At 42.5% G+C, this 144,179-nt stretch overlaps 1 protein-coding gene and 2 pseudogenes across 1 annotated transcript; 1 reads left to right on the top strand and 2 right to left on the bottom strand.

The window, feature by feature from the left end:
- Positions 1–86,732: 86,732 nt before the first annotated feature.
- Positions 86,733–95,449, top strand: LOC142379162 (uncharacterized; annotated as a pseudogene).
- Positions 95,450–108,181: 12,732 nt separating this feature from the next.
- Positions 108,182–109,055, bottom strand: LOC142379161 (uncharacterized; annotated as a pseudogene).
- A 13,905-nt stretch (positions 109,056–122,960) lies between these two features.
- LOC142379160 (uncharacterized) lies at positions 122,961–142,020 on the bottom strand. Its single transcript, XM_075464294.1, has 10 exons — positions 141,931–142,020; positions 141,819–141,849; positions 140,548–141,036; positions 137,007–137,107; positions 136,831–136,892; positions 136,328–136,494; positions 135,839–135,994; positions 135,401–135,750; positions 127,157–127,187; positions 122,961–123,163 (listed from the first exon to the last, which is right to left on the bottom strand). The coding sequence occupies exons 1-10, from the start codon at positions 142,018–142,020 to the stop codon at positions 122,961–122,963; spliced, it is 1,680 nt and encodes a 559-aa protein (XP_075320409.1).
- Positions 142,021–144,179: the final 2,159 nt, after the last annotated feature.

Below are 144,179 nucleotides of genomic sequence, written 5' to 3'. Positions count from 1 at the left end.
TTATTTTTTTATTTTCCAGATTTTCCTGTATTTTTTAAATAAGCAAAAATATCAGTGCAATTACAGAAATAGACTGTGATTTTATATGTCTAATATAAATTATGAAGAACAGTTTTATCTTAGTCTTACTGTATCTTATTTTACAAAGACAGTTACAGTACATTAATAGTACACATTTTTTACAGTGTAATAATACTTTGTTTATGACTGCTTGAATAAACAACCATAGGTTGTTTTTGGAAGGAAGACAGTTTGAAAAATGAGGTTTATCAGTTAATTGTACAACATATTTTTAAGCACTTCTTTGTGGCTCTTGTTTCCCAGCACCTGCTTAAAAAGCTGTTATAAGAGTCAGCAATAGCTGAGAACAGGAGGTAGAGCAAAACACTTAAAAGATTTTAAAAATTTGTCATTAGTGTGGTGGTACATACTTTCATTTCCAAGTTTATCGAGGCGACCAGCCATAAGGCAAAGGTTCATGCACCCTTGAGCACAAAGACTCAAGTTGTTCTACATTTACAGAATCATTTAACTTCTTTAATTATTCCTTAAATTACAATTGCAAATAAAGGCCCTGTCCGTGGTGGATATGCATGGCCTGCAAAAAGAGCAACATTTTTAATGATTACTTTTAAAACCGTACCAAACTAATCTCCCATGGACAAGAAATGAATAAAAAAGGGAAGATTTTCTCTGCCATTCTATTATAATGGAGGCGTATCCATCACCAGGCAAAGTGGCTGTTCTGGACCAGATGTTTCAGAACTAACCAACAATTGGACTAAGAATAGAAAAGGTGCAGGAAGAGTAAGGCTGGAATAAATTAATTGCTAATTTCTCAGTCTTTGAAGGAATTAGGCTCACTACTTTTCCCTTATGTTCTGTGAGAATGTCCATGCGTTAAATGTTTTTCTTCTCTTGCCAACCCCTCTCCCCTCTGTTTTCCTGACAGTTAAGGGCCACCCAGAGGAGAGTGAGTGATGCAAAACCAAGGAGTAATCCCTCTGTTTATCTCGGCTTCGAGGCTCAGCCCCAACCTCTGCCTCTATTATCCTGAGGATTTAAGGCAAACTTTCATTTATTGGCTGGCCTCCCTTTTCTATCTCGGCTCCTGAGCTCAGGATACCCCCTCCCCAAGCCTCTGTCCCAGTGTGAGCAGATTTGCATAGAGCAACAATGCATGTTGCCAAGGCAGTGACCAGTCAGTAGTGGGACAAGCCTACTTAGAAGCGCGGTTTGATCAGGGAGCACATGGATATAGAATGATGTGGCATTCAGGGGGGAGGGAGCAGCACCTGCATGGCGTGGTAGCCTAGCTTAACTACGCCATCGAAAACAGCAGATGTACGACAGTATGGACTCCCCTCTTTTTTTTTTCACTCCTCATCAACACAAATTAAAAACACAGGCAACGTTTTAAAAATTTGCTATTGGAGGATGGTGGAGCGCTTGAACTGGGGCTGTACCTGCTAAAGAGGTTTGACTACTATCTTAGCTTGAGGATTGTTTCCTCAGATTTCCCTGAATTCTCATTGCATTGAGTAACTGCTTCAGTCTCAATCAGCACGGTTACATGCATAGTTGAGTCAAGCAACAGTTACAGCTTGACTTAACAATTTGATTAGACCACTGTCCTTATTTTAATATATATGCACAGGAGGGCAATTAAGTTATTAAATCAAGTGTGTCCAACGACGTGAGCTTGTGGACTTTGGGAAAAAACATTGAAGAGATTCTGCTGCTTTTAACTTTCTCTGTTGGAGAGAATACTTGCAAGTGTTCTCCTTCTTCAAATTCTTTGCGCATATGTGGTCTTTAAGTGTCTTGAATGGTGATTTTTGTCTGTTTTTTTGTCTGGATCATTTTCAATCCCAATTTCTAATGCGTTTTATCGTCTCATAAAAGAAAGAAAAAAATGAGTTGATTCATTGGTAATTCAGCTTTATTAATATACACTTACCTTAACTGTTTTTACAAAAAGATGCAAAAGGTGGAACTTTGGAGCATGTGGAGAGTGCCCAGGCCCATTTGGGTCCAGTGGAGCATATACACATAAGAGTAATTCAAGCCCCAACTGTATTATCTAACGTAGGTGTAAATCTTGTTTTAAGAAGCTCTATTTTGTTCATTTTCAGTTGATTTAACAAGTTTACCATGTCAGTTTCTGTGTTTTTGTCAGCATTATTTTCCTTGGTCTGTCTCCGTAGTACTTTCAGAGTGACCTTAACCGTTGCAGGATCTGGAGGGAGACCCATGCAGCCCCGTTGAGATCTGTGGAAAAATCAAAAGAGTATTCAATTCAATTCATTTTTATTTATATAGCGACAAATACAACAAATGTCATCTCAAGGCACTTGGATAATAAAGTCCAATTCAAGCCAATTGGAATTCAATTAATTGTAATAATAATTATTCATAAAATAATCCAATTCGTTCATATAGAGCCAATTCAAAAACAATTTCCTAGCTAAGAAAACCAACAGATTGCACTGAAACTTTTTTTTTTTTCGGTCCGATCTCCCGTCCTGAGCGTGCCTGAGGCGACTGTGGAGAGAAACGACTCCCTTTTAACAGGAAGAAACCTCTGGCAGAACCAGACTCAGGAAGGGTGGCCATCCGCCTCAACCAGCTGGGGTTTGAGAAGACAGAAAGGGGGGGCGGGGGCACTGTAACACCACTTAAAGGATATCTCTTGGAACAGGGAAACACGAGTTAATGACCACAATATTGTTACATATACATAATGTCATTTGAGAAATTGAACTGGGGAAAAAGAGAGTAAAGTGAGGAAAGGTGTGACAGATGAGTTCCCCCAGCAGTCTAGGCCTATAGCAGCTTAACTATGGGATTTTTCAGGATCACCTGAGCCATCCCTAACTATGAGCTTTATCAAAAAGGAAAGTTTTAAGCCTGGTTGTGGAAAGGGTGTCTGCTTCCTGGACATTTACTGGCAGCTTATTCCACAAGAGAGGGGCCTGATAACTGAAGGCTTGGCCTCCCATTCTACTTTTAGAAACTCTGGGAACCTCAAGTAAACCTGCAGTTTGGGAACGAAGTGCTCTGTTTGGAAAATATCTCACAATGAGATCTTTAAGATATGATGGAGCTCGGTCATTAAGAGCTTTATATCTAATGAGAAGAATCTTAAATTCTATTCTGAATTTAACAGAGAGCCAATGAAGAGAAGCTAAAACTGGAGAAATATGATCTCTCCTGTTAGTTCTCATAATGTCACAGCTCCTGACGAGCTGTAACCACTCTCACCTGTCCTTCATTCCATCATCACCAGCTGCTGCTACATAAGGGCGGAGTTCCATCTACTCATCGTCAGATTGTGGTGAAACCCAATGTGGTAACACCTTCAGGCCTCTGTAAACACTTTGATATCACAACCTTGTCGCTAACCAGTCTGTTTCCCCCTCTCGACCAGTTCGACCCTCTCCTCCAGCCAGTTCCTCTCTGCTTGACGCCTACCCCCCTTGGACTCGGATTCCCGGATCTTGGACCTGTCTGTTTCCTAACCCAGTTAACTGGACCACGGCTTCTGGATCTCTTCACCCGGCTCTGTTCCCCAGTCTGTCCGACCCCGTGCACCTCTGGCCCGTTGGCCCCGAACGTTGCAGTCTATAATAAAAGACTCTTTGATTCTGAATCTGTCGCTCAGTCCCAGTGTCCTTCTGTGCCTGAACCGTGACAGAACAATCTGACCATCATCATGGATCGGACTGAGCAGGATTTCGCTTCGGCTGATAACCGCTCCATCAGGGACATCATTACTCACCAAGGAAGAGAGCTTGGACAGACTGATCACAGACTTACTGGACTGGAAACAGCCAGCCAGACCATTCATGTGGAACTAGCACAGCTATCTGTACAAATGGCTCAAGTAACCTCTATGCTTACCTCTTTTTCAGTCGCTCCGGCGGTTCCTGCAGCATCAGCAGCTCCACCTTCTGCCACCCCAGCTCCAGTAACATCCCGAGGCTCTTATGTCCCAGACCCCCCTCCATTTTCAGGTGAACTGTCAAAATGTCGGGGGTTCCTGTTACACTGTCGGATGGTTTTCAGCCAACAACCCATAGCTTTTGCCTCCAGCTTATCCAGGATATATTATATCATGGGCTTACTAAGAGACCAGGCTTTAGCCTGGGCTCTGGCGTTTGACTCAGCTTCACCCTTAACCTCTCTCACTTTTGATCAATTCTCGTCTGAACTAAGTGTTGGACCATCCAGATCATGTCGGCGGCGCGCCCAAACGCCTACTTAAGCTTCGTCAGGGATCCCGCAGTGCAGCCGAGTTCTCTGTTGAATTTCGCACAGTAGCCGCCAATACCAGATGGAATGACGAGGCGCTCAAGGGAGTGTATTATGATGCCTTAAATGACTCCTTGAAGGACGGATTGGCTAAAGACTTGAACTCACTTATAAAAATGTCTACTCGTCTTGACAACAGGCTCCGTGAGCGTCGCCGGGAGCGTCCCAGCCAGTCTGTCCCAGCCAGTCCGTCTCAGCTCTAGCAGCCCAAGCGGGCTCTTTCTCCCTTTCTCTCTCTCTCCTCTGGCAGCCCAAGCGGGCTCTTTCTCCCTTTATCTCTCTCTCTTCTGGCAGCCCAAGCGGGCTCTTTCTCCCTTTCTCTCTCTCCTCTAGCAGCCCAAGCGGGCTCTCTCTCCCTTTTTCTCTCTCTTCTCTGGCAGCCCAAGCAGGCTCATTCTCCCTTTCTCTCTTTCCTCTGGCAGCCCAAACGGGCTCACTCTCCCTTTCTATATCTCCTCTGGCAGCCCAAGTGGGCTCACTCTCCCTTTCTCTCTCTCCTCTGGCAGCCCAGACGGGCTCACTTCCCCTGCAGCCAAGCTGGCTCACTTCCCCTGCAGCCCAGGCGGGCTCACTTCCCTGGCAGCCCAGGCAGGCTCAATCCCCGGCAGCCCAGGCGGGCTCACACTCCCTTTCTCTCTCTTTCTCTCTTAAAATGATATTTCAGAATGGAAGCCTGTCGTGAGGGTTTTTTTTGGGGGTGGGGTGGGGGAAAACCTTCTCACAGGCTCCTTCCTCACCTTCCAGCCAGTCCCTCGCCAGCTCAGCCTCGGCTATCTTTTTGGGGGGAAGATATCCAGCATCTATCTCCCTATGCCGGACTTTCAAGCTCACAGCGGTTCAGCTTGCATGTCCTCAGCCGGGGCCAGAGCGCCAAAGAAATATTGACAATAAACCTTGCAATTGTCTCCCTCTCTCTCCGTGTGAGTCTCTCCAGGTTGAAATGAAGGCTAGCCGCAAATTATAAGCTGGAGTCTATCGTGTTCCAATAACTGCCTTCGTGCAGCCCAACCCAGTGGTGGATCTTCCCGCGTTAATCCTGAACCCCCCAACCTGTCATCAGTATCACCTGATTATCACAACCTAGCCGAGGTTTTTAACAGAACCCGTGCGCTTTCTTTGCCCCCGCACAGACCTTATGACTGTGCGATAGATCTTGTGCCTAATGCACCCCTGCCTACCAGTCGTTTGTATAGCTTGTCTAAACAGGAATATGGAGTCATGGAAACCTACATTAATGATTCCATGGCTGCTGGGTTAATTCGCCGCTCCTCATCCCCGTTGGGAGCCGGCTTCTTTTTTGTCGGGAAAAAAGATGGTACGTTACGCCCATGCATTGACTATAGAGGGCTTAATGAGATTACCATCAAGAATAAATACCCATTACCTGGTTCGGATACGGGAGGGAGATGAATGGAAGACGGCCTTCAAGACTCCTATAGGCCATTTTGAGTACCTTGTGATGCCATTCGGTCTGTCTAATGCTCCTGCCATCTTCCAAGCCTTAGTTAACGACCTGCTGAGAGACTTCCTGAATCATTTTGTGTTTTATCTGGACGACATCCTCATCTTTTCTAAGACCAAGGAGGAACATGTTGGCCATGTCCGTCAGGTTCTCCAATGTTTACTGGAGAACAAGTTATTTGTCAAGGCTGAGAAGTGTAGTTTCCATCTCTACACAGTGAGCTTCCTGGGATTCGTGGTGGAGGACGGATGCATTAGATCTGATCCCGCCAAGAGCAGTGGTGGAGTGGCCTGAGCCCAGCACACGTAAGCAACTCCAACGTTTCCTGGGTTTTGCAAATTTCTATAGTAAATTTATCAAGAACTTCAGTCTAGTGGTCCAGCCACTGACTAAACTCACCTCAACTAAACAACCATTTACATCAGAACTCTGGCTGCAGCATTTTGGATCAACTGAAGGCTTTTCAGAGAATATGTGGGACAGCCCAATAATAAAGAATTACAGTAGTCCAATCTTGAAGTAACAAATGCATGGACTAGTTTTTCTGCATCACTCTGAGACAAGATGTTCCTGATTTTAACAATATTACGAAGATGAAAGAAGGCAGTCCTAGAAACCGGTTTTATATGCGAGTCAAATGATAAATTCTGGTCAAAAATAACTCCAAGGTTCCTCACTGTAGAACTAGAAGCCAAGGAAATATCATCTAGAGTAACTATATAGCTAGACAATTTCTCCCTGAAGCGCTCAGGTCCAAAGATAACGACTTCAGTTTTGTCTGAATTTAGAAGCAGACAGTTCTGAGTCATCCAGGTCTTTATGTCTTTAAAGCTGCCGTCGGCAGGTTTTCAAAATTCCGAGTCTAAAGTCGGAAAATTCGAACTGATACAACTTTCAGGTCCCTCCCCCTTCTGTGGACGAGGTTGTGCACGTGAGTTCACACCAGTGTGCGTGCACACAAGCTGGGGGCAGACTCACGCTCAGCATGGAAGACGTGGTTGGTGACTGTTCTGCTCAGATAATAGATAAATAATAAACCTAACGTGATTGGTTAAAAACAGCCGGGAGCGCTCGATTTTTGCGAGCACGATTACAGGCTTTAGAGGGAGCTACATAATTCGGGATTTTTCCTAAACAGCCTATTTAATATTCTACTTCCAGAATCCCATGACAGTTCAAGCTAATATGACTAAAAAATAGTTGCCGACGGCAGCTTTAAGACATGCTTGTAGTCTGACCAACCTATTCGGTTCATCTGGTTTTATACATAAGTACAACTGGGTTCATCAGCATAGCAATGGAAATTTATGCCATGCTGTCTAATAATGTTACTTAATGGAAGCATGTATAAAGTGAAAACAATCGGTCCAAGCACAGAACCCTGAGGAACTCCATGACTTACTCTGGTGTGTGAGGAAGATTCTTCATTTACAAGAACAAACTTAAATCTATCAGATAAATATGACTTAAACCAGCCTAATGCACTTCCTTTAATCCCAATAACATGTTCAAGTCTCTGTAATAAGATACTGTGATCGACCGTATCAAATGCAGCAGGACAAGTACAGACACAAGTCCACTATCAGAGGCTAAGAGGAGATCATTGGTAACTTTCAGCAGTGCAGTTTCTGTGCTATGATGCACTCTGAATCTTGACTGAAACTCTTCAAACAGATTATTTGTGTGTAAATGATCACAAAGCTGAGCTGCAACTATTTTTTCAAGAACTTTAGACATAAAAGGGAGATTGGCTATAGGTCTATAATTAGCTAACACTTCTGAATCAAGAGTAGGTTTTTTAAGTAAAGGTTTAATTACAGCAACCTTAAAAGGCTGAGGTACATATCCTGTCAACAAAGACAGATTGATCAAATCCAATATGGAAGTGTGAATTAATGGGAAAACCTCCTTGAACAGTGTGGTTGGGATTGGGTCTAAAAGACAAGTTGATGGTTTAGAAGAGACTGTTGCTGTCACGCCCATGGACTTGTGTTCTTAATATCATGCTTTAAGTTACGTTTTTGTGTTCAGTTCATGTCCAGGTTTTGAGTTTCAGTCTTGTCATTGTTTTTCCCCCTCACTCTGGTTATTGGTTCATTCACATCATTCCCTCCGCCAAGGAGGTTATGTGATCGCCCGAGTTTGTCTGTTGCTTTGTCTGTCTGGATGTTCATTCGTTCGTCTGTTCGTGCTGCAATCTTGCGACCTGCCACAAGGTGGCGGGACCTCCACAAGGTGGCGCGCCCTCAAGGTACCAAAGCCAAACAGAGCCAAAGCCAGACAGAATGCATAGTGCGCGGATTGAATGCATATTGCGCGGAATTGCTGTAATTAGCACAACAAAAGATTGCAACGGCAAGCCAGTGTGCATAACTGCATATAGCGTGCCCAAAGCCAGACAGAATGCATAGTGCGCGGATTTACTTGCACGGCAAGCCAGTGTGCATAACTGCATATAGCGTAATAATAATGGCGAACACTGCTTCCCGACGTGGATTTGCTTGCACGGCAACCCAGTGTGCACGGCGAACATTGCTGTTCACTAATGAAAAGGGAGAAGGGAATGCCTCTTCTGCTGACAGCACCAAAGAACAAGTAGCCCACATCAGGAACGTATGTCCATACACGACTCGCTATCCACAGGTAGGCCACACCTTCGCAGCCATGATTGTTTCAGACCATTCACTACAATATATTGGTGGATAAAAAAAATGCGCTTATAAAACAAAGCTTCCTTGGCGGAGGTCTGCACTCTCTGAGTGCATTTCTAGTTAGTTCATTCACTGCACCCGTTAGTCATTGTCATCAGCTGCACTCACTCTCATATCACTCCCAGCCCTCTATTTAGTTTCCTGCCTCCCCTGTCAGTTTGTCGGATCTTTGTGTTTGTCACCTGCCCTTCATGCCATGCCACAACCTGTTCTGACCAAAGCAAGTATTTACTTATTCCATGCCATGAAAGCCTTTTGTTTGTTTTTTCCCAGTTATGTTTTCTGAATCCGGCTCAGCCGCGCTTTTGGTTTGAACTTGGTCATTGTTATTTTTGCCTTAATAAACCTACCTTTCTTCTTAAGTCCGCATCCGTGTCCTTCCCTCAACCAAAACCTAACAGAAAGATCCAACCAGAAGATGGACGCGGCGGACTCAGACCGTTTTTGGGGTCTCTACACAGAGTTTTGGCTGTGTTTGGAGCGGGACTCTCCGTTCCAGAGACTGCGGGTGGCTGGTGAGCTCCTGCTGTTCCTGTCGGCGAGGCGAGGGCTCCGGGGGTGGCATGCTGGCCTGGAGTCCGCGTGGAGCCACGCCGAAACTGTGCAGCACGATGCCTCACAGGATGTTTTTGGCTTGGAGCCTCATGAGGTAATTGAGCTGTACAGCTCCGCTTCCTCAGGCTCCCAGGACCCGCAGCCCCAGGCCCCAGCAGTGTCCGAGCTGGCCCCAGCATTGTCCGAGCTGGCCCCAGCAGTGCCCGAGCTGGCCCCAGCCGTCTCCGAGCTGGCCCCAGCATTGTCCGAGCTGGCCCCAGCAGTGCCCGAGCTGGCCCCAGAGCCTGACCACGAGGATCCTGACCACTAGGCCACAGGGTCTGACCAAGATCCTGACCACAAGCCTGACCAAGAGGCCACAAGGCCTGACCAAGAGCCTGACCAAGAGGCCACAGGGCCTGACATCAAACCTGACCAAGAGCCTGACATCGAACCTGACCACGAGCCCGACCACGAACCTGACCCAGCGCCTGACCCAGCGCCTGACCCAGAGGCCACAGGGCCTGACAAGACCTCAGAGCCCATGGGGCCCCGGCCCATGGACTCACTTTTCCGAGCCCCTCCCTCCCACCCCCAGACAATGGGGATGTCTGGGATCCATCCCTTAAAGGGGGGGCTCCCCCCTCGCCGGACGTCCAGCCGCCTGCTGGACGGTCTCCTGCTCCGACCCCTGCTGCCACGTCGCCGGGGGTCTGGGTGCCAACCAGACCATCGTCTCCTGCCGCCACGCCGACGGAGGTCTGGGCGTCCGTCGGACTGACGCCTCCTGCCGCCGCGCCAACGGAAGTCTGGGTGCCAACCAGACCACCGCCTACTGCCACGTCATCGGGGGCCCGGGCGTCCGCCGGACCACCGTCTGCTGCCACGTCATCAGAGGTCTGGGCGTCCGCCAGACCACCGCCTGTTCCTGCCACGCCGTCTGAGGTCTGGGCGTCCGCCAGACCACCGCCTGTTCCTGCCATGCCGTCAGAGGTCTGGGCGTCCGCCAGACCACCGCCTCCTACTGCCCGAAGCCGGTACCACATGCCTGTTTCTGGTCCCCCGCCTGACCGGCTTCGAGCCCCTCCCTCCCTCTCTTGGGCCGTCTGGGATCCGCCCCTTGAGGGGGGGGTTCTGTCATGCCCATGGACTTGTGTTCTTAATATCATGCTTTAAGTTACGTTTTTGTGTTCAGTTCATGTCCAGGTTTTGAGTTTCAGTCTTGTCATTGTTTTTCCCCCTCACTCTGGTTCTTGGTTCATTCACATCATTAGTTCATTCACTGCACCCGTTAGTCATTGTCACCAGCTGCACTCTCATATCACTCCCAGCCCTCTATTTAGTTTCCTGCCTCCCCTGTTAGTTTGTCGGATCTTTGTGTTTGTCACCTGCCCTTCATTCCATGCCATGAAAGCCTTTTGTTTGTTTTTTTCCCAGTTATGTTTTCTGAATCCGGCTCAGCCGCGCTTTTAGTTTGAACTTGGTTATTGTTATTTTTGCCTTAATAAACCTACCTTTCTTCTTAAGTCCGCATCCGTGTCCTTCCCTCAACCAAAACCTGACAATTGCTGTTGTTAGTTCAGAGAGATCAACTGGACAGAAGCCGTCTAAATACAAATCAGGTTCTAAAGATACTTCTAAAGCTGCTGTACTTGATGATACATCACTGATAATAGTGGGAAGGACTCCATTAATCTTCTCTCTAATAGAAACAATTTTATTGATAAAGAAGCTCATGAAATCATCACTCATGCTGAGAGTTAAAGGAATACCTGACTCAACAGAGCTCTGACTCTTTGTCAGACTGGCTACAGTGCTGAAAAGAAACCTGGGATTGTTCTTATTCTCTTCTATCAATGATGAATAATAAGCAGTTCTAGCTTTACAAAGTGCTTTCTTATACGTTATTAAACTATCTTTCCAGGTGGATTCCCTTATTTAAAAGAGGTTTTAAGTATTTTGCACTAAAAAGAAAAAAGTAAGATGTGATATTGATGGACATCTGTATGTGTATGTTATAGTAAATTTAGATGATATTCAGCCAATTGATCTTTTAAGGAGTCAGACAATGGGCCTCATGCAAGAACATTTTCGTATTTTTATTCTAAATTTCTTTCACTTTTTTCGTAGGAAGGTCTCGTACAAACACTCGTTTGTTGTCAGATTCAACAAACGCTCTTTACTTGGGCAAACGACCTGCGTAAATGATGAATGCCCCCCGTGCGTATTTAAGGGCACGTGCACGAGGATAGTATATTTGCATACTCCACGCCCAAAATGATACCATATAAGGCTACGCTTCCTCTCTCCTGTGTCCTCTTCTGACTGATTACCTTTCTTCTCAGAGGGGCAACATTGTCCAGTGTTTTGATCAAGGTCTTTTTATTGAAGATTTTCACAATATACACAATACAAACATTATACTGTATCTAGTCTAATCCCCAGTATCCACCCATTTTACCCACCCCACCCGCCAGACCCACCAGAGAGACACTCAAACAAAAAAACAAAAAAAGCCCACAAAAAAACAACAACAAAAAAAAACAGACACAGCACAAAACAAGTCTATGGGGTTACATTCTCTGCTTCCATTTTTTCCATAAATGTCAAGAAAGGTTGCCAAACTGCATAGAATCTCTGAGTAGACCCTTGGAGAGAGTATCTGATCTTCTCTAGTTTAAGATATTGCATAATCTCTTTGACCCAATGAGAATGCGTAGGGGGGAGAGGGTCTTTCCACCTGAACAGTGTAAGTCTCCTGACCAACAAGTTGCACTTGTAATTACTGAGACGTACACAATGCGGTGCAACACCAAATAGGGCAATAAAGGGGGAAGGATCCAATGGCTCTTCTAGCACTTTAGAGAAAGTCTTGAAAATAGATTGCCAGAAATGACATAGTCTTGGACATGTCCAGAACATATGTAATAGACTTGCAGGAGCTTGCTTGCATCTATCGCATGTAGAGTCCAACTCTGGTCTAATTCTAGACAACCTAACCTTCGACCAGTGAAGTCGTTGTACTATCTTGAATTGCACAACAGCATGCCGTTGACAAATGGATGATGAGTGAATCCTTTGGATAATTTTCTGCCAGATTACATCTGGGATCTGCACAGTTCTAGAATGCGCCGCTGAGGGTGCTCTGAGAGTAGCTCTGTACCTCACATTGAGATTTTTCCTTTTTTCGAAATTTCATTCCTGTTTTTTCTTGGAAGAAATTGCATTTTTTGGACAACTGTTCCTTCCTGCCTTGGATGCTGTGCAGCTGGATTGATTTTTCCCAAAACTTTTGTATATTTTGCTCTTTTGTCATGATGCATAACCATAGTAACAAGGTGGTTTACAACAGGGAGCAGCTGATTAACATTGGAAAAGCAGAAATAATTGGACAACTGAAGCCAGAAATCCCACTGGAATTGAAATGGAGGCGTCGTGGATGCAGAGCAGGAGCAAAGAGGAGAGAGAGAAAGAAGAAGTTCAAACCATCTCTGCCATCCATCATCATGGGAAATGTGAGATTGTTAGCTAACAAGTTGGATGAACTTCTAGCCTTGACAAGGACTCAGCAAGAATATCGGGAATGTAGCATTATGTGTTTTACTGAGACATGGTTGCAGGATCATATCCCCGACTCCAGCGTCTCTCTGCCGGGCTTCCTGACTGTACGAGCAGATCGAGATTTAAAGAGTAGCAGGAAAAGGAAAGGGGGTGGATTGGCAGTGCTTGTCAACAACAGATGGTGTCACCCGGGACATGTTACTGTGAAGAGTCGTCTCTGCAGTCCTGACATTGAACTATTGGCAGTAAGTTTAATTGAATTCCAATTGGCTTGAATTGGACTTACTATCTAAGTGCCTTGAGATGACATTTGTTGTATTTGGCGCTATATAAATAAAAACAAAAAAAAAAATGAATTGAAAACTTTTCGTCCATATTATTTGCCAAGAGAGTTCACCAGTGTTGTTTTGGTGGCTGTTTACATTCCACCCTCAGCTATTGCGGACACTGCATGTGATGTCATCAGTTCCGTTGTTGCTAAGACACAGACACAACACCCCAATTCTTTTGTGGCAATATCTGGTGATTTTAATCATGCCTCACTCTCTGCTACACTGCCAACTTTTCAACAGTTTGTCAGCTGCTCTACCAGAGAAAACAAGACATTGGATTTGTTTTACACAAATGTCAAGGATTCATACATTTCCAAATCAAGACCTCCCCTGGGTAAATCAGATCACAACCTTGTTTTTTTCTGTTCAGCATATAAACCCCTTGTCCAGAGACTACCTGTCACAAAAAGGACTGTTAGAAAGTGGTCACAGGAAGCTGAAGAAGCCTTACAGGGTTGTTTTGATGCAACCGATTGGATTTCTCTTTGTAAGCCACATGGAGAGGACATTAATGCCATGACTGAGTGTGTGACTGACTATATAAACTTCTGTGTGGACAACACCATCCCCACCAGAACAGTGAGATGCTTCCCTAATAACAAACCCTGGATCACCAGTGAGCTAAAGGAACTATTGAACAAGAAAAAAAGAGCCTTTAGGGAGCGAGACAGGGAGTTACTGAGGAGTATACAGAAGCAGCTCAAAGTCAAGATGAGAGAGAGCAAGGAGGTGTATAGAAAGAAGCTTGAGAGTAAACTGCAGAGGAACAATATCAGAGATGTGTGGTCAGGAATGAAGAAGATCACAGGCCTCAAGCAGAGGGAGGATTGGATGGATGGAAGTCTGGACAGAGCAAATGAGCTGAAAACATTCTTCAGTTCAGGAACAAGCTCACCATCCTCCCCTCCTGTTCCCAGCCAAAGAGACACCCCACCCTCCTCTGACCCACAGGTTTCCTGTAACATCTCCACCTCCACCTCAGTCATGGATTCTTCTGCTTCCACTAGTTTGACTTCAACCAAATCAGGAGATGCTGCTGTCCCCTTCACTGTCATCTGGACAAAGCAGGCAGCACTGTGAGGATCATGTTCTTTGATTTCTCCAGTGCATTTAACACAATTCAGCCTGGATTAATGACTACCTGACAAACAGACCACAGTTTGTCAGACTGAAGAATTGTGTGTCTAACCAGGTGATCAGCAGCACAGGAGCACCACAGGGGACTGTACTCTCACCATTCCTTTTCACTCTGTACACTTCAGACTTCCAGTACAAGTCAGACTCCTGTCATCTACAGAAATATTCAGATGACTGCAGTTGTCGGGTGTATCAGAGATGGACAAGAAGCTGAGTACAGAGAGCTGGTGGATCGCTTTGTGGCATGGTGTGGGAACAATCATCTCATCTTGAATGTTAACAAAACAAAGGAGATGATTGTAGATTTCAGGAGAAACAGTGTCAGATCAAACCCTGTTTCCATCATGGGAGAAGAAGTGGAGGTGGTTGAGGAATATAAATACCTTGGTGTTCATCTGGACAACAGACTGGACTGGAGACACAACAGTGAAGCCATCTACAAGAAAGGACAGAGCAGACTGTACTTCTTGAGGAAGCTAAGGTCCTTCAAGGTTTGCAGCAAGATGTTGCAGATCTTCTACAAGTCTGTTGTTGAGAGCGTCATTTCCTCTGGCGTCATCTGTTGGGGCAGCAGCATCAGAACCAGGGCCCTAAAAAGACTCAACAACCTGATAAGGAAGGCTGGTTCTGTTCTGGGGACTACTGTGGAACCTCTGGAGACAATAATGCAAAGAAGGATTTTGCATAAAATCAAGAGAATTATGGACAACCCTGAACATCCTCTCCATGAGACTGTTATCGGAAAACAGAGTCTCTTCAGTCAAAGGCTTCTTCAGTTTGGATGCAAAACGGACCGCTACAGGAAATCTTTCCTCCCCACAGCCATCAGCATCTATAATAACTCCTTGATTTAATTGAGTTACATCAACATTTAATTTCCCTCTGGGATAAATAAAGTACATTTGAATTTGAATTGAATTGAATTCAAATCCTCTTCCCATTTGTGTTTGAGGTGATCTAGAGTTGTCAGATTATGTATATTGAGAAGGTTATATATCCTACCTATAATCTGCCTTAAATCTGTCCTTAACTTGAAAATAGAATCTAACAGAGATGTGGGGGGATATAAGGGGAAACAATTGGAGTGTGAGGTTATAAAGTTCCGCAATTGTAGATATCTATGAAAATGAGGCCTGGGGATACCAAATTTGTTTACCAGTTGCTCAAAAGATGCAAAATTATTGTCTACATAGAGGTCCTGCAATGATAGGATCCCACTCTTAAGCCAGATACCAAAGGCTCCGTCTAGTATTGAAGGGGTAAACATGTGGTTTTTAACTACTGGAGCAGAGAGGGAGAGATTCCGGAGAGCAAATGATCTCCTAAACTGATTCCAAATTCTTACTGACTGTGCAACTATGGGGTTAGTGGTATAATAAGAAATGGGTTTTATCAACGGGAGTTCCGAGCACAGTAGAGCTGGTAAGGAGGTGAGCCTACAAGATGTATTCTCCAGGATTAGCCATTTAGGGGTATCAGGGTTGTCCATGTCACTCATCCAGTACATCAGTGCCCTGATGTTGGCTGCCCAATAGTAGAATAAAAAAGGCCTCTGCAGTATCCATTTCCATATACGTGGGTTTTTATTATTCCAGATAAAGGCTGATATAAGTTTATCTATGGAGCTAAAGAAGAATTTGATCAGAAATATAGGAAGACTTTGAAAAAGATAAAGGAGTCTAGGTAATACATTCATCTTGATGGTATTGATCCTTCCACTCAGGGAAAGAGGCAGCAAATTGTAGTGAATATGAGAGAAGGTCGCCGAGCCGATGTAGAAATGAGTGGTGAAGAAGCCTGCTGACACGGACTTAGTCGAACAAAGAAATCTTTATTTCTGTCGTCAGGTCCATCTCAAATTTACAGAAAAGATGCATCTTCTGGGAGAGTATGTGTCAATTAGCCAGATGTACAACCCTCTCCTCTCTGGAGAGAAAGTCCCTACTTTTTAAGAGCTGTTCAAGGCCACTTGTCCAGGCCTTTAGCCAAGAGATATGCTCTAACTTAAGGATGTCTCCTTTCAAATCTATCCTTATTTGGTCATGTTAAGTGTTTATTTTCTCCGTCTTACACGGAGGCGCGTGGAGGCGCGCGCAACGGTTGTGCACCCCGTGAGCTTGTGCAGCTGTGTACCCAAATGAACTCAGTAAGGCCTGCTCCTCCATTTTTCCTGCTGGTCCATACACTTCAAAATCTTAATGTTTGATGTCCTGTTTCAGACAGTCTATCAAGGGCAGGAAGTTGGCTTTTTAGAGGTCTTTATAATTATGTGTAATCCAGATTCCTAGATATTTAAACTTTTTTGTGTTAATTTTAAAATTTTCACTTTTTTGAAGATTCGTTTTATAACCGGATATTTTGCCAAATCTCTTTAATAGGTCTAATATTCTAGGGAGGCTTTACAGGGGATCCGACAGGTAAAATAGCAAATCATCGGCGTAAAGCGATAGTTTACACTCTTGACCTCCTCTGTCAAGTCCTTTAATATGAATATCCTGTTGAATAGCTAGTGCTAACGGCTCAATAGCAACTGCGAACAGGAGTGGAGACATCGGACATCCCTGTCTCGTACCTCTTTTCAGGTTAAAATAAGCAGAGAGGTTATTGTTGGTACGCACCGTGGCCATTGGGGAGGAGTAGAGATCTTTAATCCAGGATAAAAACTTTGGGCCAAAACCAAATTTATTGAGAGTGTAAAAAAGATAATCCCACTCTACCTGATCAAAAGCCTTCTCAGCATCAAGTGATAGCAAAATCTCTGGTGTGTCGGATGGAGAGGGACAATAAAGAATATTTAGAAGGTGCCTAATATTGAAGAATGAATACCGGTTCTTAATGAAGCCAGTTTGGTCTGTTGAAATGATTTTCAACAGACGTCGGGCCAAGAGCTTTGCAAGAAGCTTTACATCTGTGTTCAGGAGAGAAATTGGGCGATATGAGCCACACTGAAGGGGATTTTTGTCTTTCTTTAAGATAAGTGAAATGGTCGCCTCGCGCATAGTTGGGGGGAGAGAATTTGAGGAGAGCGATTCCTTGAAACAGAGAGCAAAAGAGGGGCAAGTGTTTCTGAGAATGTTTTAAAGAATTCGGACGGGTAGCCATCAGGCCCTGGAGATTTGCCACTTTGCATACTCTTAATCGCCTCTACGACCTCCTCGATAGAGATATCATCCTCCAGCTCAGCAGACAGCTCCGGACCTACTCTGGGGATGTCAAGATTGTGGAAAAACATATCCAAAGCAGATCTATCATCTGGGGTCCGTTTCACAAAGCAGGTTCAACAAACTCTGAGTCTATTCCTGAACTCTGAATTGATCTACTCTGAGATAGAAAGCTCTGAGTTTTCGGTTCTAGAAACGCTGATTTGAGTGAGTTTAATCAACTCTGAGTAGTTTCACCTAGAGTTTAGCGCGTGCACCACCACTTTAAAAAGCCAGCATCAATGGAGCCCCGATTCGACGAGTCACCATGGTAACGGGGAAGAGGCAGGCTACATATTTTACAAACATCGAATTAGACATTTTAGTGCGCTCATACGGCGAGTTTCAAAACGTTTTTAAAAAGAAGTGCAACACCGCTGCAGCTGCAAAGGAGAGGGAGACGGAGTAGGAGAACATTGCTGCTAGCGTCAATGCGTAAATTTAAATGTAGTCCTTTGCAATCAAAATAATATTACAGGGGAAAACTGCTTGAATGGTAGCCTATAAATTTATTTCATTTAGGTGCAATCCCGCGGGGGAGAAGCGCACTTGGCAGCAGCTTAAGATGAAATATAAAAACATTGTTCAAACAGGTAAGACCTCGGCATGGAGGTACCTCATTTTGATAATGTTTTACACTGTAAAGTAAATATTAAGTGGCTATTTGACTGTGCAGTTGTTTTATCCCCAACATAATGCTGTTTTCACACACATAAATATCTTGTCATCTATATCATGTTCTGTTAAATAATCAAGACTATTTAAACTAACACAGACTTCTACTCAGCCAACAGAAAGAAGGCAGATGCCCGTAAAACGGGTGGTGGCCCAGCACCGCCACCTCTTACGGAGGCAGAGGGGCTGGCCCTAAGCCAAAATATTGGAATGCCAGTGGCTGAGGGAATCCTTGGGGGGAGCTCATCTTCTGAGTCCAACCCACAAGACACAAGTGCCTTTATAAAATGTAATGGGCCTATAGATATCTTTTTTAAGCCTATTCATACAAATATTTATTTGTCTTTTCTTTTGTCCCAACAGATTCTGATGGCCTGGTGGAGCCCCCTCACGCCACAACAGATCTTGTAACTGTAAGTTAGCAATACTCCAAAGATTTTACCATGTAGTAGTTTAAGTATTCTGAAAATTACCACTCATCTGTGATGAACAGGATGAGGAAACTATGTCTGCTGCCTTTACAGAGGGGATCCAGAAAGGTCTATTGAGGTAACATCTTCATTATACTGATAGTTCTCTTCCCATTCCCATTTCTTAACATTCTGGTGGAATATGACTTTTAGCCTACACTAAAGTATTAACACATTCTCATCATTTTTTAGCAGAGCATGGCTGGGCTGCAGCAGGAGGGTCCTTCAACTTCTACTGCACAGATTGACACAGTGAGATGGATGTTCAGTAAACACCAGAGGTTCATTCTGTGGAATGCATGTGCAACTGTATAATTTAATGTCGTCCTTATGTATTTCCAGTTGACGGTAAAAGAGGTTTATAGAATTCAACTGCTGAAAAAAATACAAAAAACTGATAAAGAAATGCTCTACTTGGACCGCCAGATGAGGAAGATAGATCTGGAAATTGAAATACTGGAGCACAAGTTAAAGGTGGGTGCATGGTCACAGGTGAATTATGTTAACTATTGGAACATTAACTGAACTAGCTCTTGTATTTGTAGAAAATAAAGAAGACCAAATGAAATTTGTATTATGTCTTTATTTGACTGCTGTGGTGGTGGTGATGATGGTGACTTAAACTCTAAAGTGATTATTGCAAATTGCGTCTCTGACTGCTCTGCCGTCCTGGTTAGCTGGCAGGTGGATGGGGTCATCATCAGTGTCTTCAATTTGTATGGCAGGATGTTGCTCTCCTCTAATAGTGGCGATATTATGAAGAACACAACACATGCCACAATTATATCACAGGCCCTCTCAGGGGTCACCCTGACGTGACGTAGGCACTGGAAACGGGCTTTCAACAGGCCTATGGTCATCTCTCGTCTCTTGTCCTGCAGTGAGCCCAGTTGAAGTTCTGTTGGGGGCCTGATTCAGGGTCAGTGTAAGGGGTCAGCAGCCTAGGTTGGCGTGGGTAACCCCTGTCACCCAGCAGAAGGCCATCAAACTCTCCTGTAATGCATAGTGGATACATTGGAGTGTATTAAAGGAGGGAGACAAGTGAATTTTTAGGCTGCTTACCACGTTGCAGTCTGTTGCTCAGGTTAGACTCGCGATAAATCCTTGAGTCATGAACACAGACCCAGGCCACTTGGCCTCCACATTTGAATTGATGTTTGCAGCATCACAAATGATCTTGATAGTGCATAAAATGAGAGATGTTGGAACTATGATGCAGTCTTTAACATCTTGAAACAGTAGTCAGTCTACATGTACCTGCACATTTATGCTGTGAATGGACTTCCTGTTCACATAATCAGCTTCATTGTGTGAGGGAGCCGTGATGGGGATGTATGTGCTATCTATGCACCCAATCACACTGGGAAATCCTAAAACAAAGTAAAATTACCAATCCCAGTCTGAGGTTGCAGCACAATGTCATTAACAGAATATAATTTAAAATAATTTAACAGATCTCTACATCATTCACCTGCAATCCTGTGGAACTCTTCCTTGATGGCTTTCTTCGTGTGTTTGTGTGCCTACCCTACTTCCGGATTGTTTCATCGCCGTAGTGGAGCGCACCATTGAGCATTCGAGTGTCTGGTATCGCAACTTAAGCTCTGAGAGGACAGAGGAAAAACAACCTCGTCTGTTACCTCACTCCAGTCACTGTTCGGATCTATTTAAAACAACATTGATCAACACTTTCAGAGTACTCCAGAATTGAGTACTTACCACCAGCAAATTTGTTTGGAGGAAGAGCTGCTGCGGCCTGCGGTCCTTGGGGCCCTGTTACTTTGAGGACATGGCTGCCCTAGCGCCTACCGATGACAACTTGGTGCATACATACACCAACAAGGATATTACTAACCTCAAGGAAGACATCCGGAAAATTTCCGATGAACTAAAATCCAAAAACGAAATGTTGAACTCACTTCTGGACCTGGCCCACCAGCAGTCCATGCATATCGCCTCACTGAAAACAGCTCTACAGGACACAGTTCTTTGGGACACTGACACCTCACCCCGGCCTACCTCGAGCTCAACACCAAGGCACACACTTTGGTCTGAAGTGGTCTGCCGCAGGAAGAAAGCGTAGAATCGTGATGTCCTCGTCCTCTCCAACCGCTTCGAGGCTCTTTCGACGCTCACGTCGTAGCTGCCAGGACTGAGGGCTTGGCGCCGAGCAGTGCCCGGCCGGTTGCTGCCCGCGCTCACTAGGCCTAAAAAAATATATTTTTTGGTTCCGGTTTCCGACCGACCCTGTCAATTTACGTGCGACCCAAATTATTTTATGAGCTTGGGGAAGAAAAAAACAAAAAAGAACACAAATACATTTTTTTTGATGCAAACTATAATTACGTTTTTGTACAGCACCTCTTCATCCTGTACAAGGATGAGCGCATGCTCTCGTGAAAACAACGACTTCACGTGAGATCTGCATGCAGACTGGATCGGTAGCACGTGTTATATGGTTGCGGGAGAAAGATGCGTGGTCTCCATTGTTTGTCCATGCAATAGCGTGACAAACAAAATTGTAAGATTGGGTAGGAAATCTTTCGAAAATGTCCTTGAAGAAGTCAAGCAGTGCACTTGTTCATTTGTGTCAGCAGCCGGCAAAGTGGCAGATGGACTGACATCGTCAGCGAACTCGCCTGTCAGTAGTATAGTAGCTTTATTTCAATTCAGATATTTAGCACTGAAGTGCGAACCAGAGCAAATGCCTGTGTCCTCCACGAGTACCACGAACCCGTCCGCCTTCGAGATGCTGTTTCGAGCACAGCAACGTACTCACTTTCCCCTGCCGAAAGTTGTGCAGACCAAAAAAGACGAGCTGAAAAATGACATTCTGAAGAATCTGCAGACCAGGGGAGTGGGCTTTTCTCTTCCAGAGAGCACAACCCAAGGCTCACTTTTGCTGACGGTAAGTGAACTGTAATATTTGAATTATTGTAGGCTATTGCATTTGAAGAACATTTGAAGAAATGATCACCGTAGATCTACCCTGGCTCTTGCTACAACGCTAACCTAGGGACAGTCGTTTTAAACACTTTTTGATTCATTCCAAGACCTATTGAATGCGACTTGGTTACTAAACAAGACACCACAGTGAGTTTAACCCAAATAGCGTGGAAAAGCCGTATACAGTTTATATTTCCGCAGGCAGCCACTCACCTCTGTTTATTTCTGGAAAATCCTTTAGGCTAAGATGGAGCGGCTGAGATCCCACTATAGCCACAGAAGTGACAAACTTTTGTTGCTTTGTTTTGTTTACAAAAAGCAACGATCGAGCTGTGCAGACGTAATGTCGATATTATCTCCATGTGTAGATGTCCTGTCCATATTTATGACTATGTAACAACATAGCATTGGTTGTTTGCATAGCAGCTAGCAGCTTTCTTCATCTAGGCTACATCAACAGTGAAAGCCAGTTTTGAGTATCCCTGTAGGCTACTTCTGACGTTCTGTGGAGATCTAGACCGCTGTTTGGTCAGATATATTTTAATCAGATTAAAGGGTCACCCCAACACTGGGAGACCCTCAGGAAAACGATATGGGTTAAACATGGCTGGAATTATCCTATTATAGATAGATCTATGATAATGATCTAAAAATAACAATGATTATATGTTATGAAAAATAAGATATTTTTCATATCATATATCATACTATCATTATCATTTTTATGAATATATATGTAGGCTACACAATATATAAAAAAAATATTTCAATTGTTTTGTGTTAGGCAGAATAGCAGAAGCTACATGTTAGTCACAATGTTAACTTGAATAGCACTGTCTAATCCTTCTAGGCCTACAGTAGGCTTCACTTTTGAGACATGTATTAAACATGTCAGTGCAACATATACTTTGTTGTATATATGTACTGTTATTGAAATTTAAAACGGTCTTGCCCTGCTGCCACATTTGTATTGGGGCTGGAAAAAAGCACATTGTGGCCAGACCCTATGGCAAGCAGAAATGAGCAGTGTTCATGTGGTTTAAAGAGGCCCGGCAGTTGTATTTTCCTTCATTTAACTTAAAGTGGAACTCCAGTGTTATTCAACCCATAGCCCTGTTTTTTGAGGTCACCATGTGCTGTCTGTAGAAAAAACAATGAGAAAATTTGGTACAATATAGAGCGAATAGTGACCCGGTAGCTAAAGCTTACCTAATTGGCCAGATGGCTTTTGTTTCAGTTTAAATGTCCCATGAATAGGTTAGCTTTAGATGCCAGACCTCTATTTGCTCTGAGTTGTACCAAATGTTCTCATTGTTTTTCCTACTAAGTAATGTTGGACAACAGGGCTATGAGTTGCAGAACACCAGAGTGACACTTTAACTAAACTATTACATTTATTAATGAAATATTGCTTGAGATGTCTTCAATGCCAATGGTCCAGGTTGTATTGACTACATATTTTGTTCATATAAAAATGTGTGTGTGTGTAACATGCTGGGAGTATCCATTGCTGCTGTAATTAAAAAGAAAAAAAAAACATCTACCTATCACAATGCTGCCACTGGAAAAATAAAATAAAATAAAAATAATAATAAATTCCCTACCTACCCATGACATCAACTGACTTTTTTAGGCCCTGTCATCCTCAGGAAAATGTCAGCAGCTCCTCAGAGATGCGGTTAGTGGACACACCGAGACTCATCACCGTTTGGACAGGGAGCATGGTCTCATGGGGGCTCGGACCATGGTATGTACCCCTGCTGTTGTCTCCCCACCCGCGGCCGCTTTTGCCGGAACCTCTGCCTCATCTTCTGTCGCTGCTGGACCGACGACCCGGAGTGGTTCGCCGGCTGGGTCTGGCTCCCGCGGACGTGGTTCAGACGCGTTCATCGTGGGAACATCCATGGTCAGGCATGTCCAGGTAACCAGGTGCCGCACATTCTGTTACCCAGGTGCGTTCGTCAATGACATCACCAACTCCGCCCATGAGCTTTCACAGAACAAATCATCTGTTTCCACAATAGTAGTTCACATAGGCATAAACAATCTCAAGCTGCAGCAATCAGAGACCCTTAAGCAAGACTTTATCACCCTCATCCACAGCATTAAACAGTTAAAGAAACAATGCATCATCTCCGGCCCACTTCCCTCACCTCGGTTTGGGGACATCAAATTCAGCCGCCTGCAACAACTTCCCATTTGGCTCAAAGGACACTGCAACTCCAACAATATTCCATATGTGGACAATTTTACAACCTTTTATAATAGACCATACCTTTTCAAACACGACGGTTTACATTCAAATCATACAGGATCTCATCTTTTATCCATGAACATTAAACTGACTCTTCAATCTAATAAACCATTTTCAGATTGACGGTACAACAGCTACAAATCAGTCAAACTCCAATCTTCTCCAGCCAAACCCTCATCTACATCTACATCTACTTTTTAACATTTATACACTCAAAATACAGCAAAATTTTAATAACTGGTGATTTTAACTTGCATATTGATAACAGCTGTGATTTTTATGCAAATTAGTTTTTAAACCTATTGAACAGCATGGATTTTAAACAACATGTCACACAGCCTACTATCACAACAAAGGACACACCCTAGATTTGGTCATAACCTATGGCCTGTCCACTGGTGTGTCCTCTGTTGTTGACCTGGCTGTGTCAGACCACTACTGTGTGTTTTTTAAAGTCACCAGTTTTATCCAACAGGAGGCCCCGGGAAGAACCGTGAGGAAGCAGTATATTACTTCTGAAGTGGCTGCAGATTTTATTGACATTTTACATCATACCCCTGCACAGTTTTTACCTGCATCGTGTGATTTTATTGTTCATTATTTTAACAGCAAACTGAAGTCAGCCATTGATGCTGCAGCTCCACTTAAAACAAAATCAGTAAAAGTTAAAACCATACCACTGTGGAGAAATGAGAGAATCAAACATATGAAAAGGAACTGCTGGAGAGCAGAAAGAAAATGGAGGAAAACAAAATTAACTATTCACTTAGAGATTTTTCAGGAACAACAAAAAAATTACAACAGTGCAGTAAAACAGGCAAGAACCCTCCCTCCATTTTTCAAATCTTATTACACAGAACAAAAATAATCCTAAGTTCCTTTTCAAAACATTCGATCTTTTAATAAACACAGATTTTAACAAGTCCTCCATCCCAGCATCAGATGCTGCATGTGAGGACTTTGCAGACCACTTCACAAGTAAGATCAATGCTATTAGATCCAGCCTTTTATCTCAACAAAATGTTGATTTTAACATTTCTGAAGCATTGTTTTTACCGGAGGAAACACTGGATAGTTTTGTCCTGGTTGATGCCAAGACGCTTGGTCAAGTCTTCTCCCAACTAAACCCAACAACCTGCCTTTTAGATCCCATTCCCACATCTCTTTTTAAGACATTTTATGGTTTCTTCGAGTGTGAGCTTTTAAATATTGTAAATTGTTCTCTTCAGACGGGTGTTTTCCCATCTGCCTGTAAAACTGCAGTGGTAAGGCCCCTTCTGAAGAAGAGCAATTTAGATCACAAGATCCTTGATAGTTACTTGCCTGTATCCAACTTACCATTTTTAAGTAAAATTATAGAAAAAGTTGTTTTTGATACAGTAGATCACCACATTTTATTAAACAGACTTATGGCGCATTTCCACTAGCTCGGCACGGCTCGGTTTGGTTGCGTTTCCATTTACAACCGAGTATCACTTCGTGCCTCCTCGACGTGGGCGGGGTCGTCGTAACACGGCTACACCGACCAGAACAACAACAACAACATACGAGGAGGATAGCATGGAGGACATCGAGGCGTTCGTGTTGCTGCTCACCTTGTGGCTTTTTGTCGCACAGAAGGCAAGAGAAGAGAGCCAGAGAAGACTCCTGGCCGCCAGACAAAACAGTTTTGAAAAGTGACGACACTCATCGGCCAATCAGTGGAAGGCAGTCGGCTGATGTCACGTTTTAGTAACGCTTCGGCCCGCTTGGAACCAGGACTGAGGTGATACGGAAAATCTACCCGGTTGCAGGTACTGCGTGCTAGTGGAAACACGTCATAAGAAGCCTGGTGGGTGTCTCTGGCACTGTTCTTAAATGGTTTTACTCCTATCTCACAGATCGACAGTTTTTTATAAGTATGGATACATGTTCCTCAAGACTTCATAAAATCCATTGTGGGGTTCCCCAAGGATCAATTTTAGGCCCATTGCTTTTTAATCTGTACATGTTGCCACTTGGTGATGTCTACGGGAGACATGGCATTATTTATTTATTTATTTATTATTATTATTTTATTATTATTATTCTATTATATACTTATTATACACTTATTTATCCAGTGTTTTTCCTCATGGGGATCTTCCACACCGGGGACTATGCCCACTCGGCCTGTGGGGACATTGCTGTGGGGATCGCTCTGGTTCGGGGTGGCTGGGGGATCCTGCACTGCAGCCCTGGCTGTGGTGTGGATGCCGGCCTGCCCTGATCTGGGCGGTTCCCCGTGGTGGCGGCCTCTGTGGTCATTGGTGGGCTGGCTCCCGGTGTGGACAGATCCCCAAGATACCGTACTCACTTCAGCGTCAAGCCAGATTTTAATGTTGATTGTTGTTGATATTGCTCATGTTGGGGGGTGGTGGGGGGTTTGAATGTGTGCAGTGTGGTTGTCGGTGTGATGTTGTGTGTGAGTTTATGCATGAATTGATTTGATTATTGATTTTATTATGTAAAGCACTTTGTGCTGCTTTTTAGAATGAAAGGTGCTATATAAATAAAGTTTGATTTGATTTAATTTGATTTGACAGGTTTATGTCCAGGGAAAACCACAAACATGGGTAAAAGCCGTTTCAGGGCGAGGCACACTTTTCTGACCGTCCTGCATACAGTTGCCTTGCTCAAGTGCTCTGCATCTCCGACATTGTATAAAAAAAAAATTCCATTCGTAAAGAAACGCAGTGCAACACAAAATATCTGCTGGGATGCGAGAGCATGACTGCGGTTGGTAATGTTGCCAATATAAGGACGGATTCGGTTGTGTATATAAATGATGGACTGTCACGTGAAACGGTACCGCTCAAAAAGAAAATTGTCTGGAAATGCTAAAACATCAATTGCCGCTTTCGGACAGAGTAGTTATAGGAACGCAGTTATCAGAACTGTCCTACTCGAATTTCGTTCTGATAACTGTCCTTCTGTTTCAGTCTGCATTCGCACATGAGTCGGGACCTGATAGGGACTGATGCGGCGCGCGCAGCCATCTGCTTCAGTGACGTGTTAGCCGTTTAGCGCTACATTCAAACACAAAACAAAACCGGTAAAAGTAATGAGAGTAGAAAAAACACCACCAAGAAGCTAATATGGAGAGCGGGGAGGCCACCGTGTTTATGGTCTGCATGATGGTGATATTAATCATGGACGATCACATCAGGCGCTAATATCGAGGCTGGAAGAGCTCACAGAGAGAGTCAGGAGACGATACTTTTTCATTTCATGAAGGAAGAAAGGAGAGCAGAGCGCTGCAGACAAAGGAGACAAAGTGTAAGTTTAACTTATTAAACACCCGCCGGTTGTGTGTGTGTCTATGAGGAAACATTTCAGCCGTGATAGCATGACATTGGGCGTAGCTACCGACCACCACACACCTCCCTCAGATCGTTCTATACAACCATGAAAAGACCCGACCTCGGAGAAGGAGCTAAATAGTTATAGGAACTGAGGGAGATAGCCCCGAGTTCCTGTATGTCCGAACACGGGAGAAAACGGCCCCGCGGATTAAAAGGTTATTAGAACTGCCAAAGGTTCCTACAGTCCGAAAGCGGCTAATGCGTGGTCTGATAACCATCTCCCGACGAATATTTAATTCTCTGCACAATAATGCTGCACCTTCATCCACGGGATTGTTGACAAACGGACATGCCATGTTCGTGGAAAAAGTCGCCTTTTACTGTACCTAATTATAAATCGACTTCTAGAAATGGAAGAACTACCTGCTACGCCAAAACTCGCTCTGCTGACTGAATGAATGAGGAAATCAAATGCCGTGTGTGGCTGAAAGAGGGCGGAGACAGAAAGAAACTCGAGGTTTCTTGAGGAAAACCTGGTCCCGACCAGGTTAGGTTCAGAGAGTCTGTTAATACGGTAACTGACCGAAACAGGCTAGAGTTTAATTCAATTCAATTAATTTTTATCTATATAGCGCCAAATACAACAAATGTCATCTCAAGGCACTTAGATAATAAAGTCCAATTCAAGCCAATTGGAATTCAATTAATTGTAATCATAATTATTCATAAAATAATCCAATTCATTCATATAGAGCCAATTCAAAAACAATTTCCCAGCTAAGGAAACCAACAGATTGCACTGAAACTTTGTTTTCGGTCCAATCTCCCGTCTTGAGCGTGCCTGAGGCGACTGTGGAGAGAAACGAGTTACCCCTCTTTCTCGGGGTTGAGTTACCTCCCTTTGTAAAACGGAAAACTCAGAGTTTCCCTCATTTCAGGGTTAATCAACTCAGAGTTTTCACTAAACCTGCTTTGTGAAACGGACCTCTGGTGTAGGGGTGGGCGATATGGGCAAAAAAAAATATCTCGATATTTTTTAGGATTTTGACGATAAAGATATTTTGACGATATTTCTAAAAAAAATTAAAACTTGCGTTAAGATCACAATAAAATTAACACAAGCATGCAAGTCTAAGCACACACGGCCGGTACAGTGAAACTGCGAATGGCTCATTAAATCATTTATGGTTCCTTTGATCGCTCTACCGTTACTTGGATAACTGTGGCAATTCTAGAGCTAATACATGCAAAACGAGCGCTGACCTTCGGGGATGCGTGCATTTATCAGACCCTCGTAGTTGGATCTCGGGATCGAGCTGACGGTCCGCCGCGAGGCGAGCTACCGTCTGTCCCAGCCCCTGCCTCTCGGCGCCCCCTCGATGCTCTTAGCTGAGTGTCCCGCGGGGTCTGAAGCGTTTACTTTGAAAAAATTAGAGTGTTCAAAGCAGGGCGTGGTGTGGCGCCGTGGTAAGGGCAGAGGACCACTGGCGCCGCACTTTATTGATTTTTGGCGATTGAAAAAAAAAAATAATATATATATATATATATATATATATATATATATAGCCTATATCTCGATATTGCAAAATTACTCATCGTCAAAACAACATTCACGATAATTTCGCAAACGATACATATCGCCCACCCCTACTCTGGTGGCTCTGAAGTGTAGAGGGAGGAATAATAGCAATGAAAACATAAATTAATTTCCAAGTGGTCGGTATGCTTCAAACCTTGTTCATCACTAATTTCAGATATGTACTGATTGGCGGTTCTCTGACGCAACTGATGTGCTAAAATTTTTCCAGCCTTCTCCCCATGTTCATAAGAGCCATGTCTAGATTTTAAAATAAGATTTTCTGCTTCAAGAGGAGATCAAACTCCATTTTAAGTATCAGGCGTTGTTTGAGTATGTCATCCGAGGATGAATGGCTGTACAGTATATCAGACTTCAAAATATCATCTGTCAACTGCTTAAGGCGTACAGTGTTAGCTTTTCTTTGCATCGGCAATAAGATATGATCTGTCCCCTTAAATATGCCTTCAATGACTCCAAAACCGTTGAGGACGACATTCCCGGGGTCTGGTTATGGGCAAGAAAAAATTTGATTTCAGATTCAATGAAATTTCCAAAAGCTTCTTCTGAAAGAAGCAAAGAATTAAGTCGCCATGGGCAATAACCAGGGTCTGCACTGGGAATGTGTATCTTCATAGTCAAGGGGCCGTGGTAAGTAGGATTGTCTCCGAGCCATCTTCAAGCCTCCCATCCGCCTGAGGGAAAAGAGCTGTGTTCAAGATCAAATGGATCAAAATAATAGCTGTCACTGTGGAGCCTCTGCTGGAATAGTGGTCTTCACGTAGGCCATTGCCTTCTCCAGGTCCAGAAATTCCTTGTTATCTCCGTTGTATGAGATGCAGAGTCGAGCAGGGAATAATATCCCATAGCGGATGTCACGTCGGAACTCGCAGAAGATTCCTGACGTCGTTGAACGCAGCCCGGGCTTTGGCAACACTCGCAGTGTAGTCTGGAAAATTGGCTATCTGCTCCCCCTGGTGTCGGAGTGGGCCACGCTCTCGGGCTCGGCGTAGTACATCAACACAATCCTGGTAGTAGTGAAGTTTGGCAATAATAACCCGAGGTTTCCCATTAGATTTTCTCGGTGCGAGGCCTCTGTGCGAGCGATCAACCAGGATTTCTTTCTCCAAATGCAAAACTTCCTTCAGTAGTTTAGAAACTGAAGCAGTGGAGCTCGAACCGGGTTCCTCTGCAGCACCCACGATACGAACATTGCACCTCCGCATCCTCCCCTCTGTCCTCATTCTTCTCCCTCAAATTAGCCATCTCAGTTTTAAGTTCAGCAACTGCCGCCTGTAGTGCCCCGACCATGTTTACAGCCCTTCTTCCACGTCGACGATGGTGACCTTCATATTGTCCAGTCCAGAGCGAATGGCCGCTGTGTTGTTTACAATTTCAGACTTAACCTCTTTCAATTCACTTTTAAGAAAGTTAAAGTCTTCCGTGAGTGCGTCCCTTAGCTCTGACCTGATAGCAACAGAGATGTCCGCTCTCAGTGAGGAAAGAATGTCCGCTTTCAAGTCCATTTCTGACTCCGGCCTTGTCGTGGAGGCGTCGGACCTCGTGCTCAAGGGGCCGCCTTATTTATATTTACGGAGCTTGGTCGTCATTGAAGTAACGTGCACAGCTCAAACTTACTCCAGTGTGTCTCGTATGTGTTAGAAGGTGATATTCACATAAATTTTTCAGAAAGTGCTCGATGAAATGATATTTTTGAAAAAGCTAGGCAGGAGCACAGCTTAAGACTTCCTACTCCATTGCTGGCTCACTAGCCAACTGTTCACTCTTAATGCCATAAGTCAGCACAAGATAAAAGGTGTGATTAAGGCAGTGAGTAGGTCTGTGAAAACTTTAAGAAAATCCAATCTAATATAGAATTAAAATTTTATTTAGGCTGTCATTTTCAACCTCTACATGAATATTAAAGTCACCCACGACAATGACTTTTAAAAACTAAACAGGAACATAAGACATGATAAGACTAACAGACATGACAGAGAGGAAGATCCTGCAGTGGATCATAAAGACTGCACAAAAGATCATTGGTGCCCCTCTGCCCGGCTGAGAATCAGAGCTGAAAAGATCAGGTCTGACTGCACACACCCTTCACAAGGTCTTTTTTGACACCCTACCCTCTGGCTGGCTCAAGGTCATGAGGGCATGGACAGAAGGACTGAAAAACAGTTTCTTCCCCAAGGCTGTGAAAGCTCTCCTTATATCCTGAGCTGGACCGTTCTCTTTTTTTTTGCACTCTTGTCCTTTTTTTCCTTGTCCTTTTTTACCCTTATCTTTTTTATTCTGTACTATTTACAACTGCAATATTTATTAAAATATTTTTTACATATGCTGCTGCTGTGTATAGGACTACTGTTAAAGAGAATTTCGATGTATGTGCAATGACAATAAAGACTTCTACTCTTCGATAATTTCACATAGATGTATATAAAAAGAGGAAGCCTGTCTAATATTTAAAGGCAACTTATTGCAAAGTTTGGGAGTCTCGACTGCAAAAGCCTGATCCCCTTCGAGCTTCAACCTGGTTACCGGAACAACCAAGATCAGCTGATCAGCAGACCTCAGATACCAAGAAGGGACATAAGGCTGAATAAAGTCCGAGAGGCAGGGTGGAGCAAGATCATTTTGACATTTATATGCTAGAGGGAGAATTTTAAAATCCATTCTGAATCACACAGTGAGCCAGTGAAGGGAGGACAGAATCAAGGAAATGTGCTCATGTTGTTGCACTCTAGTTAATAGATGAGCAGCAGCATCTTGGATAAACTGAAGGTGTGAAAGGGAAGCCTGGCTAACCCCAACATAATTAGCATTGCAGTAATCCATACGAGTTGTGATAAAAGCATTAATCATTGTTTCAAAGTCTTGCCAATTCAGAACAGGCTTTAACTTAGCTATCTGCCTTAACCAAAAGATCCCAGAGCTGATGATGTGAAAATAACTTTTATTTTCGTTTCATTAAAACTAAAAGAATTTAGCAGCCTCAACAGTTCGATATCATTAAAGCACTCTAAATTATGTACACATATACATATATACGGTATATAGATACATATGTGTACATAATGTAATTCTGTTGAATTAATGTACCACAATTCTGATAATTTCCTTCGAATAGAGTGGTGTTTCCTGACAGCCATTATAAACTGATTATTAAACCAAACCCTTGATGAGTAGTTATACTGTATAGTAGTAGCATTTTTTTTTTTTATCAGAATACAGAATATTTTAAATAACTTCAACTCATAATCTGTACACTGAACTGTGCACTGTGATGACTGTCAATGTTTTGTGAGAGCTTGCATAAGCAGGCAGCTGTATGTTCTTCAGGCTTTTGTAGAAGCGATTAGGCTGAGTGACAGAACAGTAGGAAGACACAATGTATAGTGATGGCCTGCAGAGAACTACATCCCCCCAACAAGTACAAGTAAATAAGGACTACCCACCCCCAAATACCTTATCTCCACCCACCAAAGACATTGCCCCCCTCCTGTGTGCACATCAATTAACCCACAGAAGATAAAGCTGATAAAGGACGGATATATAGAGAGCTATCTGTGGTTTTCTTAAACAAAGGTCATTTCAACACTTAATATCACTGTCCTCTCCTCACAAAGAACCATATTGATAACTATATCGTTGAAGTTCAATTGACGTAGTGTATGTTTAAATATTTACACTCTTGTTATCTCTTTTCCAGTCACTCTGTGGGAAATTACTACAGGGGTCCAGCTAAATACTTTTTTCTACTCTCTTTGCTAATCCTTTTCATGGAGAGAATAGTATACAGCAGTGCCAATTGAGACTATATGCATTTTTTACATACATTTTGATTTTAAACATTAACATTTCAGATTTTCCTTAACTTTTGATATGAATTACTAGTTTATTACAAGATGGTCTTGCTCATAGTTTTTTAACAATTAAAGTTGTAACTGAGAAAAAAATATAGGCAATCAGGTCATCAGATAAGTTTTACACAACACTTTGTGAGAGTAAAAAAAAGCATGTTGGTGGTTATAGAATATTGAAGCAAAATGCTTCAATAGAAAGACATTTTAGCTTTTCATATAGATTTCATATATCTGACCAATTAGCATTAGCAAATATTTTTCCCAAAAGGGTATAAGAATTTAGGATTTAGATCTATACCTTTAACTAAAGCTTTTCACCTTTGACAGATTTTCTATCCCCTTCTCCAGTCACTTTTTTTTTTTTTTTTTACCAGAATGAGGAAAGAGGTTTTAGGAAAAGCTTTGGGTTTATTGTGTTTGTGGAGGCTGGACTGACTGATGGCCGTAGAACAGATATCATCTTAATATCTGTTGACAGTCAGCTCTTCTCTGCATAATTTGCCTCACCTCTCACATTAGAAATGGTTGTGTTTAGCTCCCGAGGGCATGTATTAGAACAAATTTGAGGAGTGTCATGTTGCATGCATTTCAACAGAGCCAACAGGGTTAGACTCACATTGGTGTAATGAATCAATATGCTTGACTAATGGCTGAACCAACTCCATAAGGACAAGGAATCTGAAGCAAGATTTCCATCAGGGAGAAAGTATTTCAGCTCATAAGCCTATTAATTAAAACTGCAATTCACATAACATTTAAAAAAAAATAGACAATGACTTTGAATGAATGTTGTGTGTCAGCAACAGAGACCTGACCTAAAAAGAAAACATAATTACGAAGACTTAACTGAAGCATAATTTCCCTTTTGACTTTAAAATATAAAAATAATAACTAACAAATTAACTGAGGTCAGTAAAAAAAAAAACAATGTGAAAATGTGATGATATGTGACAAACAATATCAAAGTCAGAACGAGCACATATTTAGCTGCAAAACAAAATCCCTCTCCTGTTTAATCCAACCAACAGTTTTTCAGCTGCATCTCTGTTCCTGGCATGTAGATGTTACAACCACAAAAGAGGCATTCAAGACAAAAGGAAATAACAACTGAGGCATGGCTGGTTTAGCACATGAATAGTGGTGGATTACTGGGATAGACTGAGTTGGTGCAAATCAAATGAAGCAAGCATTTGGATTGGAGAATGTAAAATCCATCTGATAAACAGCTGATTATCACCTGCTGATACATTGGGACAGAAAAACAGTGATTAATCAGTAAAATCCCTCATCAGCTTTTTTTGCTTGACTGTTTATGTTTATATATGTGGCAGACACTTTTATCCAAAGTGACTTACACTCATATCTCAGGTAGGCAGGTAGTGTAAGGGGGTCTTGTCAAAGGACCCCTACTGGAGGTAGTAGTAGGTATTGAACTCCAGGTCACACACATGAAAGGCACATGAAAGGCAGCTATCTTACTACACTATCCAGCCACTGTACTGTACTGTTTAAACATCTCTGCTGTAAGTGAAAAATTAAAGTTTAAGATATTAACCTATCAAGCTAATGTCTGCAATGCACAAAGGGATGTGGGGAGCATCCTGTAGTTAAAGGAAAAAAGCAAAACATATTCCAAATGCATATTTTCCATTGACAGAACAGACACGAGGGTGATTTCACAAAAGACTAAAGACATATCAGAAGCATTATTTGATTTATTTCCATTATTTTTTTAGATACAGATATAGGAGACTTTAAACTGATTTCTTGAGAAAAAAACAAAAAGCTGGTTCCTTGTGAATTTTAAAATCAGTGACTGGATCCGCAAAAGCTCCCAGGAAGCCCAATACTTTACGGTTCTCCACCTCTGATCAATGCTAAAAGGTGCATCAATACAGATACACACCAATCGATGCATAGTGAATCTTATGAGTGCCACTACACGGTTTCAGTCTGTGATTTCAAAGGAATCTCTTGATATCATTTGAGATTCTTTTTTTTTCTAATTATGAAAATATATTTTTTTCCTCCCTTATCTTTCCTTTATCAGCTTGAAGGTACAATACTCTTTAAAAGTCATTATCCACCCCTCATTTCACCATGTATTACCAGGAAAATGGGACAAGTGTACATTCAAATACAGTATAAAATGCAAATAAAATCCCAACAAGCTTGTATTTCAACAGTCTTGAAATTCAATATTCTATACTAGCACATTTATTCTTCAACACATCCTAAACCCTCTCAGACATGCGATTGTGAATCCTTGTAATTCTTTAAGCAGTCTTCATGCTCTTCTTCTCAACTTTGGCAGTAGTGGTAAAAAGCTGCTGATGTTATTGATTTAATGTGACTGTTAAAGTTCACGTCTGAGTCCAATATTACCCCTAGATTTCTAACTTGAGTACTAGGTTTTAGAGCAAGTCTCAAAGTGACTGATAACACTTCCTCTTTGTTTCTGGTCACAGACAATGATTTCAGTTTTGTCTGAGTTTAGCTGGAGAAAATTGTTTTGCATCCACACAATGATCTGTTTGATGCAGTGACACAATGTATCTACAGGCCCATGTTCTCCTACCTTCAGTGATACGTAGATCTGAGTGTCATCTTCATAGTTGTGGTAGGACACATTATAGCTGCGTATTAGCTGGCCTAATGGAAGCATGTACAGATTGAACAATAGGAGTCCCAGGATTGACCCCTGAGGAACCCCACAGGGTCATAGCCACAGTTACCAATTCCAACAAAATATTTCCTGTCCTCGAGATAGAACTTGAACCAGTTTAAAGCACTACCAGAGATTCCCACCTAACCTCTGTAATAAGATTGCATGGTCAACTGTGTCAAAGGCAGCACTTAGTTCCAGCAGATTTTAGCCTGAGACTTTGCCTGCATTTGTGTTCAGGTGGATATCATTTGTCACCTTGATCAGAGCTGTCTCAGTGCTGTGGTGGGGCCTAAAGCCTGATTTGAAGGTATCAAAAGCATTGTTAGAAAGGAGAAGGTCAGTAAGCTGTTGATATACAACTTTTTCTAGGACTTTTTCTAAAAATGGCAGGTTTGATATGGGCCGGTAGTTGTTCAGTACTGTGGCATCAAGATTGCTCTTCTTTAGAAGAGGCTTATTGATAGCAGTTTTTAAGGCCTTTGGAAATGTTCCAGTGTGGAGTGAGTGATGTTGTCAGTGACAGGTGTGAAATGTGTGCTCTAGGTGTCTAGTGTTGTGGAGAAAAATGAGTCGGACGCGCCGTGGTCAGCCTCTTCTGGGGAATTTATTGAACAGACCATCACAGAGACAAGTACATTTCAGAATGCCCGGAAATTCCCTTTGACCTCAGTTTGTGACAATCTTTTATACTCTCCTGACTCATTCAATGCGTACGTGGCCCAAACCCAATCTCTCCTTGGTGCCACGCTTTTGCCATTATCTAAACAAAGCTCATCCTAACCTCAAACAATATTCATAAACCGGACAACAAGGCACACTGTGTAATTAGGACAAGTGTCATGGCTCTGCTCTCCCACATAATCCCCCCCTGAAATCACTTATCAGTGATTTAATAAAGAAATAATCTAATAATCTAATCTAAAAAAGAAAATCATCACACATAATTAACACTAAATTATTCTAATAATTCTAAATAAAATAATTCTAAATAAAATGGAACATATTGAATAAATGAAAATACTGTAAAAAAAAAAAAATATATATATATATATATATATGCACCAAATCACCTTAAATGATACTGAATTCAACAATCATTTAAATCTTTAACATTACCATCAAAATTGTCCACTGTTCGCAGTGCATAGGAGTGAAAAACCCACTGGCTGCTACTTTTGTAACTCATGTTCTTATTCTTGGGAAAACTCTCCTATGGCCCCAACCCACCTGGCGACCGACCACTTAATTACTCTTTCAGTACCAAAGGTCGCACTCCGAACAGTTGACTGACACAACTGGCCATGGACATATGAGTGATTAGTTATGACTGATAATAAACATAGAATGAATACACAACCATCATCAAATTAATAAATCACAGTTTTGTACCATGGGCAATACAGAAAATTATGAATAATCAAACAATAATAGTAATAAAATGCAATGTAATACAGCTCTTCCAGTCCCGTCCCATCACCCGTACTCTGGAGTCGTCTGCTTCTGGCCGAACATCCGTCCGGCTGGGTCTGGAACTGCCAAGCTAACTTTGGAAGGAGAGGTTGCCAGAACTTCATTTCCATGAAAGAGGTCTTTACCACCTCCTCTCCCTGTCAGGCTATATTTGGTTCTACACCTAAGGAAAGCATCTTGTTAACCGTGTCACGCCCAGGGACTCATTTTTAGTTTCATGTTTTAGGTTATGTTTTTGTATTCAGTTCATGTCTTGGTTTTGAGTTTTTAGTTTTGCCATTGTTTTTCCCCTCACTTCCCTCACTCAGGTAATTAGTTCATTCCCCTCACCTGTCCATTGTCTCGTGGTCTGGGAAATAGGCGGGGCAGATGATCTGCGTTATCAAAATGCAAGCTTTTATGGAGCATACGCAATAGGCCAATCTATGCAACCATACGCAGGGGGGATGTGCGCACTCGCATAAAAGTCTGCCATACAACAAACACAAAAGCCCCGTGAAAATGAGCGAAGAGAAAGTTTGTGAAAGGAATTAATACTGCCTACGTTTCAATTAGTGGGAAACTTGTCGCAAAGCATTACCTAGCATGGCTAATTTCATGGCACAATTCAGATGCGCCTTGCTGGACTCGTGTTTTTTTGCCTTTTCCGAAAAATGCTTCATGTCACACACACCGACAGTGCTCCAACCTAAGCTGGCAGACAAGTAACCTACTGTACATGTAAGCTGTCAACACATTGTTTACTGTCTCAACATTGCATTGCTTAGCTAAGATATTTCATTAAATCACTCCCAGTTTCCCATTTTGCAAAGACTTCGTTCACAATCACTTAAACTTTGTAAGATAGCAACTATAAAGTAAAATCTTTACCTACCACAAACGTGAATCCGGATTAAACAGCCAATATCCTTCATCAAATCCGACATAGTTATCCGTTTTATCCAACAAATTTGTAGGGGAATTTGGCGGCACTGAACTTCCCACTGGCTAGTTGGGCGGAATAATATATTTCTTAAACCCTTTGAGTCCTTTCCATGTCCAGGGCAGATCATACACCTGCCCCAATAGCATCTATTGACCCATCCCACGTGACGTCACAACAAAAGCGTCAGCCATTTTGGACGTGAAAACAAGTAGTCTACCACAGCCAACAACGGAGGAGCGAGAAACATTCAAAGGAAAATATCGATTCGATCAGTAAGGTTTACATCATGCCGGCATATTGTTGCGCGCCTGGGTGTACCAACAGTCAGCAGACGAGGAAAGATTTGTCTTTTTACCGGATCCCCACTGACCTTGAGTGACGGAGAAGATGGATCGCGGCGATCAACAGGAAAGACTGGCAACCTTCAGTATACCAGCGGTTGTGTAGTGACCACTTTGTTGGAGGTAAGTGTCAAATAAAGATATCATGCAAAGGCTTTACATTGCTTATACATTTACCTCGCAAGGCTTTACATTGCATGGCGGCCAGTGTGTTTAACCAAATAGGTTAAAACAACCCACTAACACCCTTGTTTCCGTAGTAGCCAGCACCATTAGCTAAGGACTAGCTAACCTTGCGTTCCTTTGTTTGCCCTTTGTATGCCCTTGTTGTGTATGTGAGGGCATATCAGGCGTAATGCCCCACAAATAAATGTTGTAAACAAGAGGAATATTTTTCTTTTCAATCCCCTCAGTTTCCTGTAATCTGTAACAATGGTTGGAGAAAATAATGGAAATCAACGAGAGCAGTGTGGTGGCTGGCTGTCTGGCTACTTTTAAACTGCTATGTCTGTATGGCGTTGCTAATGTGTTGATGTTGTCATTGCAGGCAAGAAAAGCAACAACCCCTTATCTCCGGACTACGTGCCCAGTGTGTTCCAGTACATGACGCCTCATCAAAAACGACGGGCAGAAACCAGCTTAGGGAAGTTTAACCAACGTCAGGATCTCAAGAGGAAAAAACGCGAGGCAGAGGGCAAGATCGCCGCTGCTCATTCCCTGCTGGAACTGTCGTACTGTGACAACGAACAGGAGAACCTGGATTTTGATGCTGATGATGATGTAGCTCACCGTAGTGCGTGTTGCCAAACAGATCTCACTATGGCTGACATTACTGCTTTGGAGATGGAGTGTCAAAATCTACGCGTTGACAACATGGACTTGAAGTCAAAGCTGGTTTCCTGTGATCTGCTGTCCGAAGAATCTCTTCAGAGCAATGACGAGAAAGTGAGATGTTCGTATGACTCTGACAATGCAGTTCCTAGGCTATCTGTTTAATGTGAGTAGTTCAACAGTTTCACGAGTGTTTGAAAATGTACTTTCCATCATGGATGAAAACATGGTCCCTAAGTGTGTGATTTGGCCTGAAAGAGAAGATGTAAAGACATCACTACCTATGTGTTTCAGGAAACATTTTCCTGACTGCATCAGTGTGATTGATTGTTTTGAAATCTTTACAGAAACACCTTCAGACATAAGAGCAAAATGTCAAACATACTCAAAGTATAAATCTCATAACACAATGAAAAACTTGATAGGAATTACTCCACAGGGTGTGATCTCATTCATTTCGAGGGGATATGGAGGAAGAACAACAGATCCCCATATTACAGAAAACAGTGGCTTTTTAGATAATTTACTACCTGGTGACGTTATCTTAGCAGACAGAGGTTTTACAATTGAAGAACAAGTGGGCCTTTATTGTGCCAAAGTAGTAGTTCCTGCATTCACCAGAGGTAAAAAGCAGCTGAGTCCTGTGGAGTTGGAGGATACTCGGAAGTTACCCTCTGTGCGCATTCACGTGGAACGAGTGATTGGGTTTGCAAGGTCAAAATATACAGTGCTGCAGGGTCCTGTACCAATATCGCTACTGTACAACACTGATGATGATGCTTTGTTTACTACTCTTGACAAAATGGTAAGGGTTGCCTGTGCTCTGACTAACATCTGTCCTTCTGTAATTCCTTTTGACTAGATCATTATCTGAGATCCTCCCTGTAAATATTGTCACACTCTGTAAAAATGTACATTTCTGTAAATGAGTGACATGACATGACAAAACCCCTATGATGAACACTATGTTTGGACACCGTGTTCCCTTGCCCGGACGCGGGTCACCGGGGCCCCCCCCTGGAGCCAGGCCCGGGGGTGGGGCCCGCCGGCGAGCGCCTGGTGGCCGGGTCTGTGCCCGTGGGGCTCGGTCGGGCACAGCCCGAAGAAAGGACACGGATCCCCCTTCCGACAGGCTCACCACCCGTGGGAGGGGCCATGGGGGTCGGGTGCAGTGTGAGCTGGGCGGCAGCCGAAGGCGGGGACCTTGGCGGTCTGATCCTCGGCTACTGAAGCTGGCTCTTGGGACGTGGAACGTCACCTCTCTGCTGGGGAAGGAGCCTGAGCTGGTGCGCGAGGCTGAGCGGTTCCGGCTAGATATAGTCGGACTCACCTCGACACATGGCTTGGGCTCCGGAACCAGCCTCCTCGAGAGGGGTTGGACTCTCTTCCACTCTGGAGTTGCCCGCGGTGAGAGGCGTAGAGCAGGTGTGGGCATACTTATTGCCCCCCGGCTGTGCGCCTGTACATTGGGGTTCACCCCGGTAGACGAGAGGGTAGCCTCCCTCCGCCTTAGGGTGGGGGGACGGGTCCTGACTGTTGTTTGTGCTTATGCACCGAACGGCAGTTCAGAGTACCCACCCTTTTTGGAGTCCCTGGAGGAGGCACTGGAGAGTGCTCCTCCGGGAGACTCCCTCGTCCTGCTGGGAGACTTCAATGCTCACGTGGGCAATGACAGTGAGACCTGGAGGGGCGTGATTGGGAGGAACGGCCCCCCCGATCTGAATCAGTTGTTGTTGGACTTCTGTGCTCGTCACGGACTGTCCATAACGAACACCATGTTCAGGCATAAGGGTGTCCATATGTGCACTTGGCACCAGGACACCCTAGGCCGCAGCTCGATGATCGACTTTGTGGTTGTATCGTCGGACTTGCGGCCGTATGTCCTGGACACTCACCTGGTGGTGAGTTGGCTCCGCTGGTGGGGGAGGAAGCCGGTCAGACCTGGCAGGCCCAAACGTATTGTGAGGGTCTGTTGGGAACGGCTGGCGGAATCCCCTGTAAGGAGGAGTTTCAACTCCCACCTCCGGCAGAGCTTCAACCATGTCCCGGGGGAGGTGGGGGACATTGAGCCCGAATGGGCCATGTTCCGTGCCTCCATTGTTGAGGCGGCCGACCGGAGCTGTGGCCGTAAGGTGGTCGGTGCCTGTCGTGGCGGCAATCCCCGAACCCGCTGGTGGACACCAGTGGTGAGGGAAGCCGTCAAGCTGAAGAAGGAGTCCTATCGGGCCTTTTTGGCCAGTGGGACTCTGGAAGCAGCTGATGGATACCGACAGGCCAAGCGGAACGCAGCCTCGGTGGTTTTTTGAGGCAAAAACTCGGGCTTGGGAGGAGTTCGGGGAGACCATGGAGAACGACTTCCGGACGGCCTCGAGGAGATTCTGGTCCGCTATCCGTCAGGGCTGCCCTTTGTCACCGATTCCGTTCATAATTTTTATGGACAGAATTTCTAGGCGCAGCCAGGGCGTTGAGGGGGTCCGGTTTGGCGACCTCAGAATCGGGTCTCTGCTTTTTGCAGACGATTTGGTTCTGCTGGCGTCCTCAGGCTGTGACCTTCAGCTCTCACTGGAGCGGTTCGCAGCCGAGTGTGAAGCGGCTGGGATGAGAATCAGCACCTCCAAATCCGAGACCATGGTCCTCGGCCGGAAAAGGGTGGAATGCCCTCTCCGGGTCGGGAATGAGATCCTTCCCCAAGTGGAGGAGTTCAAGTATCTCGGGGTCTTGTTCACGAGTGAGGGACGAATGGAACAGGAGATTGACAGACGGATCGGTGCGGCGTCTGCAGTGATGCGGGCTCTGCACCGGCCCGTCGTGGTGAAGAAGGAGCTGAGCCAGAAGGCGAAGCTCTCGATTTACCGGTCAATCTATGTTCCTATCCTCACCTATGGTCACGAGCTGTGGGTAGTAACCGAAAGAACAATATCGCGAATACAAGCGGCCGAAATGAGTTTCCTCCGCAGGTTGTCTGGGCTCTCCCTTAGAGATAGGGTGAGAAGCTCGGTCATCCGGGAGGGGCTCGGAGTAGAACCGCTGCTCCTCCGCATCGAGAGGAGTCAGAGCATTGGTGGAGCATTTCCATAACCCTCAATGTCGTCCCCTATGTCATACTCTGTGTCTGAGTCTGGCTATCTGCGCTACTTTTGGGGATAAATTTTACCAGACTATGTTTTAGGACCTTTCCTGTCTCAGTATAATAGACATTATATGCTGGACTATATTTGTCATAGCCGACAAAGATCCCCTTTTTACACCTGGAGCTTCTTCTTATCCTGCTGATATACATAGCATTCAGAGCCAAATATCTGCATGTTGGATAGGTTAGGTGTTTTTCCTGTGAAAACACGATAAGGTGTCTGCTCTAGACGTTTACTGTAACACCTGTTGCGGATTTGAGCAACTGTCTGTACACCAGATGTCCATAATTGCTTTTAGAGCTTACTCTCCAAAAGCATGCATCGAGACATCTCAAATAAGGTTCTCCAACCTCTTTCCGCAGTTCCGTTCTGATGGGGTGAGTAGGGTGCACTGGTCTCGTGCCTTATCCCATTATTCCTAAGTAAACATTGGAACTCCTGCCCAGTAAACTCAGTCCCATTATCAGACCGTATGCACTTTATCTTTTCATATGGAGCTACGTCTGCTATGAATTTATGTGTAGCTTTTGTTGTGTCATTATTTGCTTTGATAAATTAAAGAAAAATCATCCCACTGTAATCATCCGTAAATGCTATTGCATACCTGTATCCATCCTTATCTGCTGGTTCTACAGGACCGCATAGGTCTGTGTGCACTAGCTCTATCACTGCTGTAGTTTTAGCATCTGCCTGTCTATTTCTGCTCTGTGTAAACTTGCCCTGCGTGCATATTTCACAGTTTTGATTAGACTTGTCATGTTTCCCTGTCCTTGTGGACATCCCTTCAACCACCTTCTCTAATTTTGCAACATCCTCAAAATTACATTGGCCAAGTATTCTATGCCAGGTTTGAATATCATGACAACCATACACCTCATTGACATTTTCATTTTCTACTGTACTAAGATAATACAGCCTACTGTACACATCCATTTTGAACTTTGTACCGTCCTTGTGGAACAGCCAGTTATTACCGTCCTTGAAGTGGACCTCGGCTCCATTGGCTGTAGCTGCTTTGACTGAAAAAATGTTCTGTGGAAAGGATGGGATGTAGAGTGCTTGCTTGAGCATAGTTCTCACTTGTCGTCCCTTACTGTCCAGCAAGTAGACCTCTGCGTCACCCCTCATCTTTGCCATCTTGCTCATCTTGGTCCCGTCAGCAAGCTCGATCATGTGGTCCTCGGGTCTGAAGCTCTTGTCGACCGTCTTGATCATTGAAGCATCGTTGATCATGTGCGTTGCCGCAGTCGACTATGAGACCCTTCTTATTTCCACGTTGAGTAGGACAGTCACTCGCATTGAAGAAGCAGAAAGATGTAGGCTCTGCCACTCTCTCTCCATCAGCTTTATTCACGTGGTCACGGCCTCATCCTCGACTGCGTCCCCTTCCTCATTGTGGTGTGTCCCATTTACGTTCCTCTCTCCTCGCCTGGGAGTCGCCCGGGCACGTCTTGGCCATGTGGCCCTTTTTGCCGCATGTGTAACACTCGACATCAGCCAAGTACACTTTCTTTCCTCTTCCCCTTCCGCGAAACCACGTTGCCCCGTTAGTCTTCATCACATTGTCTTCTTCTACATTCACGTCACTATTTCCATATTTCTCTGTACTTTCATAACTGCGCAGTTTCGTTTTAAACTCGCCAAACAGTGTTATTAGTCTGAGTGATGTGCACAACGAATGGCTTGTAAGAATCCGGTAGCCCTTTTACTACCATGGCTATCTGAAGCCCATCACTTATCTGCTCGTCTGCTCTTCTCAGAGAAGTGAATATAGTCTCTGCTCGAACAATATAGTCCGTAATAGTTTAATTTGCAGCTTTATGGAGCGAGGAAAGTTCACAGTATAAACTTACAATTATAGATACACCGTTCACAGCCACTAAAGAAGGCTTTACATATTTGGGGATTAAAATCAGTTCTGATGTGAAACAAATAGTTTCTTTAAATTATGACCCCCTGGTGGACGGGGTGAGGGAGATATTAAATCGCTGGACTGGGATGCCTATATCTATTATTGGTCGCATAAACATAATTAAAATGTTGGTCTTGCCAAAGTTTCTATATCTATTTCAATCACTTCCGCTTCCTTTAACCGAAATCTTTTTTCTTAACATTAATAATATACTGAATCAATTTATCTGGATTGGTAAAAAGGCCAGGTTTCAACTAAAGCTATTATACCTACCATATGAAAGAGGTGGGCTTCAGCTCCCCAATCTAAAACTGTATTACTGGGCAGCCCAGCTAAGGACAGCAATGTATTACTTCTCAGTAACTTCCCTTCCTGCTTGGGTGACTATAGAGGAGATGTCAACACTAGGGCTTCCTCTCAAGCTTTATTTGTATTTAGCAAGTGTCAGAAGACTAATTAAACAAACAAAAAATCCCTTTCTTCGAAATACCATTTCAGTGTGGTACTCTGCACACCAACAGGTTGGAGACACACCAGCATTATCACAGTTTACCCCTATATGGGGCAATAATTGTTTCATACCAGGGAGAGCAGATGGTGGATTTAAGATGAGGTTTGACAAAGGTGCTGCAAAAATTTTGGATTTATATGCAGAAGGTAGCTTGTTATCATATAATCAACTGTGTGAGAAATATGGTATTCCAAGAAAGCACTTCTTTAAATACCTCCAACTGAAACATTTTATTTTATCCACACATAAGCAATTGTCTGTACCCCCACTATCTACAATCGAGGACTTGACTCTATCCCGCATGGAGGGCAGAGGACAATTTTCACTGTTCTATGATTTACTGTTACAACATTCAAAAGAGTCCTCTTCTGAAAAGCACGAGGTATGGATAACTGATTTAAAGGAGGATATCCAGGAAGTTGACTGGGAAAGGGCTTGTTTTAAGGCTCAGATCCAGTCAGTTAATACCAGATATAAGCTGCTACAGTATAAGTGGTTAATGCGCACTTATCTTACACCTTGCAGGTTGAATCATATATACCCTAATGTACCTGATATTTGTGTGAAATGCAGAGAAGAAAAGGGTACGTTAATTCTTTGCTTGTGGGAATGTTCAAAGATACACCAATTCTGGAAAAATGTATTACATTGTATTGGCCTCATAGTTGGAAGGGAGGTTCCATTGCGAGCCAAAATATGTTTACTGGGAATATACTCAGAGAACTTTGTGGTGTCTCAGCAGCAGTCACTGCTCATTGACTTTGGACTCTTATAAGGCAGGAGGATAATTGCATTATTGTGGAAATGTATGGACACACCTTCTATTGGAATGTGGACAAAAGAACTGATGTCCTGTCTCGCTTTGGAGAGACTAACATATATTGTAAAAAAGAAAAAGAATTTTGCTCACTTATGGAGACCTTATATGGACTTTCTGGAAACTCACAACCCTGAATTGTGATTAAACTGTACAAGTTCTGCAATTTGTGCACTGCTGTGACCCTATTGGAATTTAATTTTGTTTTATTAATTATTATTTATCTACATTTGTATAATTTTGTTTGTTTTATTCTATGTTTATCTGTTTATTTATTTTTATTCTATTTTTTTATTTTTTTTATCATTATTATTGCCAGATGGGGACATCTAATGTCCATGTTTAAAGCAATACTATGTAACATTTCTACCTTAAAATAACAGCTTGAAAAAAATTGTGCGGCTAGAATGAGTTTTAATATTACGATTGGCCTGTCTCCTATGCCCTTCGGGGGTCTGAGTTGGAATAACTGCGCTATGTAACTTTGCTGGACCGGCCCGGGAGCGGCCCGGGAGCTAAGCGGAAGTACTTCGACTTGCTTTCTGGCACACCTACCGCAAAAACAAATAGACCCCTCTCACGCTCCCAGGTACATTTGATTACTCTTACCTTCTCGGTCGACATAGCTTCTGACTCCTTCGACACCTTCTGACTCCTCGCCGGTTCGTCAACAAACGTGAAACGTGAAAGCGAAAGGGTGTTGTATTTACGACAGTGTAACCGTACATTACCTCCAAGCCTGTAGGGGGAGCTCCATAATGGGCTTTTTGAGAAGTTACATTGTATTGCTTTAAAATCACTGAAAAATCATTATAAAAATATGTTTAAAAAAAAATAAACTTACAACTTCTTTTCCAGCATAATGCTTGCGAAGAATCTCCAAAGCTTTTCTTCCATCACGTTTAGCATCCCTCATTACTAACGACAAACTTTTTAAAAATATTTTTTTGGGCTTTTTACGCCTTTAATGGATAGACAGTTGGAGAGAGACAGGAAGCAGAGAGATGGGTAAGACATGCAGCAAAGGGCCGTCCAGTGCGGGACTTGAACCGGGGCCAGCTGCAGCGAGGACTATAGCCTCTGTACATGGGGCGGCTGCTTAACCCACTACGCCACCGACTGCCCTTAATGACAAACTTTTATTATCCAGACATTGCACCAGCTCTGCATATGCTTCGCCGTTCTTAGACTCATCTTCTACTTCGTCTTCCTCATCCTAATCGGGGTCTTCTATGATCACATCTCTGAGGCCGCGCAACTCCATGTATGCGAGGAACCGCGTTTCCCATAACTTTCCATTATTTTTCTCGTCACCGTCGAATAACAGCCTAAACCATTTTTGGCCTGCATGACTGGGCCCATAACCTAATAGGACTAGACATTTCTTCTTGGTTTAACTTCTATCTCAGTCGCCAACGGGGTAAGCTAGCCTTTCCTAGTAGCTATGTTCACGGCCGAGAAAAGACCGACCACCATCATTTCTCTTTGGTCTGGGAAGAACAGAGACCGTTTATTCTGCGCATGCTCACAAAAGCATCCAGTGCGCGCAGGTACATGACATCACTAATTAAGGATATTTAACATGGCTTTGCTATTCATATTATTAAATATGCTTAACAACGTGCATGTTAACATTAATATGACGTATTAAGGTGGAAACGCAGCGGGTTGGGAGACAGTGCAAAAGAGTAGAAGTGTGAGATAGAAAAAAGCTCAAAACAAACCCATATAAACAAATGTGACCTGCATAACCTTTTCACAGAAGTTTATTAATGCCACATCAACACTATAGAACTAAATGTTCAAGTAAACAAAGTAAAAGACAACATTAGTTGTTGCAATCATTAAAGAAATAGCATTCTTAGCATTGTCGCTGGTACCAATAAATAATCAAAGTAATACTGGCCTGTAATACTGGCCTGCTTCTCAACCAACGGCAGAGTCATTCCCCAGAGGCAATCTTCGCGGTCAAAACTAGGATTCTTTAACTTACACTTGTCCTATGCATCACATTCACACAGTTACAGCAAACACCACGAATAAAATAAAAATAAACTAGCAGGTAACATCACCGTTACAGGTGCTCCTCGGTCTCTGTGTGAAGCTCACGGAGCTAACCGGCGCTACTTCCCGTTTTACTTGTTTCAACATAAAAGCACTTATTTCAAAATAAATTTAAAAAAAACACCTGCATTTACAGCCAAGTTGAATTGTCTTATCACTGTAGAAGCTCCAGTCAAAAATATCACTTAAAGGCAAAACACACAATTGATACCAGCAAGTCATTCAATGAAACAGACAGTGGAGCGAGGCTTCTACATAAAAACTACATAAAAATGCTGATGTTAAAAGTGTGCTTGCACAACAAATGTTATGGCACTTTCATTCATATGACACTACATTTAAAATAAAACTAAATCCCTAAAAGCTATACACTACTTTTTGCGTACAAATGCGATTAATCGTGATTAATCAGGGAAATCATGTGATTAATTAGATTAGAAATTTGAATCGTTGCCCAGCCCTACATATTAGTAATGCAATTCATTATTTAATTTCTCCTATGACAGAAATAAGCATTAAATGGCTAAAACATGATCCGAAAACTAACAATTTGAGAGAGACTAAAACTCACTGAAGCTAACAACAGTCAAATTTGTATCTTTTAAACAAATGTCATGTCTTTCATATTTCTGTGCGAAGTAAATATGCTTTGGACATCATTTCTCTATTTCCCAGCCTCAGAGATCCATACTCAGACGATGGATATGTAAGTTTGTAAATGAAAAGCTTGTATGTCAATTTACGGAGTATCAAATCAAATCAAATTTATTTGTATAGCACATTTCATGTACAAAACAATTCAAAGTGCTTTACATAAAATAAAAAGCATTGCAGCAGGGAGTGGAAGAAGCATTAAAATACATAAAAGAATATAAAGAGAAACAAACAAAATAATTTAAATTAATTTAAAAACAAGCAACAGTCTAGATAAGTTAAAAGATAGCGTGCAGATTTCATGCATAGACATATTAGAAAAGAAATGTTTTTAACCTGGATTAAAAATGTCTACATTTCGTGAAAGTTTAATCTCCACTGGCAGTTTGTTCCACTTGTTTGCAGCATAACAGCTAAATGCTGCTTCTCCATGTTTAATCTGGACTCTGGATTGGACCAGCTGACCTGATTCCTTGGATCTAAGAACTCTGCTAGGTTTATATTCTCTGAACATATCACAGATGTATTTTGGGCCTAAACTGTTCTGGGATTTGTAAACCATCAGTAGACTTTTAAAATCTATTCTGTGACTGACTGGAAGCCAGTGTAAAGATTTTAAAACTGGTGTGATGTGTTCAGATCTCTTAGTCCGGGTTAAAACTCTAGCAGCAGCAGCATTCTGGATGAGCTGCAGATGTTTAATGCTCTTTTTGGGAAGTCCAGTTAAAAGAGCATTACAGTAATCGAGTCTTCTGGAAATGAATGCATGGATGAGTTTCTCCTGGTCTTTTTGGGAGAGGAAACCTTTAATTCTGTTAATGTTTCTGAGGTGGTAAAAAGCTGCCTTGGTGACAGCTTTGATGTGGCTGCTGAAAGTTAGATCAGAGTCTATCAACACTCCGAGGTTACCAACTTGGTCAGTGATTGTAAGGTCCGGAGTCTCAAGATATTTACCAACGCTGACCCTCTTCTCTTTGCTACCAAACAGAATGATCTCAGTTTTGTCTTCATTTAATTGTAGAAAATTCTCTCTCATCCAGGTGTTTACTTCCTCCAGACACTGACACAGTACGTCTGCTGGGCTGCAGTCGTCCGGTGACAGAGACACATAAAGTTGTGTATCGTCTGCATAACTGTGATAATTGATGTTAAAGTTCTGCAATATCTGACCCAAAAGGGAGCATATACAAATTAAACAGAAGAGGTCCAAGAATTGACCCCTGGGGGACTCCACAAGTCATGGCCACTCGCTCAGATTCATAGCTGCCAATTGTAACAAAATAACTCCGGCCTTCTAAGTAGGACCTGAGCCAGTTAAGGACCGCTCCAGAAAGTCCAACCCAGTTATCCAGCCTGTGCAACAGGATTCTATGATCTACAGTATCAAACGCAGCGCTGAGGTCCAACAGAACCAGGACTGAAACATTACCAGAACTGTATTCAACCTAATGTCGTTTAACACTTTGACCAGAGCTGTTTCAGTGCTGTGATGACGTCTGAATTGAAAGTTATCAAGACTTCCACTTTCATTCAGAAAGTCGTTGAGCTGGTTAAATACAACTTTCTCAATAATATTAGATATAAAAGAGAGATTAGAGACAGGTCTATAGTTGTTCATCATAGGCTACGTCCCACGACAGATAAACGCAGAACATTTCGACAGATGTGCCTATCTTGCACACGGCGACGGCGTTTTTAGAGTTCAAAACGGAGAAAACGCAAACGCCCTCCAGAGTGGAGATCTTGAAAACGATCCAACCTCTCGTCGCCGTAGGAACAGTTCAAAACGCAGAAGTGCGTTTTTTGCACACGTTAAGTGGGTAGTTCTCCATTAACGACTCACATATCTCACTATATTTATTTTGGACACTCTCCCAATCCACATTATCCACCGCCTTCCTGGCTTTGTAGTTCAGTGTCGTGTTCAGGAGCAACTGGACCTCATCATCTGTCCAAACAAAGTTTGAAGGCATACTGTTGTTGCTGCCGCGCTTCGCCAATTTCTTCCAACTGACGCGGAGGAAGTAGCCACAAAACAGGCATTTCTCATATTTATTAATATATAACTCATATAACAATACCAAAGGTATTGTTGCTACTGCCACCTACGTCCGGGGCGTGCATACTACATCGGCAAACTGCAAGTTTTATAGGTTTTCCCTGTTCCCATGGGTAGACAGATATCCACCCCAAGACGCTCGTGAGAACGCAGATAAATTATGGAGGAAAAAAAATCGGACATCTGCGTTTATGCTTCAGAGCGTTGTCGTGGGCACGTAGCCATAGAGGCGTCTAAAGTTCTCTTCTTTGGGAGTGGCTTAATGGCAGCTGTCTTTAGTGACTTAGGAAAAACGGCTGATGCCAGTGAGCTGTTAACTATTTGTAGGAGATCACTTTCTACTGAGGTAAAAACAGTTTTTAAAAAGTCGGATGGTATTATGTCCAGAGTACAAGTGGTTGATTTCAGATTCCGAACTGTGTCCTCTAGGATTTTTAAATCAATAATATTAAATTGTGACATAACGTCAGAGTTATTTCTAGGTTTTAGACACAGATTAGTTTTCTTGTTTGTCTGTGTTGCGTGAATGTATTGCATGGTTTGGTCATTGAAGTTTAGGGATTTCCCCTTCAAACATCCACAAAGGCACCATTTTTCATTACCATTTACAACTAGTTGGTTATTTCTTTGGGATAGTTTGTTTTCAGCTAATAGTTCCAACTAAAAAAAATTACAACCTATTTTTTCAGTCTGTAGACTGTTTAAGAACAATCAAAACCTCTTTTCGACTGTAAAAGGCATTCTGAAAGATTTCTTTAACTCTGTTAAGAACAATAACTAAATCCCCAAGACCCTTCCTTATTGTCTTCTTGGATTACCAATATTAATTTGTGGTAGTGACGCACATACTGCCAGGACAGTTTTGCTTGACCAAACAGAAGGTCTGTCTGTCTGTCAGTCTGTCTATCTGTATAAGTAAGTATGGATGGATGGATGTTTTTGTTTTTACATGGTACTCTTGACAAGACCAACGTTATGCACCGTTACTGTCTATATCACTTGCTAGTAAAACACATGGCTGATGCAGAGATCCCCACTCCCTCTTGCATAAAGCAGACCACAACAGATATTTTGAGAATGCTAAAGAATGTTCTGGACAGTATTTGTCAAGACAATTTGTTTTGGACAGTTGCAAGAATAAATATGATATGCATTTGCATAAAACAAGCATATTTGTTTGCTCCTATGTTGACAAAAGAATTAAAAAATATCAATCTAAAGTGCATTTAGAACATATTAACAATTATTTAAAAATATTCTCATGAACTGACCATCCTTATATATGTTAATATCTCACATTATATACAATATGGATTTTCTTTTGCAGAGCACCACACTGCTGTAGATGCCTTTCATTGTTGCCACTCTAGCTGTCTAAGATGAGCTTAGTAGTTTATGTTTGTAGGTTGAGAGCAGTTGTAATCCTCTTATTCAAGTCTCAGCAAGAAAGCAAAAACTTCCCACTATGGAATAAAAAACAATATAAGTGGACTAGCCTTTAAAAAAAAGAACTCCACTAGAACTGCTAATTGTGTTACTGTGTGTGTGTATGTGAATAGAAAGTGTACAAACACTGCTGAAGTCGCACAACACTGTTTCCCGCTGGTAGAGGTTTTATCGGGAAAGTGACAGCTTTTTTACCTGACGAGAGAGTATAGCTGCGTGTCAGTGGTCGCAGTGTACCTCCTGGTGCTAATGCTAACAAGGCACTTGCTGAATTCCATGAGACAATCAGCAAACTGCAAATGACGCACCCCAATGCATTCTTCATCATTGCTGGTGACTTTAACCATGCCAACTTGAAGTCAACGCTCCCTAAATTCTTCCAGCATGTGAACATTGTTACTAAGGGAGAACTGTCATATTTGTGAGGTCTACAAAGCCCACCCCGCCCCCATCTCGGCTATTGTGTTCATGGTTCCAGTGTACAAGTCCCTGCAGATGAACACTAAACCAGTCTGCAAGAACATCAGAGTGTGGCTGGCTGGTGCTGTTCCAACTCTCCCCAAGTCTGCTTCAAATCGATAGCCTGGGACATTTTCAGGGAGGCTGCTGCAGATGGTGAGTCAACCAACCATAGACTGAGACTAGCTACATCTCCAAATGTATAGAGGGTGTCACTGTCTTCAAGGATGTTACCACAGGAGCCAACCAAAAGCCTTGGATGATGAGAGAAGTGTGCTCAGAAATGCAAATTTCATGTCTGGAGAGAAGGTTGCCCATAGAGAGGCCAGAGCTAACCTGTCTCACGCTAAAAGGATTGTTAAGCGGGCATATACGTACAGGATAGATGAACATTTCAACAGCATCAGAGACACACATAGTATGTGATGGGGCATTTAAATTACAAACTTGACCCACATAGCAGTGACGGTGATGCCTCCCTACCAGACAAGCTGAAAAACTTCTTTGCATGGATCAAGGCATAGCACAAAGAGCCTTCAGGGAAAGCAACACCTCCCTCCACCCAGATACTCTTTGTCTCCATAGGTGACATGAGGACTCAATCCAGAATCAATCCACGCAAGGCTGCAGGACCTGACAACATACCTGAGCCAGTCATTAGTCCCAGCATGCTTCAAGTCCACCACCATCATACCAGTGCTGATGAAGCCATCAATGACATGCCTGAATGACTACTGACCCGTTGCACTCACTCCAATCATTATGAAGTGCTGTGAAAGGTTAGTCATGTCACACATAAAGGCCAATCTACCTTCTAGACCCTCTTCAGTTTGCATACTAGTCCAACAGGTGCACTGAGGACGCCATATCCTCTATCCTTCACCTCTCCCTGACACATCTGGATAAAAGAGACACATGTCAGGATGCTATTCATAGACTTTATCTGTGCCTTCAGTACAACCATCCCTCAAAAGCTGGTTGTGAGTGGTGTGGGCCTGAACACCACTTTCTGCAGTTTGATCCTGGACTTCCTGATAGAGGCCCCAGTCAGTTTGGATGGGCAGCATCCCAACTAACATCATCACATATATTTACCGAATACATTTTTGTATCTATACTGCACAATACCATGCATTGCATCAACGTACATATTAATTACTACTCATCATATTGCTGCTATTTCTTGTCCTGGCTTTTCACTGATGTCTTTGCACATTGTCTTGTCATGTTCTTTTTTTAAGATTTAATTATTTTATTCTATTGGCACTACAAAACTGCTACACTGTGGAACCTGAGTTTCACAATTTCATCTCTCTTTATACTTGTATGCGGTTGAGATGACAATAGAGTTCACTTTGACTTTAGAATCAGAATCAGAAATACTTTATTGATCCCCAGGGGGAAATTCTTTTGTTGCAGCTGCACCCATTAAAAGAATATGAAAAGGAATAGAATATACAAATAATAATAATAATAAAACCAACTAAGCATAAAAATGAGATATATATATATATATATATATATATATATCAAATAGAATTGAAAAAAAAGTCCAATGTTAAAAATAAGTAGAAAATAAATGTAAATATTTACAGTTATTGCACATATCCACCATAGAAGGTGTCAAACTTACAAATTGGAGTTGTGAAGTCCAATTGCCACAGGAAGGAATGACTTCCTGTGTCGCTCTGTGGTGCATTTTGGTAGAATCAGTCTTCTACTAAAGTGCTCCTGTGTTTAACCATTGTGTCGCGGAGTGGGTGGGAGACATCGTCCAGGATGTCATGCAGCATCCTTCTCTCTGACACTGCCATCAGAGAGTCCAGCTCCCCTCCCACCCCGTCACTGGCCTTGCGGATCAGTTTGTTGAGTCTGTTGGCATCCGCTACCTTCAGGCTGATGCCCTAGCATGCAACAGCAAAGAGGATTGCAGACTTGACTTTGACTTTAATTGAATATGGACAGGAATATAGACAAACATGTTGGAGAATAATAAAACTAATGTTAGAGAATGCCAAAAATCAAGAACATATTTGGTCTTTATACAAGGAGACAGCCAATCACAATAAAAAGGGGCAATTAGAGCATCTGTGAAAACGATCTGGGTAAGGGATTTTGAATTTGAAAATCCTATAGTCAAACTAAGTCAAAAAGAGGAAGCTGTTGAGATTTCTTACGAGTGGCCTCTTAATTCAATTCTGAAATTCCACACAGTAGCCCATCTAGCAACACCACCTGCTGCCAGAGCCTGCTCACTCCACCTTCCAAACCCCTAACCATTATCCCTGCCCTTCTGTCCTCCATCCATCCCTGCCCCCAACCAAGTTAAAACCAAACTAATGTTTTTTTCTATCTGCAGATTTTCAGACAATGTCTTGAGGATCTCGTAGCCTAATCTCACAGATCCCTCCTGCCCCCTTTATCCCAGTGTTAAAGAATGTTTGAAAGGGTGACACCAACACATTTTTTTTTTTTTTTTTAAAGGGGTGGGGGGTGTTGTCGATAGTAACATCTGGCATAGTCTACTACAGGCTGTGAGAGGGGATGTGACAACACAAAGAAGCAGAAAGGGTTATAAATGGCATCAAAAAAATATTACATTTTAGATTTAGATTCTCCATACAAATGTGGTAAGAACTTAACTAGCATGAGTGGGCAAAATTTCATTTTCTGTTTGTTTTTTTAAAAAATCTTTTAGATAATTAAGTCTTTATTTATTTACAGGAACATATTTAAATCATTATTTCTTCATCGTAAAATAATTTCTCTTACATTTTGCCAAGATTAGTTAAAAGATTCAGCACATTTGTATTTTATGAAATCTGCAGTGTTTGGATAAATTTGCTGTGAATAACAGGCATAAAACATCTCTCTCTGTGAGTCCTGATGTAAATATAAAGGAGGAATTGATAAGTCAAGGTTAATAAAGCAGCAGTTTCAATGTCACATAGCACCACTTGTGTGTCACAAAGACCCTCTGAGTTTCAACACTTTTTTTCCTTGCATTGCTTTGAAAGGTTATAGAGTAAAAACATCATTATTTGTCTTTAAGCCCTTGCATAGGGGTCAATAACACTATGCCTCTGCTTAAAAGGCTGGGCTAGGTGTAATCTTGCTGAAGTTACATTAATTAAATGGTAAGCTTCTTTAGCAATACGTTCCTAAAAGAAGTTGGCTGATAATATACTTAAAGCATTTGCAAGCTGTTTGTATTTGCAAAGCCAAACAGATGTTTAACCGTGCGGCTCACGTTCGCCGGCTTAAAACCTTTTGGTTGCGCCACAATGAGAGAGCAGAGGCTGGCAACAAGTGAAATTCAACTTATCAAAAGAAAACTTATTTTTCTCAGTGTGTTTAATTTACACATTCGCATCAGATCCTGACAGATGAAAATTCATGAAAAATTGCTTTTAATTTTCAATTTTAATGTAAACACTGTAAGACTTTGATAATTTTATCCATGAGAAAAAGTTTTTAATATTAAGTTTTTGAACACAGGACATTTGTGGGTTTTTCTGATGAAATTTGTATTTGAGCTTTTTCTGTCAGTGTCTATGAAAATTCAAACGATGTGAGGTAACTAACTGAAATAACTAGAAAAGATAAGTTATGGTCATATTGAACAACAAACTTATACTTAATTTTGTTAACCCAAATTTGTACTCATAATTCTAATGTGAAAGTAAATGTAAATATACTTTCACATTTTTTTCTGGCTCATCTTGGAGCCAGAAAAATGTCAAAATATAAATCAAGACTAATAATAAGCTGGAGAAGTGGAAATTAGTAATGTTATCTCATAACATAAAAATAAATTTTGGGAAAAATAATTATTGTAATTTTGAAACTGTCACATAACAGGGGGCAGCTCTAATTGTAGGATAATGGATAAGTGTGTCCAAACTTTAAATTAAGGCTGTCCGAAAGTTGTTAAAATTTTGGATAATGATTACAGGTGACATGATGCCCTTTTATAACATTTTGAAGTATTTTTCAATTTTTTCTTTAGATGAATTTAATGAATGAATGATGAATATTTTTTTTTTTTTTTGCTCAAAATACCAGTTGGTTTAAGCAAAGTGGCCTATCTCTCATCCCTGTTTTAACACTGCTCTTTTAACAGTCTCTTTGTACTCACTCTGCCTTCTCATGAGGTAGGCAGCTACTCACCCCTTGCCCTTGCCTATGAACACACCATCATGCTGGCTGTCCCTGACACAGGTTTATATCACCCAGTGCATTGATGTACATTACCTGTCATCAAAACCTGGGCATCTGGTGTGCAATTTATTATAGTAAATGCAAACATAATGAAGCTTTTCCTCCTGTCATACCAAAAACACTCCAGCTCTCTTCATATTTATAAATATTTATTCTATTACAATGGACCAAGCCAGAGATGCACACAGCATAATTTAGTTGCCTATATCAATGCCATTAAATGATTGTACTTGGAGACTTCCATCTTAATGAGAAACATTTCAGAAATGTAATTTTGATACTTTGAGAGAAGTGCACAGCATTCAATGTAGCAACGAGTGAGGAGAGGACTGGTGCTGTGCATTATCGTTCAATTAGAAAGTATTAAGCCGCAAGAACAAGTTTCAGAAGAAAAGTTTTTGTGGTTTAGCACTGTAAGACTGCAAAGGTAAGTCAAACCTTCCAGGCTTAAAAATGTCCACGGTGGTCCAAAGAATGCACACCAAAAAGAGAAAAAACAAACATGATCCAAAAGTTTGCAGAGCTCTGATTCTTTTATATATTTCTCTTCATAGGGAACAAAACAGGTCTTACTTTACATAGCCACAGGATGCCATTTTCTTATTCCTCAACCCCCAAGAGACAGCAAAAACAAAAAGAAATCCCCAACATTCTGAATTACACCCCTTTTAAATTATCAGCCTATACCACCTCTAATTCCAAAGGGGTGAAAAACCCTCAACACTAAACACAAACAGTCTAAACTCAAACAACATTCCTAAATATCTCCCCTCCCTCTCAACCAGTGTGGATTCCCCCAATGAGGCTGATTGAGAACACCAGGTCCTAATCAGCACTGCTCATGGGCGCGCTTCCATGGCAACACAGGACCAGGTGACCTCAAAAAGAAGGAGAAAAGAATTAACACAAATCTTAAACATTAAGTTAACACATCACCAAGTTTAAACCGTATGGACACAGAAAAACCCACATTAAATCAGAATATAAAAAAATACAAACATACACATGTTAGTGAGGGGAAAATACATCCCTCACAAGCACTCAAAGTGCTTTTATACTACAAGCCACATTCACCCATTCAAATATATAGTCATAATGTTACAGGCTACACAGTTTTTTTTTTTTTTTTACCTCACACATACATTCACACACAAATGGATACATTGGCAAAGTGGACGCCAAACATCAAACCACCAAATTTCCAATTGGAAGACGACTGCTCTTCCTCCTGAGCTATAGCCACCCCACTGTGGCGTTACTTGATAAAATATAAGAATTTATCAGAAGTTCTCACTATCTCAATAAACCTTATTTAACCTTGTATGTAGGACACCACCTTCAAAGAAGGAAAAACACAGAATCTTATGATTCTGGTATGTTAATATTTCAATTAATAATCAGTCTCATATCTCGCTACTTTCGTGAATTCTCGTTTGGTTTGACAGACATTACATTAAAAAAGCATACAACACAACCTGTTGTATTATATATGTATATATATATATATTAACTATTTATTAAAACGAAATTGTAAGACCGGGTTTTGGATGTTTGAATTATCATCTTACATAAACTATCGGAGGGCTGGAGGTAAAGTAAGAGCACGAGGACAACTTCGACCGTACAACTCGATCCACTTTAATGTCCGACCAAAACCAAAAACGTCAACTCTCACATCTTACATATCACTCCGCCAATCTTAATCATCATTCGCATTACCTGCACGTAAAATGCGCCATATTATATAGTTAGATGACACTTAAGCAGCAGAATATAATATTTATAAATGTAGAAATAATTAGTTAAATTATGTGGAAATAATGAACCATGCAAAATAAGGCAATCTGCTGAATATGGAATCACACCAAAATAAATCTCCTCTTACATTCTTCCCTTTCTTCAGATGAAATGTCCTCATTTCAGTTTATGAAAAATAAATGTCTTCCTAACACTGAAATACAGAAGAAAAAAATAAACCATCTACTATGAATTCCTGAAAACTGTATCATATGTTATCATATATGCCACACAGAGATTTAATAAACATTCAAACACTATTACTTCAACACTGAAATACCTGAATTATGAAACCAACACATCTAACCTTTGTATTTCAACATACAACAGAAGTCAGTAACATACTGTAATATATTTTTTCTTTTCATTTTTGGGTTTTGGCTAAACACAGTCCATCTGCAAATGTTGAGTACAAACCCTCAATCAGCAAAGAAATGTCCAGCGTCCCAATAAATGCTCATAAACAGTCCATATCTGTCCCCTTGAACAGAGGAGGGGTTGCTCAAAGGATGAACCGTTCTGGTTTCCTAACAATCCGTCCATAAAGTGTTGTTGGTGGGGCCCCAGAGCGTGTCTCAGCAGATGCTGCAGGAACAGTGTCAGTCCTGTGGTTCTGTCTTGAGTGGCATTGTGACATCATTCCTGAAGGTCTGCGCATTAGGGGAATAGAGGGGCAGGCAGGGGCAGAAGCCTGCTCAGTTTCAGATGATCGAGGGTGTCTGGGGAATGAACCAGATAATGAACTATACCTCGGGAGAGTGGTTATAGGTAGTTGAGGTACAAGGTGATTCACTGGTGCCGAAGATGTGTCCCAAATGGAACGATAAGGCTTCAATCTATCATAATGAATCACTTTTGATGCAGCTTGAGGATGTGTCAAATCCAAGAGTGTGTATACAAGTCCATCGTTATCCGATGAGATGACTTTGTAAGGTCCAGTCCAGTTAGGTTCAAGTTTCTTTCTTTGTGTAGTGGGATCATCCATCCATACCAAATCTCCAAACTGATAAGGCTTGAACTTGACATGTTTGTTAAAGTAGTACTCACGCTTGAGTCTCTGGTCCTCACGGTGAGAGTGAACAGCCTGAAAAACTGTGTCAAGCCGTTTCACCAGTTCTGTGCCATAGTTCTGTGGAGTCTGTGAGATCAGTGGCGTAGAGAGATCAACATTAGCTGGACCACGAGGCTCTCTCCCATGAGCAAGGAAGTAAGGTATCCAGTGCTCGAATGTGGAGTAGAGTTAAAGGAGAGAACCACTGCTGGCAAATAGTGATCCCATTCACCGCCATTTTGATGAATAGGTTTAGCCAACTGTTGTTTTAGAGTTCGGTTAAATCTCTCTACCATCCCATTTCCACGGGGGTGGTATGGGGATGTTCTTTTGCTTTTTGATGTTTAGTCTCTGCTAATTGTTTGAATAATCTGAGATCAGGAAAGACAGTATGTCTTTCCTGATCTGAAAAAAGTTCTTCTGGTACTCCATGTTCAGGAATGTATCTCTCACAAAATAATTGTGCAACTGTAGTAGCAGTCTGATCTGACATAGGAAAAGCAGTGACATACTTTGTAAAATGATCTTGAACTACAAGCACATACCTATGTCCCTGTGAGGTGACTGGGAGCTCAGTAATATCTATGCATACAAACTGGAATGGTCTCTCTGCTTGTATGGGTTGCAGGGGAGCTCTGTGTTGTGGTACAGGTTTTCTATAAGCTTCACATGTATGACACCTATCACAAAAATGATCAATATCAGATCTCATGTTTGGCCAATAGCACATAGTTAGGGCTTTCTTGAATGTGCGATCAGCGCTGTAATGACCTGAGCAGGGATTGCCATGGAGAATGCTCATAGTCTCTGTGGTTAGTGAGGAGGGAATCAGTACTTGGTACACAACTGGCATTCCTGGCGCAATGTGTGCCTTTCGACAGAGTAAGTCATTACGTAGTGCAAGTTTGGGGAATTGCCACCAGAGTCTTCTTGGGAATTTCCCCTTTACGTGTCTGAGGTATGGTAGTTTGTTCTGTACCCATGTGTACACTTCAGAGAGAAAGACGCCAGAAAGTTGTTCGAATAGAATGTCGTGTCTTTGAGTTGAAAGTGTGTGTTTCAACATTTCTACACCTGTGCTTGTCAGCTGAACGACAGCAGTGTCTTTTTCTGAAGAGCAAATCTGAGCTGTTGCACTGGAGACTGAAGAAGGCTGCACATGAGGATTGTGCAACTGTGGAACTGGAGGAGAAGTTTATACTTTAACAGGAGAGGAGCGATCATCTTGGGAGGGAGATGCTGTGTCTGAAACCACTGGGTCCTGTTGTGAGAGGGGAATCTGAGACATTGCATCCGCGTTTGTGTGTTTCTTTCCTTCTTTGTGTTTTATTGTCCATTGATAAGGATCCAACTCCAAAGCCCAACGACCTCATCGTGTTGAGTCACGTGTAACATCCAGTTTGCGTAAACTGAGGAGTGGACGATGATCAGTAATTAGTGTCTGAAGTGACAGACCAGACAATAGCCCAAAGCTATTTGTCATATGTGGACCATTTCTTCTCCGAGCGGGTCAGAACATGACTTGCATATGCTATAACCTATTCTTTTCCATTTTGAACCTGAGATAGCACTGAGCCAACAGATGTGGTTAGATGCGTCCATACTGAGAATGAATGACTGATCAAAGTTAGGAAATGCCATTATTGGAGGGGAAGTGAGTGCGTCTTTTAATGTCTGAAATGCACTTGTACACTATATGAAAAGAAATAAGTCCCAGGCACTCAAAAGTAGAAAAGGAAGAAGGTATAAATAAAAAGCCTCTCTTTTTGCACTTGTACACTCTTCAGTCCATTCAAATGGCACATGTTTTTGTGTGAGTCTATGAAGTGGATGAGCAATGAATGCATACTTGTGCACAAACCGTCTGTAATAAGAGCAGAGTCCTAGAAATGCTCGTATCTCAGTGGGTGATTTTGGAACAGGCCATTCACTTATATGTTTGCTGTTGACTGGGTCCAGTGCCAGTCCATCACGTGAAACAATGTGTCCCATGTACTTGACTGCAGATTTGCAAAACTCGCATTTCTTTGGATTCAGTTTCAAACCTGCTTGTCTGAAGCGTGTGAGAATGTCAGTCAGGTTCTGAAGGTAATCACTGAAGTCCCGTCCCAAGCAAATTATGTCATTGAGGTAAATAACACAGGTTGTCAAGTGGAGACCTCTCAAAACAAGTTCCATTAGTCTCTGAAAAGTTGGTGGGGAGTTTTTCAGACCCATGGGACATCACTTTGAATTGGTAGAGACCATCACCTGTTGTAAATGTTGTCTTGGGTCTGTCTGCAGGATGCATTTCTTTCTTTTTTTTTTTTTCCCTTGTCCTGTCCAGCATTATGGCAGCAAAATTGTAATCTGAATACCGTTTATGCTAAACACATTTGCTATGCCAAGGGAAGCTTTATGAATGTAAAGCTCCCCTTGACGCCCATCAACTCAACACATATTTTTGTTACAATATTTAACATGATATGATAATAGTGCCGAACCGGACCGGGGGACAGAGAGAGAGGGAAAGCGAAGAAGAGAAAAAAAGAACAGAAACATGAAGAGACAAACATAAAAAACAATGCAAAATCCGACAACCAGCTGCTACACCTGTAAAAACAAAACTGAAGACGATTCACGGCTTTTGTGGGGAATCCAACCTTAGAAGCACCAGGAGCACCTGTAAGCAGACAAGCAGAGAACAAACACACAAACAAAAAAAACACAAGCAGCAGCAATCTCATATGATACATAGGTGACCTTAAACCACAGGACAGCACAACAACTGCTTAGTGAGCATGGTACTGGGCTAATGAATGTGAGTGTGAGTGTGAGTGTGTGTGCATGAACATGCAATACACGTAGATTGTCCCACCTAATAACCATGCTTAAATATCAGTGTATAGTGGCACAATCCCCCCCCCCCACCCCCCCACCCCCCCAGCAATCAGAAGCAGGCCGAGAGGGCCCCCAGACCCAGGCCACCAACAGCCCCCAAGGAGCACAGAACCCGGGAAGCCCATCATAGGGACGACCACGCTTCCCCCCAGAAGACAGCAGAGGAAGCTCCCAGACAGATCCCTCACAAGCATCGGGCAGAGCCCCCCCGGCGACCAGAGGCGGCAGCCTACCAGCCCCGCCAGGCCCCCGCCACCCAGACATGGGCCGCACGCCGGAACCGGCCCCCGCGAGCCCGAGCACCACCAAAACCTCCCGGCAGGGGCCCCGCCCAACACCCGAGAGGGCCAGGCGCCCCAGACAGCCAACCGCAGTGGGCCAGCGCCTGCCCCAGTGCCCCTGGGCAAGCGCCCCGGGAGTCAAGACGTGCCCACAGGTGGGTGAGGCCGCGAGCAGCGGGGAGAAGCAATGCCCCCCCCATCAGGAACAGCACAAGCAGGCCAGAGGACAGCAGGACCCAGACCCAGACCCCCCATAAATCATATAAGAGAAAAAAAAAAAAATAATAATAATAATAAAAATAGATAAATAAATAATAAAATAAATAAATACATACATAAAGAAAAAAAAAAAAAAAAAAAAAACACATTCACAAACACTCACACAGCACATGCATCCATCCCCCACCTCCGCTGGAGTGCGGCGTAGCGGGCACATCCGGGGGCCAGCAGCCCCCCAGCCACCACAGACCCCGAACCAGCAGGACAACTCCTCCTCCTGGCCCCCCCGCCCCAGGCAGCAACCAGGCAACAGGGGTGCGGGAAGACCCCTCCCCTCTCTCCTCTGGCTCTTTGATATTTTCTAATAGTGAGCATTTAAAATTGAGGGGCAAGCAACCTTGTGGAACTGGGAGCGTGGCCCTCCGGGCAGCCTACATACCCAAAGAGCCCCGCCCACCAGATACCACTCAGTGCTATCGCCCCCCAAAACCTAATGTGTGTGTGTGTGTGTGTGTGTGTGTGTGTGTGTGTGTGTGTGTGTGTGTGTGTGTCTCATGATTAGTAATGTCTAAAGCCTGGTTTATAGTCGGTAACGCAAGACGCAACGCAAGACGCAACGCAAGCCCTTACGCGGTTGCAAGCCCCCCCTTGCGTGCTTGCGTGTGTCACCTCAATTTTCTAAACTTTACGCAAGACGCAAGCACAAGCCACTGGCTGTGTTCGAAACCGCCTACTACTTGAAAACGGCATACTCATCGATCTGACAGTATGCAGAGCGTTTACACACAGTGCACTTCACTCCTGTCCGAGCCCAAATCAGCCAGCCTGAAAAGCTGATTTCCCTTAAGCTATAAACTCTGTAAATATATAACTTTAGCAACATTTGAAACATTTTCAGGTGAGAAAGTAGTCGTTTAGACCCCCAAGGTGTTGAAAATCTGACAAAATACCGGCTATTTACAAGAAGAAGAAGCATGAATCCACTCGAAGAGGTCCTGGCGGTGAATTTGCTTTCATCATAGTAGGCTTGTCATTGAAAAAACCCGCTACTCCACCTACTGTCCTGGCGGTGAATCGCCACGCAGCACACGCAAGCGCTGACAAAGCAAAATGAAGTATAAACGTCTCGAGCCATTAACATACGCGCAAGACGCAAGCGCAAGGGCAGTTAAAAGAAGTATAACTCAGCCTTAAGGTGTAATTAAAACAAGGGCGGGGGGCTGCAGAGTGCAGCAAATGGGACCACCTACGTGGACCCATCCGCTGCCCCCCACAGAACACACCCGCCCTTAAACCCTACGTGTGTGAATGTGTGCTGTGTACAGGAGCCAGAAGGGAGAGGGGTATGGGGATCTAGAAGACCGGGGGAGAGAGGCTCCCCCGGAGAGGGCAGCCAAGAAATGGCTGCAATAGGCACCCCTGTTTCCTGGGATCCGCCACAGAGCAGGAGGGCTCGATGTTCACCAGGTCCGGGGCCCGCAGCGTATTCGTGGAGTCACTTGGCAACCCGAAGGCACCCACCCGCCCCACCCCAGATGGCCCCTACACATAAAGAAAAGAACAAAACAAAACAGAACACAACAAACAAAAACAAATAAACAACAAACAAACCACACAATCACTCCAGTCATAACAGCCCAGGCCTGAGACCCACCATCATCCAGGCCCACCCAAGCCGCCCCCAACAGGGGAGAAGCACCGCCACACCCCACCGCACGCCACCCCACCCTAACAAAGAACAGCCTGCAGGCACATCAGAGACCCCAGAGCAACCAGCCCGACACCAGGACCCGCACCGACCCACCTTCACGGCAGTGTGCCCAGGGCAACCAGACCCCCCCGGGCACAGGCAGGGCAGGATGCATTTCAACTTGCCAGTACCCAGTTGACATGTCCATGGTGGAGAAAAACTGAGAGCCAGATAGTGCATCCAAACTATCATCGACTCTCGGGAGAGGAAGTGCATCAGTGATGGTAACTGAGTTCAGTTTTCTGAAATCAACACAAAATCTGTATGTGCCATCTTTCTTTTTCACCATGACCACTGGGCTGGCCCAGGGGCTTGTACTGTCTTCAATGACACCCTGAGCATTAAGTCCCTCAACTTGACGTTGGATTTCTGCTTTCATGGATGGAGACGTACGATAGGCTCTTTGTGAGATGGGAGTGTCAGAGTTAGTTGAGATTTTGTGCGTGACCAGATCTGTCCTCCCAAAATCCAGTGAGTGCTGACTGAACACATCTGAGAGTGAGGTTAGAGTCTCTTTCAGTTTCTGGTGCTGTGCACTTGTGAAGTCAGGGTCTGAAATCTCAGACAGTACAGGTGGCTTGGATATGACAGGTTGCTGAATGTTGATATTACACACAGAATTGTTCATCACAGTGTACTTGTCATTGTTGTTTCCAGATGTAGCATGAAAAGTTCCTATCTGAGTGCCAGAATGTAACATGACTTCCTCACTGGAGGGGTTTGCAACTTTGACATAGATGGAACCTTGTTCAGCTTTTGCTACAGTCCATGCAAAACCAGCAGATGAATGGTCAGTGGTTCAAAAACACCTGCATAGTCATGAGGTACTAGTCCTTTGAGTGGCACATCTAGTGTAGCAGTGTTCTTCCATCCCCGCGGTCCCCGCTCTCCCTGTCTCCGCTGGCGCGGAGCGAATCTGGAGTTCCTGCGGCCTCTCTGTCGGGCCTCCTCGCCAGCTTCTCGCCCTGGCCCACCAGTCCCTGCTAGGTTTCGCCTGGTCAACGCCAGATCGCTTGGGAGTAAATCATTTATCCTGAAGGATTTCTTCATTTCCCGGGAATTGGACTTCCTCTTTATCTCCGAGACTTGGCTGAGTGCTGGTGAGTCCAGTGTCTTCTCAGAACTTTTACCTGACGATTGCTCCTATTTTAATTCGCCCCGGACGTCTGGCCGAGGTGGAGGAATTGCGACTGTTTTCAAGAGTCTCTTTAAATGCAAACAGTTATCGCTACCATCGACCACTAGCTTTGAACTAAGTCTGTTTGAGCTGGGTCATCCTCACACTGTGTTGTGTGCGGTGGTTTATCGACCTCCCAAGTATAATAGAGACTTTCTATCGGACTTTTCTATGTTCTTAGCGGATATTATGCCTAAGTATGACCGAGTCCTTATTGTGGGAGATTTTAACATTCATGTGTGTTGCCCTGAGAACCCATTGGCACGAGAATTTTTAAATATTATCGACTCGTTTAACCTTTTACAGTCTGTGATTGGGCCTACGCATGAACGTGGCCACACACTTGATCTTGTGTTATCTTACGGTCTGCCTGTTGATAATCTGGAGATCTGCGATGCTTTTTTCTCTGACCATATGCCTGTACTGTTTGAAGCTACTATTTGCTGTCAAGCAGCCAAACCTCGCGCTGCCGCTCGTAGATGTCGGGTTATTAACCCTTCCACTGCTGCTCGCTTTAACACTGCTTTCAGTCAAAACTGTGTATTGCCTGCATCTTTGCATAATGATACTGAGGCTCTGAACTCATGGTTTCTCGACACCTGTCAAACTGCCATAGACATCGCGGCTCCTCTTAAGACTAGACGGCATAAAACTAAGTCGGAGGCGGAGCCCTGGTTGAATGAAACAACCCGTGCTGCCAGACAGAATTGCCGAAGAAGTGAGAGAAAATGGAAAAAAGACAAATTACAAGTGTCATTTCAAATGTTGAGGGATTGCTGGCGTCAGTTCCAATCCGTTGTGAAAGAGGCTAAAAGAAAATATTTTTCTGACATTATCCTGTTAAACTCTCACAAGCCACGTGTTTTGTTCAAAGTTCTCAACTCAGCTTTAAATGCACCGCAGACCGATGGAATTGAGGCCTCCCCAGCTGTGTGTGAAGACTTTCTTCACTTTTTTATAGACAAAGTCACATCTGCCAGAGCACTTTCTTCACCACCTGCCATTGACCCTTCTGTGTCTGTCCCCTTCTCTGCTGCTTTTGACGCATTTCAGCCGGTGACCCTGCCCTTTGTGCAGGATATTGTTGGTCTTTTGATGCCCTCAGGCTCGCCAGTGGATTGTGTCCCTCCCCGACTCCTCAAGGAGGTTTTTCAGACTGTTGGACCATCATTTACTGCAGTTATTAATAGCAGTCTGACCTCTGGAGTGGTTCCGGGTAATTTTAAACATGCTTTTGTACAACCGTTGTTAAAAAAAACCTGGGCTGGATTCCACTGTTTTGGCAAACTTCAGGCCTATATCCAAATTGCCATTTCTGTCTAAAATCCTAGAAAAGGTTGTGTATTCCCAGCTCATGGACTTTTTAAATGGACAAAATATCATTGAGATTTTCCAATCTGGTTTTAAACCATTGCACAGCACAGAATCAGCGCTTTTAAGAGTTTTTAATGACATATTTTTAGCTACTGACTCTGGTCACTGCGTTGTCCTTGTTCTGCTTGATCTGACTGCTGCTTTTGATACAGTGGACCATGAAATCCTGATTGCCCGTTTGGAGCAGTGGGTGGGCATCAGTGGCACTGCTCTGGAATGGTTCAGGTCCTACCTGTCACTTCGAACCTTTTGTGTTGGCGTTGGTGACTCTGTGTCGTCCACTGCCCCCCTCTCATATGGGGTACCACAAGGCTCTGTGCTTGGCCCTCTTTTATTCTCTCTCTATCTTCTCCCCCTTGGCTCTATTCTCAGGAAACATGGCATTTCTTTTCACTGCTATGCGGATGACACGCAGATTTACGTCCCTCTTAAAAAGCCAGAAGCCTACAGTAGTAAGCCATTGCTAGAATGCCTACATGACATTAAAGCCTGGATGTCTCTTAACTTTTTAAATTTTAATGAAAGAAAGACCGAAGTCATGGTCTTTGGTGGCACTTCTGTGACCCCCCTGGTTGATCTGGGGTTGTTAGCACAGTACCAGAAGCCGATAATGACCAATTTGGGGGTAAAAGTGGACCCTGACCTTAAATTTGACAGCCAGATTAAATCTGTGGTCAAATCCAGTTTTTTCCAGTTGAGGCAGCTGGCCAAAATTAAACCAGTCCTTCAAAAACAGCACTTTGAAATAGTAATCCACGCCTTTGTGACCACCCGGCTGGATTACTGCAACGCACTTTATATGGGGGTTAGCGGGTCCTCCATTGCTCGTCTTCAACTGGTCCAAAATGCTGCTGCTCGTCTTTTAACCAGCACACGAAAGTATGAGCACATTTCACCCATTTCAGCCTCACTCCACTGGTTGCCTGTCCATTTTAGAATTCATTTTAAAACTCTTTTATTTGCTTTTAAAGCCTTGCATGGCCTTGCCCCACATTACCTTTCTGAGCTGCTCCACCCATACACTCCCAGCCGCTCTCTCAGGTCAGCTGACCAGCTGCTCCTGACCGAGCCCAGAGCCAGGCTAAAATCTAGAGGGCAACGAGCTTTTGCCGTTACAGCTCCAAAACTTTGGAACAATTTGCCCCTTCACGTCAGACAGGCCCCGTTACTGTCTCTTTTTAAGTCCCATCTTAAAACTCACCTCTTTTCTCTGGCTTTTAACCCCAGGTAGTGTGTTGATGGCTTTTAACCCCAGGTAGTGTGTTGATGGTATGTAGATGTGTTATGTGTGCATTATATCTTTATGTATTTTATTTTATTTTATTTTGGATTTGATTTAGTTTTTTAATGTGTTTTTATCTGGCTGTACAGCACTTTGGAAACCTTGTGTTTGTTTAAAATGTGCTATATAAATGAAGTGGATTGGATTGGATTGGATTGAATGGGCAAGTGTTCCTTAACAGTCTTAGCTTTGGTGAGCTAGGCGAGTCTACTTTGCATTTGACGTTTCCAGAGTGACAAATAAACAACTTTACCATGCAACTGTCCCACGTAGAGAAGTTCACCAGCAGTACTCCCACATGAACCAAATGAAAATCCACGAAGAGAGCAGAAACGTTATGTCCACTTTGTCACTCTGTAACTCACTGTTATGTCGGTTCATTGTTATCCAGAAGATTTACTGTTCACTAGAGTCCGTTGCACTCCTCCAGCACACTGTCTGAGTCGCTAGCTTGGCGTTAGTTTGAAGCAGGAGCAGCGCACGGTGAGGAGGAAAAGCAGATTAGGCGCCATCGTCGTGCAGGCAGTCGGCTCGTTTATCCCCAGCAAAACCTTGCAAAAAAGTTTGCAAACCACAAACCCGCTGCCACCAGTGTAAGACCGGGTTTTGGATGTTTGAATTATTGTCTTACATAAACTATCGGAGGGCTGGAGGTAAAGTAAGAGCACGAGGACAACTTCGGCCGTATAACTCGATCCACTTTAATAGCCGCATTCGGACTGTAGGAACCTTTGGCAGTTCTTATAACCTTTTAATCCACGGGGCCGTTTTCTCCCTCATTCGGACATACAGGAACTCGGGACCATCTCCCTCAGTTCCTATAACCATTTTAGCTCCTTCTCCGAGGGTGGGTCTTCTCAGGGTTCTATAGGAACACATCTGACGGAGGTGTTTGGTGGTTGGTAGCTACGCCCCATGTCATGCTGTCACGGCTGAAATGTTTTCTCATACGACACAGACACAACCTCAGTTGTTTAATAAGTTAAACTTACACGTCGTCTCCTTTGTCTGCGGCGCTCTGCTCTCCTTTCTTCCTTCATGAAATGAAAAAGTATCGCCTGCGCTCGATCCTTCATCTCCTGACTCTCTCTGTGTGCTCTTCCAGCCTCGATATTAGACGCCTGATGTGATCTTCCATGATTAATATGAATGTGGCGCTAAAGTAACACGTCCCTGACGCAGACGGTTGTGTGCGCCGCATCAGTCCAACCTGGTCCCGACTCATGTGCGAATGCAGATTCCGCTGGGGAAGGACAGTTATCAGAACGGAATTCGAGGAAGACCGTTCTTATAACTGTGTACTTAGAACGGCTCTGTCCGAAAGCGGCTAATGTCCGACCAAAACCAAAAACGTCAACTCTCACATCTTACATATCACTCCGCCAATCTTAATCATCATTCACATTACCTGCACGTAAAATGCCCCATATTATATAGTTCCAGATGACACTTGGGCAGCAGACTATGATATTTATAAATGTAGAAACAATTAGTTCAATTATGTGGACTCAAAATAATGAACCATGCAAAATAAGGCAATCTGCTGAATATGGAATCACACCAAAATAAATCTCCTCTTACAATATGATCAAAGACATGAACCTTAAAACAAACAGGAGATATGCATTGAATTTGGGTGATTATATAAAACACTTAGTGAATTGTAAATAAAATAGGGGGGAATGGAGAGGTACCGGTTTTACTCAAATAGTTTAGGTTTTCTTACTATTTGTAGCTAAAGACTGACATCTTAGATTCATTTATCATTTTAACAGTGGAAGTCTCGAGACACCCATCGTAACTGTCTGTAAGATGAAAAAACGGGTCGACCTTTCTTCACTGTAGTCCTGTTTAGTCAGCTCGGAACACAGCAGGTGGTAGCCACGCGGGGTCCAAGTGGATTTCTCTCGGTTCCGCTCTCAGGGCCTTCCTTTGGTTGTGGATGACTTTCGCGGACTTCGCAGTTGCCTGGACGGTCGCTTCTATTCCACCGGGGCTTCTCGTTGCCAAGGCGACGGAACTGGACTTCACCGTACAGAATGACAAAATCGTCCAAGTGTCGGAGCTGGTTGGTTGCTGACCAACTCTGATGAGGTGAACTTAAGTTCACAGAATGTTAACAAAAAGTTGACGAGCTTGACGCTGGCTTTCTTGGTAGGAAAAAATATGTGATAACGTGCAGCAGCGGAGGTTAAAAACGTGCAACGTAAAAAGACATGGATGACGATGGACGAACAAAAACACAGAAAACGTGTATCTTTCCACTACTTCATTCTGTTTCTATCTTTGTTCGGATTTTCTTCTTCTTCCTCATCTTTCTATCTTGTCTTAGTCTTCTTCTTAGTTCTGAAATTTCTTCATCATTCATTCTCTCCACATCATTCCATTATTCTGGGTTCTTATCTTGCTCCTCTTCTGTCTTTTCTCTGTCTTCTCTTTTTTCTTTTTCTGGATTTTGGATCGAGGGTTCTGTGGTTTGATTGGAGGCGGGGCGTGACGTAGGCTTATGCTTTCAGCCAATGATATGCCTGAAACTGTTGGGTGTGTTTGTAAGGCAATCTGATTTACGTTAAGAGATTTTGGATAAAGCAAAGAAACTCTATTTCTCCATTCCTCCGTCTCATAAAACATTTGTCTCGATGATTCTGAAAACACCACATCTTGTTAAGATATGCAGATTAAAGATATAACATGGACTTATGATATTGTATCATGGATGGTATTACATTACATTACACTTAGCTGACGCTATTTATCCAAAGCGACTTACAGCTATTTAGATACAGGGTATTGGTTACAGCCCCTGGAGCAATGTGGGGTTAGGTGCCTTGGTCAAGGGCACTTCAGCCATGGATAGAGGTGTAGGGAGAGGTAATGGTGGGATTTGAACTTGCAACCCTCTGATCTTAAGTCCACCTCCCTAACCACTAGGCCACGGCTATTATCAATAACAGTATTCAAATATATAAATGAGTACAGGTTCCAGAAAAACTGTTTTCAAAATGATAATACTTACAAAAACTTAAAGCTATCTGTACATTTTACTGAGTCATATGCATTAAGTTTTATCAGTTACAATATTGAATATTTTTCAATCTGTCTTTATCACTTTACAGGTAAGTTCTACTGGGTATGCCCTAAAAGACAAGTGTAAAAGACAGTCTGAGTGCAAGACAGCTCCTCACAGCATGATGTGTAAACAAAACAATGAGCTTCTTATTACCAAAAATACCCAGAATGGGATGTCAGCAGGTAGCTGGACTAAAAAGAAACAGAGGGAGAAACATGTTGCAACTAATGTATTAAGAAAGAAAACTTCATCAGTTTGATTTGATCCTTAATGTAACTGCAGTGAGTGCTCTTTATTTGCTAAGTTTGAGCTTATGCATGAATTGAGTTTAACAAAAGTTTGTAGTGAAATTAGATTTGAGTTGATTTTTCTATCTGAGATCAAAAAGAAGCCCCGGTGCGGCTGGAGGCTGTGGCACTGGATGAAGGAAGAACTGAATGTATATCCAGATATTAACTGAAACTGGATTTATTCCAAAGAAACTAACAAAAAGCATGGCAAAGCCAGAATACAAAAAACCTAACAAAACTTGACTTGACTTGACGGTGAGGATCTGACAATGAACAAGAACAAACCGGGAGACATAATACAGAGGAGGGTGATTAGTGAGTGAGTGCAGCTGATGACAATGAACACAGGTGAAGGGAGTTGGATGGTGACCAACTCCCTTCATCGTCATCATCTCAGTCTCAGGCTCTGTTTACATTAATTAATTTCACCATTTCTTCGTGTCGGCGTCTTGCAAACTATTTACATTTACACTGAAACGGGGATCGGCTGATTCGCTAGTCATATGACTAATCAGCCATCACATCACATGATCGCCCTTGCATCTGGAGCATGAGCAACTGCTTTATATTAACCATTCTTCTGCGACAACAACTTGGTCCACGAAATTGTCCCACCATGCGCTGCTTCTTCCCGGTCTAACCCAAAAGCGGCGCTCCATATACGGCTTGCGTTGCTGCTGTGGCTGGGTTCTCATTATAAAAGCCGAATAGCTAGAGCTCAGCACTGCGTATCCCCGTTTCTCACCGTTTACAACTGCTAAAATCAGCATCGTATGCGAATGCTTACGTGGGCTCCGGCGTCTTTGAATCCTTCCACCTATGAAGTCGTATTCCAGTATTTTAATGTAAATGGACAGTGCATCCGCGATAGAAATGATATAGAAACAGATTAGTATAAACGGACCCTCAGAGACAGACTGAGGAAAGTGAGAAAAACATGGCAAAACTAAAGATTAGACAGAAACCTAAAACATGACCACAAAATGCAATACATGACAGAAACGGCATTTGGCTTTAGATCTCTTTCATCAGCTTTGGTGGTGATGTGGTAGCTCCTGTTTGTGTTTGCAGGTTGTGTCACTGTTGCAGGTGACCAGTAACCATCCTGCTGTTGGAAACGGATGGGCGTACCAGCAGGTAGATGGCTTCTTCAATATAGCCTCCAAAGGCTTGTGGTCCGACTCCACAACTACCCTTGATGTACATGTACTCGTGAAAACGTTTGCAACCAAACAGTACGGCATACAGCTCCTTTTCTATCTGTGAGTAGTTCTCTTCGTTGCTGTTGAGAGATTTGGATGCGTAGGCAACTGGTTTGCTGTCTTGAAGCATGACTGCACCGAGCCCACTTTTTGAAGCGTCCACTTGTGGCCACAATTCTTTCTCTGGGTCAAAATATGACAGTACTGGGCTTCATGCCTTCGTGTGACAGTGTATGGTCAAAGTAATTGACCTCTGATAAGCAAATGTGACATTTGTCAGGGTTCAGTCTCACATCTCTCTCTCTTGAACGCTGCAACATGGCTCTGAGGTGTCGGTCCTGCTCCTGCTTTGTTTTACCGAACACCAGCACATCATCGATGATGGCTGCCACGCCACTGAGGCCCTCGTACGTCTCGTCCACATGCCGCTGTGACTTGTCCTATGCCGAGATGATGCCGAATGGCAGTCCCAGGAAGTGATACCTGCCAAACACTGTGTTAAATGTTGTTAACATGGAGGATTCATTACTCACTTTGATGGCCCAATGGCCTGACCTAGCGTCTAGGACGCTGAAGTATTTTGCTCCAGCAAGCTTTGTGGTGACACCCTCCAAGGTGGGCAGGGGGTAGTGAGGCCTTAGTATGGCCTTGTTGAAGGGCTGGTTACACCCTTCAACAAGGCGGTTAATTAAGGCGGTCAAGATTTAAAGCGGCTTCGTAGAGCTATAGGGATCCTGCATGGTGAGCAGACTACAGGTGTTATGTCAGGGTTGACACGAAAGTTGCATTCACCAGGAAATTTGCCTATGCCCTGGAATAGATCGGCGTACTCCTCCATTATGCTCTGACAGTCAGTGTCCATTTTGCCTTTGTCTTCAGACACAGCCATCACTATTTTCACTAAATTTAGGTCACTGCATGCTTTCATGGCAAGAACTGGTTGGGTGCTCGTGTCAACAATGCGGATATCTAACAGAAGTGTACTGTTTTTGTGTCTGCATTTTAACTTACATTTTCCATCCATTGTCAGTGCATGTCCTCCATAGTCTGTGAGCTCTCATGTCACTGGTTTCAGTTTAACATCCTGGAAGAGCGTTTGGAAGATGTTTACTGGAATGGTGTTGGCCTGTGCACCAGTGTCCACCTTGAATCTGACCTTTTGGTGAGGAGAGCCAAGCTCAACATCTGCATAAGCTTGCTCACTGCTTTTGCCTTCACTTTCAATAACGATGCCGTCTATATATAGGCCTGACTCCTCTTCATCCATATCCTCTTCATAAACATCAGTGTTCTCTCTGACAGTGTGTACTGTTTTGTGGTAAGAATCTGACTGTGCTGGGGACTTGGATTTACATGCTCTGGCAAAATTATTAAACTTTTTGCATTTCATGCACTGTTTTCCTTTGGCTGGACAGACACCCTTACTGCTGTGTTGCCCTGCACAGTAGCTACAGGTTCTCTGTGTTGTGTCCTGCTATTTGGGCTTTGCAGCTTTCTGCGGTTTCTCCAGCCTGTATGGCTTTCTGCTTACGGCATGCACTGTATCATGATCTCTGGCACTGTCCATTGTCTTCAGCTCCTGCTTAGCTAGTTCATGGGACCTTGTAATATCTATGGCTTTCTCTAACGTGAGCTCAGCTCCCTGGCTGAGTAGTTTTCACGTACATGTGGGGAGTTAGTTGCAAATACAATGCGCTCTCTAACCATTTCGTCATTGTTTTGATAACCACAGTTTTAGCTCAACTTTTAGAACTTTTAGGACACGGATTCAGAGATGTAGAAAGCAAACAGGGTTTATTTCACAAAAACAAAAGTTCAAACAAAAAGCGCAGCTGAGCCGGATGACAAAAAAAACCTAACTGTGGAATAAATACAAAACAAAATAAAAGACTTAACATAACATGGAAAAAACACTTAACTTGGACGTGGGGTCGTGGCATGGCATGAGGGATGTTGACGGATAAGGTAGGAAGGTAAGGATCTCACAAAATGACAGGGGAGACTGGAAACTAAATGGAGGGCTAAAACATGATAAAACTAAAAACATGTGGAAAAGTCACGTGGGCATGACAGCAGTAGAAATGAAAGCAGTGGCAATATTGCGTTGGACATGACATTGTGACATTAAATGTATCATTATCTTGTGTTTCTCTTTCAGTAGAACCCCCTGGCCTGATGTTATGGTGCTTGTTGACCCCTCTTTTCTTTGCACACAACCCCAACTGGCTGAGGCAGTGAGCTTCCCTTACTGAGTCTGGTTTTGCTAGAGGTTCTCCATTTTCACCTCTTACATGCTCAGGACTGAGGATTGAATCAGTTTCAATGTGATCTATTGAAACCAATAGGCAACGTTTTTGCCTCTGGAATGTAGATCTGTTAATGTTGGGTTTAAGATGCTATACAGCCACCAAAATACATAATTTTACCTTCAAGCGACTCATGCAATGGAAAGTGCTCTCACCCAGCAATATTACTAGGGCTCTACCTCCCTAAAATGTTGTATTGCAAAAAGAAACACAATAACAATGTAATCTGAAGTCATACCTTTATAATCATTTTAGCTCTTAGTCACAATACCATGTCGAATTGCAAAACACCAGACACATTCACCATATCAGTAAGCTAAATTATGCAAGCGATACTGTGCATTGTTTTACATCGCTTTCACATCAAATGTAATACATTTCTCAGTCAATGTACACATCCATCAAAATTATATGCAACTACAGCTAACTTTAAAGCCATTAAGAACAGAATAGCTTGAGTTTTTTAGCTTTAGCTAGCTTTATTGTGGGAACTATCACCTCTTAAAATATGGATTTTAGGAGGACTAGGAATAAGCCAAACACTCTTTCTGTACCTCGCCTGTAAAAATGTATTGTAGTTGTTTAGAATTTTGCAGGTTGTAACTGAGAGAAGTAGTCATAAATTGTGGAGGATGCAGTGATTAAATGCATTTTGTGTCAAAGCAATGCAAAATAATACACTTTCACAGAGTCTACTGATGGGATGAAACTGTGAAATGTTTCACCATAGTGGTCATAGTATTGACACAAGTATAAAAATGACTCCTGCCAGATATAGATGAATTGACAGGATTTAAGGCCAGACTAAAAAACAGAAGGCTTTGGTGTGTATGCAGCAGCTGAAAAGAAAATCCTCCTATTGTCTATATACAACTCAAACTGCAAAGATTGCTTCATAAAATATAAACTGATTCAGCAGAAAAAGGTTATTCCATATCTTATTGACCAGATAGAATAAAGGGGGACAGTCCTTTAATTAAACTGTGATAATAGCCTATTTGGTTCATGAAAGAGCTAAACCCCACTGGGTTAAAAGGGCAGTGTTGGTTCCTCTGGACATCTTAGGCATCTTGGAGAAGGATTGATCTTTGGCTTGCACTGGAGAGCTCAGCCTCCTCGAGGCTTATGGGCCACACACCTGCACATGCATCAGGGCCAGATAAACCCAGATTAAGCTAAAGTTACCAGCTCTCTCTCTGCAATGTCATTCAAAACCTCAACAGACACAGTGCTGTGGACAAAGAATCTTTTGGGCTATCCTAATAAATGCCATTAGCTTTAAAACATCAAACACTGAGGATTATGGGATTTTCTAGCCTCCAAAAAAGACGGCGAGTATGGGGAACTCCTTTAGTGCAACCGTCCTTTCTCTACAGAGATTACGCTACAATTTGTTTTCCTTTCTCTACCTTTTGGTATGTCCCTCCTCCTTTTTCAGATTCCATACAAAAAGTGGTACAGGAATCTGCTGCAGATGAAACTAAGAGTGCAGTTTAAAAGGAAGATTACACAGGGCTTTTGAAATTTGAAAAGCTTTCCAAGTCCTAAAATGCATTCCAGTAACATTTTACAGTAGGCTACATGTATTTTTTTCTTGGTCTACATAGTATTGAGGTTTAACAATGCCGGTGTGGAAGGAGCCCCATGTTCACTCAAGAACAAGAGAGACCAATTATAAACATGGTTTTGGCCAATAATGCTATTAGACTGAGAAAAATTCAAGCCAATATTCTCAGTGATTATACAGTTTTCAATAACATTCATCAGGTCTCTCTGGCAACACTAGCCCAAATCCTTCATATAAATCAGGTACAAATGAAGCAACTTTATCAAGTGCCGTTTGAGAGAAGTTCAAAGAGGGTGAAACGTTCAGATGTGTATTGTTCACTTCAGGGTAGCATTGTGCACTGCACACATAATCTTTTTACATGTAAATGTACTGTACAGTAGACCTATACAACTGTGTTTCAGAGAGTTTTGCAAATGGATGGAGATGGAGATATAATCCCACACAAATTTATATATATGGATGAGGCTGGCTTTTTCCTCAGAAAAAAAAGAAGAAGAGGGAGAAATGTACATGGACACAGAGCTATTATCAATGTCCCAAGGCAATGTAGGGGTAGCATCACCCTTTGCGCTGCCATCACACAGAATGTGGTCCTCCACAGCCATGCCAACCTGGGTCCTTACAACACGGATCGAATTTGCACATTTCTAGACAGATGGCACAAAATAATCATAGCACCAAACCAAGTGGACCAGATGCAATACATTGTCGTCTGGGACAATGTATCCTTTCACTGATCTGCTTTGGTCCAAAATAGGTTTCAACAACATCCACAGTTTACCGTCCAATACCTTCCACCGTACTCCCCCTTGCTTAACCTAATGGAGGAGTTTTTCTCAGCATGGTGGTGGAAGGTTTACAATCCTCAGCCCTGTGTTCAGATAACCCTCATTCAAGCCATGGCCTGTGACCAGATTGATACAGCTTCTGTGCAGGGATGGATTCGGCACACAAGGAGGTTCTTCCAATGTTGCCTTGCAAATGAGGATATAGCCTGTGATACTTATAAATCTTATGGCCAGATGCAGCTAGGCAAAGAGATGATGAGATGACTAGTGTCATGATCTGTGCAGTGTGTGTTCCTGTACTTTGAGTTTCTGGTCTTTTTGTGGTTTAATCATTTAGAATTTGGCTTCTATGTTCTTAGTTTGTTTACTTTATCCTTGTTTTCAGTCCTGTGTTTAAATCTAGTCATTACTCTTTGTATCCTTAGTTTCCCTGTTTGGTTCTCAGCTCCAGTTCCACACATGTCTTCTATTCAATCAAGCTGCAGTCACTTCCTTGTTAGTTTCCCTCAGTATATATTCCCCTTTACCCACCTTTTCCCCCCCATTTTTCTTAGTCTTTGCTATATCCTCAACTTTACCTCTTCATACTTTGACAGTTGATTCTTGTCCATGTCCATGGTCATAGTCATAGTCATGTTTTGTTGTTTCTTGTCTTTTGATTAATCAATTTTAGTTTTTTGGTGTTCTGGCTTGATTGTGTTTTTTTGTTACAGTTCTTAATAAATCAAGTTGAGTTTTCTTAAACCTTCTGCCTTATTCCATGTCTGCATTTGGGTCCTCTCATTTTCCATCTACAGTTACTATAAATTTGTATTGGATACAGATTTTTTTTTGTCTTCACAAATGTTTGTTGAGCTTGCAGTAATAAGAAAACTGGAAAATATTTTGTTCTGTCTTCCATGTTGACTGCCTTGAGTATATGGTGAAAAATAAATATTTTCATCGGTCTGCAGCATTGGTCTTGTGAAGTGCTTGCTGAATTTATTTTGGCACCTTCTTTCTATGCCTCACCTAGTAATGAGTAATCATGAGGAAAATAAAAGTGGCACAAGTGTTTTAGGTTTAGCACATCAGTGTGTAAAAGGTCAAAAACAATCATTTATGAACATTGTGTGTTTGATATAAGGTGACAAAATATAGTTTTTATGAATTATTGCAGTGGTTCTCAACCAATGGGGCGAGAAAAAAAAACAAAAAAAAAGGAGAAACCCCCCCCAAAAAATCCCGGACTCACTTTTATTGCATATTATTAAATGCAAGGAGATGCAACAAATTCGCCCATGTAAAAATGCAAGAAATTGGACTATTTTAACATATACACAAATCAATAGTTTCATAAAATCTACCAATACAGTGAGTGTCGTATTTTGAGCCTGGGATGCGAACGTGACGCAACATCACACACACACAAAGTACGCCGTTCAGTCTTAAAACCATCCTAATTTTAAAGCCTACTGTTGAATAAAGACCGTGTTTAAGTCCCACTGATTAGCCCCCATACTAGCTCTCAACATAGCCACAAACACAAACACATCGTTACATCAAAACTTTATTGATAACAATCCACATCCAAACCATTTAAAAACCAAACTAAAATGAAGAGACTTCTAGTGAAAACCAACAAGGCAACTGACGCACCACCAGCTGCAAAAAAGCTTCGAAGGTACAATGATGCATACCTGCAGTTTGGCTTTACATTCACGGCTGATCAAAGACCTCAGTGTGTCGTGTGTGCCGAGGTGCTGGCAAACGAAAGCATGAAGCCATGCAAACTAAAAAGGCACCTCGAAACAAAGCATGCTGGCATTAAGGATAAACCAGTTGACTATTTTAAAAGAAAGTGTTATGGCCTCCATCAGCAACAGGCAATCATTTCAGTGCACAGCACTGTGTCTAAACAGTGTTTGGAGGCATCATATGCAATGGAAAAAGAATAGGTAAACTGATATCGAGATATGTGCAGAATAATGATCGGAGATAGTGCAGCAGCTAAACTAGGTACAGTGCCCCTCTCAAATGACAATTGCAGACATGTCTAATGACATCAGAGAGTAACTGATAGTTAATTAAGAAGAGCCCATATTACGCCTTGCAGTTGGATGAGTCTACTGACATTGCTGGGCAGGCACAGCTTCTTACTTATATCAGGTGTCTCCTGGAAAAGGCGATTGAGGAGGATGTCCTGTTTTGTTGGCCTCTTCAGTCGCACACAACTGGAGAAGCCATCCTCTATGTCCTCGATACATTCATCCACGAAAACGGTTTGGCTTGGGACCGATGCGTTGGGTTATGGGTCTTGTGTGGTTGCTGTGATGGCTCGCGCGAGCGGTGTTGATGACGTCACGGTTTCATGCCGTCTATTTATAGTGGCGCGAGTCGATGCGCTAGTAGTTGCAATTTTCTCCATCACAGAGGTGTCACTGCTCCGTATAGGTTACCGCTAACTACTCTACAATGACGAAAGTGGAGAAGAAAACAATGCCACTGTAGCACTGTCATCAATGATACTGCTGGTTAGAACCTTGCCGGCGAAAAATGCGACGAAAGAGAAAGATTACTTGCATAATAGCTCATTCTCCACACAGAAGTTCGCTGGCTCTCCAGGGGGCGGGTGTTACAGCACTTGTATGAGCTGCGAGATGAGTTTAAGTGGTTTTTGACAGAGATCCATTCAGATCTAGCGAAGCATCTGGATGACACTATGTGGCTTATTATCATCATTATAATAATATATAATAATGATAATAATAGTGTGGGCCTCACAATAATAGCCTAGCCTAGGGCTATCTGTGTAAAATTGTGTAGTTGGGGGAGCACCACTGGGTGGGCAGGGGGGGGCCCAGCTTGAAAAAGGTTGAGAACCCCTGAATTAGTGTATGTCTTTTTACAAAAGTGTTTAATTTAGCAAAAGTTGTAGGGTGTTCTACTAACTGGGTGTGTTGTTGTGCTGTGTGAAGCGTTTTGAAAAAAGGGCTCAGTTTTCAAAATTGTGCTTAACCAAAGAAAAAAAACATAATAGGGCATAAGAAAAGGGTTAGTTTATGAATTTTTAACATTTGGCAAAGGACACACTGCCACAAGTTTATGTCATGTGTTTACACACATTATCTGTCATCAAAACCTGGACTTCCCGTATGCAAATTAATGCAGTACACACCAACATAATGACATCATTCATACACTGGCTCCATAGAAATAGAAAGCCTTTTATTGTCATTGAATGACTTGCATACAATGAAATTAGGAATGCTTCTCTGTTGGTGCCACATATGCACAAAAGAAAAACAACAATAAGATAAGAAGTAGAATAAAGGTATGAAACATAATTGCAATAGCCAAGTGCATTGTACGTACAGCTGGAGGGGCAGGGTGATTGCACATAGATTTATTTTGCAGATTTAAAGCCAGTGTGTTTCATGGTGAAGAGTATTTAGAGTGCTGATGGGTCTGGGGAAGAAACTGTCTCTGAGCCTATTTGGCCTGGCTTTATGCGACCTGTTGCGCCAGCCTGAGGTCAGCAGGTTAAAGAAGTGATGGGTAGGATGAGTCCTTCACAATGTGCGTTACCCTGCTAGCGAATCGTGAACTGGCAATATTGTCCAAGGAAGGTTAGAAAGAAACCAATGATCCTCTGAGCTGTGTTGATCACTCTCTGCAGAGCTCTCCTGTCTGCTGCTGTGCACCCAGCGTACCACACTGTGATACAGTACGCCAGGATGCTCTCCACGGTGGCTCTGTAGAAGGACACGAGCAGCTCCAGGTTGTTTCTCCTAAGCACCCTCAGGACATGGAGACGTTGCTGAGCCCTCTTCACCACAGCCTTGGTGTTAGCAGACCAGGAGATGTTGTCCGTGATTTGGACACCCAGGAATTTAAAGGTGTGTGGACCCTTTCAACACAGTCCCAATTGATGATCAGAGGGGCCAGTTCCATGCTGGAAGTCCAGGTTGAGCTCTTTTGTTTTTGTAATGTTCAATGAGAGGTTGTTAGCAGAACACCACGCTGACAGGTTACCAACCTCATCTCTAACCTCTCTTTTATATCTAAGATTATTGAGAAAGTTGTATTTAACCAGCTCAACGACTTTCTGAATGAAAGTGGAAGTCTTGATAACTTTCAATCAGGCTTCAGACGTCATCACAGCACTGAAACAGCTCTGGTCAAAGTGTTAAACGACATCAGGTTGAATACTGATTCTGGTAATGTTTCAGTCCTGGTTCTGTTGGACCTCAGCGCTGCGTTTGATACTGTAGATCACAGGATCCTGTTGCACAGGCTAGATAACTGGGTTGGACTTTCTGGAGCGGTCCTTAACTGGTTCAGGTCCTACTTAGAAGGCCGGTGTTATTTTGTTACAATTGGTAGCTATGAATCTGAGCGAGTGGCCATGACTTGTGTAGTCCCCCAGGGGTCAAATCTTGGACCTTTTCTGTTTAACTTGTATATGCTCCCTTTGGGTCAGATATTGCAGAACTTTAACATCAATTATCACAGTTATGCAGACGATACACAACTTTATGTATCTCTGTCACCGGACACCTGCAGCCCAGCAGACGTACTGTGTCAGTGTCTGGAGGAAGTAAACACCTGGAATGAGAGAGAATTTTCTACAATTAAATGAAGACAAAACTGAGATCATTCTGTTTGGTAGCAAAGAGAAGAGGGTCAGCGTTGGTAAATATCTTGAGACTCGGGACCTTACAATCACTGACCAAGTTCGTAACCTCAGAGTGTTGATAGACTCTGATCTAACTTTCAGCAGCCACATCAAAGCTGTCACCAAGGCAGCTTTTTACCATCTCAGAAACATCAACAGAATTAAAGGTTTCCTCTCCCAAAAAGACCAGGAGAAACTCATCCATGCATTCATCTCCAGTAGACTCGATTACTGTAATGCTCTTTTAACTGGACTTCCCAAAAAGAGCATTAAACATCTGCAGCTCATCCAGAACGCTGCTGCTAGAGTTTTAACCTAGACTAAGAGAACTGAACACATCACGCCAGTTTTAAAATCTTTACACTGGCTTCCAGTCAGTCACAGAATAGATTTTAAAAGCCTGCTGATGGTTTACAAATCCCAAAACGGTTTAGGCCCAAAATACATCTGTGATATGTTCAGAGAATATAAACCTAGCAGAGTTCTTAGATCCAAGGAATCAGGTCAGCTGGTCCAATCCAGAGTCCAGACTAAACATGGAGAAGCAGCATTTAGCTGTTATGCTGGAAACAAGTGGAACAAACTGCCAGTGGAGATTAAACTTTCACCAAATGTAGACATTTTTAAATCCAGGTTAAAAACATTTCTTTTAGTATGTGTCTATGCATGAAATCTGCACGATATCTTTTAATTTATCTGGACTGTTGCTTGTTTTTAAATTCATTTAAATTATTTTATTTGTTTCTCTTTATATTCTTTTATGTATTTTTAATGCTTCTTCCACTCCCTGCTGCAATGCTTTTATTTTATGTAAAGCACTTTGAATTGTTTTGTACATGAAATGTGCTATACAAATAAATTTGATTTGATTTGATTTGATCTCTGTATGCCGACTCGTCCCCGCCTGAGATGAGGCCAACCAAGGTGGTGTCGTCAGCAAATTTGATATCGTTGGAGAGATGGGTTGGTGTACAGTTGTATTTGTACAGAGAATACAGGAGTGGACTCAGTACATATCCTTGTGGGGAGCCAGTGTTGAGTTTGATGGCGGGGGAGAGGTGGGGGCCAAGCCTGACAGTCTGCCTGACGGACAGTTTTGTCCGTCAGGCAGTCCTTAATTTATCTGTAGATGGAAGTGGACTGACCAAGGTGGGAAAGTTTGTCAGTTAAGATCTCCGGGATTATTGTGTTGAAGACTGAGCTGTAGTCCACAAAAAGCATGATTCTCCTGGTGTTCCAGGTGGCTCAGTGTAAAGAGCAATGGCGATGGCGTCCTCTGTAGAGCGGTTTTCTCTACAGGCGAACTAGTGGGGGTCCAGAGCGGGGGGTAGTGAGTCTTTGATGTGGTTTGCAATCAGCTTTTCGAAACATTTCATGATTACAGGCGTAAGTGCAACAGGCCTGTAATCCTTCAAGCTGCCGATGGTTGACTTCTTGGGGACAGAGATTATAGTGGCATATTTCAGGCACGAGGGGATGATGGACTGACAGGGAACAGTTGAAGATTGAGGTGAAAACCCCGGTCAGCTGATCGGGTACATGCTTTGAGTACCTTTCCAGGTACACCGTCCGGGCCTGCAGCCTTCCTGGGGTTTAAGTCCTCAGCACACGTCTCACTTCATGTTACGTCATATTATCTGGATCAGCCAAACAATGTGTGTGTCTGAATCTTGCACCGTCTTTCTCAGGCTAATTATTTTGTCTCACAATGCCTGGATCACTTAAGGTCATCGTGGAAAAGTACAGACTATTTCATTCATAATGTCTAAGAACAAAGCCAATTTTAACAAGCTACCATGCTGACCTGTAATTGTTTCTCTGGTTTCCCTAAGTAACCTTCACTTCAGTTTAGTATTTGTACAAGGATCTGACAAAATCTTGCCATGAGAGTCTTAGGGATACTGGCAGATATTATTTAGAGGGACCCATGACATGATAAAATTTTGGTTGACATCTGTTTTAGTAAAGCCATTGAGATCTCATTCCCACCACTACTTGCTCTGACTCCACATTTATGCAAACCTTCATGCCAAAGAAGCTGCCACAGCTTTTTATCATCTGCTCACAAAGAGCAGATTTTCACCACATTGCTGTTGCCTCCACGCTTCCTTTCTAAGAATAGAATAGAAATAGAAAAAATACTTTATTCATCCCCCAATTGGGGAAATTCAAATTAGTCAAGTAGCTCAAAAAATTATTAATATTTACAATGATTGTATATTAACAACAACAATAATAATACAATAATAAACAATTCTAATAAAAATACTACTAACTAATAATAATAATAATAATAAATGACTAAATAAATAAAATAAAAAAATCAATAAATCAATTTAAGAAGAACTCAGCAGTCACTGTTAAAAAGCCTTTTGGCTGTGGGAACAAAGGACCTTCTGAACCTCTCAGTCCTGCAGCGCAGAGAGATGAGCCTCTCACTGCAGCTGCTCCTCTGTCCTGCCAGGATGCTGTGGAGAGGATCTTTATTGTTCTCCAAAAAAAAAATCTACCTTCTTCCTCATCCATTGCTCCACCACAGCACCGAGAGGGTCCAGCCTTCTGCCTACAACAGAACCAGCCTTTTTCACCAGTTTGTCCAGGCGCCTACAGTTTTTGTCTGTAGTGCAACTCCCCCAGCAAACAACAGCATAGAACAGTGCACTCTCAATGATAGTGTGATAAAACATGCACATCATATCACTGCAGACATTGAAGGACCTGAGCCGTCTCAGGAAGAAGAGACGGCTCTAGCCCCTCCTGTACACTGCTTCTATGTTGGCAGACCACTCCAGTTTATCATCCAGCACCACCCCCAGGTATTTGCAGGTCTGAACAGTCTCTATCTCCCCTCCATCTATGCAGACTGACTGGTATGGAGTTTTAGATCTCCTGAAGTCCACCACCAGCTCTTTGGTCTTCAGGTGGTGTTCAGGAGCAAACAGTTCTTTTTGGTCCAGTCAGTAAAGGCCTCCACAAGGTCCCTGTACTCCTTGTCCTGTCCACCATATGCACACATGCCACAACAGCCGTATCATCAGAATACTTCTGTATGTGGCAGGACTCTGAGTTGTACCTGAAGTCCGATGTGTACAGGGTGAAAAGAAAAGGAGCTAAAACAGTACCCCGCGGAGCCCCAGTACTACATTCTAGTGTTCCAGAAACACATTTCCCCATCCTGACATACTGTGGTCTGGCAGACAAATAGTCTATAATCCATGATGTCAGGGAGTTGGCCACACCCATACCTAGCAGCTTGTCTTTTAGTATAGGAGGCTGTATGGTGTTGAAGGCACTGGAGAAGTCAAAGAACATGATTCTCACATATGAACCAGGCACATCCAGATAAGTATATGCCCGATGCAACATGTACAGAATCGCGTCTTCCACTCCTATGTGTTTCTGGTAGGCAAACTGGAGGGGGTCAAGAGCCCCAGCAACCTACAATCTCATGCGACAAACAAGGAGTATCCCCAAGGTCTTCATGATATGAGATGTCAAAGCCACCGGTCTGTAGTCATTCAGCTCCACCGGTTGCCCTAATTTGGGCACTGGTATGAAACAAGAAGTTTTTCACAGCACCGGGACTTTTTCCATCTGAATGCTCATATTGAAGAGCCTCTGAAGAGGGACTGCTAGTTGACCAGCACAGTCCCTCAGAAGCCTTGAACAGACTCCATCTGGGCCTGAAGCCCTCCCTGACTTAAGTCTCCTGAGCTCAGCTCCAACCTCCTCTATAGTTAGACACAGAGGTTGTAGCAGAGGGATGGCGACAGGAGTGATGTTGCTATCAACCATAGAGATGGGGGTGGGGGTGCAGCTGGATAGAGGAGGGCTAGTGGTGGGAGTTGCTGCAGAGGTGGAGGTGCAGCTGGACTGAAGAGGCCAGGCAGTGGGAGCAGCCACAGATGTGGAGATGCAGCTGCGTTCAGGATGCCTGGAGGTAGAAGCTGCCTGGAGGTGGATGTGCAGCTGGGCTTGGGAGGCCTGGTGGTGGAAGCTGCCGCAGAGGTGGAGGTGTGGCTGGGTTCAGAAGGCCTGGCAGTGGAAGCTGGCGCAGAGGTGGATGTGCGTTTGGGTTCAGTAGGCCTGGTGGTGGAAGCTGCCGCACAGGTGGAGGTGCAGCTGGGCTCTGGATGCCTGGTGGTGGAAGCTGCCACAGAGGTGGAGGTGTAGCTTGGCTTATGAGATCTGGCGATGGAAGCTGCTGTAGAGGTGGAGGTACAGCTGGACAGAAGAAGCCTGTTGGTGACAGTTGCTGTGGAGGTGGAGGTGCAGTCAGGTGGAGGAGGAGGCTTGGCGATGCGGGTTGCCGTTGAGGTGGAAGTACAGCTGGGCAGTGGAAGCAGTATAGAGGAAGCAGCTGTAGTGGTGGGGGTGGAGGGAGCAGCAGCAGAGGTGGAAAAAGCCACACTATCAAACCGGTTGTAGTATTGGTTGAAAGTATTGGCTCTGTCCACATCAGCTTCCACAGACTGAGAATTCTTCAGCCTGTGTCCAGTGATGGTCCTCATGCCCCTCCACATCTCCTTGGTGTTATTGTTCTCCAGCTGTCTCTCTACCTTTTTCTTGTACTCCACCTTAGCTCGACGTAATGTCTTTTTAAGCTTGTGTTGTACACTCTTCCGCCTTTCTCCATCCCCATTCTGGAATGCCCTCTTTTTCTGGTTCAGGAGGTCTTTGATGTCACTGGTGATCCATGTTTTTTATTTGGACAGCACCTTACAGTCCTCAATGGAATCACAGCGTCCCTACAGAAGTTAATGTAGTCTGTGATGGTGCTAACCCTCCTGTCCATGTCAATGTCTATTTCTTCTTCCTCCAGCAGTACAGCCCAGTCTGTGACATCAAAGCAGTCTTTCAATGCATCACTCGCCTCTGGTGACCATTTCCTGAAAGATCTGGTAGTAACAGGAAGTCTTTGTACACAAGGTCTGTATGTGGGTTGTAGATAGACCATGCTGTGATCAGATCTACCCAGTGGTGGAAGAGACACGGCCCTGTAAGCCTACTTCACGTTAGCATAGAACAGATCTAATGTTCTTTCTCCACATGTTGGACAGTCCACATACTGTACAAAGCCAGTCAGGCAGGAGGATAGAGAGACGTGGTTGAAATCCCCTGTGATTGCAATGAATGCCTCAGGATGCTGGATCTGTATTCTAGCAATGGCGTCATGGATGACGTCACACGCCGTTGTAGGTGCCGCCCTCGGAGGAATGTAAACAAAAATGACGACTATATATGGGAACTCTCTGGGCGCATAGAACGCACGGAAACCAACTGACAGCAGTTTGATGTCTGGACAAAAAACTCTCTCCGTAATGGTCACATTGCGAGGGTTTACCCATCTCTGATTAAAAAACAGTATAACACCCCCACCTTTCCGCTTACCGATGCTGGTACTGCTGTGAAGCCGGGAATGTCCACACATGAGTCTGGTGTGTTGTTGTTTAGCCAGGACTCAGACAGACAGATCAAACTGCTCTCCTTATACAGCCGTTGGTTCCGCACAAGCGCCTCTAGCTCATCACATGAGTTAGCGTTTCCCATAATCACCGAGGGCAGAAAAGGTTTGTACCTCCACCTCCTGTTGTGCCTCTTTGCCTTTAGTTTCGCTCCACCTCTTCATCCACGGTAAAGCTTTTTAAGCTGGGTCGGAATTGGATGTTTAATTCCGCGTCCAATCCTTGAGAGTGCTAAAAGTTCTTCTCTTATGTACACTGCTCTAGTAGTTGTGCACATTGTCAAAAAATTCAAATAAAACAAAAAAGCAGATCAATAAAAATGTTTAAAAATGTTTTAAAATGTTTAGATAAAAACTAAAAATGAAAAATGACATATAATCATATCAACGACGAGAAAAATTGAGAGCTACACAGACTTGCTGCCGATAAGGCCGGCGCGTAGCAACCTTACATCAGCAAGTTGAACATGATGTCATTGACACTCATTATCTGTAGATGCAGGTCAATTTAGGGCCAAGATAGTTTGATAAAATGCCCCATTTAAAACTAGCAGGCCCAGAGATTTTCACTTCTGCTGCATGCCCCCTCCCCTCTGTAAAAATTGTGTATTCCTCTCAAGGTGCTAACTGTCTCCATTGTTTTTTGAACAGCCTATCCACCCCCCAGTGAGGTTGCTGCCTGTAATGACAAAGGCCAAACTGCTGTTTGAATGAACTCTGATCAGCCCAACATACTGTGTGTGCGTTTCTATTCTTTACAAGCTGCTCCTGCCACATCATTTGTTTTACAGCCAAAGACAGAGAGGTGAAGAAATTGTCCATGATTACATTCCTTCTCTGATCCATCAATGGTTCTGTTAACCCAATTCTTTCATTGAAAGCCCAAAAACGAGCTGGAGAAATCTTAAATTAAACAAAGTATTTATTCATGGTCACGCTGGACTCGGAGTGACAGAGCTCCCGCAGGAAATCCGCCAGCCCGAGCCCCGATATCCGGAAACATTTCATATTTATGTTCACCTTTATTTCAAAGAGGTTGGACTTACACGCGACCAAGTTTTTAGTGACATGAGCAGGCCAACCACCATCCTCGTCATGCTCTTTGGATGTGATAAACAACTTGTGTAAGTGTTGTTTTAGGCCTGTATCTAATGTACCAGACCTATCTGACCTAATAGAGATGCTTTATCTGACCCAGTTATTTCGTCCCGCTATGTCATCTTGAAGTTTTGGACCATTCAAGGACATACATTGTGTTGTATGAGCAGAGTGGAAAAGTACAAGCTAGGAACATAGGTTATTTAGTAAAATACAGAATATGGATACTTGATGTTTAAGAACAAAGCCAATTATAACAGTTCCATCAATTTCAAAACAACATTCTCTGACAGCCTCTCTCCCGTCGGACGAGTGGGATCTTTTCCCAAGTAAGGGAAGGCCTTACAAATGTAATTTGTGTTCAGATCTACTGCAATCCAAAACTTGATTCCAAACTTGTCAGGCTTGGATGCAACGTACTGCAGAAAGGGACAACAAACCTTTGAAGGAAATAACTGCTCATCCACGGTAACATGTTGCCCTGGATTGTAGGACGACACACAATTCTGAACAAATAGCTGCCAGATGTCTGAAATTACTGCAAATTGGTCCGTTTGTATGCACTCCTAGCGTCTGTCCTTGTTGTCGAGGGATAGGTTACTGCTTTATTTCAAGAAAGCAGTTACGGAGCATTATGGTTTTGAAATCTAGGTTGCCGAATCCATTGGCCCACATGAGTCGCATGGCACCAATGTAGCCCTTGGCAGCCCTTCGAAAAAGGATTGTGAGGAACGCCATCAGCTCGAAAACACTCATCTGCCAGCTGGGATTTGTTCTACGTCCCTCCTGGACTATGCAGTCTCTGATGGTCAACAACATGCTGATATCCAACAAACACCGGAAGCTTTGAAGGCGACTCGTAATTTTGCGTGTTGCAAACTCTGTTTGCCCTCCAGATCCATTGAATGCTGTCTGTGGAGTTTTGTTAGCCCGATTCTTTCATTGGAAGCCCAAGAACATGCTGGAGAAATCTTAAGTCAAACAAAGTATTTATTAGTGGTCACATGTAAAGTATGGCAGCGCTGGACTCGGAGTGACAGAGCCCTCGCAGGGCCTCCATCAGACCGAGCCCCGATATCCGGAAACATTTCATATTTATGTGACAGGGGTAGTGGGTAATTAAGGCCAGGTGTGTCTAATTCCCAGGACACACACTAGTAGGAGCTGTGCTACACAGACAGCTACGTGTCTGTGTAGGCCGGGAGATTGGACCGAAAAAACAAAAAGTTTTCAGTGCAATCTGTTGGTTTTCTTAGCTAGGAAATTGTTTTTGAATTGGCTCTATATGAACGAATTGGATTATTTTATGAATTATGATTATTATTAATTAATTGAATTCCAATTGGCTTGAATTGGACTTACTATCTAAGTGCCTTGAGATGACATTTGTTGTATTTGGCGCTATATAAATAAAAATGAATTGAATTGAATTGTGTGTGGTTGTCCTTTGTTCTCTGGTGGGCAGAAAAGCCACGAGCCAGGGTGACGGAGATGGATTGTAACGCCAGACAGACGACAGCAGGAGTTGGCCACAAACATTTGGGGGACGGTTGCATGGTGCCGTTGTCAGCCGTTGTTTTAGTAGTAGTTTCTTTTGGTTTTATTGATTGTATTTAGCAACTGTAACCCTGAACCAAAGCACCTCGTAGCCGTGGTAGTAGTATCGGGAGACAGAGGCTGGGCACATGGACTTTTATTTGCATGGTTTTACTGACAGTGTTTTAATTGCACAAAGTGTGTCATCAAGCGTTTTTGTCCTACTGCTCAGTAGTCTGATTTAGGTTCAGCCAACAACCTACAGAATGTTAACGCTGTTGTAAATAAAACAAAAACGTTTTACTCTCTAGCTGTTGTCTTCATGGTTATGGGCCTTACTAGGGGGTTTAGCTAGGCCTAGTTAATCACAAAGCACCAGGTGCTACATCTATGTTTACCTTTATCTCACAGAGGTTGTACTTACACTCGACAGAGTATAATTGGACAGTTGTTAGTGACATGAGCAGGCCATCCACTGTCCTCGTCATGTTCTTTGGATGTGCTAAACAATGTGTGTGTGAGTGTTGTTTTAGGCGTGTATCTACTGTACCAGACTTATCTGACCTAATAGAGACGCTTTATCTGACCCAGTTATTTTATCCCGCTACGTCATCTTAAAGTCTTGGACATACATTGTGTTCATATGAGCAGGCAGAGTGGAAAAGTACTTGGAACATAGATTATTTAGTAAAATACAGAATATGAATACATAATGTCTAAGAACAAAGCCAATTATAACATTTCCCCCTTTTGGCATGATTTTATGTCAAATAAATGAGGTAGGAATGTTATATTTAGGGATCGAGCAGTGAAACTGCAAGGACCCTATTGCATCTGTAGGAGTTATTCTTTCTTTCTGTAGCGGCCATATGCCCTGTCATGTGTTTTTTGTAATAGCTTTTATTTTGACGTTCACCGTGGTGTGTCACATGAGGGTAGCGTATCAATTAGTTTTGTATTTAGGCACCTGTGCACCTGTTCAACATTGTTCTCTTTACGCACTATAGCACTTTAACTCTCACCGGCTGCGCACTGCACGGTGGCGGTTTTAGATAGGCGTTTTAACCTTTGTATTTGAACTTTTAACAACGAATAAAGGACATCAAAGAAGAGACAAGTGTTTGCGCGTCAGCTATTGAACTCCCACGAAAGCCTCTCGGTGGCACTTAGCTTGTAGCCACCACACTTTCTTTGAGAAATGATGATTATTTATGATACATTGATGTATAATAACTGACAATTTTTTTTTAAGTGAACATTTTTATGATGACTATGTGCCGAGTCATGTAGTGCAGCTCAGTCTCTTCTGGTACAATCCTGTCACTGCTTGGTATTTGGTTTTCCTTCTGGCTGAACCTCAGTACAGCAGTCTGATCCGAAGATAACTCGGAAGGAGAGGTTACGAGCACTTCACTTCCATGAAGGGGTCTTTACCACCCCTTATCCCTAACTAATCTGCTTTTAGGAAAATTTAGGAGAGAAATCAGTTATATTTTGTTGATAGTGGTTGAAGATTGTGTGATTGTTCAACCATCATCCTTCCAGAAGGCCTTCCAGAATTTCAGATGGACACCTTGTCCGTCGCTTGGCTGTGAGTACTGTAGTGGTTCTCGGGAGATTCTCGTTAAAAATCGAGCAAAGAACAGCCCTTGAATCATTTCTTGACAGGAAAGACGTTTTCGCCTTGCTCCCTACTGGCTTTGGTAAGAGTTTAATCTACCAGTTAGCCCCGCTGGTAGCTAAATCATACGTCAGAGGAAAGAGTGGTGTGATTGGCTTAAGCTTAGGCACAGCCTTTTCTGGCCACAACCAGTAGCAACCCGAGGGAGGCGGGTTGACCAGGCCATTTCGAATCGTATTCGTTATGGTCTTGGTCAGACCAGAATCTCGAAGAGATTTGAAAGTCTATGTTAATCAGGCTAAGACATCAGATCTTTGGTTGGAGATTGATCACTGTTATTGATCACTGTTACCTTGCATGCATGCTTTGACCTAAGAGTCCAGATCAGGTATGCTTTTGTCAATAATTTTCTTTGCCCTGAGCAGTTTTGGAATGTTAGTTAAATTGTTGAGGATCCTTCTTGTTTTCCTTTGACATAAATTAGGCCTTTAATCGTGCAGTTCAAAGCGCTGTGCTTTACCTGCTTAGAGCAGCTCTGTCTTCAGTATATTCTGTTTTACTGAAGCTTTACTTCTTCCTTCCAGTATGTGTGCCGTGTATATGTATGTGGGTGTATGTGTACGTATAGATGAGAGTGTATGTGTGTGTGTGTGTGTGTGTCTGTATGTGGCCTTGGGTGTCTCTGCTTTGTTTTATGTGCTTCTATCTTGTAAAGCACTTTGTGCAAAATTTTCTTGTATAAAAAGTGCTATGTAAATAAAGGCAGATTGATTGATTGATTTAGTGCACCAGATTAAAAAACTTGGGTCATGTCCCATGGAATGTCTTTTGATGAACCAACACATCTGATTAACACTGTTCTCACAGAACATTTCATTCATCCCATTCATACCCTTTTTCTTTTTCTTGGCCAGTGCTGGCCAAACTCTTTGAATCTCTTATAAATGAGCAACTTAAACAATTTCTAACCGAGAACTCCATTTTAAACCCAATGCAGTCTGGCTTCCGACAAGGCCATAGCACAGTCACAGCTGTAACTGTAGTCACAAATGATATTTTAAATGCCTTGGATAAAAAGAAGTCCTGTGCTGCAATATTCATTGATCTTTCTAAAGCGTTTGATACGGTGGACCATGATCTTCTTTTGAAGCGATTACAAAATATAGGTTTTAGTGGTACTGTATTAAGGTGGTTTTCAAGCTACCTCAGTGGTAGAACACAGTGTACTGTTATTGATAACTATACCTCAACATCATTAGAAGTCAGAATGGGGGTCCCACAAGGGTCGGTTTTGGGCCCGATTTTATTTTCTATTTATATAAATGACTTGGGTAGGGACCTGAAGGAAGCAAAAGTGCATCTTTATGCAGACGACACTATTTTGTACACCACAGCTTCATCAGTGAATGCTGGATTTACACAATTGCAGTCTGCTTTTAATCATGTACAAACATTTCTTATTGAGTTAAAGTTGGTACTGAATGCTGAAAAAACAAAAATTATGTATTTTACACAATCACGCTCTTCACCTAACATTGGTGTGTCAACACTAGATGGCACTGAAATAGAAAGAGTATCGTCTTACAAGTATTTAGGAATCTGGTTGGATGATAAGATGTCTCTCGGTGTCCATATTGAGAGCCTCTGTAAGAAACTTAGACCAAAGTTGGGTTTTTTCTTTAGAATGAGGAAGTGCTTTCCTTATGCTGCAAGGAAAAGGTTAGTTCAGAGCACATTCCTGTCAGTGCTTGATTATGGGGATATACTGTATATGCACTCCAGGTTATTCTTTCTTAAAAAACTGGATGTGTTGTACCACTCAGCCTTACGTTTCATCACAGGTGCTACAGCCAGGTCTCACCACTGCACTCTTTATGAAATTGTACAATGGTCTTCTCTCTCCATCCGAAGAAAAATCCATGCGCTGACTTTTATTGCTAAAGCCCTAATGGGTAAACTACCTTTATACATTGTTAATTTGTTTTCTTTTCAAAATAGTGTTTACAGGACGAGGTCATCAGAAAAAATACTTTTATATATTCCATTTACAAGAACTGAACTTGGGAAAACATCCTTTTCATCCTATGCACCAAAAACTTGGAATGAACTTCAAGCTACTCTAAATCTTGAAGTTCTTCCATCCATAAATTCTTTTAAAGACCTTTTAAAATTATCATTAACTGACCACTGCAAATGTTTTTAATTTCATTCCTTGTTCGCTGTCTGTTTTTTAGTGTCTGTGTAGACTCAGTTTTTAGTATGTTTACTTCTGTTTAGATGTGATGTAGTAGTGGTTTTGTCTTGTCTCTTGTGTTTTATTGTAATGTAACTTTTTTTAAGCCGCCTTCTTGGCCAGGACTCCCTGGCAGAAGAGTTATTGTAACTCAATGGGACCATTTCCTGGTTAAAGAAAGGTTAAATAAAAAAAATAAAAAATAAAAAACCACAAGTTATGACTGAGCACAGGTCTAATTGTACCATACCATCTTGTTTCTCAATAAATTGCAATTGAAGTGGGTTGTTGCCATTTTCCAGACATCTTTTACCCATCTGGTGTGGAGTGGTGGGAAGAGATGGTGTGTCCAGATTACTGTTGTAGTTCTTTGTATATTGAGCTTTTAATGTTCGACTCTCCCACCCCAGGCGGAGTATGAAAATTAGCAGATTTATTGTAACCATTAGTGTTACTGCTACTGTGGTCCTACAGTTTAGTCTCCAAAGTGGTCTTTTTCGTACTGGTTTAATCGTCAGTGGTCTGTTCAGTCTCTAACAGTTTTAGTCCCAGTGATCTAGTCTTTGTCAGTAGGTGAGGTTCCTAAGTCAGTCCGAACCTCAGTCAGTGTTCTTTCGGTAGGATCTGGAGCACGAGTACAGTGAGTCTTGTGGCTCCAGTTACTCAGTCTGTCTCCTGTCAACCATACCTTTACACAATGTGATGTAGCTACCTTGTATGGTTCCGTCCACAGAGGAGAGGACCAGTTACGTTTGTTGACTTTCCTTAGGACCCAGTTTCCTACTTCAACAGGTGAAGTATCACGGTCCTGTTCCTTAGTGAGTATTTCTGTAACCTGTTGAGATATACTCATCACTGTGTTATTCAGTTGTTTCACATATTCACACAAGTTTCCATACTGTCGTAAAACAGGGGGTGAGTCTGTTGGTGCAGTAGTAAATGGACAGGGCATTTTTTCCATGTCATGACCTCATGTGGGACAACATGACACCATTCATGGTGGCATTTGGAGTAAATCTTAGGTTAAATAACATAATAGGGAGAGCTTCAACCCAAGTTAACTGTGTGTCTACACAGATTTTGTTGGGCTTCACTTGTACAGCTCTTGTCACTATGGCTGTTTTTAAATGCGCCATAAAAACAAACCTTGACTTGTCTTGTTATGAATCAGTCTCACTGCAGCTGTCTTTTTGTTAATCTCCTAATAACCTAACTCATTTAAACCTCTCTATAAAGTACTTTTTTTTGCTTTATTAAGAGAGCATATTAATTGTTTCATAGATCTGCTGCAGTTAAATAGTTAAATGATTTAGTTAAATAGTAAATCATTTAACTGTCAGGAAGAGGCATAGCTCTAAAGTCAAGCCCGTTGTTCACCATCGACCTGTCCACGCTTCAAACAGATTTTCCCCACTCAGCGACACACCCGCTGAGGACAAAACCCTGGTAATTGACAGCTCTATAGTCAGAAACGTGGCATTAGAGACACCAGCGGCCATGGTCAAATGCATTCCAGGGGCCAGAGCGGGCGACATAGAATCCTATTTAAAACTGCTGGCTAAGAATAAACGTAAATATGGTAAAATAGTTATTCACGTCGGCGTTAATGACACCCGGTTACGCCAATCGGAGGTTACTAAAATTAATGTTGCATCGGTGTGTAATTTTGCCAAAACAATGTCGGACTCCTTGGTTTTCTCTGGACCCCTGCCAAATCTGACCAGTGATGATGATGTTTAGCCGCATGTCGTCCTACAATCGCTGGTTGTCTAGATGGTGTCCAGCAAACAACGTGGGCTACATAGATAATTGGCAATCTTTCTGGAGAAAACCTGGTCTGATGAGGAGAGACGGCATCCATCCCACTTTGGAAGGAGAGGCTCTCATTTCTAGAAATATGGATGAATTTATTTGCCACCCTAAAACATGACAACCCAGGGCTCAGACCAGGATGCAGAGTTGTAGTCTTACACACTTCTCTACAGCTTCCCACCTGCTGCTACCCACCCAATCGATTAACACAAAAGGAGCAAATCCTCTTGTGCAAAAAGAAATTATTAAAACAAAAACTTTAACTGAACAAAAACATCAAACTATTAAATGTGGTTTGTTGAATATCAGATCTCTCCTTTCGAAGTCTCTGTTAGTGAATGAGTTGATTTGTGATCATCATATTGATATATTTAGTCTTACAGAAACCTGGCTGCAGCAGGAGGATCATGTTAGCATTAATGAAGCAACTCCCTCTGACTGTTTAAATGTTCACGTTCCTTGAACCACAGGCAGAGGAGGAGGAGTGGCAGCTATTTTCAGATCAGGGTTACTCATCAGTCCCAGACCCAAGATTAGTTTGAGCTCTTTTGAATCTCTGATTCTCAGTTTTTCCCACGCAAAGTGAAAATCCCAGAAACCTCTTGTGTTTGTTGTTGTGTATCGTCCACCTGGCCCTTATTCTGAGTTTCTGTCTGAATTCTCAGAGTTTTTATCCCAGTTAGTGCTGAGTACAGATAAAGTCATTGTAGTGGGTGACTTTAATATTCATGTAGATGTTGAAAATGACAGCCTGAATATGAACTTTAATTCTATATTGGACTCTATTGGATTTTCTCAGAGTGTTCACAGACCGACTCACTGCCTTAATCACACCCTTGATCTTGTGCTGACTTATGGCATTGAGAGTGAACAGTTAACAGTGTTCCCTCATAACCCTGTCTTATCTGACCATTTTCTGATAACCTTTGAGTTTACATTACTTGAATATACAGTTTCTGAGAAGAAATTTACGTATAGAAGGTGTCTATCAGAGGATGCTGTAACCAGATTTAAAGAATTAATTCCATCATCCTTTTCTTCACTGCCATGTGCAGATATGACAGAGGACGACTACCTAAACTTTACTCCAGCAGCACTTGACTCTCTTGTTGACAGCACTATAGTTTCAATGCGTACAGCACTGGACAATGTTGCCCCTCTGAAAAGGAAGGTAATCAGTCAGAAGAGGTTGGCTCCTTGGTATAATTCACAGCTGCGTGCTTTAAAGCAGACTGCAAGAAAGCTGGAGAGACAGTGGCGTTCCTCTAATTTAGAAGAGTCTCAATTAGTCTGGAAAGATAGATTAATAACGTATAAGAAAGCCCTTCGTAAAGCTAGAACTGCTTATTATTCATCATTGATAGAAGAGAATAAGAACAATCCCAGGTTTCTCTTCAGCACTGTAGCCAGTCTGACTAAGAGTCCGAGCTCTGCTGAGCCAGTTATTCCTTTAACTCTCAGCAGTGATGATTTCATGAGCTTCTTTATTAATAAAATTGTTTCTATCAGAGAGAAGATTGATGGAGTCCTTCCCACTATTATCAGTGATGTATCATCAAGTACAGCAGCTTTAGAAGTATCTTTAGAACCTGATTTGTATTTAGACGGCTTCTGCCCAGTTGATCTCTCTGAACTAACAACAGCAATAGTCTCTTCTAAACCATCAACTTGTGTTTTAGACCCAATCCCAACCAGACTGTTCAAGGAGGTTTTCCCATTAATTGACACTTCCATATTGGATTTAATCAATCTGTCTTTGTTGACAGGATATGTACCTCAGACTTTTAAGGTTGCTGTAATTAAACCTTTACTTAAAAAACCTACTCTTGATTCAGAAGTGTTGGCTCATTATAGACCTATATTCAATCTCCCTTTTATGTCTAAAGTTCTTGAAAAAATAGTTGCAGCTCAGCTTTGTGATCACTTACACAGAAATAATCTGTTTGAAGAGTTTCAGTCAGGATTCAGAGTGCATCATAGCACAGAAACTGCACTGCTGAAAGTTACCAATGATCTCCTCTTAGCCTCTGATAGCGGACTTGTGTCTGTGCTTGTCCTGTTGGATCTCAGTGCTGCATTTGATACGGTCGATCACAGTATCTTATTACACAGACTTGAACATGTTATTGGGATTAAAGGAACTGCATTAGGCTGATTTAAGTCATATTTATCTGATAGATTTCAGTTTGTTCTTGTAGATGAAGAATCTTCCTCACACGCCAGAGTAAGTCATGGAGTTCCCCAGGGTTCTGTGCTTGGACCGATTCTTTTCACTTTATACATGCTTCCATTAGGTAACATTATTAGACAGCATGGTATAAATTTCCATTGCTTATGCTGATGATACTCAGCTGTACTTATCTATAAAACCAGATGAACCCAATAGGTTGGTCAGACTACAAGCATGTCTTAAAGACATAAAGACCTGGATGACTCAGAACTGTCTGCTTCTAAATTCAGACAAAACTGAAGTCGTTATCTTTGGACCTGAGCGTTTCAGGGAGAAATTGTCTAGCTATATAGTTACTCTAGATGGTATTTCCTTGGCTTCTAGTTCTACAGTTAGGAACCTTGGAGTTATTTTTGACCAGAACTTATCATTTGACTCGCATATAAAACAGGTTTCTAGGACTGCCTTCTTTCACCTTCGTAATATTGTTAAAATCAGGAACATCTTGTCTCAGAGTGATGCAGAAAAACTAATTCATGCATTTGTTACTTCAAGATTGGACTACTGTAATTCTTTATTATTGGGCTGTCCCACATATTCTCTGAAAAGCCTTCAGTTGATCCAAAATGCTGCAGCCAGAGTTTTGATGAGAACTAACAGGAGAGATCATATTTCTCCAGTTTTAGCTTCTCTTCATTGGCTCCCTGTTAAATTCAGAATAGAATTTAAGATTCTTCTCCTTACATATAAAGCTCTTAATGACCGAGCTCCATCATATCTTAAAGATCTCATTGTAAGATATTTTCCTAACAGAGCACTTCGTTCCCAAACTGCAGGTTTACTTGAGGTTCCCAGAGTTTCTAAAAGTAGAATGGGAGGCAGAGCCTTCAGTTATCAGGCCCCTCTATTGTGGAATAGGCTGCCAGTAAATGTCCGGGAAGCAGACACCCTTTCCACTTTTAAGACCAGGCTTAAAACTTTCCTTTTTTATAAAGCTTATAGTTAGGTCTGTTGAATCTGATAGTGTATCTGCTAGTGTGTCTTGTTCTGCCTCCACCTCTGGCACCCTCTATACTTTCATTACCCCCTACCCGAACCAGGGTTTGAATCCCATTCCCGCTTATCTTACCTCTTTTATTTCTCCCCCTACCCGAACCAGGGTTTGCATCCCCACCCCGCTGTGACTGGTGTGCAGTTGGTGAGAGGCTGAGGTAGCTTGTGGCTGTAAAAAGATGGTTGTTGTGGTGTGAGGAGCAGATCCATATAGGGAGTATATGGAATTACTCACTGAGTCTGGTCCTTTATTTTATTATTTATTTTTTCGTTAGCACAAGTTTCTTGTGTTTACCTTGAATAGGGATGGCTCAGGTAATCCTGAAACATCCCATAGTTAAGCTGCTATAGGCCTAGACTGCTGGGGGGCCTCATCTGTCACACCTTTCCTCACTTTACTCTCTTTATGTATATGTGATATTATTGTGGTCATTAACTCGTGTTTCCCTGTTCCAACAGATATCCTTTGAATGGTGTTTCAGTGCCGCCGCCGCTGCGGCCCTCCCCCCCTTTCTGTCTTCTCAAACCCCAGCTGGTCGAGGCGGATGGCCACCCTTCCTGAGTCTGGTTCTGCCAGAGGTTTCTTCCTGTTAAAAGGGAGTCGTTTCTCTCCACAGTCGCCTCAGGCACGCTCAGGCCGGGAGATTGGACCGAAAAAAAAAGTTTTCAGTGCAATCTGTTGGTTTTCTTAGCTAGGAAATTGTTTTTGAATTGGCTCTATATGAACGAATTGGATTATTTTATGAATTATGATTATTATTAATTAATTGAATTCCAATTGGCTTGAATTGGACTTACTATCTAAGTGCCTTGAGATGACATTTGTTGTATTTGGCGCTATATAAATAAAAATGAATTGAATTGAATTAAAATGGTTTAATGAGATCAAATCTACATATTGATTAATGATAACTATTAACTCATAATTGGTGAAAAGAGGCAGAGGAGGTGTATTTAGATCAACTAAATTTTTAAAGTCATGTTAATATGATCTCTAAAACAATAAAGGCTAACCTTTACTACTTTAAGATGATAACAAACTGTTTGATATCTGACTGTCTGGCCTTGCTGTTAAATCCTGATACACACATTTTCATATATGTCATATGGTCTGACTGTCTGACCTCAGTCCTGCTTCAGGTGGAAATCATAAAGTCTCAATTTGTAGAACATTTTTTGTTCAGATAGTTTTTCAATTAAAGAGCAAATATTCTAAACGCTCTGCTTGTGTATTTGACTTTAGCTCTTTAACTCATTGGCTGCCAGCCATTTTCAGTTCAGAGACACCCGTACTGCCAAGTGTTTTTCAGTATTTTGACTGATTTTCCAAGACCCACAGAAAAGTGTGTCTTATGACTATGTACACACCGAAATTACCAAAAGAAAGAGTAGACTCTCTTCTTTGATCAGAAAAAAAAAGTTTGTTTCTACCATTTTCAGTCTTTTAGTAATAGACAGTAGAACATAGGTTGGTTTCACCAAAATCAGCTGTTTGACCCAAAAAAATGGAGAAAACAAGCTCTTTTTTTGTGTGTGCATAGTGGCACTGCTGCCACCTAGCGGGTAATTTTGCCAGTATATTCTCTGTTTAGTGTTTACAAGCCTAAGATTTAGTGACGAACTCTGCTAGATTGTCCCCCAGCCCGCTCCGTTAAAAAACGCAATTGACGTCTATAGACGTCTTTGGTAGTGAACGTTTTTTTTTTAAATTGACGTCTATAGACGTCAATGGCACCGAAAGAGTTAAGAGAGCTGTTAAATCTTATTTCAGCATCAACTTGTATGAATGTCTTGTTTTAAACAGTGTTCTTTTATTTTGGACATTTTATTGTTTCTTATCTCGTCACTTTAAAAAGCTGTTTTCAGTTTATCTACGTAATTTGGTATCTCTCCCAATCATATGCATGTTAAAATAAATAGATGAATTAATAATAATTGCTCTAGTACAAAACTAAACTTCCATCATCATTGTAAACTCATCTAATAAATAACTATATGTTACTCTGGTGTTCTTAAAGTACAGGCCAATGATAAATCAGCATCAGAATCTGTAGATAAACATATTGTTTGGACTGATAATCTTAGGGTGAGAGTATTTATGACCAAGAGAACAGCTAATAAACTTAAATTGGGAACATTATGGAGCAGCATGATGGTTTTGGATGTTATCTGTCATCTGAAAAAGCGTTTGGAGCTTTTAATCTCTGTGATTCATTATTTATTGTGATGCTGCTCAGCTGATCTTTAGTTAGAAACTTTGCTCTCAGGCGAAAATTCCAACTCTGATCTTGATCTTGATCTTTTACTCTTTTGTAGGTCTCTTATTAGTGACTTCAAAGTTGATGCTGAATAAAAATAATTAATTCCTGTCAATGAAATTTGGGATCAAATCCACAAATCTCTCCGGGTACTCCCACCGTCCAAAAACATGCATGTTAGGTTAATTGGTGTCTCTAAAATTGTCCTTAGGACTGAGTGTTAGCGTGTGTGTGGTTGTTTGTCCCGTTTGTCTCTGTGTGGCCCTGTGATGGACTGGCGGCCTGTCCAGGGTGTACCCCGCCTCTCGCCCATTGACCGCTGGAATAGGCTCCAGCCCCCCCCGCGACCCAACCGGTTCAGCGGGTATAGAAAATTTTTGGATCCACAAAACTTCTTCCAAAGATATTTTCTATCTAACCTTCCAAACTAACCCCTTCCCCGCTCTGTCGGGCCCTACAGTCATCGTGGAAAGTATGTTTAAACAAGGACGAACTATTTTTATTCCTCTCTTTCTTTTTTTTCTTTTTTTTAATTCTCCAATTATCAATTCCCCCTTAACTTTTTGTACGTCTGTCTTTAGGCTAGGCTCAAGCTCATGCTAATGCTATCTTGATATTAGGCCAGGTTAATTTGGATCTTGCCAAATATGCTTATTACAAGGCTAGGCTACTGCTGGTGACAATATTGATGTTAAACTATGTCAACTTAAGAGGCTTCTGCTCAAGGTTGGGTTAAAAAATGTTAATTTGATGCAAGGCTAATTTAGCTTGTTGCTATTGTGATTGCTAGTTTGGAGTTAGATTAATATTGATGAACGCAGCACTGTCACACCAATTAACATAAACTGAACTTGGAGAATAACTTTCCGTTACACTTAAACTGTTAGACTTTTGATATTTCCACATTTATCTGTGATATTTAGCCTTTGTAGCCATTTGCACTGCCATTGAGTCCTTGTTTACAATGTTATGTCGGTTGTGACAGATGCCAATAAAGCTACATCATTTTGCAAGCATCAGCTAACATGGTCATGGCTGAAAATATTTATAAACGCAATTGTGGATGTAACTTGAAACATACAGCTGGAAATCTAACCCTTTTTGGTCATCCATGTATGACATGATTCTTGAATCATGCAGCTAATCTTGTTAATCATGAGATCAAGGTGTCATCCTCCATTCCATCTGATATTTAGATGTAGACTTTGTGCCTTATTGTATGTGATGTATCAGGCAAATTTGACTATTTGGTGACATGCAAAAACTCTTTATTTTTTATCAGTTGCATCAAAAAGCAGCAGAAATTGTGTCATCCATTTATTTATACCCGCTTAATCCAATTCAGGGTCAGCGAGAGGCAGGGTACACCCTGGACAGGTCGCTAGTCCATCACAGGACCACACAGAGACAAATGAGACACACAGCCATGCACGCTCAGTTAACCTGACATGCAAGTTTTTGAACAGTGGGAGAAAGCTGGAGTACCCAGAGAGAACCCACGCATATACAGGGAGAACATGCAAACTCCACACAGAATGGCCCCAGCCAGGATTTGAAACTGGAACCTTCTTGCTGTGAGGCAACAGTGCTAACCACCACACCACCGTGCAGCCCTGTGAGTGGACAAGAACCTAAAAATTAAATTTACTTAAGTATAACACATTTTAGTTTCCCACGTTCTGCATGAGGTTCTAAACTAATAATATAAGAGTAAAGACCTTTTTGAAAGTTATGGGCTTGTCACAGTTTTCCCATTACAGCATATAGCTTCACTCTATAGTTTTCTACTTCTATTCTCTATCTTAACTTAATAGTCTTATCAGAGCTTTTGCAGAAGGGACTACAGAGAACAGCACAGAAAAGACCTGCAGAGAGTTTGAATGTGTTAAGCACACGGTACCCAATGCCACAGACAGATAAACAGGTTATCAGCAAGTGAGAGAAACTCTGCTGGAAGATGGAAGCTATTGTGCTGCATTAGAGGCGAATGGGAATGAGTGGATGAGATGGAGGTGGGGGGAAAAAAGGAAGGAAGGAGAGGAACATAAGAGAGGCCAGGTGAGTTAGGGGTAACAGTCTTTTTACAGCACTAGGCCTATTGCATTGCAGTTGCCTTAGCCGAGTAAGAGACTGTTGGAAGATGGAAAGCCTTTCAACTGGGAGATGAATCATAGGAATCAGGCAGGTGATAAATTATTTTTTAAAGGTATTCTGTACCCTGTCACTGCAAAGGTGCTGGACATTTCTGCTGACATTTGTATCTACTTAGATTTGTAGCATTTCATCCCATAATGCTACACTTCAGAAAAACCTTATCTGCAAGATTATACCGCTGTATTGTCTGGAAGTATTATGCAGCGCTAATAATGCATGAAAGATACCTAAAAAAATATTCTACCAATATCTTGCATCACATATAACAATGATTTGGCTTTTCAACAAAGAATACTTCCAAATATGCAAATGCCCACAAGAGAATTAGGGTTTAACAGATTTAACTAATTCAAAAATGTGGCCCTTTTCCGAGGATGCCACTGTCCGTCAGTTTGCAGGATTAAGACTCTGGGCCATGACAAGATGTTGAATTAAAAGTAGGACAAAAACACACTTCCTTTTTCACAAGGGTATGACAATAAAAGTGACCTTTTTTTTTATGGCTGTCAAATGACTAAACCCGGTGTAGCAGAGACTACACACTGCCCCCTGTAGGATAATCCTGCTCACAACAGCCCTGCATCACCACAGGGTTTCTTTTTACTTGCATTCTTTCAGGTACCAAAAAACAGACAGTCATGTCTTGAGGAGAAAAGTAATCTGAGATACAAGTGTTAGGAAGCATTTTTGCTGCCTCTTTAAACTTTTGTGTAGAAAGGTAGATAACAAAAGCACTCACACAGTCAGTGTTCTTTCCTTTTTTAATTTCACTTTAAATCAAGGTGTGGATTATTTCTGTAAGGAAAATTTGCTTGATCAGTTAAAAACATTTTTGGTAAGACTTTCAGAGTGTTCTTTGAGAAGGCCATCTTGTGCTTCTCTTTTAAAAAGGAAGAATGTCTCAACAGCAGCTCTTTTTATAGGAAGTCAGTGTGTGTGTTCTCAGCTTTGATTGGATAATGATTGCGATTCAATTGAGATATAATACAAATGCTGAGAAAGATGGAAATGAGTAGTTCTGAATGTTTTAATTGTGGATGTACGAGTTTAGGAAATGGAGTAAATGAGTCAAAATGTATAAATATAATGCATTTGCCAGCAATGTTGTCATTTCATTTGTCTAGAGGTTTAACCTCATTGGCGAGTTTGAACTCAGAGGCGGAGTCTCGTGCTATATGTGTACTGTCAAACAATAGGTTTGGCCTGTTTGGAGGAAGCACAGCACCATGTTGGATGGACTAATGTATAGAAAATCTTTCTCAACACCATTTTTCAATTTTTTTTTAGGCTGCTTATTTTCTTGGATGTTTGAAAATAAATGGTGTGCCATTTCCCTGATCATTCAAGCCAGTGTGATGCCTTGTTCTTTCCATGGCTAAGGGTCGTCCCGCAACAGTTGGTGTCAGAAGTGGGATTTTTGCGCCTGTAACGAGTGGAGGAAGGATACTGGCTAAATGAGAAGAGTAGGACGTGGAACAAAGAAAAACTCTTTCAGGCATGGAGTACAGAAATTCCGACAGAACAGCTGGGCCTGAACCCTTACCTGAAGGAGCCATGGCTGCAGAAGTTGGAGATCCTGAACTAGTAGTACGGCCAAAAGTAAATGCAGTCAGAGTGAGTCAAGAACTTTCTGGAGCAGATATTTTTTGAAGAAATAAGAGTTTATGCGACACTCTAAATGTACAGAAGCTATTCTTTTTGAAGAGATTCAACAATTGAGGAGTGACATACCTAATGCTAGACATAATGTGCTGTCTGATGAATATTATGAACATCCTGTCCAAAGTGACCCGATTGCAACATTATTCAGTGTTCCAAGGAGGGATTTAGAGGACCTACCTAAACCTTCAGTAGAACGAGATCAAGGAGTCACCCCACACCCAGATGAGCCCATTTCTTCATCTCACCAGTTGCTGACTCTGCAATGACAACATGTTGTCCCTCCACACAGGACTGAAATATCTCGTGGAGGTGAACCCTGAAAACCTGAATTCAGGGAAAGTGAAGATCCCGAGAGCGTCTTTGTAAGATTTGAACGTATAGCCCAAACTTGGGGGTGGCAGCCAGTTGAATGCGATGTTAGAGTGGTCACCTCGTTGACAGGAAAAGCTCTGGAGGCCTATGTAGGAATGGAAGAAGAACAGTCTGACTCCTGCAATGCTATTAAAGCTGCAGTGTTAAAGAAGTTCAATGTGATGGAAGAAACATACAGGCAATGCTTTCGAAACACTAATGTGCTAATCGGAGAGATTGGCACAAAGTGGGCCTTGATTACCACAGGTAACTGTGAGACAGTCTGTCAGAGACTTGAACTCCTGCTGCTCCTTAAAAAGCCAGCCACTAATGGAGGCAGATGGAAAACAGGTGTGCAGACAGGAGCAGCCAGACTCCGCCTGGACTTCCTGGATGCCTGCTTGCGCCACCTAGAACTCAGAACACACCACAACCTAGTGACTCATGACAATGTGTGGTACCTCTGGCAGATAGTTATGATGTGAAGGAAAATCAAATGAGTATGCACAAACATGTTACAGATTTTACAGTGAATGGTTTTGTGGTAAAGGCACTGGTTGATACTTGTAGTTCACAAACTTTGGTCAAGTCATCCATACTCAGCAATGTATGAACAAACTTTGACAGAAGTGTTAATATTACTTGTGTTCATGGATGCCTGAGAGATTATCCAACTGCCGATGTGACTATTGAGGTTGAAGGGCATGCTTTTATGTTGACTGTTGGTGTGCTAGACAAGCTAGCTTATGATGTAATTCTGCGTAAAGATTTACCAAACTTGGACAATTTGGTTCATAAAAACTGTAGCATACTCCTGTGCTGTGAGTACTTGTTCGATGAACAAGGCATTAGAACCCCTTCCAGATGCAAATGACAGTTTGTATGAAGGAGTTATAAGGTTAAAAAAAAAAAAAAAGGCACCGTCGTCAGGAGAAAAATATGAATTATGATAAATTAAAACTTACTGACCCTACCTTTCCAACAACCCCACTTATTGATCCTCAATGGCAAATTCCAAATAATTTTAAAGAAGGCCAAGAAAATGATTCTTCTCTAAAACCACTTTTTGAGAAAGCATGCAAAATAGATGGGGATAAGAAAGTACATAAGGCAGAGCTGGAAAGGGTAATTGGGGATCCTTTCATTATAAAGGATAATCTTCTGTATTTGGCAGACATTGAGACACCAAGGTTGGTTGTTCCAAAAGAGCAGTGCACAGTAATCTTAAATTTGGGCCACACTGTACCATGGACTGGGCATCTCGGAGGAGTAAAGACATTATTGTATTGCTCAGCGCTTTTATTGGCCAGGCTTAAACAAAGATGTTGTGGAATATTGTAAAACTTGTCATGAATGTCAGGTAGTAGCCCCTACCAAAGTTTCAGACCGAGCCCAGCTACAATATTTACCGTTAATGGATGTACCCTATCAGAGAATAGCCATGGATATCATTGGTCTTTACTAAAAAGTAGCAATGGACACAAATATGCTCTGGTCAAATGTGACTTTGCCACCAGATATAAGATAAGCACATTGAGTTGCCTGTGGCATGAAATGCGCTATATAAATAAAGATTGATTGATTGATTGATATCCAAATGTTTATCCATTATGCTCCCTTCATGTCAAACATAGTATCCAGTGTTTAGTTGAGCTATTTTCAAGAGTTGGTGTTCCAATAGAGATTTTAACGGATCATGGTGCAAATTTTAAGTCCCACCTGTTGAAATCACTTTATTCCCAACTTGGTGTGAAAGGTATGAAACTGATGGTCTTTTTGAACAATTGAATGGTACTTTGAAGCAAATGCTGAAAAAATTTGTTGATTATACCGGCAAAGACTTGGATAAATGGTTACCGTTTCTTTTGTTTGCATACCGAGAAGTACATCAGGCTTCAACTGTTTTTTCCCCCTTTGAACTGCTCTATGCTAGACAAGTTAGATGTCACACTTAGAGAACGGAGGACGCAGATGCAGGAGATGTAATTCCAATGCTTTATTAGGAGGGCAGCAGAATCAACAAGTTCCTCTTCAGAGAAGCTAAACAGGCTATGAAATATTATACTTTTCCAAAATGGGAAAGTATATCTATATAAATTATCAAACTCAAAATCACTCCTCTAACGGAGGAAAAAACAAAAAGACCATGAAACTTTAAGATTAACTAAGGATCACTCCTGCTGCGGAGGAAAAAACAAAACGCCTATCCTAAAAATCGGAGGAAATACACTATGATAAACTTACAAACAAAAACCACTCCAACTAGGAGGGAAAACAAGAAGGCTATAAACAAAAACTAACACTGTAACTCTTACAGGTTCTAATTTATCAAAATTCACTAGGAGAAAAAAAAAACACTCTTTCGAGGATAAATACCACTTGGTAAACTTGGAAACAGGGCTTGGATAACAGGCTTGGATAACAGGCTTGGCAAAAAGGCGAGGATGATGCACTTCATACGGACAGATACAACACACTGGCACAAGACGGGGAGACGCAGACTCTTAAGCACACCGGGGTAATGGGAAACAGGTGGATTCATTCATAGGACAATCAGACTGGAGAACGAGAGGAAGGGCAAGTGACCTGAAACGAGAGGGAAGTTAATCTTTCAAAATAAAACAGGAAATGACGAAACAATACATGAAACGAGACAAAAACCCAACTTAACCTCACCGCGGTGTGACATTAGAGGTCCTTTGGACATGCTGAAGGAGAATTGGGTGGCTGGTGAGGCAACCAACATCATCTCCTACATTCTACAGATGAGAGACAAACTGAAAACTTTCTGGGAAAAAGTCAAAGACCACCTGCAGAAAGCCCAACAAAGGCAAAAGGTATGGTACAACAAACGTGCCCGTAAAAGAGAGCTGAAAATTGGTAAGAAAGTGTTGTTGCTGTTACCATCAGAACCTAGTAAGTTACTGGCAAAATGGCAAGGCCCCTATACTGTTACAAGAAAAATGGGTCCAGTGACCTATGAAATCATGTGTCCGGATAAATATAAACCTAAGCAACTACTCCATATTAACCTGTTAAAGGAATATTGTGATAGAAATTTTCCAGAGGCCGGGGGAAAGTAGGTTCATACTGGGTCAGGAGGTCGCTGATGTATTTTGGTCCTAGACAATTCAGAGCTTTATAGACCGGCATCAGAACTTTAATGTCGATCCTCTGATGACAGGTAGCCCATGTAAAGACCTCAGAGCTGGACTGATGTGGTCCACTTTTTTGGTCTGAGTGAAGACTCGAGCAGCAGATTTCTGAATGAGCTGCAGTTGTCTACCTGACCAGGTTTTCTCCAGAAAGATTGCCAATTATCTATATAGCCCACGTTGTTTGCTGGACACCATCTGGACAACCAGCGATTGAAGGAGGACATGCGGCTAAACATGTCATCACTGGTCAAATTTGGCAGGGGTCCAGAGAAAACTACGGAGTCCGAAATTGTTTTGGCAAAATTACACACCGATGCAACATTAATTTTAGTGACCTCAGATTGGTGTAACCGGATGTCATTACCGCAGACATGAATAACTTTTTTACTGTATTTACGCTTATCCTTAGCCAGCAGTTTTAAATAGGATTCTACGTAGCCCACTCTGGCCCCTGGAATGCATTTGACTATGGTTGCTGGTGTCTCTAATGCCACGTTAGTCATTGTCCTCAGCGGGTACGTTGCTGAGTGGGGAAAATCTATTTGAAACGTGGACAGGTCGATGGTGAACCAACCACGGGCTTGACTTTACGGCTATCCCTTTAGGGCTATGCCTTCTCTTCCTGACAGTCACCCAGCCAACCTGGGGTCCCGGCTGCTCGGGTTCTGCTAGGAGGCGGTCAATGGAGCTAGTGACGCTAGGTGACTCCACACTGGCTAAAGGGACCTGGCTTGCTATCAGGTGATTTTCAACAGTGCAGAGCCGAGCCTCCAAATCAGATAACCTCGCCTCCAAAACTACAAAAAGACTACATTTGTTACATGTACCATTATCGCAAAAGGAGGCAGAGGAGTAACTAAACATCTGACACATAGAGCAGGTGAAAGCAGGAGATGGAGGGAGAGAACAGGTAGCCATGCTAAGCTAGAGAACCAGACACACCGCTAAAAAGTGAAAATAAATATCTTGACTCCGGGGCGCTTGGCCAGGGGCACTGGGGCATGTGCTGGCCCACTATGCTTGGCTGTCTGGGGCACCTTCTCTGCTTGTCTGCTCACAGGTGCTCCTGGTGGCTGGATTCCCCACAAAAGCCGTGGATTGTTTTTCGAGGTGTAGCAGCTGGTTGTCTGATTTTTCATTGATTTCTATGATTGTCTCTTCCTATTTCTGTTCCTTTTTTTTCTTTGCTCTCCCTCTTTCCCTGTACCCCGGTCCGGTTCGGCACTATCACATGTTAAGTATTGTAACAAAAATAAATAAATAGATAAGTAGTTGATGGGCATCAAGGGGAGCTTTACATTCATAAAGCTTCCCTTGGCATAGCAAATGTGTTTGGCATAAACGGTATTCAGATTATAATTCTGCTGCCATAATGCTGGGCAGGATAAGGGGTTTAAAAAAAAAAAGAGTGAAAATAAAGACTAAATATCTGTAGGAGTGAATGAACAGAACGGTATAGTATAGAGTTAACTACGAAAAATTATGTAAGTTATAGGTAGAAATAAAGTGATTATCAGTCCAAGAGGAGCTAGAAATTCCACAGTACACAAACAAGGTAACAGGAAGTGAAGCAATACGTCTTACCGCAAAGCAAAGCATCAGGTTCACGTCTTCCAGAAGATTTCAATTTCAAGACTTCCGCAATTTCAGTTGCAGGAAGAAAAATAATTATGAGTCAGTTAGCAGACGATACCACACTCTTTCTAAAAGATAGCAGCCAAATCCCTGTGGCTCTTCAGTTACTTAAAATATTTTCCAGTGCTTCTGTCTTAATATCAACAAATGCGAGCTTTAACCAATCAAAGACTGTGCTTCTACATTCATCTGTAAAATTCCAGTTAAAAACAGTGTGCCATACTTGAGTGTAATCATTGCCAAAAATCAAATCAATAGATGTTCACAAAATTTTGACACAGTGTTGTTTCGCGTTCTTGACTGGTCACTTTCTGTTAAATATTCTAGCAATTATCTCCTATCATACCCGAATATTTTAGTAATGTTAATAAATTGTCATGACAGACAGCGTAGTTTGGTGTACTACGCCACTCTCTGTTAAAGGTTCTAAGACGCGATTATCTCCCCTCATGTTTTTTTATATTCTTGAATTCGTTTTGGGAGGCAATTAAAAGATATTAAAGGCAAGCATTAAAGCATTTAAAAGTAACAGACAAAAAGTACAGTATATCACAGAAGTAAGTCCAACGTCGACATTTTTTTAACAAAATTGAATCTGTCTTTTCATGGGACAATCCTTAAGAAATTACACTTTGCTACAATGTAAAGTAGTGACTGTGCAGCTTGTATAACAGTGTAACAGTGTAAATTTGCTGTCTCCTCAAAATAATTCAGCACACAGCCATTAATACCTAAGCCACTGGCAACATAAGTAAGTACACAGGGTAAATGACGACATTACAGAGCTGGTGGATGGTAGAGACTTTGCGCTCCTCCACCATCCTTTTCAGGATGCCCCACAGATGCTGGATCTGGAGACATGCTTGGCCAGTTGGACGCGAGAAATGATGATGGTGCAGACATCCAGAATATTTTGCTTTAATGGAATTACAATAACATCATTATATAGGGTCAGTCTCTCGCTTCCCGACTAAGCTTCCGTACTGCGGAAGTGGGCGTGGTTTTGTCTAAACTGGGTTGGAAAAGGGATACACGCGGCCGGGATCTGAGCGCCAACGACACACAGTGGGCACACATTGGTACTGATAGAGGAAAAACAGGATGGAGTCAAACGCTCGTGCTCAGGTAAGTTAATTAAAGGTTTCGGCAATTTCATGATATAGTAAAACCAAACGTTTCTCAATATCAGCATATCAAGCGGTCATACAGGCCTAAGGATGTAAAATGACGGGTCTTCTGACAAAAACTATAGTTTCATGCGCACGTGCGAGAGGCACTCGTACGTCTCAGCGTGTCAGCCGACTCTGTGTGTGTGTGTGTGTGTGTGTGTGTGTGTGTGTGTGTGTGTGTGTGTGGCTGCGTTGTTTCACTGCAGTTCAACTGACACAAGTGTGCTGACTTCCAACCAGCTAATGCTAAATCTCCCAGTTCATAATCAGGGCTTTCCTTGTAGCTAGCTAGCACATATAGCCGGCTACACAATTAAGTCTACCCGGCTGCTTTAATAATGACTATTATTTTTATAGCCTGTAGGCTATAAATATTATTTTTCGATTTTAATCAAATTAAATGTTTTTCTAAAAGACTGACAATGATGTCAAACTGAACCGCACTCATTAAAGTTGTGATTCGCTCTGCTTATACTGATAATAAACACAAATTAGCCTGATCACCGCCGACTTCATTGCTCACAAGTGAGAGAAACTCATCCGCGGCCCGACATACTGTGTCTATCAGCCTATCCACTGCAAAATTTCAGTGTAATCAGTGCGTATTAAAAACATTTTTAATCTTTGATTTTCTTCCAGGATCGAGCGCTTGTTGCGCAATGTTTGGAACATTGTCAAGCATTTATTATGATTTGCTCCACACTCTTGAGGAGGATGGCCTGCTTGACCCAGCCAACTGCACGCACCTTTTCTGTCCCCAGTACGTAATTTTGCCCCGCATTAAGCAAGATCTAGAGACCTTCACAGTTGGGTGGAATCATAGGCGTCGATTCCGTGGGAGATTCCTGAGCAGCCACGGAGATTCCCAAATACCCACGTGTGCCAGGCAGCCTACACTTCATTATGACCACTCCGCTACCTATTACAGTGGAAACCGCTTATAGTGGTCACGGATATAGTAATCAACCGCTTATATAGATCAAAAGGCTTGGGACAGAATCATTTCTATACAAATGCTGTTTCAATAATTTGTTTATAGTAATCAAGAAATCTGCTTATAATGTTCATTTTTGGCCATTTTATGAATGTAAACATGTGCAAAAATAATTTTAAAACTACGTGTAGCTATTTTATTTTTTACTCCCTTGATTCCTTTCTGGACGTCTGCTTCTGCCCTATGCTTCTGCCTCGCTAGCCAACGTAATGAGTTGACACCAGGCAGCAAGCGCGCGAGTCATGGCTGGAAAAAGGAAGTCATTTTCTCTGAATGAAAAACGTAGTCTCCTCGAGGCGTATGACAAATTACCAAAAATGAGCCAACGAGATGCTGCGGCGAAGCTTGGCATTCCTCAGGTGCAACATGTAAGCATTCATGACTGTCTCTCGTTGCTTAATTAGACTACACAAGGTAGCCTGAATGCCAAGCTTCGCCGCAGCATCTCGGCTTGCTGCCCGGTGTCAACTCGTTACGTTAGCTAGCGAGGCAGAAGCATAGGGCAGAAGCAGACGTCCAGAAAGGAATCAAGGGAGTAAAAAATAAAATAGCAAAAAAAAAAATATATATAAATTCGGTTTTAGTAATCAACCGCTTATAGTGTTCAAATTGGCTCTGGACCAACGTGATCACTATAAGCGGTTTCCACTGTAATGCATTGCGTTGTGATGTCTGATAAACCGCCAAAAAGGCTGGATGGCAACTTGTTGTTAAACTGGTGTGACAGGTTGTCCCCTTCCTGCCCATCTGCACGAATTTTTGGGGGGGTTGCACAGACCTTGCCTCTTCAGGACAAGTTCAGAAGCAGGTGCGTGTTACGATTGCGCCCCCTACCCCCATCCCTCAAGTGGATCTGTCCATACCGCCATTAGGCATCATCTATGTTTCACTTAAAAATTATCAGAGTAGGCTAAATTATTATGGAGGACGACAGAGGCTCCAAGAAGAGGAAAGGGGGAGCGGAGAAGATCCGAGACAAAAAGCAAAAAGCCCTTCAGGCCGACGCTGCCAAATGTTTTAAAATAGACAATTTGTTTGCTGCTGCCAGTTGTAGTGCCGCTAGTGTTAGTGCAAGTGGAAGTAGCCACCACAGCTATGACAAAAACGTTGCTGGAAATGTCACCCCAGGGCCAACTGAAGAAAGATATTGTGTCGGGTCGGAGGATAGGCCTACTGACGATGAGCAGGAACATGAAGAGGTCGAGGGCAAGGAGATGAAGGACATTTTAGGACCTAAAGGTGACGTTCATGCTAGCACTTCTAGTGAAGCTAACGTTAGTTCAGAGAGGATTCCAGCCGAGGCTCAGCCGCCGATGGACTATTTCACCCGCCCTAACAAAAACGAACTGTGTTTATTTTTAAAAAATCACCCAACTGAGAACACAAAAAAGGTACTAAATAGGTAAATAAAAATAAAATAAATTATGTTTACATGGTATTCAGGTGTATTCATTTTGTTTGCTCTGATCATATTGTGTACTTTCCTTTTTTTTGGGGGGGGGTGTAATTATTAGCTATTTATTTTACTGATGCAATACGGCACTTTTTATTGATTTTGACTGTAGAGACTTCATTAAGCGTTATTGTAGTTAATTGTTTTGGCTGTTTTTCAGGTGCTGCAACAACACGACTCTCATTGAGCTTAATAATGTGTGTTTGTCATCTATGGGGGAAACAGGAATTTTGGTAGTTTCTTTTGGGGGGGGGTCCGACCCTGTATATGAGAGTGGCTGCACCGCTGCGCCCCTCTCTGGCTGCACTTCAGTCTCTGCCGTTGATTGTTGGCATGGTCAGTGGAATTGTTGGCGTGTCTGTGTGTAGAGCCCAGGGGCGGACTGGGGGAGAAAAGTGGCCCGGGAGTTATTGTCAGACCGGCCCACTCAATACACGGCGCGATACCCACTCAATGCATCGCACATCAGTGGTCTACTTGCACAAATATCCATACACTTAGCATTATTTTTGGTGAATACAAAGAAATAACATCATATATGTTTTTTTAATAACTTTTGGATCCACCAATTTGCCTGGATGGACACATGGAATAAAATGATACCTGCTCTTGTAATACTCCAAGGTAGGTATAGTTTGCTAGATGAATATGCTTAACTCTGCTCAGATGACAGAGCCATAAGGAATGAATGTCAGCAGAGAAAGACCACACAATAAAGAAACTGGAATCAGAGGGTATAATTAGTATGAACTATATTGTAGAAATGAACAGAACAGAACAGAATATACAATGGGGTGTGAACATCAGTGGGATCAGTGGTGTTGCATGCTGGGTGTGTGATTGGGTGTAGGCATGTTGAAGGTGCATAACAAAACAATAAGTTAAATAACAGAACTAACTCTGCTGCCATATGCATTTAAAATAATAATAATTATAAATAATACAATTTAAATAAATAAAAAACAATATCAGTATACATTATTATTAACTCACTACATGAGTAGTTTTTGCAGCAGCTCACTCTTTTCTGCAACACCGTCTATGATTTTCTCACTGTCTGGCATCTGCAAAACATCGGTCTGTGTAGCCATCAACATAAAAGCCTCAAGGTGCTGTTAAGAGAGTAAGCTCCTGAGCCTGTTTTTTATGTATTTCATATATGCAACTTCGTATTAAAGAGTTCATATCACACATACTAACGAGCGCATAAGAAGTTAACAACTATGTGACTGACCTATATTTGTGTAAAGAATGCTGACATGAAAAACAACCAGTAGCCATTGTGCAAGCTGCCAACTGAATGGTGATTTAAGTTACTCTATTGAGTTGAAGTTTCAGTGCCCTCACCAAACAAAGTTCACCGCACGTCACTGGTGTGTAACACTGTGATTTCAGCATAACAAGCCAGCTGGTTAACTTCAGCATTATTTGATATGTTATTAGAAATGATAAGATTGCCCTCTTTACAACTACCATCATATATATCCTGCTCGTCGATTGTAAGCAAGTGGCAATGGCTAACATGTTAAATTAGATAATCTCGATAATGACCACAGCGCCAGCTTGCTTATTTTACCAGATCATAATGGTCTCAAGTTTAGACATTTATCTAGCTAACGTCAGCTAGGCTAGCTTGTAGGGAACGTTACCTCATCTGTGAAAAGCAAGCTAACAAAGTCAATGCCACAACTTATCATTACATCACTGTCACCAGGCGGAGGTTTTCCAAATAAGTCTGTGATTTTGTAACTTGTCGATGCACCTTCCTCCAGACATTTCTTCTTTTTCTCCCTTAGCTTTTCAGCTCCACCTTTACATTTTGGTGGTGGCGCCATAACTGCCAGCTCGCTCTCAATAGCAACTTCGTCTGCGACTGCGAGCGAGTGGCGCAAGTGTGTATGGGAGTAGGCTAGACTGATTGACATTATTATTATTATTATTATTATTAATAATAATAATAATAATAATAATAATAATAACAATAATAATACAACTTTATTTACATACAGATTGACATTTAATAACACCTAAAAGACTGACAGAAGAAATGACATGAGTAAAGAAAATAAACACCATGAGTGTGAATACAGATCGCAAAGAAGTGATATAAAAGTCAGTCAGCGACGCGCGTTGTGCGGAACCATCATTGCGGACGTAAAAAGCGGGCGAAAATTCGGGGAAACAGGCACTTTTAGCGGGTGAATTGCAATCTTAACGTGATACTTAGATGCGCAAAATATGGCACTATAGGCTTGCCATAATCTAGAGGACGCGTGGTGTATTTCGGCACGCGTGCTCAAGCATTATACAGCGCGTCCCGTAAGGAGGAAAAGGGGCGCTTTTTACGGGTGTCCTTATACCACGCGTGATATAAAAAAACAGAACGCGATCTTTAAGATATATAGCTTGTGCTCTCGACGTGTGGATATGGCAGCTTAGGCTTGCGATACTCCCTAGCCACCTAGCGATAGCTGCACCTGTTACGGAAGCAGGGGACTGCTCGGTCTGCTCTTCGGTCTGCACAGTTTTACATTGGACGCATTGATATCAAGGGAGGCAAAAATAGCGCCAAGCGAAGTGAGGTCTGACTTTTTCCTGGACAACATTTTGTGATGCAAATGTATTACTCTTTTGAACGCATATTTTTTTGAGAAGCAATACGCTTTATTTTTTGACCCCAGCCAACTAGCCGGACTACCTTCGTGGAACGCAAAACTCAGCTGGAATTCGGCTCACAGGACGCAGCGGGGGGTAAGTCAATGTTCATAAATGATATTGCTATATGGGATGTCATACAGCTTCATGTCAAAAGAGGCGAACTATCCCTTTAAAATATACTTGTGTATGTACTTTTTTTAATCCACAAAAGCTGACGTATCTGTAACCAAAATAATGCAAACGCCAAAAAAAACTAGGATAGTATGTGTCTGCATATTACAGAAAGATGGTATAAAGGGACAAATGTTGTGGATCTAACTCACATTGTCACAACAGTATTTTCTGAATTTGAGTGATAAAAAGAGAATACAAAAATATTTGAGAAAAACAAACAAGATCTTTCACATTGGTTTTATTCATTCAAGGTTGCACGTTTCATTTAATAGTGCACCAATTCAATTCAATTCATTTTTATTTATATAGCGCCAAATACAATATATGTCATCTCAAGGCACTTAAATAATAAAGTCCAATTCAAGCCAATTGGAATTCAATTCATTGTAATCATAATTATTTACAAAATAATCCAATTCATTCATATAGAGCCAGCAGCTATAAGAACACATTTGCAGCTATAAGCGTAACATGAACCTGGTACATGAAAAACAACTTATAACAGTATTTTCTGAATTTGAGAGTGATAAAAAGAGAACACAAAAATATGAGAAAAAAAAAACATTTAACAAGATCTTTCGCCTTGGTTTTATTCATTCAAATTAGCATGTGCACCATTTACATCTACAAACCTTATATATCACACTTATTTATCACACTGTTACATGTCACACTGTCACACTGTTACATAAAACAACAATTTACAACATACTGTAGAAGTTTTGAAAAATAGATGCAAACGTGATGGACAGCTTTCTTGACAAGACCAAAGCCTGTAATATACGTTGCAATGCAGTTCTCTACGTGCTTTGAAAAGTCGTTGTTGTGGAAGTGCCCAGGAACTTGCAATGTTGCAAAACATTTCGAAGACTTCAGGAACTCACCCTCCATAACTTTGATCTGCATTTCCCCAGATTTCCCACCCAATCCAGAATTTTGTAAGTTGACTGAGGTGGGATGGAGAAGCTGCATTAAAAGACAAAAAAAAAGAAAACAGCAACACCAGATTCAGAGATGCATTAAAATTAGTATGTGTGTTTTTAAACGTGTTATGTTTGATGGGATCACCACATTTATAGGTTAATGAAAATATTTTGTTGTGAAACTGTGTCACATTTCTGTTAATATTAACACAAAATGCACTCCCACCACAAACATTTGCTATGATAATCATAATTTATCATTACCATCACAATTGTCAGCATCATCTCAAATTTACCTGTCTCAATGAACTTCTTTAGAAATCCCACTGCCTGGTTCTGGATGGTCAGTGGGTATGAGTCGTCTTCTTCATCGTCGCTGTCCTCACCAGGCCATACAATATGATGTAAGATAGCCAATAATAAGCAATTAAACACACTTTAAATATGACAAGTTTCTGGAGTTTACCTTTTAATTTCATGTCTCAGGTGTTTGAGGGGAGACTGCGTAACAACTGCCCGAGTCTCCCAAAAGCCTAGGCTCACCTGAGAAAGGGGATACCCAGGTGGGCCGAAGCCAAATCTGTAATGTATCCTCTCCCCCTCAAACACAATTATCTGCAGTGTTGCTTTGTAACCAAATGGAGGTGCCAATAAAACCATTTGTTGACTCTGGGGCAGATGAGAACTTCATGGCTGCAGATTTTGTTAAACTACATAATATTCCTGTGTTTTCACTTACTGTACCTCTCAATGTGAATGCTTTGGATGGCAGATTACTGTCTGTAATTACTCATCAGACTGTTCCTTTATGTCTGCTTATTTCTGGTAACCACCATGAGCTTATTAGTTTTTCATCATGCCAGGTCCTCATACTCCTGTTGTTTTAGGTCTCCCCTGGCTTAGACTGCATAATCCACACATTGATGGGGCATGAAGCAACATAATTAGTTGCAGTGTGGCATGCCACAGCAACTGTCTAAAGTCTGCAGTTCCTCTTTTGTCGTCTTCTGTAGCTCCTCCTGACTCGCCAGATATTTCTGGGGTCCCCACATGCTATCATGACTTAGCTGAGGTATTAAGTAAACAGCTCTCTCTCTCTCTCCCCCCACACCGTCCCTATGACTGTGGTATTGACCTTCTGCCTGGGTCTCCTCGTCCCTCTAGCCGTTTGTACAATCTGTCTCGTCCTGAGAGAGAAACAATGGAGAGGTACATTCTCTTCTTCCCCGGTGGGTGCTGTTTTTTTCTTTGTGTCCAAAAAGGACAAGACCCTACGCCCCTGTATTGATTATCATGGCCTCAATGCTATAACAGTAAAAAAAATAAGTATCCTTTCCCACTACTGAATTCGGCATTCCACTCCCTTCACCAGTCCACAGTTTTCCCTAAACTAGACCTACGTAATGCTTATCATCTTGTCCGCATTCGGGAGGGGGATGAGTAGAAGACGGCATTCAATACCCAACTTGGCCATTTTGAGTACTTGGTTATGCCTTTTGGTTTCACTGGTTTTGTTGGTTAACAATGTGCTCCGTGATTTGCTTAACCGTTTTGTTTTAGTTTATTTGCATGACATTTAGTTTTTTTTCTCACAATCAAGAGGAACATTACAGGCATGTCAGGTCAGTCCTCCAAAGACTGCTGTAGAACAGACTCGAAAAATGGCAATTTCATGTTCAGTCTTTAATTTTTAGGCTTCATCATTGAGAAGGCACAGATTTGCTCTGACCCAGTCATGGTCCAGGTAGTAGTTGAATGGCCTGTGCCGGAGAACTGCAGACAGCTCCAACGTTTTCTTGGGTTTGCTAATTTCTACTGACGCTTTATTAGAGATTTTCGTAAAGTAGCCGCGCCTCTCAGCCAACTCAACTCCACTTCAATTCAATTCAATTCATTTTTATTTATATAGCGCCAAATACAACAAATGTCATCTCAAGGCACTTAGATAATAAAGTCCAATTCAAGCAAATTGGAATTCACTGTAACACCATTCAAAGGATATCTGTTGGAACAGGTAAAAACAAGTAAATGACCACAATAATGTCACATATACATAATGTCATTTGAGAAATTGAACAGGGGAAAAAGAGAGTAAAGTGAGGAAAGGTGTGACAGATGAGCTCCCCCAGCAGTCTAGGCCTATAGCAGCTTAAAGCAATACTATGTAACATTTTTACCTTAAAATAACAGTTTGAAAAAAATTGTGCGGCTAGAATGAGTTTTAATATTACGATTGGCCTGTCTCCTATGCCCTTCGGGGGTCTGAGTTGGAATAACTGCGCTATGTAACTTTGCTGGACCGGGCCGGGAGCTGAGCGGAAGTACTTTGACTTGCTTTCTGCCACACCAAAAACAAATAGACCCCTCTCACGCTCCAAGGTATAAGTCTAAGCTAGCGCAACATTGTCAGTACGATCATCATGGCAGAGGCACCGAAGAAACAGAAGAAGACGTTGACTGATGAAGCAAGGAAGAGAAAGAGATTTACGACAGTGTCTTAACCGTACATTACCTCCAAGCCTGTAGGGGGAGCTCCATAATGGGCTTTTTGAGAAGTTACATAGTATTGCTTTAACTATGGGATGTTTCAGGATCACCTGAGCCATCCCAAACTATAAGCTTTATCAAAAAGGAAAGTTTTAAGCCTGGTCTTAAAAGTGGAAAGGGTGTCTGCTTCCCGGACATTTACTGGAAGCTTATTCCACAAGAGAGGGGCCTGATGACTGAAGGCTCTGCCTCCCATTCTACTTTTAGAAACTCTGGGAACCTCAAGTAAACCTGCAGTTTGGGGACGAAGTGCTCTGTTAGGAAAACATCTTACAATGAGATCTTTAAGATATGATGGAGCTCGGTCATTAAGAGCTTTATATGTGAGGAGAAGAATCTTAAATTCTATTCTGAATTTAATAGGGAGCCAATGAAGAGAAGCTAAAACTGGAGAAATATGATCTCTCCTGTTAGTTCTCATCAGAACTCTGGCAGCAGCATTTTGGATCAACTGAAGGCTTTTCAGAGAATATGTGGGACAGCCCAATAATAAAGAATTACAGTAGTCCAATCTTGAAGAAACAAATGCATGGACTAGTTTTTCTGCATCACTCTGAGACAAGATGTTCCTGATTTTAACAATATTACAAAGATGAAAGAAGGCAGTCCTAGAAACCTGTTTTATATGCGAGTCAAATGATAAATTCTGGTCAAAAATAACTCCACGGTTCCTCACTGTAGAACTAGAAGCCAAGGAAATACCATCTAGAGTAACTATATAGCTAGACAATTTCTCCCTGAAGCGCTCAGGTCCAAAGATAACGAATTCAGTCTGAATTTAGAAGTAGACAGTTTTGAGTCATCCAGGTCTTTATGTCTTTAAGACATGCTTGTAGTCTGACCAACCTATTGGGTTCATCTGGTTTTATAGATAAGCACAACTGGGTATCATCAGCATAGCAATGGAAATTTATGCCATGCTGTCTAATAATGTTACCTAATGGAAGCATGTATAAAGTGAAAACAATCGGTCCAAGCACAGAACCCTGAGGAACTCCATGACTTAATTCTGGTGTGTGAGGAAGATTCTTCATTTACAAGAACAAACTGAAATCTATCAGATAAATATGACTTAAACCAGCCTAATGCACTTCCTTTAATCCCAATAACATGTTCAAGTCTCTGTAATAAGATACTGTGATCGACCGTATCAAATGCAGCACTGAGATCCAACAGGACAAGCAGACACAAGTCCGCTATCAGAGCTAAGAGGAGATCATTGGTAACTTTCAGCAGTGCAGTTTCTGTGCTATGATGCACTCTGAATCCTGACTGAAACTCTTCAAACAGATTATTTCTGTGTAAATGATCACAAAGCTGAGCTGCAACTATTTTTTCAAGAACTTTAGATATTTGGATATAGGTCTATAATTAGCTACCACTTCTGAATCAAGAGTAGGTTTTTTAAGTAAAGGTTTAATTACAGCAACCGTAAAAGGCTGAGGTACATATCCTGTCAACAAAGACAGATTGATCAAATCCAATATGGAAGTGTCAATTAAGGGGAAAACCTCCTTGATCAGTCTGGTTGAGATTGGGTCTAAAACACAAGTTGATGGTTTAGAAGAGACTATTGCTGTTGTTAGTTCAGAGAGATCAACTGGGCATAAGCCGTCTAAATACAAATCAGGTTCTAAAGATACTTCTAAAGCTGCTGTACTTGATGATACATCACTGATAATAGTGGGAAGGACTCCATCAATCTTCTCTCTGATAGAAACAATTTTATTGATAAAGAAGCTCATGAAACCATCACTGCTGAGAGTTAATGGAATACCTGGCTCAACAGAGCTCGGACTCTTTGTCATACTGGCTACAGTGCTGAAAAGAAACCTGGGATTGTTCTCATTCTCTTCTATCAATGATGAATAATTAGCAGTTCTAGCTTTACGAAGGGCTTTCTTATACGTTATTAAACTATCTTTCCAGACTAATTGAGACTCTTCTAAATTAGAGGAACGCCACTGTCTCTCCAGCTTTCTTGCAGTCCGTTTTAAAGCACGCAGCTGTGAATTATACCAAGGAGCCAACCTCTTCTGACTGATTACCTTCCTTTTCAGAGGGGCAACATTTTCCAGTGCTGTACGCATTGAAACTATAGTGCTGTCAACAAGAGAGTCAAGCGTTGCTGGAGTAAAATTTAGGAAGTCGTCTTCTGTCATATCTGCACATGGCAGTGAAGAAAAGGATGATGGTTACAGCATAGACACCTTCTATATGTAAATTTCTTCTCAGAAACTGTATAGTCAAGTAATGTAAACTCAAAGGTTATCAAAAAAAAAGGTCAGATAAGACAGGGTCATGAGGGAACACTGTTAACTGTTCACTCTCAATGCCATAAGTCAGCACAAGATCAAGGGTGTGACCAATGCAGTGAGTTGGACTGTGAACACTGAGAAAATCCAATAGTCTAATATAGAATTAAAGTTCATATTCAGGCTGTCATTTTCAACATCTACATGAATATTAAAGTCACCCACTACAATGACTTTCTGTACTCAGCACTAACTGGTATAAAAACTCTGAGAATTCAGACAGAAACTCAGAATAAGGGCCAGGTGGACGATACACAACAACACACAAGAGGTTTCTGTAATTTCCACTTTACATGGGAAAAACTGAGAATCAGAGATTCAAAAGCGCTCAAACTAATCTTGCGTCTGGGACTGAATAGTAACCCTGATCTGAAAATAGCTGCCACTCCTCCTCTGCCTGTGGTTCGAGGAACGTGAACATTTAAACAGAGGGAGGGTCAGAGGGAGTTGATTCATTAATGCCAACATTATCCTCCTGCTGCAGCCAGGTTTCTGTAAGACAAAATGTGTCAGGTTGGTGTGGGGAAGGGAGGACACGGACTTCAAAAGCAAAACTGGGTTTATTCACAAAAACAAAGTACAAACAAAAAGCGCGGCAGAGCGGGATTCAAAAACTTGACTGTGGATAAATACTTGGAAAAACAAAACAAAGGACTTAACATGGCATGGATTAATAAATACTTAACTTGGCAGGGATCGTGGAACATGGATTACAAGGCAGGTGAGACATGTAAGACAAGAGACGAAAAAGATCCAACAAACTGACAGGGGAGGCAGGAAACTAAATGGGGAGTGAGTGATTGGGGACAAGGTGCAGCTGGTGGGGAATAAACAGGTGCCGTGAATGAACTAATGGAAAAACCAAAAACTCAAAACCAATACATGAAACACAAAAACTTAACTTAAAACATGATAACTAAAAACATGAGTCCATAGGCGTGACAGAGCCCCCTCCTCAAGGGGCGGATCCCAGACGACCCAAGAGTCCGAGGGTGGGAGGGAGGGGCTCGAAGCCGGTCAGGCGGGGGACCAGAAACCCGGCGGCGTGGCTGCGGTGGCCGAACAAGCAAGCGGCTAAAGTACCGGCTTTGGGCAGCAGGAGGCGGTGGTCTGGCGGGAGGCCAGACTTCCGTAGGCGTGGCGACAGGAGACGGTGGTCTGGCGGACAGCCAGACTTCCGTCGGCGTAGCAGGAGGAGACGGTGGTCTGGCGGACGGCCAGACTTCCGTCGGCGTAGCAGGAGGAGGCGGTGGTCTGGCGGACGGCCAAACTTCCGTCGACGTGGCGGCAGGAGGCGGTGGTCTGGCGGGCGCCCAGACCTCCGACGACGTGGCAGGAGGCGGTGGTCTGGCGGGGGCCCAGACCTCCGACGACGTGGCAGGAGGCGGTGGTCTGGCAGGGGCCCAGACCTCCGACGACGTGGCAGGAGGCCGGATTCAAAAACTTGACTGTGGATAAATACTTGGAAAAACAAAACAAAACAAAGGACTTAACATGGCATGAATTAATAAATACTTAACTTGGCAGGGATCGTGGAACATGGATTACAAGGCAGGTGAGACATGTAAAGCTGGGCATACACTGTGCGATTTTTTTCAATCGCGTGATTCAGCTGCTGCTCATACTGTACGAGTGAATCGCAAGGGTTAAAACGTCACAGCTCACGATTCCTGTTCTCACACTGTACGACCCGATGGTCTGATGCGATCTGGCTGCTCACACTACACGACACGTCGGACTCGGTCGCCGGTCGCTGCCATGCTGTTCTGTTGTCTTTTTCTTCTTCTGTTGACAATTTTCTCTTCCGTGCCTATGTTTGCGCATGCGTAGTGTGACAGGATGAGGTCAATCGGCTCGTCCAGCTGCTTCAACTGTGCGAGAGCCTCACGAGGAGCGACCAGGATTTCAAACAAGTTTGATTTTCATCCGATCGATCGGGAGGTGGTCGGGAGGGCTTAATCGTTTGTCGTTACCCCATGTATACTACACGATGCGAGACGCACGATTGAGCCAAAACTCGGCCCGATCTCCAAAATAGTCGCACGAGTAAAAATCTTGTCGAAATCTGGCCAGAAATCGCACAGTGTATGCCCAGCTTAAGACAAGAGACGAAAAAGATCCAACAAACTGACAGGGGAGGCAGGAAACTAAATAGGGAGTGAGTGATTGGGGACAAGGTGCAGCTGGTGGGGAATAAACAGGTGCCATGAATAAACTAATGGAAAAACCAAAAACTCAAAACCAAGACATGAAACACAAAAACGTAACTTAAAACATGATAGCTAAAAACATGAGTCCATGGGCGTGACAAAATATATCAATATGATGATCACAAATCAACTCATTCACTAACAGAGACTTCGAAAGGAGAGATCTGATATTCAGCAAACCACATTTAAAAGTTTGATGTTTTTGTTCAGTTAAAGTTTTTGCTTTAATTTTTTTTGCACAAGAGGATTTGCTCCTTTTGTGTTAATTGATTGGGTGGGTAGCAGCAGGTGGGAAGCTGCAGAGAAGTGTGTAAGACTACAACTCTGCATCCTGGTCTGAGCCCTGGGTTGTCATGTTTTAGGGTGACAAATAAATTTGTCCATATTTCTAGAAATGAGAGCCGCTCCTTCCAAAGTGGGATGGATGCCGTCTCTCCTCATCAGACCAGGTTTTCTCCAGAAAGATTGCCAATTATCTATGTAGCTCACGTTGTTTGCTGGACACCATCTAGACAACAAGCGATTGACTTTAGAGCTATGCCTCTTCCTGACAGTCACCCAGCCACCTTGTAATCCCGGCTGCTCAGGTTCTGCTTGGGGGAGGCTAATTGAGCTAGCGACGCTAGGTGGCTCCACACTGGCTAAAGGGACGTGGCTCGCTATCGGTTGATTTTCAACAGTGCAGAGCCGAGCCTCCAATTCAGATAACCTCGCCTCCAAAACTACAAAAAGACTACATTTGTTACATGTACGATTATCGCTAAAGGAGGCAGAGGAATAAGTAAACATCTGACACACGAAGCAGGTGAAAGCAGGAGATGGAGGGAGAGAACTGGTAGCCATGCTAAGCTAGAGAACCAGACACACCACTAAAAAGTGAGAATAAAGATTAAAGATCTGTAGGAGTGTGTTAGAACGGAACGGTAAGCTATAGAGTTAACTATGCAAAATTGTGTAAGTTTTAGATAGAAATAAAGTGATTATTAGTTTTCCAAGAGGAGCAAGAAATTCCACAGTACACAAGGTAACAGGAAGTGATGCAATACGTCTTACTACAAAGCAAAGCGTCACAGCGTCACAGCCTTCCTCCAGAACAACGAAGTGTGTTCGAAGTGCAAAGGAATGCTATTCCTCTGAAGCGCCCATTTGCTTGGTCTACAGAGGCAGCACTTGCTTTCCTAAGACTCAAGATACTGTTTACTTCTGCACCTGTCCTCATTCACCCTGACACCACAAAACAGTTTGTTGTGGATGTGGATGCCTCAGACAATGGTGTGGGAGCAGTGCTCTCTCAATATTCCAACCAGAGATTACATCCCTGTGCCTACTTTTAACGTCGTCTTTCCCCAGCATAGCATAATTATGATATGGGTAATCATGAGCTGTTGGCAGTCATCCAAGCTTTGGAGGAGTGGGAACCACTGTGCACAGCCCCCTTGCCATGCAGACAATAAGCCTCATACAAGAACCGTTCGTACGCACAGATTTGTTCTTAAATCGTGCGTACGAGTGATTTAAGAGAATTTGCGCATTCACCAATCTTTTCGTATTTTACGTTTTCTTTCAGCAACGAATAGAATTTACGAGAGATCCAGACCTGTCTTAGGAGTTTCGTAAAATAGTCCGCTGTTATTCCAATCAAGTTTGCCTGACTAATGGATTGTATATTTAATTACTTTGAAGCAAACATAAATAAATATATACATTATACCCCGTAATGATGCTGACATTATTCTGTTTGACTTAAATTGTGCACTAATTGAAGGTTAATTTGACTCTGTATATAACAAGGTCAATGGGAAGTGTAACCAGTGGCTGACTTGCTACTTTTGGATGCCTTAGTGCATCAGGCTCTCGAAGAGAACGTGTAGATATCCTTGCGGAGACAGACGAATGGCTGACATCGCGATTAAGATTGCCAAGGACTGTGCTGCTGCAAATATGCAACTTGCTAGAGCCACAACTCCAGAGAGAAACACGCCGATCAAACCCAATTCCACCACACGTCCAGGTCCTCACCACCCTTGGATTTTTGGCCACTGGAACCTTTCATATGGAGATTGGAGACAGATAGGGGGTGTCCCAGTCCTCTGTAAGTCGTGCGCTCCCCTGGGTCATCAAAGCTCTCATCAGTTTATCACCCATGGTACATCAAATTCCCATACACCGCTGTCCAACAAGTACAAATTAAGAGGGACTTTCATACCGTGGCTGGACTGCCAATCATAATTGGAGCATGAGACACATATACGCATCAAAGCCCCCGTGCCTTTGTGGAGCACACTGAGCTGAAGGCCAGGTGGGTGTGTCTCGATACAGCGGGGGGCAAACTGCTCTATAGCCCAGAGAAGGCATGCCAGATTTGCACAATATTGCCATGAACGAGGGTCTCCTACAACCTGAACCAGGCAGACCAGAAGGTGTGGTGCCAGAAGACCCCCCTCATGGACCGCCCCATCAAAGTGCCATCATGATGAGGCAACAACTGATTGCACAGCTTTAGTTGCAGTCATCGAGCGCCTGGCCATAGCGAGATGTTTTTTTTGTTTTAAGCTATTTTCATATCAAACCATTTCTTTTTTTTATTTCGGTGACATTACGAACTACAGATGACATTGAATTAACAGCACTCGTAATTGCTTCCCATTTCTTCGCTTTAGCAGGTCCAGTAATTCCACTGCTGACACTGCCAAAAATTACAGATTTTCCTTTTTGGATTTCTGAAAGCAGAACTTCAGTCTCAGGCTGCGGCTACACGGAAACGTTTTTCACTGTAAACGATACTTTTTCTTATCGTTTCGCTGTCGCGGCCACACGGAGCCGGCGTTCCCACTACCCCAAAACGATAGTTTTTGAAAACGGGTTCCAGAGTGGGAAAGTTTGAAAACGGCCTCGTTTCGTTTCCATTGTTACAGCTAAAACGTTTTTGCGTCAGTCACACGTTGACGCTGGGAGCCAATTTTAACACTTCTCTATTGTCTCACTGCGTGGCGTGACACAGCGGCGTGTGTACTGCCTCGTGTCATCGTTTTCGTCTGGACCAGCAGCGCGTTTCCGTGTGGTCGCAAGAATTTTCGAACCCGTTTTCAAAAAAAACCTTGTTTCGTTTTCGTGTAGCCGTAGCCTCAGAGCCCGTAAAGTTGTTATTTTTGCGCCTTGATGCCATTCTCATGACTCAACACTCAACACTTCCTGACACAGGAGCGAGGAAGCACAGCCTTATATGGTATAATTTTGGGCGGGGAGTATGCAAATTTACTATCCTCGTGCATGTGCCCCTTAAATACGCACGGGTGGGATTCATCATTTACGCAGGTCGTTTACACACTTTTTCCGAAGTTAAGAGCGTTTGTTGAATCTGACGTGGCATGTTCGTACGAGACCTTCGTACGAAAAAAGTGAGAGAAATTTAGAATAAGAATACGAAAATGTTCTTGCATGAGGCCCATTGTTCTGTCCGATTCTCTTTGTAAACAGGATGGCTAATACCGTTTACAAATATACAATTAAAAGAAAAAGAATAAAAGAATAAAAGAGTGAAATTATATCCAAGACTTGTGGAAAGAAGTAGAATGATTTAAAAGCGAATAAAGCAGTAAGCAGCAGGAGGAAGCAGAGACACGTCTGCACTCTTCAGAAGCAGGAAGTAGTTTGGGGAGTAGATCTCCCCAACCGTTGGCTGGGTGTTTTCAGTTTACATCTTTTTCAAAGCAGAGCTTGAATTTTTTTATCATCGTTGGAGTGTATTCATCTCCTGCTTGTGGATCCAGCCTCCTGAGATCCTTAATACCTGTTTGGGAATTGTTTTTTCTCATTAAAGTTATGGAAAGAACTGACCGTCTTTATCATCTCTCTTAAATGGGAAACTATTCTTTTTGGTTTTTCTTGACAAAGCCGGTTATGATTAATTTTACATTATAAATCTTCTCGTGTTCTTTGCAAAGTTCTACATCCATCCATCATCCATCCATCATCTTCCGCTTCGGGGATCGGGTCGCGGGGGCAGCAGCTTAAGCAGAGAAACCCAGACGTCCCTGTCCCCGGCCACCTCCTCCAGCTCTTCTGGGGGGACCCCGAGGCGTTCCCAGGCCAGCCGAGAAACAGTCTCTCCAACGTGTCCTGGGTCTTCCCCGGGGCCTCCTCCCAGTGGGACAGGTCCAGAACACCTCACCAGGGAGGCGTCCAGGAGGCATCCTAACCAGATGCCCGAGCCACCTCATCTGACTCCTCTCGATGCGGAGGAGCAGCGGTTCTACTCTGAGCCCCTCCCAGATGACCGAGCTTCTCACCCTAAGGGAGAGCCCAGACGCCCTGCAGAGGAAACTCATTTCGGCCGCTTGTATTCGCAATCTCATTCTTTTGGTCACTACCCACAACTTGTGACCATAGGTGAGGGTAGGAACATAGATTGACCGGTAAATCGATGGATCAGCTCCTTTTTCACCACGACGGGCCGGTGCAGAGCCCACATTACTGCACCAATCCGCCTGTCAATCTCCTGCTCCATTCGTCCCTCACTCGTGAACAAGACCCCGAGATACTTGAACTCCTCCACTTGGGGAAGGATCTCATTTCCGACCCGGAGAGGGCATTCCACCCTTTTCCAGCCGAGGACCATGGTCTCAGATTTGGAGGTGCTGATTCTCATCCCAGCCGCTTCACACTCGGCTGCGAACCGCTCCAGTGAGAGCTGGTCACGGCCCGACGACGCCAACAGAACCACATCGTTCGCAAAGAACAGAGACCCAATTCTGAGGTCGCCAAAACGGACCCCCTCAACGCCCTGGCTGCGCCTAGAAATTCTGTCCATAAAAATTATGAACAGAATCGGTGACAAAGGGCAGCCCTGACGGAGTCCAACCCTCACAGGAAACATGTCCGACTTAATGCCGGCAATACGGACCAAACTCTGACACCGGTCATACAGAGACCGAACAGCCCATATCAAGGGGTCCGGCACTCCATACTGCCGGAGCACCCCCCACAAGAGTCCCCGAGGGACACGATCGAACGCCTTCTACAAGTCCACAAAACACGTTGGGCGAACTGCCATGCACCCTCCAGGATCTGCTGAGGGTATAGAGCTGGTCTACTGTTCCACGGCCAGGACGAAAACCACACTGCACCTCCTGAATCCGAGATCCGATTATCCGGCGGATCCTCCTCTCCAGTACCCCCGAATAGACCTTACCAGGGAGGCTGAGGAGTGTGATCCCCCTATAGTTGGAACACACCCTCCGGTCCCCTTTTTTAAAGAGGGGGACCACCACCCCGATCTGCCAGTCCAGAGGCACTGCCCCCGATATCCACGCGATGCTGCAGAGGCGTGTCAACCAAGACAGCCCTACCACATCCAGATCCTTGAGGAACTCGGGACGAACCTCATCCACCCCCGGGGCCTTGCCACCGAGGAGTTTTTTAACCACCTCGGCAACCTCAGCCCCAGAAATGGGATGCCCCACGTCCGAGCTCCCCAACCCTGCTTCCTCATCGGAAGGCGTGTCGGTAGGATTGAGGAGGCCCTCGAAATATTCCCCCCACCGACTCACGACGTCCCTAGTTGAGGTCAGCAGAGCCCCGCCCTCACCATACATGGTGTTGGCGGTGCCCTGCTTACCCCCCTGAGCCGCTGGATGGTGGACCAGAAACTCTTCGAGGCCGTCCGGAAATCATTCTCCATGGCCTCCCCGAACTCCTCCCAAGCCCGAGTTTTTGCCTCAGCAACTGCCGAGGCCGCGTTCCACTTGGCCTCTTGGTACCCATCAACTGCTTCCAGAGTCCCACTGGCCAAAAAGGCCCGATAGGACTCCTTCTTCAGCTTGACGGCTTCCTTCACCACTGGTGTCCACCAGCGGGTTCGGGCATTGCCGCCACGACAGGCACTGATGACCTTACGGCCACAGCTCCGGTCGGCCGCCTCAACAATGGAGGCACAGAACATGGCCCATTCGGGCTCAATGTCCCCCACCTCTCCCGGGACATGGTTGAAGCTCTGCCGGAGGTGGGAGTTGAAACTCCTCCTGACAGGGGATTCCGCCAGTCGTTCCCAGCAGACTCTCACAATATGTTTGGGCCTGCCAGGTCTGACCGGCTTCCTCCCCCACCAGCGGAGCCAACTCACCACCAGGTGGCGATCAGTTGACAGCTCCGCCCCTCTCTTCACCCGAGTGTCCAGGACATACGGCCGCAAGTCCGACGATACAACCACAAAGTCGATCATCGAGCTGCAGCCTAGGGTGTCCTGGTGCCAAGTGCACATATGGACACCCTTATGCCTGAACATGGTGTTCGTTATGGACAGTCCGTGACGAGCACAGAAGTCCAATAACAAAACACCAGAGTGGTGTTTTTTGTTACGTTCTACATCCATGAATGTATATTCAAAGAAATAGAACTATACATTTCAACCATTTCTAAAAGCCACCAACACCAAAGCAATTAGATCCTTTCATGCATTTGTCAACTGTAACGTTTTTATTTTATCTATGACTCCCCCTGGTATTTATTTTACTTGTTTCTTTTTTTATGTTTTTCTATTTGTTTCATTGTCCTACTTCCTACCAACCTTTATGAAGAACAGTTCTATATTGAAAGGACAGAATGTTATTTGTACTGTTTAATTCATTATTAATAAAACTTTATTAAAAAACAATAATAATAATAACCCTATTCTGGCTTTAACAGGGAGTCAATGAAGACAAGCTAAAACTGGAGAAATGTGATGTCCCCTGCTAGTTGTCATCTTGCTACAGCATTTTGGATGGCATTTAAGATAATTTTTGGGATAGGGTTATTATGGCATTCACATGGATGCTACTTTGACACTGAAGTTGACACCAACTTCCTAAAAAGTTTAGCAGAAAACATAAACCTAACCATTCAACTGACCTCCAACCTCCCCAGATATTCATCAGATGGGATTTGACAGCATAGGTGGGAAGCAAGCCCAATCCAAAAAGACCCCACCGGGACCAAAGGATGAACTTACTTGTCCAAAGGACTCCCTGAGATGTCCTTTATCCGACTGATAAAGGGTCTTGTTCTTTTGGCAATTTGAGAGGGACCCCCTCAGTATAGGACAGCTGGTGATAATGTTATGGCTGATGGATATATAGACAATTAGACATAACCCCTTTTTTTATGTCTATGGTATGAATGGAAGAAAACCAATTTTTAAAAACATTTCAGTGTCTTAAAACTGTACATATAAGTAAAAAATGCAACACTTTAGACCACGGGAGAGCTCATCGTGTCATTTATAGATTAAATTGTTTCTGCTTACATTCTCATTGACCTAGCCACATCGTAGTATTGCTATAACAGCAGAAAACAGTCAGGACTGGATGTGAAGCAAAGAAGGAGGGGTGCCCTTTCTGACCTAAGGCTTCCAGGAGAGGAAGGAAGCTGAGCCTGGTGGGTGAATCCACCACAAAAACCTCCCCTCCCTATCCTGAGGACAGCTGCCCGGTGATGCTGTCCTTGGTAATTCTACCTTTAGGACGTGAGGAGCATTCAGACAATGATCAACTCACAGAGCAGTCTTTTCAACAAGGTTTGCCACTCGGCAGCACAATGAATGCTTAGAGGACAAAGGCACAAGGACCAGATGAGAGAAGAGATTCTCCTAACAAATGCACATGCAAACGGTACATGCACACACACACAAACCTTGCATTATATTGAAAAAATGGTTGGAAGTATGTTATGTGATGATACTCGTCTCGTCTGCGTTCAAATACTTTAAATCTCATATGAAGCGAAAATTTTAATGTTCAAGTAGCATTTTGGCGCAGAAAAAAATGGACACTGGGCCACCAATCTATTTACAGCAGTGTTTTATTATCCACTTACAGACTCTTTTTAGAACTCCTAGGTGATTAAGCTTTAATGAAGTTAAAAATTCCTTCATTGATTCCACACAGAAATGCAAACACACTGTACCTGGCAGTGATAATACATGCACAGCCAGCATCGTATCATGGAAAGCTTTAAAAACAGACCAGACTGACAAAAATCACACAGCCACACTATTATCATCTTAACAGAGTCGTGTTTGCTTCCACATCATAAAATTAAGGTAAATATTCACTGTCCTCAAGTATCTTTATAGTGAACCCAATCAATGGAGACGCGAAGAAACTATAAACAATAGACATCTGTTTTGAGCAGAGAGGGGCCAAGGGAACAAGCACCCTGTAATGAAGCATATCTCAGCAAACTCCACATGACAGCACACTGCTTTGGATTAGCTGCTGTAAGCCTATTAAAGTGGTTTAGACTGGGTGGACTAGTGCACAGTGATACAAGGTGGGCAGATGGAAACACCAACAGGCCATTATCCTTTTGCATTGCCCTTGTACATGATAGTCAGGACAATATAATGAAGGAAATTGCTGAATTTCATTATGGCATTATGGATACAAACACAAATAAAAGAAAACTGCAGCAATGCACATATTTATTTCTTGACATTTCTCAATGGTCACTTTTACGGTCAGATTTGGATAACTTTTTAAAACTTTTACTGTGTTTTCTGTGAAGATCCCAGGATTGATTGGAAAAAAAAAGTCATGTTTGTCTTTGATCAACTGAATAAATTGAAATAAAGGAGTTCTGCAGCTGAAGTTGGATTTAAAAAGCGGGAAAGAGACTGAAGGAAACTGCAGCTTCATTCCGTAATAACACGGAGACGGAGAAGTTTTACACTGGAACTCTGCCAACAACAGGATGGATCAGTGAGTGATCACTGATTTAGCTTCAGTTCAGTATTTTAATAGCTTATACTTTATATGTATTATATCACTAAGTTATTGTAACAAGTTAAGACAAAACTAAATGTCATTCCCCTCTGGATAAAATGCAGCAACTATACTCAAAATGTCATCAGCCTCACTCTGGCAGCCCTTCACTTATTGTAAGTTTTAGCATTACTGGTGTGCCTTGAGGTGACATTTGTTGTAATTTGGCACTATATAAATAAAAGTGAATTAAATGAATGGTCTTGCTTTGTTGTTGACATTCTGTAACCTAAGGCAGAATTCTACCGTCTGTGGTATTACTTTAATTACAGGACAACACTGTTGCAGACAGGAACACTAAAAAGTGTAGACCGGACAATGAAAACTGAAATCAACTTAATTCTGTTGTGCTCAGTAGTTTGATCTAGATATTTTTATGTTAATCACTATTCATAAATTCATAAAAAGAAAGTTATTTCTCTACATACCATATACTATTCTCCTTGTGGAGTGAGTGCACACTCAGGGAACTCCCTGAAGGTATTAAACAGGTTTTCCAAATACTCACTTACACTATACACCTTGTTGTCTTAGTTTTAAAACTGTGTTTAACAAAGGAAATCAAAATCATCCTCAACAACAAAAAGAGGGCTTTCACAGCTGGCAACAGGGAAGAGGTGCGAACAATCCAGAGGGAGCTTAAGGTGAAGATCAAGGAGGCCAGGTACAGGAGAAAGCTGGAGTGGAAACTCTGTAAGTACAGGGATGTGGTGGACAACTTTGTCATGTGGTGTGAGCAGAACCATCTGCAGCTCAATAGCCGCATTTGCACTGTAGGAACCTTTGGCAGTTCCTATAACCTTTTAAGGAACAGGGCCGTTTTTTCCCGCATTCGCACATACAGGAACTCGGGACCATCGTCCTCAGTTCCTATAACCATTTTAGCTCCTTCTCCGAGGCTGGGTCTTTTCTGGGTTCTATAGGAACCAATCTGACGTAGGTGCTTGGTGCTCGGTAGCTACGCCCCATGTCATGTTGTCACGGCTGAAATGTTTACTCATATGACAGACACAACCGACGCGTGTTTAATAAGTTAAACTTACACGTTGTCTCCTTTGTCTGCGGCGCTCTGCTCTCCTTCCTTCATGAAACGACTGACTGTGTGCTCTTCCAGCCTCGATGTTATATGCCGGATGTGATCGTCCATGGTTAATATCACCATCATGCAGACCATGAACACGGTGGCCTCCCCGTTCTCCATATTAGCTTCTTTGTGGGGTTTCCTTACTTTTCGTGGGTTTTGTTTTGTTTTGTTGTTGAATGTGGCGCTAAAGTAACCCGTCTGGTCCCGACTCATGTGCGAATGCAGACTGAAACAGTTCCGCTGGGGAAGGACAGTTATCAGAACGAAATTCGAGGAGGACCGTTCTTAGAACTGCTCTGTCCGAATACAGCTAACGTGGCAAAGACCAAAGAACTGGTGGTGGACCTGAGGAGGACCAGCACTCCAGTGACCCGTATCTATCTGCGGGGTCATCGTGGACTCTGTGGAGGAATATAAGTACCTAGGGATGTACTTGGACAATAAACTGGACTGGACTAAAAATACAGACGCGAAGAAAAGAAGGGCCAGGTCCTTCAACATTTGCCAGACAATGCTATGGATGTTTTATGAGTCTGTGGTGGCCAGTGCCATCCTCTATGCTGTTGTGTGCTGGGGCAGCAGACTGAGGGTGAAGGACGCCAACAGACTCAATAAGCTCATCTGCAAAGCCAGCCACGTTGTGGGAGAGGAGCTGGACTCTCTGACAATAGTGTCGGAGAGAAGAATGTTGTCCAGAATAAGATCCATACTGGACAACTCCTCTTCATGATGTGCTGGCCAGCCAAAGAAGCACCTTTAGTAACAGACTTATTACACCACACCACAGGAAAACATTCCTGCTAGTGACCATCAAACTGTAGAACTTCTCACGTCATGTAAAATAATCCAGCTCACCTGACATTTAATTTCATATCTTATTTTATTCTAGGCTTATATTTTGTTTTGTTCATTGTAAATTTGGGTCATTTTTAATTTTGCGACTTGTTATATTTAAGTTGTAATTTGTGCACTGGAGCAGCACTGGAAAGAAAGATAAATAAAGTATTTTCAATTCAATTCAACTTACACTTTACTAAGAACTATGACTATAGAAAATGTTCAGCTTCTTTTGTATTAGGCTCAGTAAATATGCCCCTTTATCCCCTGGTGTTGAAAATGGCAATAAATGCCAGTATAACACGGAAATGCCGTTTTCTTGTGACTTTAATTGAGGTGGTTACACACAGTGGACAACAGTATTATTGAGTTTCAAAAAGAAAAAAAACTAAAGATATTTTAATGAATATAGTTAATATATTTTGTCACTGTGTGTTCACATCTTTCCAGCATCCTGTGGATCAACGTAGCCATCTGGCGGCAACAGTGAACTGAAACGCAACAGCGGCAAGTCCACAGGCGGGCAGCGCTCCTTTACTGGAGCCCAGCCATCTCTGGTGCCCCTTGCAGGTGGAGGTGGTGGGGGCAGGTCAGAGTCAGTAGGGCTGGAGTAGCTGTCTTCAGGATGGAGGTGGTTGCTGTTTGGGTCAGGAGGGGAGATGCTCCTACTGCTTTGGCAGCGTACCAGGAATGCCCCCCGGTGGTGACGGTGATATAGTGTGACAGCCACCGCCAGCAGTGTCAGAATAAGGGAGCTGAGCAGGAAGAAAAGCACGTAGACGCCTTTAGTCTCAGAGGACAGGCCTGAGCTACAACCTGTAGGCAAACGACAGGAAGTCAGCAACCGACATACAGAACTACGTGTGGCAGTCCAACCAATCATGGTCAGTCAGAGCATTTGTACCTGCGGCCTTTGCATCCACACAAATGGTTCCTCCTGCTCCCAGGCGAGACTCATCCTGAAAGCCTGGCCTGCAGTGGCAGGAGTATGAGCCAAAATGGTTTACACAGTCTGCATTAATGTCGCACAAAACCAGCTGGGTTCCACACTCATTTACATCTGAAATACAAATGCATGGCTGGTAAGATCACTCAGTTTCAAGTGGGTTTTTTTGTTGTTGTTTTTCCAACTTTTTAAACTATGTTATTTTTCCGTGGGAATCGAGGCACCTTGATAAGAAATTAAGCTGGAGTAATTTTTTAAGTGGATAGCACTACCTTGAACAATCTGAATTGTATCTTCTCTCCCAAACTGAAGTGCATCAGTTAACTGCTGCACTATTGCATAGATTCAGTACTCAGAGCAGATATGCCTACTGAATGCTGACAGTACAGATCAGTGCCTAGTAACACTTCAAAGCCATGTGGACTCAATGCTCAAGCACTGCTGTACCTGCAGTGGACACAGACATGATGACGGCATTCATGCCATTGACTCTGAGGTTAACACCTGTGGCGAGTAGGCCTTGCATGGCAGAGTGGACAGCCCTGTGAATCTGCACACCTCCAGGCCCTTGTCCAATCTGCAGCCAGAGGATGTACAGTGCTCCTGCATTCAACCTGCAACCAAAACCAAGATATATCACATGTATTTTAACAGCTTCTATTCTGTTTATGAGCTGTTAATGGGGTTGTTTTGATAAAAGTTTTTGAGATGAGCCACTAATTAACAATGTTTACTTTTCTCCTTCCAAAAATATTTAGGTTAAAAACTATCCTCAGGACTGATGTGTAAGAGAAGTAGTATGTAAGTTCAGAGTGAGTATGTGTTATCATTTTTTCCTTTTGTGTTCTACCTTTTGCAACATTCCTGATTTATATAGAATTTGATTACCCAAATCAAACTTAGAATTCAGTGTGTACTACAGGACGTTTGTGGGGCCGTTCTGAACCAACCTTTTTATTCTTTTTGAAGACAGGGATAGTCGTTTGTGCAAAGCATCCAACTGCTTGCTGATCTAAAGAAACATATGAAGTGGTGCAGTGAGCCTCTTCACATAGCGGTGATGTCCTGTTTCTCATGCTCCTTTGAAAACATTATCCTTTTTGTTTTGCTTTCTTCATCAACATACCAAAGCCTTTACTGACAGTAGCAGTAACCTGGCTAGGTTGTCCCAGGACTCCTCCAAATCCTGACTGAAATTTACCTCAACAGCCACTTCAAACAGGTAATCTGCTAGAGAGAAAAACTCAAATGGACTTCAAAAAAGCAAAACAAAGCATCAATGGTGCTTAATATAAATAAAAACTATAAAAATGATTTTATTGGCAGCAAAGATGTAAAGTTATTTTTCATTCAACTCAAAACATACAGGGCCACACAGAGACACAAAAGCGCCCACGCTCACTCATTCCCATGAGAACATGCAAACTCCACACAGAAAGGCCCCAGCCAGGATTCGAACCTCGAACCCTCTTGCTGTGAGGCAACAGTGCTAACCACCACACCCCTGTGGAGCCCATAATTTTTTTAATTAATAATTATTAAATGTAAATTGTTAGTCAAATACTCACCACCAGGAAGATGTGGAACTTCAGAGTGATTTTTAATGTTCTCTACGAGAGAAAAGCACAACACACAAATTATAGAAAAAAATAAATAAATCACTTGGATGTGCTATACATCCAGGTAATTGCTATATGCACTTTGATTATGTCCTACAGCCTGAAAGACAACACAGGTTGTGCGATTTGGCCACAAAAATGACTGTTGGGTTAATGGAAAGTTAAGGGTTTTGATTGAATGAGTGAATAAATAAAGAAGATTAGTCTTAGAAGACGTTGTTCACATGGTTATAGTTGCACAAAAAGCAGCAAAAGAACATTAAAAAATAAATAAAAAATTAAAACTAAAAAAAAGACACTGCCTATTGGTTTATAAGTTAAAGTAATGCATTTTTGCAACCCATCAAAAAAGCCCAACCACTCATCTGGACTTTATAGATCTACAACAAATGCCTGCTTTGGTCTTGTACGTTTCCATGGCCACTATAGGACTCTATCACAGTTAAACACAACTACAAGTCTTAATGAATTATCTGAGCCACTAAGTTGGGTATTTTTCCTGAACAGTCTTGATTTCTAAAGAAGAGACCCAAAAAACAATTTGGAATTTTTAAATTCCAAACTGGGACATTTTATATAGGAGATTATATAATTCGTAATGATAGACTGGCTGGGGCTCAGGAAATGGTGCTTGAATGCTAATCATAAGGCAAATGATTTAATACCCAAGTATCCAAGAGCAAGATGCATGTCATTTTGGGCAACAAATTGAACTCCATATTGCTATCAGTGAATTAATTGGTGAGTTTGTATGATACAGGCATAGGCTGGGGGGATAAAACTATGTAGACTAACCAATATGTAATTAAGTGGGTATGGCTTGTAGTGTAAAAGTGCTCGGAGTTGTCAACAAGACTATAAAAATTCAATATAAAGGCAGGCCTTTTACCATTCATCATTGTGTCGCACAGGGGACTTCTGTTCTTTTTTTGAAAAATACATATGGGGCGTTGTGTTTTTTTTATGGTTTTATGCCATGTATTTAAACACTGATTGAAACCAAATCTATTTAGGAGCAGCCCTTACACAGACTGGTGTGAACCAGAGCACTCCACTGATATGTTTGAATTACCTGCATGGTAACTTTAGTTGTGCCTGCATAATTCTACCAACTGATATTTGCCAGGGAATATCTACACAAAATTTGCCTCTTAATGATAGTGAAATATTTATTATAATTTTGACAAATGAATAGCAGTTCAGGTTTTGATATCAATCATAGGTTTCTTAAAACCCCATTTCATCTTGTCAAAAAAGTTAAAGTGCGTAACAGAAAATCAACCTGATCTTATGACTTTTAATTAGGACTCCTATTCATCCATGCATTTTCTATACCTACTTTACGAGAGGGCCAGAGCCTAGCCCAGATGCAATTGAGCGAGAGACAGGGTACACACCATGGACAGGTCACCAGTCTATTGCAGAGCCAACACAAACCTTCTTGCTGTGAGGTGACAGTGCTAACGACCACAACCCTGTGCATCCCTACTTAAAGGGATTTTTGTTAGTTCAAACTCCTGAAACAACACTCAAATATCTAGTATGTATCAGTAGTTCATGTAAACAAGTTAAACTGGAGAAAAAACATATTCAACGTTATTGAGGAGACAGCATTTTCCAGCTCAAATTTACTCACGATTGCCTCTGTAGTCTGATCGCTGCTCCACCATGTTGGAGCGAGGATGGTTCTGGTCATTGTGCTGTGCTTTTGGTCTAACAGAGGAGGAAGAAAGCTGGTCTGAGGCCTCACTGGCCTTCAGTCTGTTCTGATCATCTGTAGCTTGCTCTGAACCATGACCAGTCTTCCACCCCTCTGTCTTGCTCTGTGGCCTGCTCTCACCATCTGCAGTAGAAGCTTCAAACACATTCCTTTGTGCTGCTGCTGAGGCATTTGTGCTGGGTTTAAGCCCATTATGTTGACTGTCATGTTGTTGCTGTGGAGATGGAGGGAGAACCGCTGAGTCAGACTGGCTTGAATGGCTATGTGCGACACCTCTTCCTGACCGAAATGTCCTCTGGATGGATGCTGGCACTGTAGGTGAAGCCATGAACTGATGATGGACATGGCTGTAGTTTTCAGAAGAGGGGTAATGGTTTTTACCCTCCTGAGAGAAGACAGGGTGAATGGCATTTCAAATTTGTCTTGCAAGATTTGTCTCACAAAAGCAATAATACTAGAAAATAAACATGTATACTGCCTTTCTAGAGGAGAAACTCTGGGCATGCATGACATGTTGAGAATGTTTACAGGAACATCCCTCGTCTCCCCTTTAGTCTGTCTGATAATGTAGTGGTCTAAGCTTCAGCAGAAAAGATGAGGTAAAACATTTTATATGACTTCAAGCGTGACACTATTTTTGATTCCAACAACATCAATGGAAGGAATCAAGATGGTTTCTGCACTGCTAAATTCTATAGTTTCGATGGTAATTGCAGAGAGTAGCAATCTGGTTTCTGATATGTTGCAGCTTTTAGGGACATGTCAGAAGATACTACACCAGAGTGAATACTCCATGAAAACCCTAACACTAACAGATAACCTACTGAGATAATGCCTCAAGTCCCATTCCATAAAAATGCTGGCTGCCCTAAAATGGCCAACTGGTACCAGCATAAGAAAACAGTCTTATGACCCGACAGTTGTGAGCCACAGCAATCAAAACAAAGAGATAAAGATTAAGAAATTCTACTTCAATGAGCCCAATTGCATGATTTATTTTTAGTGATTGTAATAAGTTTTCTCTCTTTATCTCTAACATCCTCTTCGGTGTAGTTTTTGACACATTGTTTGAACACGAAATATTGACTACTGCATTTTTACAACCTGTCAATAAATCAGTCAGATCAGAGTTTCTATGCTTAATTTAGTTGCTTAAACTTTACCACTTCCACAGTTAAGAATATAGTCATTAATCCAGCGTATTTGTGCACCCACCTCTATATCTCCATCTGCAGCCTCAGATTCCCACGGCATCCCAGCAGTCATGGCTAAATGTTGATCATAATAATCATACATCACTTCAGAATTTGCCAACTCCATCTGTTCACCATTGAAAACTGATCCAAAATCACCCAAGTCTGTCAGACCAGGAGATGGTTCAGGCACCTTGCTTCTCCCTGTAAAGCCTTCCTGTGGATTGTAAACCACTGGTGGTCCAAATGCCTGGTAGCGACCATAGAAGCCCCTGTAAGAAGGGCTTGGCCAGCCACCAATCAGTTGCACCACGTACAAAGTGTTGGAGGAGGACGTGTACTTGGCCTCTTGCCAGCACTTCTGCAGCACCTTCTGGCCCCCTAAATGGCCAACTGGCTCATCCACGTGAATCTGGTCCTGTTTGAATTGGCAGGTCTTGTCAGGGGTTAAGTCCTCCAGGTGGAGATGAATCCTCTTCTCAGGATCAACCTGGATGGTCCAGTTGCACCACAGGGGTGGATTGGAGCACAGATAGTCGGGGGAGAAAAACTCACCGCTGTCACTATGCAGCAGCTGGTGGCAACTCCGTAAGGCGAAAAAAGCACTTCCATCACCATGCCGTTCTGAATGGGAGACAACTTTACATAAACAAACCAGTTTAATAGATTATGTTTAATCTGCATAATCTATTTTGCAGATTAAACATTTTAGGAGCTTTTCCAACATGGTACTCAGCCATTGATTGTAGATCATTGCAATACTGTAGGATAACCAATATATAGTCAAAATGTGTATGTTATTCAAGAACAGCTGCAAGCAAATACGTTGAAATTACAAAGCTCGGATACCAAGTTTGAATAATCAATGGTACAGAATTATCTATTCATAATTTTTGAGCTCTCAGTATCTACAAAATCCCATGTAAAAATCAAACAAATATTATTCTAATATGTCAAAGCGCTTATGTTCTTGCTGATAAATTTCTACTAAATGTACAACATAAAACACCATTCAAATACAGATTTTAATATTTAAACAACCCATTACTGAATTAAAACACCTGATCCCTGTAGTTTTTAAGAAAAATATGCAAACAAGTAGAGTGCATGATTTGAATACAGTTTTTGGTTGCAGAATAATGTATATTTGGCAATCTTAATAGTTTTTACAGCAGCAGAATGGTGTACATCATGTTCAGTCCAAATAAACTAAGGCATGAATATTCATGGAAAAGAAGAGATCTGTAAACCAGAGCAACAGTATGGTTCAAGTTTTTTGTTTGATCAGTTTTGTCAAAAAGTGTCCACTTGTTAACAAGAATAAAAACAAGCTGCCAGGATTATGACAGCATGAGCCACTCAATATTACTTTAAAGTAGCAAAAGTAAAATTGAAGGATGTCTCACCTTGAGGTCTGGGGGCTCCTTCTGTGTTCTCCTACACATAAAACAGCAACAGAGACAGAATTAATGTTACTGTTAACTGAAAACAAGCTGATTTCAGTGAACAGAAAAATACCTGTGCATCACAGCGTTTCCAAAATTTGCCGAATGTCAGCAGAAATACGAGCAATGCACTTGTAAAGTTCAAATTGCTCTTTGGTGTCATTTTAATATCCAAACCTTTTCAGCTAAACCTTTCAATTAAGTGTCAAAATGAAGTCAAGGCAACCATCGCAGGGTCAATTCAACTCCTATCTTCATTTCCTGTCTGAGCAGGTGAACTTCATCAATTAGTTGATTGAATTTCCTTCTGACCATTAGTATAAGTTCTGTCCAGCAGATGTCACTGTAGTAATACATATTTGGTCATTGTTCTCTTGTGCACACCCCATCCATCCATCCATCTATTTTCTACCTCCATCCATCCATTTTCTACACCTGCTTAATCCAATTTAGGTTATATATGGCAGGGAAATTTAATCAAGCCAATTATTAGGATGCAAAGAAAGAAATGTAACGTTAAAACTTGTTTTTTGAATTGATAGCAAATAAAATATCATCCATCCATCCATCCATTTTCTATACCTGCTGAATCTGTCGGTCAGGTCGCAGGGGAGCTGGAGCCTACCCAGTGGTCAATGGGCGAGAGGCAGGGTACACCCTGGACAGGCTGCCAGTCCATCACAGGGCCACACATGCTGACATTCACTCCTAAGGACAATTTTAGAGTCACCAATTAACCTAACATGCATGTTTTTGGACAGTGGGAGGAAGCCGGAGTACCCAGAGAGAACCCACGTATACACGGGGAGAGCATGCAAACTCCACACAGAAAGGCCCCAGCTGGGAGTTGAACCTGGAACCCTATTGCTGTGAGGTGATGGTGCTAACCACCACACCACCGTGCAGCCCATAAAATATCATATAGACTCTATAATCGACCAACACTTTATTAATAAAAGATGAAAGCACATACAAGACAAACAAAAAGGCATGGGTGGGTCAAGGTGTCAATGAAGACTAAACATTATTAGACAAAAAAAGACAGGACCTGTACTTTAAATGTAAATTGAAAAGGGGATGAGAGCAAAACTATTCTCACTGCTTATCTAAATTCTCATATAAAAAAGATACATTATAGATACCCAGTAACAGCAAAGATGTCACAGTTAAGTCGTTAAATATTACTGTTCCATTATTTCTGTACCTAAGTGTAAGCTACTTTAGGCTTTAAATGCCCCAATTTTAAGTGCTCCAATTTTAAAAGTTACTGTTGTTGTAAAATTACATTGTTGCAAATCATCTAGCTTTCCCTGACCAAAACTTATCTAAGTGTTTTGAACTTTTTCTGTATTATGTCAGAAACCAAGCAAGCAAAACCAAGTTCAAGGATTAACTGGAGAAGGAAACGAGCCTGATGTCAAAGATGTGTTAATGAGGTGGGTCAGGTAAGGAAGAAGATTAGGTGCAGCAGAATGAAGGAGAGGGGAAGGGACTGGGTCAAGGGAACATGTGGTGGGGTGGCTGGATGTTACAAGGTGAAGGACCTCATTTGCAGAGAGGGGAGAGAAGTGGGACAGAGAGGGAGGTGAGGGAGAAGGTGGTAGAGAGGGAGGAGTGGGAGAGCGACAAGTGTGGGTGGTGTGGACAGCTGGGGGGTGAGGGAAGGAAGATCGGATATCGTGAAACTTTTTGTCAAAGAAGTTGGCGAAATCATCAGGGAGGAGGGAGGAGGAGGGAAGAGGGGGTGGGGGTGGGGGTTGGAGGAGGGACGAGAAAGTTTGAAAGAGTTTTTTGGGGTTGGAAGCAGAAGTTTGAATTTTGTTACAGAAGAAGGCAGTTTTTGCAGCAGAGAGAGAGGAGGACAAAGTGGAAAGCAAAGACTGGAAGGCAAGAAGGTCCTCAGGGAGTTTACTTTTCCTCCATTTGCTCAGCCGCCCTCAAGCTCCGCCTCTCAGTACGCACTGAGTCCGACAGCCAAGGAGCAGGTGGAGCTGAGCGTGCAGGCCTGGAGGGGAGGGGACAGAGTTTGTCCAGAGAGAAGGACAGGGTGGAGAGAAGAAGATCAGTAGAAGTGTCAGGGGATAGAAGAGAAAAAGATTCAGGGGCAGGGAGAGCAGAGAGAACAGAAGAGGAGAAGTCAGTGGGGTAGGTTGTGTCATTAATGACACAGAGATTTCACGGGTAAGTGAAACTTTTGAATCAGTCCGAAGATGTGTTACTGGATCAGTCCGAAAAAGTGTGACTGAAGTAAAGTAAGTAAGTAAGTAAGTAAAATTTATTTATATAGCACTTTTCGCAGAAAAGGATTCACAAAGTGCTTCA

This window comes from Odontesthes bonariensis, chromosome 4 (assembly GCF_027942865.1).
Source record: "Odontesthes bonariensis isolate fOdoBon6 chromosome 4, fOdoBon6.hap1, whole genome shotgun sequence".
Lineage (NCBI taxonomy): Eukaryota > Metazoa > Chordata > Actinopteri > Atheriniformes > Atherinopsidae > Odontesthes > Odontesthes bonariensis.
The sequence above is the reverse complement of the archived record's forward strand: the minus strand, read 5'-3'. Positions and strand labels throughout refer to the sequence as shown.

Coding starts and splice junctions, on each gene's coding strand:
- LOC142379160 (XM_075464294.1), bottom strand. CDS start 142,020: ATGACACCAAAGAGCAATTTGAACTTTACAAGTGCATTGCTCGTATTT. Junction 136,893..137,006: donor TACTGTCAGTAAAGGCTTTG/GTATGTTGATGA, acceptor ATGTTTCTTTAG/ATCAGCAAGCAGTTGGATGC. Junction 135,751..135,838: donor TGTGGATGCAAAGGCCGCAG/GTACAAATGCTC, acceptor GTTTGCCTACAG/GTTGTAGCTCAGGCCTGTCC.